This window comes from Staurois parvus, unplaced genomic scaffold (genome assembly GCF_062004578.1).
Source record: "Staurois parvus isolate SC_StPar_1 unplaced genomic scaffold, SC_StPar_1.0 ptg000365l, whole genome shotgun sequence".
Classification (NCBI taxonomy): Eukaryota; Metazoa; Chordata; class Amphibia; order Anura; family Ranidae; genus Staurois; species Staurois parvus.
Window position 1 is genome coordinate 8,492,767 of NW_028318161.1, and position 134,588 is coordinate 8,627,354.

At 42.4% G+C, this 134,588-nt stretch overlaps 2 protein-coding genes across 7 annotated transcripts; one reads left to right on the forward strand and one right to left on the reverse strand.

Moving 5' to 3' along the window:
* The first annotated feature begins 2,359 nt into the window (after positions 1 to 2,359).
* Positions 2,360 to 14,923, forward strand: BRD3OS (BRD3 opposite strand). Of its 2 annotated transcripts, none has more exons than XM_089685286.1 (2): positions 2,360 to 2,462; positions 4,800 to 14,923. In XM_089685286.1, exon 2 carries the CDS (start codon positions 5,050 to 5,052, stop codon positions 5,299 to 5,301), a length of 252 nt encoding a protein of 83 aa, XP_089541412.1. In that variant the 5' UTR covers positions 2,360 to 2,462; positions 4,800 to 5,049; the 3' UTR covers positions 5,302 to 14,923. The 2 variants fall into 2 exon arrangements, with proteins under 2 accessions (XP_089541412.1, XP_089541413.1); XM_089685287.1 differs by lacking the exon at positions 2,360 to 2,462 and adding an exon at positions 2,494 to 2,644.
* A 1,874-nt stretch (positions 14,924 to 16,797) lies between these two features.
* On the reverse strand, positions 16,798 to 106,097 carry BRD3 (bromodomain containing 3). Of its 5 annotated transcripts, none has more exons than XM_089685282.1 (13): positions 105,962 to 106,097; positions 78,417 to 78,728; positions 77,855 to 77,992; positions 73,805 to 73,955; positions 69,499 to 69,651; positions 68,820 to 69,037; positions 59,968 to 60,339; positions 52,452 to 52,580; positions 46,914 to 47,105; positions 39,083 to 39,360; positions 36,971 to 37,269; positions 24,870 to 24,992; positions 16,798 to 21,900 (listed from the first exon to the last, which is right to left on the reverse strand). In XM_089685282.1, exons 2-13 carry the CDS (start codon positions 78,615 to 78,617, stop codon positions 21,782 to 21,784), a joined length of 2,373 nt encoding a protein of 790 aa, XP_089541408.1. In that variant the 5' UTR covers positions 78,618 to 78,728; positions 105,962 to 106,097; the 3' UTR covers positions 16,798 to 21,781. The 5 variants fall into 5 exon arrangements, with proteins under 5 accessions (XP_089541408.1, XP_089541406.1, XP_089541407.1 ...); XM_089685280.1 differs by having other exon boundaries at positions 24,870 to 24,995; XM_089685281.1 differs by having other exon boundaries at positions 24,870 to 24,995; positions 105,968 to 106,069.
* Positions 106,098 to 134,588: the final 28,491 nt, after the last annotated feature.

The following is a 134,588-nucleotide window of genomic DNA, read 5'->3' on the forward strand; positions in this document are numbered from 1 at the left end:
TAGAATATCGTGCAAAAGTTCATTTATTTCAGTAATGCAACTTAAAAGGTGAAACTAATATATGAGATAGACTCATTACATACAAAGCAAGATAGTTCAAGCCGTGATTTGTCATAATTGTGATGATTATGGCTTACAGCTCATGAAAACCCCAAATCCACAATCTCAGAAAATTAGAATATTACATGCAATCAATAAAACAAGGATTGTACATAGAACAATATCGAACCTCTGAAAAGTAAATCATGCATATATACTCAGTACTTGCTTTGGGCCCCTTTTGCAGCAATTACTGCCTCAGTGCGGCGTGGCATGGAAGCTATCAGCCTGTGGCACTGCTGAGGTGTTATGGAAGACCAGGATGCTTCAATAGCGGCTTTCAGCTCTTCTGCATTGTTCGGTCTCATGTCTCTCATCTTTCTCTTGGCAATGCCCCATAGATTCTCTATGGGGTTCACGTCAAGCGAGTTTGCTGGCCACTCAAGCACAGTAATCCCACGGTCATTGAACCAGGTTTGGTGCTTTTGGCAGTGTGGGCAGGTGCCAAGTCCTGCTGGAAAATGAAGTCAGCATCCCCATAAAGCTCGTCTGCGGAAGGAAGCATGAAGTGCTCCAAAATCTCCTGGTAGACGGCTGCGTTGACCCTGGAATAATGAAGCACAGTGGACCAACACCAGCAGATGACATGGCTCCCCTAATCAACACAGACTGTGGAAACTTCACACTGGACTTCAAGCATCTTGCAGTGTGTGCCTCTCCATTCTTCCTCCATATTCTGGGTCCTTGGTTTCCAAATGAGATGTAAAAGTTGCTCTCATCAGAAAAGAGGACTTTGGACCACTGAGCAACAGACCAGGTCTGTTTTTCTTTAGCCCAGGTAAGACGCTTCTGACGTTTGTTGTTCAGGAGCGGCTTGACAAGAGGAATATGACATTTGAAGCCCATGTCCAGGATCCGTTTGTGTGGGGTGGCTCTTGATGCACTGACTCCAGCCTCAGTCCACTCCTTGTGAAAGTCCCCAACACTTTTGAATGGCCTTTTCCTGACAATCCTCTCCAGGCTGCGGTCATCCCTGCTGCTTTTGCACCTTTTTCTTCCACAGCACACTGCTGTGGATGGCTGTGCAGTGTGCCCGAGAAGACAGGAAGGAAGACTGTTCGTAAACAAAACAGTCTTCCTCCCCATCGGAGATGCTCGGTAATCACCGGGCACCAGTGGGTAATTACTGGCCGGGACCCGGTGATTGACACCCGTGAATGGCAGTGTGGCTCTCGCGCGCGCCCCATACCTGGAAATGCAAAATCGCGTATATATACACATGATTTTGCGCAACCCTGCAGCCCTGTACCAGTGTATCTGTTATAGAGCGGCGGGGAAGCAGTTAAACTAGCCATATACTGATCACAATTTGACCAGTTTAGCAGGGACTGTATGAATTTCAATGTGTGTGACCGTTCCTGATTGACAGAGTTCAATCAAACAATTGACTTCTGCCAATGGGACAAGCTGGAAATCTTCTGTTGATAAGCGGCTGATTCCGCTGTCAGAATACAGTATGCAGGCGAGGAGATGCCTCCTTCAGCCTTTTTTGTGTGGATGTAGGAATCTGTTCAGCCGCTTGGCTAGGCTAAATGAAAAAAACTAGCAGTGTATGGCCAGCTTTATAGGAAATTTATGCTTACAGCATTCTTATTCATGTGATAACACCAGTATTGTAATAACAATAGTTATATTTGACAATCCAATATAAACTCACTTGAAAAATCACCTTTCATGTTGAGAGTTCTGCCTGTCTGCTGGCCATCTATTCCTGGATTCCCTGCATGCTCTGCAGCTTCTCCTGTGTTCTGTACTTTCAATTTCTAAGGACTATGTGTCCCATGGTACCTTGCTGCCTGCAAGCAGCGATTCCTGTGCTAACTCCACATCCTGAAACTCCTCCTCTCAGCACCTCTGTAGTTCTGAAGGCAGGCTCTGTGAAATGGGTGACACAGCAGTGCCTACTCACAGGGTATAGTCACGTGTCACAGAAATCAAGGAAGTAAAAAACCAAGTGGTTAAGCCACAGCTTTACTGCCCTCTCCCAATACTTTTCATAGGTTTTCAGTTGCTAACTCTGTTCTGCTTTTCTAAGGACGTTGTAAGCATTTGAAGCACTGACGTCCAGGCACTTCATGTACACTGTGCCAGCCATGGACCCTGGAGATAGAGCCCTTCTACGATTGTTCGTCAGTCATTAGACTCCTCTCTACTGCCAGACAGCTTCTCAGTGTCATTGGTGCCTCAGCCTATGGATACATACACAGTACATGAGCCGCCCAGCGCCGGAACACTTGTGTTCTGTCATTGTTTCCGGGGACAGATTAGTGAGAGCACCGGCCCGGGGTTCAGCGTTACCATGGCAGCAGCTGGTGATTGGCAGCTAAGCTACTGCAGAGGACAGCAGGGAGGCGACTGAAGGGGTAACCAGGGGGCTGAAGGGACTAAAGGGGGCACCGGGTTGAAGGAGGAGGCCTCAGATCAATCCATGTATTCCGAGAGGGGCCAGGAGGGGACCTGCCTGTGTTTTCCCACCATCATCGCTATTACTGGGGCTCACAACCGGGAGTGGTACTGCTGCTAGTTGTAGTCCCCCTATAGCTGGGTAATATTCTGTACAGTGCATTGCTGTAATATGTAGTCCTATAGCTGGGAGCCATTCTACTTTACTGTATAATGTATTGCTGGGATATGTAGTCCATCTACAGCTGGGGGGCCATTCTGCATTGCTATATAACATTTCCTGGGATTTGTAGTCCCCCTGTAGCTGGGTAATATTCTGTACAGTGCATTGCTGGGATATGTAGTCCCTCTATAGGTGGGAGTTATTCTTCATTACTTTATGTGTTGCTGGGATTTGTAGTCTCCTTATACCTGAATAGTATTCTGCTAAAAAAAAAAATATTCTTACTTTGAATTTTTAGGTCCCTTTTAAATAAGTTCACCTCTGTAAAAAAATATAATAGATGTTGTGCATCTTTTGGATGTAAAAAATGTGCATTTATTATATTTTTTCCTAAGAACCTGCAAAGCATTGCACTAGCAATCAGCAGATTGTGGGTGCAATCTCAGGTTCCTGCAGACTGTCAGTGTATCTGTCTGCTTCTACCTTTTATGGTAGGGTCAGACAATGACTGGAGGAATCAATGAACTACCTAGAGCACTCAACAGCCCCCTGGTAGTTCATTGAGAGCTACAAGCCATCAGCTACAAAGGCTGTCGGTACTGGTAGTTCTCCCAGTCACAGAACTCCGTGAATGAGCCAGGTGGGTGGAGCCATGCATGGCCGCTTTTTTTTTTTTAAATTGTGACAGTGGGTGCTGGGAGAGGATCCCCAGCCCACTGTTACAATGGGGGATTGGTAGGGGGTGCAGGGGCTGCTGCAACAGTTACAAAAGGTGAACTTATCCGTTAACCCCTTGCCTATTGGCACTTATACCCCCTTCCTTACCAGGCCAATTTTCAGCTTTCAGCGCTGTTGCACTTTGAATGACAATGGTGCGGTCATGCAACATTATACCCATTTGAAATTTTTATCATTTTTTTCTCACAAGTAGAGCTTTCTTTTGGTGGTATTTAATAGCTGCTGGATGTTTTAATTTTTGCACTATAAGCAAAAAAAGAGCAAAAATTTTGAAAAAAAACAAAACATTTCTTTGTTTCTATTATAAAATTTTGCAAACAGGTAATTTTTCTCCACTGATGTGCATTGATGAGGCAGCACTGGTGGCCACTGATAGGCAGCACGGATTGGCACCACTAATGAGGTGGCACGGATAGGCAGCACTGATAGGTGGCACTGATGAGCTGGCACTTATGATGGGTACGGATAGTCGGCACTGACTGGCGCAACTGCTGGGCTGCATAGGTGAGTGGCACTGCTGGGCACAGGTGAGCGGAACTGGTGGGTGGCACTGCTGGGCACCGATCATCAGTGCCCTGATGATCGTTGCCGATCGCTGCTCTGACAGCTACCGGTTCTCTGCAGCACTTTCCTCACGCTCTGACAGCGTGAGGAAAGTGCAGCCGAGAACCGAAAAGTGCATTTTCCGGTGATCAGCGTGTGATTGGACACAGCTGATCATGTGGTAAAAGGCTGCTGTGATTGGCCTTTTACCACATCACATGATCAGCTGTGTCCGTAGGACACAGCGATCACACAGATCGCCAGGGGCGCACAGGAGAGTGCGTTTTAGGAGCACGTCATATGACTTCCACCCAGAACTGGCCGGCCGCAGTGCAGTCGTCAATCTGCTAGCTGCAGTCAACAACTAGTTAAAGCTGAAGTTTAGGTATGGCAATTTTTACTGTTTTTTTCCCCCTGGCAGCTGGAAATGTTTGTAGTAGGCACTGCTACAGTGATTATTAGCTTCCGGATCCTGTGCTGAGCGGCTGCCTTTTGAACACAGGTCACTCGCTTGGCATGGGCACCAGAGAAGACTTTGCATTTTCTCAATGAATGCAAAGCATTTTCTGATTTGATGAGGTGGAGATCCTGACATCACTGCCCTGCTTCTCAGCATGGGACCTGGAAGTTAGTGGAGATCACTGTAGCCGCTATATCTACTACAGTCGCTTCCAGCAGGATCCCACAGGTCCACACCTAAACTCCAGCTTTATATCTTTTTCTAGTTGGGGGGCTTGATTTGTGCATCATATTCTGGATGGTGGAGCTATACAGTATAGTTTTTTTTGTTTTCATCTTACAGTTTATGTGTATGCAGTAATGTTTGTAAGCGTTGTATTATGTTTCATTGCAGATAGCCTGAGATCTCTGACAAGACTGGACACAGAGATATATTACTTCATAAAGAAATGCTGCAGTCAGGTCTGGTGATGGGCTCCTCCATTTCCCACCTCTTCAGGTTTAGGGTGATGATAACAATGACCCCTGACTTCCTTGTATATGCTTTGTCCTGGCAACCCTCTATTTAAAGGGCACGAAGAGGATTCATGAAGAACCTGCCTCTAGGACTGATCTGACACTACAGAACACATTACAGCAGAGTGATGAGCAGTGGACGGGTACCATTGGCTGAAAAAGCCATGTCAGAAGGTTACGCCAGACTGCGGTACAGAGACACTTCCCTCCTCATCTGGCAGCAACAACAGCAGAAGCTGGAGACGGCGCCACCTGGGACTTATCTGAGCCGGAGTCAGAGTATGTGGTACTCACAGTATGGGAACCAGTCCATCTTAGTCCGTGACAAGCACAGCATCTCTAGAGACACTGGACAGTCCAAGTTCTGCACCGTAATGTGAGGTGGCATTACCTGTAAACAGTATTTACTTGCTGCACTTTATTTAGTCACACAATAGGCGTACATACAGAACCAGCATATGTTGCATTAGGAAAGGCAGCTGTGCATTTAAAGGGGACCATTTCTTATAAAAATTCATCAGCTAAACACTCATATAACCAGAAGTAACAGAATTTCTTGCATGACCTATGTTGTTGATGGAATTTGTAAGCACTTGTTCTATCACATGCGTATTTGGGAAAGGGAGGTGAAAGCACTTACATTTATGCCAATTTTGGGACTGTCGAGCTAAAGTACATTCAGATCAGTGTTGAATTTTAACAGCTTTATTGTGAGAAGGCTGCCCATATATAGCCTGATTCTACCCCCATCTGAGGGCACCTACTTTGTTGGGGTACAAATCAGCACCTTTAGAAGGGAATAACAGCAACAGTGCTCATTGTTACTGAATGGGCATTTCTAACTTACCGTAAAGTTCTAGCTTCAATCTTGCATACGTTTTCCACATCAATGACTTTCTAGGTTGTTAAACCAGGATCAGGATGACAGCCCTGTAGCCTATTCCTTTAAAAATCCATCCTTCCTGTTTAAAGGAAACCTATGCTGAGAAAGAATGAAAATGTTTGTTCCCTAGCAGTCATGAAAATCCACTACAAGTACATTTGTGTCATCATAGGAGATTGTTAGAGGTTGCTGCCATAACATTTAACAAGACTGCTAGAAAAGGAAAATTGGTAACTGTTATTTCCTGTGCAGATTATTAGTTAATGGATCCATGCCAATAATGGGGAAAACAATGCTACTCGTGGACAGCTAGAGAAATACAGGGCTGTAATTACTGATATCTCTTTTCAAAAAAGGCTATTAGCCAGGCTGCCTCTATTTTTAAAGTGTAATTCTAGTCAAAATCTAACTAAAGCTAAACCTACTCCCAACCCCATTCTAAGATTAGTCTATCTACCCTGTAATAAAAAAGATGTCTATACTTACCTGTTCTGAAGCCACGCTGGTCCCAGCCCATGATCAGGTCCTATTGCCAGCTGTAGGGAAGGGGAGAGGCAACAACAGTAGCTACAGAGCCTGGGCAATGACATCACCCATAGGTTTACTATGAGACATCCGTTGTTGGCTGTCCATCTTCTACATTGAAGCAGACGCTGGGACCTAATCATGTGACCAGATGGGAGTAGCTAGAATAGGTATGTATAGGCATCTTTCCTGGATCAGTGGCTACAACTACAGTTGTGCTCAAAAGATTGCATACCCTGGCAGAAATTGTGAAATTTTGGCATTCATATTGAAAATAGGACTGATCATGCCAAAAAATGCTCTTTTATTGAAGGATAATGATCATATGAAGCCATTTATATCAAATAGTTGTTTGGCAATTAGTGTCAGCGTATAATCAATGAGTTTGTTAGCTCTTACTTGCAAACACTGACTAGGCTAGATACTGAGCCATGGGGATCAGAAAAAAAGCTGTCAAAAGTTCTGCGTAACAAGGTAATGGAACTTTATAAAGATGGAAAAGGTTATAAAAATATGTCCAAAGCCTTGAATATGCCAATCAGTACTGATAAATCACCTATTAAGAAGTGGAAAGTTCGGAGATCTCTTGATACCATGCCAAGGTCAGGTAGACCAAGAAAGATTGCAGCCACAACTGCCAGAAGAATTGCTGCACAGGACTTTTGACAGTTCTTTTCTGATCCCCATGGCTCAGTACCTAGCGTAGTCAGTGCTTCTATGTAAGAGCTAACAAACTCATTGGCTATTTATACACTGATACTAATTGCAATTTAAAAAGCCACAGATGTAGGACATTAACCTCCAATTGGCATTTTAACCCGTGTGTGTCACCTTGTGTGTCTGTACCAAGACCAAACATTCCACGGTATGTAAACTTTTGATCATGGCCATTTCGGTGATTTGTTATTGTTATGATTTACAAAGGAGCCAAACAACTATTTGATAATAAATGGCTTCATATAATCATAATTCTTCAATAAAAGCATTTTTGGGCATGATCAGTCATATTTTCAATATCCATGCCAACATTTCACAATTTCTGACAGGGTATGCAAACTTTTGATCACAATTGTATATTGAACTTACTGAACCAGAATGACAGCCAGTCAAGCTAGCAATTTCAGAAGGAGAATTCAGCAATGGCAACCTCTATATCCCCACAGTACAGGGTTCCTTTCTGCACAATGTTGTGTCGCTCTTAAATCAAAGAATTGCTGCAACTATTCCAGCATATATTGATGACAGACATGTCCTGCGTCTCGGCAGTGTACATTTCAGCACTATCCCTTTGTTACACAGTATTTGTTACATGAATTTACACTTTCACTTTTTATAATACAAGAAAATTGTTATGCCAAGATAGTAGAAAACCAAAATCTTCTCTTTTAAATATCAGAAACTACTCCAAGACACACAAAATGTATATTTGTTGAAGAAAAAAAAAAAAAAAAAAATTCAGACACTGAAATTGTCCATTTAATAGCAATGGTATGTAATTACTGTGCATGTCTGTAACCCCCCCCCCCCCCAAGTATCCAAGACTAAAATAACATTTTTCACACTGGCTATGGATACTATAAATATTCACAGGAAAAGCTGGCTTTACACCTGTGCCTTCCTGTAATGTATGGCAATCTGTGTGTTCCCGTTCAATAAAATGGCATCCCAGTACACATGTGCAGTAGATGCTGATAGACACACACTACAGCTCATCACAGCTTAAATGCTGTGCTGCATTAAAGAAGGCGAAGGTCCATATTTAGTTCTATTGCAGTGAACGAGCGGTCTTAAAGTAGAAAGCCAGCCTAAACCATACTAGTTTTAAAAATGCACCCTCCCCCTCCTAACACCTATGCTGACTAACTTGTGTAAAAAAAGATGTATATACTTACCTATTTTCAGACAGCACCAGGCTAGTCATGTGATCCGGCTCCCCTCTATCAGTCAGCGGCTTTTTCAGGGAAGAGGAAAGTGTACCAACAACGGCTGGGACATGGGGGTCCATTTCATCATTTCCAGTCGTTGTCCAGCGATCTCTTCTTTTCCCTGCAGCAACCGCTAGTGATACAGCGGATCACAAGATCAGATTGCAGTGGTAAGTACTATGTATACTGTAATTTATTTTTTAATTCTTTAAGATTTTATGGATACAAAAAGAATGCAAAACAATGGCAGTATATATGCTCATATACCTCATAGCATGACAGTAAAATAATCAAGAAAAAAAAAATTCCTATAAGGTTTTAGAGCCATGGCGGCATAACCAAGATAAAAAACAAGCAGAACTCCCATGGTTCCGGAAAATTGGAGGGGGCTGTTTGTCATAGAAGTGAAGGGCATGTCTGTTACATTCCAGGTATCTGCATTAATGATTGGGCACAAAGTTGCAGCAAAACAAAAAACAAAAAGGGGTGCTGGGAAAATAGGGAACTATCAAAAAACCGCTTGGGAAATCTCGAGATTCAAGTAATAGAGGTGCATAGAAAGCCCCTTAAAGGGTTATGGCTAAAATTTCAAAAGGGCCCAGGGTCCAGCATCAAGGGTACACCACAGTTAGGAAGTATGTGCAGGCAAGGATCAGCTATTGTCTGCTGTAACTAGAGGAGAAGGTGTAATCATGTCCAATAGAACCATGTTTTGCTGAATCATTTCTTCTTACCGTTGATATATTATTATACAGGATTTATATAGTGCCAACTGTTTGCACAGCGCTTTACAAAATATACACACAATTTAGTCAGCATAGGTGTTAGGAGGGGAAGGGGACATTTTGTAATGCTAGTTGGCTTGAGGCTGAAATTCTACTTAAACAAAATGCACATTTTGCACACGTTTAAAAAATAATTTTAATCATTAAAATTGCATAAACCCCCAAAACATATTTTCTGAAAGCAGACAACATAGAGTACAAGTGTCAAACACAAGGCCCGCAGGCCGAATCCAGCTCTCCAGACCATTTCATGTTGCCCTCACACCTCTCCTGCAGCTTCAGGATCCCCCTTGTCACCTTTTCCACATTGTCTCAACAGTCGGCAGCAAAGAGGACAGAACTCCTCTTCTATAACCTGAGCCTCTCTATGCAGCCGCAGCCCTCCTCTCTTCTCTGCCTCCCCTTGTCTCAGCATTCAACACAGACTCCTACAGCTGACTGCAGCCCTCCTGTTGTCCTCCTCCAGACCCTGCACTCTCTGCTTCCCAGCTCTGTCCCCAGCTTCTTCCCTGCAGCAGCATAAATTAGGGTAGGGTGCACTGTGATGTAAGGAAAGGTGGGGGGCTCTGGATATCTAGTCTTACAGATACAATTGACTTTTTGTGGACAACCATAATGCTGATGCGGCCCACGATGAAATAGAGTTTGACACCCGTGCCCTAAAGAATAAAATAGTGGTAGTTCCAATTTTTTATGTCACACAATATTACCAAAATACACTAAAATTAATTATAGGACACACAAGCGCAATAAATTACTCTATTTTGTAAAACATAAATAGATGCCCAACATGTCACATTAAATGTGCATGCGCCTAAGAAATGGTGACAAACTTTAGTACCCTATTTTTTCTAAAGGTGACACTTTAAAAGCCCCTATAGGTCATCAGTTCAGCATTATGGAGGAGATCCGGTACTAAAAATATTGCTCTCACTCCAGCGTGTGTGGTAATATGTAACATGCATTGCAATCAACATTTTTATGAGTAGGCGCCCGAATACGTGCATATATGTGTGGATAGGGGGCCTCACACGTTTTTATCTTTGGGAATTTTATACACTTGGGTATAACTTAACTCTTCACAATTAAAAAAAAAAGTTTCATCAAATAGGGGACAAAAAGTCCACTATGTGATGCTTTTATGGTGGCAGATTCTCTTTAATGTGACATCCAGAGGTTCCAGGGAAACTGACAGGAGAACCCGGAAGTGACGTTTTAAACATTGTTTCCAGGTCAGCAACAAGAAGGGGAAGGCACACAAGGCCCACGTGTGTCTGCTCAGGTTCCTCCCGTCTATCTGGCGTCACCTGCTATGCCAGTCCCAGGCCCGCAGATGGGCAAGCGGAGCCAGAGACACAGGGTGGGGGAGCCAGTTAATGGGGGATATAAAAGCAATGTGGCGCAGCCGGAGGTGCTGGACTGTTTTCATCTGACAGCCAGAAGTCGGCTTGTCAGATTTACACACAATCCCAGTGGCTGCAGCCACCAGGAGTCTGTAAAAAAAAACCCTCTGCTATCAGGTCTGTACAAAAGACAGACCTGGCAGCAAAAGGATTAAGGCGGAACTTTACCCATAACACGCTAAAAAAAAAAAAAAAAAAAATCAAACATACAGTGCACATTCCACATTAAAAATTATGCTGCTAAAATCAGTGTGTGCTGTAAATTGCCTCCAGCATTGTTCTTGTTTCTTCTTGATGGAGGCTGCCATTTTGCTGCAGCTCAGAACACCTGAGCAGCTGTAAATCTTTAGACTGTCGGTAGATCAGCCTCTACACATCTACTGTATTACTGAATTTTAAACAGTATAGGCACTTATTTATAATGTTTTATATAGCTATACCTTCAAAATGGGCCAACCTGAAGTGATCTAGCAGGAATACTTTTTCTGACTATAGCTTCACTAGAGCGGTTATCCAATCACCTTTATTAAAAATTGAAAGTCAGCAGCTACAAGACTGTAGCTGCGGACTTTTAATAAACAGCCATTCACCTGTCTAAAGGTCTAGCATTATCCTCACCTGACTGGTTTCTGGGCATCTTAACTGTGGGGGAGCCAGCTGTGACTACTTGCAGTTTCACAGCCGGCTGCCCGCTGTGCATGCTTGAGCCACGCTACACCTTGTGAATGGTTCCGCAGTCTTCTGGGACCTGTGACGTGTCCCAGAGGACTGTGGGCGGGGGAGGGTGGGGAGGAAACCGTCCGCTCACATCACCTGGTTTTGACGGGAACCCGCTCCCCCATCGAAAATAAAATAAAACATTATATACAGTTGTGTTCAAAATAATAGCAGCGTGTTGAAAAAAAGTGAATAAAGCTCAAAATCCTTCTAATAGCTTTTATTTCCATACACACAAATGCATTGGGAACGCAAACATTTTTTTCAGGTTTTGATTTGGAATAGAATGTTTCAAATTTGTGTTGTTTCTCTAAAAAAAAAAATTAAGAAAAGTGAATATTAGACTGTTCAAAAAAATAGCATTGTTTGTATTCTTCTTTACAAACTCAAACATTCACTATATAAACTGAAAAACGTTTGAAGATTTTGCTTTCCTTTGAATCACTTAATGAATATTTAGTTGTATAAGCACTGTTTCTGAGAACTGCTGTACATCTGTGTTGCATGGAGTCAACCAACTTTGGGCACCTGCGAACAGATATTCCAGCCCAGGATGATTGGACTACATTCCACAATTCTTCTCTATTTCTTGGTTTTGCCTCAGAAACTTCATTTTTTATGTCACCCCACAAGTTTTCTATTAGATTAAGATCCGGGGATTGGGCTGGCCACTCCATAAAATCAATCTTGTTGGTCTGGAACCAAGATGTTGCACGTTTACTGGTGTGTTTGGGGTCGTTGTCTTGTTGGAACACCCATTTCTAGGGCATTTCCTCTTCAGCATAAGGCAGCATGACCTCTTCAAGTATTCAAACTGATCCATGATCCCTGGTATGTGATAAATAGGCCCAACACCGTAGTATGAGAAACATCCCCATATCATGATGCTTGCGCAACCATGCTTCTCTGTCTTCACAGTGTACTGTGGCTTGAATTCAGTGTTTGGGGGTCGTCTGACAAACTGTCTCCGGCCACTAGACCCAAAAAGAACAATCTTACTTTCATCAGTCCACAAAATGTTGCGCCATTTCTCTTTAGGCCAGTCAATGTGCTCTTTGGCAAATTGTAACCTCTTCAGCACGTCTTTTTTTCAACAGTGGGACTTTGCGGGGGCTTCTTGCAGATAGCTTGGCTTCACATAGGCGTCTTCTAATTGTAACAGTACTCACAGGTAACTTTAGACCTTCTTTCATCTTCCTGGAGCTGATTGTTGGCTGAGTCCTTGCCATTTTGGCTATTCTTCTATCCATTCGAATGGTAGTTTTTCGCTTTCTTCCATGTCTTTCAGGTTTTGGTTGCCATTTTAAAGCATTTGCGATCATTTTAGCTGAGCAGCCTATCATTTTCTGCACTTCTTTATATGTTTTCCCCTCTCCAATCAACTTTATAATCAAATTACGCTGTTCTTCTGAACAATATCTGGAACGACCCATTTTCCTCAGAATGTCAGAGAGAAATGCACTGTAACCAGCATGTACAACATTTGCTGCCTTCCTTCCTTAAATAAGGGCAATAATTGCCACCTGTTTTTCAAAGAATGAATGACCTCACTAATAGAACTCCACACTGCTATTATTTTGAACATGCCCCTTTCAGTTAGTGATTCAATTACACAGAATTAGCAGCATTCATGTCATGACTGTTGGGTCTGTTGGATTTCTATTACGCTACTACACCTGCTAGTAAATTATTTGCCATGTAGAAATATTTCTACCAAAAACAGTGATTGATCAGGTTAGTGATGTCTGGCTATTATTTTGAACACAACTGTATAATATATATATGTATATTTTTTTTTTTTATTAGGTGCCAAACATGAGAGAGAAGGGGGAGGAGTAGAAACAGTGGAATTTCCCTTTTTAGGTGAAGTTCCACTTTAACATGAAATAATAAACAACAGAATCCATAAATACGAATAGGCTTTTTAAAGTTCATTTAAAAAAAATACAATTTTGATTTATGTAGAAATCTAAAAAAAATGATTTAGCAATATCGTTACAAAGTACCTGTCGTAATACAGAACTCCATTGTGAAAAGGCTTGGAATGAAGCAGTCAACCCCTGATCTAAAATGTATCTCTAGCCAAAACTTTGTTTGGATAGTAAGGAAGAATTAGAACCAGTCAGGTTTTTACTGCAGTCTGTCTCCGCTGTGGACATTTATTCTAGTTGTACTGATGACCATTGTTATAATGGAAACAGATGGGAAATCTAACTTTAATTGTGACCCCAAAAAGGAGGTAAGGGGATAACTTTGGAGGGCCACGCCTGTTCTGGAGATTGATGATGTTAAAAAGGATTTTCTGTCATTTCCATGGCATCACACCGATTGATTCCACCCCTCCCATAACGTGAGTAGTAGGGATGTCACAGCTGTGTGTCACCATCAAGATTATCTGCAAGGCAAAAAAGAAAAAAAGGTCATCACCAAAAACATTCCTGTTTCACTAGCATATTCTCCATCCCACTATGCCTGTGGTAGTTATTTTCCATGTTTTATGCCATGGAGAAGTCAAGGAAACAAAAAATGATTACCATTACTATCATTTTTCCTTACCTGAAATAAGATTATCTGGTTACAGAATGTCCCTGCTAATGTGGGACCCAAATTTATAAATAAACCACCCTGGAGGGTTGGCATCAACTGTGTCTGATGCCATGGGGATTTGTCAGGAACCGAAAAAAGTATAACTATAGTATAAGTATAGTTTTTTTTTTTGGACAGTGGATCTGGATTAGAACATCTGTTTACCATGATCATTGAAATTGAAAGTAAAACAAAATCCCAAAGTTTAAAAGTAATAGAGGGGAAATATTCCAATGGAGACAATAGTTCTGGTGACCAGGGCCAGGGCCCCCTCCCCCCCTTTAAAACATTCAGTTTACTTTGAGTTCACATCTTTAATGGGTGTTTAGGCATGCACTAACGTATGTACATTAGATTACAAGGTTGTGAATATGGTCTTCGTGAATACAATTAGTATTATATAAAGGTTTGGGCACATAAGGGTCATTGTCAACTGGCTTTTGTTTACTTCAGAAATCAGAAATGCTTCTTACTCCAAAACAAGTCTTTTGGAATGCAAAAACACCTAAAGCAGGTCGACTGCACCTACAGCACGTTCCAAAATATAGGAACTACTCTATATTGGTCCTGTTGGGCTCATTTACACTGTGTTGGGTTAATGCAAACGGTGAAAAACACAAAAGTGTGTTGATTGTATTTTGAATGGCACCTCAGTGCACTGCAAGACACAATAAAGCACTAACATGCACTGTGGTGGACTGTCAAAAAATTTTTTTTTTTTAATTTTTTTTTTTAAGCATTTTGGTGAGTTGGCAGCCCTTTCAAGTAGACTCACTATTAGAAGCAACATTTAATATCTGGAGGCACGCAGGGTCAGCTTCATCAGGTTTGCCTAATGAAGATGACCTTACAGTGCTCAAAAAAATTCAGTGTTCCTTTGCAATAAGGTCATATTGAGTAACGATTTGGTGAGCTCAAATGTTTAGTGTGCAGTTTAGACTTCCATTTCCCTAGATCGTATAACCGAGCACACCAATGTATTAAATGGCAGGGAGTAGGAAACCATTGCCACATAAAGTTCACCAAACCACCAAATGTGTTGTTACATCTCACCTCCCCGCTGGATTCACTCGGCAGAATATGAAATGTGACTATATAAGGGAAACTATATAAAGGGAAGCTGTATTGTATGTATGATTTTGCCATTCGATAAATAAACATGCTGATTTGAGTCTTCATTGCTGTAAGTACTTTTAGTAAGAATCTGTGTTTGTCCCCCTCCTCTAAGCAGTTCTACAGGCCACTGCCTTCCTATCATGCTTTCTTCCTGTATAGTCAGCCCAATTTGTGTCCCTCAGGGTGTACGGCTACCTCACACATAAAAACCTTTTGCCCAAACTTTGTTTTGGATGGAGCAGGAAAGAGTCGGACCCCCGTCAGTTATTTATTGCCTTATTCCAGGTGGAAATTTTCGCCTACTTCCTGTTAGAACTACACCTTCTTTTCCCAGGGACATCAGTGCCCCTCTTTTTTTTTTATTATGCACCACAGGGACAGGAAGAGAAAGAAAAGCTCCACAAATGGGTCACTGACTGCAATAAAAGCGTGATGGTATTTTGACTTTGCCCTACCATACTAAAAACTAAAATAATTTGGCTGGAGTTGGGCTTTAGGAACAAGACTCAGATTTCTAAAACATAATTTCTCTGTGCCTATATTTCTTAAACACACCTGAACGTTGAGCGCTGCCTGATCAGCTCCACAATAGGAGCCCTCTACTTAACATCAAAGAGAATCTGTCAGAATAGAACTGTGGTAGATGCCACTGCTGACTCATTTTGAAAGGCACAGATTCTGAACGGTCATCCTCACCCTCTCACTACCTAGGCAGCATATAACCCAGAACGAGTATGCAGCTAGTGAGATGTCCTCAACACCTGCTGGATTCATACATACCTCAGGTCAGTAACACACCAAGTAGAGAAAAGAAAGAAAGATTAACTTTCCTGAATCTTTAAAAGAAATGCTACCAGTAGCTTACACCAATACTACCTGAAATCAGGAATTAGTGGTTGGGGACAAGCTAGACGTTTTTAGGATAAGAGGCTTACGGTTTTTATTTTAATCATGTACTATGTGTTGAGTTTTATAAAAGGTTCACATCAAAGAAGAACATCACCCTTATCATACAAGTTACAACAAAGGCACCTATAGAAAGGTTTAACAACGGCAATCTACAAACACTTCTAGATAATTGCAAGCCTTTTACTCTATGCAGACCATATTTTTCCTCTCCATTCTTTTCAAGGTTTAATTTTTCACTAAATGGCAGATATATCAATCTCCCTCTACTTCCTGGCACTCACAGCTTGGAACTCTGGGATTGCCTCTTGGGCCATGTGATAGAAAAATTCCCAGGATGCAGCTGTGAGGTCTGGGTTACATCAGTGCCTCCACTCAACCAAGAAGTGGAAAAACAGTAATTGTAAGGCCGGCCATACATGGGTCGAAATTCGACCGATTGTTCGTCCTAAAATTGGACCTAAGAATAAATCGGCAGATTTTTCGCTCCGTTAGTTGGTCAATGGCATCGACCGATTTTCGTGGTTCCTCCCGTTTGGTGATTGGGCATGTTGGAAAATTCGTGAAAAAGACTGATTTTCAACTCAATGATGGTCAATTATATGATTGTTTTTCCGAAAAGAATATGTGCATGAGCCGTGACCTGGAAGGAACAGAAGTTTTGCCTGTTATATGGGGTGAACTTTATGACTTGGTCGACCGATTTCGAAATCGATGGCACCAAATTGTTTCGATTTTTGGACGAAAAATCATTCGGAATTAGAACCATGTATGGCCTGCAAAAGTAAAACCAAAACATGTTTAACTAATGAATGTAGAGGAATTTTATAACAGCTACAGCTGATGGGAATTTTTAGTGAAAGGAGAGAAAGGTCCAATATAGAGATCATCAGGATTGTTGTATGTCACATTTACTCTCATTTCAAGAGTTAGTGCAGGTATCTTTGAATAAGATCTTACAGTCTATGTGCCCATTGAGCCCAAATCACTCAGGATCACTGCAAGCCAAGTAAATGAAGCCACAAGACTATGAAGACTTTTTGTACTTTATTATGAAAAAAAATAAAAACAAAAAAACGCCCCTCAGGGCCCATGATTACCAGAACATCAAAGAGTACGTCCTAAATTTTATATCTTTTTCCTGTTGTCATGAGGCCAGCATTGCAATAAACAAGCTAAAACTACTTACATTGACTTGTTCTCAATAACTGACATGTACAGTAATATTACTAGATATAAACAGCACTAAAAGATTTTGAAACATTACAGTAAAACGTGCATGCATATCAGAAAAAAAAAAATGATAAAAAATAAAGTTATGCATGTCGAAGCAAAGCTAGGAAGTTAGACAAACTGCAGGAGAGATACACACACTTGTATCAACTGATTTTAACCCCTTGGCTGCCAGCAACACACGGCACCCAAAGGGTTACAAGAGCTGCCAAAAGGCCCATGAACCAATGGGAAGCATTGTGGTGTTTAAAAACAAACACAAATGAAGAAAAATATATATATTTATAAATTTCCCAAAACGCAAAGATTAAAAAAAAAAAGAAAAATATATATAGTATTATGTGCACCTTACAACAAACAGCATACAATTGCTGCAAATAACAGCTTTTAGTTATTTTTTTTTTCTCCAGTTTCACAACATAACCCCTGTTCCTTAATGGTTACACTAAAATAAAACCCACACATTTTGCAGTCTTGCACATGTATAATTAAATAGGTGTAACCTACTTTTTTTAATTCTCCATTCAACAAAATGCAAATTAAAAAAATATATATATTTTGTTAAGATGATGTTGCTTTTTATAGGATAAAAATACAATTCTAGATGGATTCAAGGATGTTAAATGTAATCTGAAATACAGAAAATTGCACAGGGAGATCACTTCTGTAAGACAGCAGCATCGATAAACAGATTTTAAAGTACAATTTAAGCCCAATTTTTTTTCACTAGTTTCTGATAGAAGGGTTTAATCATCTTGTAAAAAGAGGATATTGCTCTCTGTGCCCGTATTGGAAAGAAATCTCATTATTTTCTTTTCTGGTGACCACAGAGGGAGCGAGTTGGGTAAACAAAGTTGTCTAAAGTTTGGCTTTAAAGAAGAAATTATGTAGAATACAACACTCCACTTTGAATTTATTATGAACATTATCTGGTGTTGGGTTTTAATAGGCAAAATTACATTTGGGATACCCATGTGAAACACTCACTGAGGTAATTCCTTTTTGTCCATTCAGAGCAAAATGTCACTTGGTACCTACAATGAAATTCTTTAACAGTTACTATAAAACAAGACAACCCCAACATATAATAGGTTGAAATCCAACCCTATCCAATGTTTCAATTTTAGTTTTGAACAGATGGGGAAGGGGTTAAATTTATTTAGGCCTTTTGCATTTCCGCTGGAGAGGTTTTGTCTAAGTTGCACACTGTCACAGTGTCAGTAAGTAATGGACAGATAATGCATCAACATTTATTTATTTATTTTTAAGTAGTATGGGAAAGGCATAAACTCTTCCCATTTCTGTAGATGTCCCAGCGACACCCTTGTTCCTTATTTTCTGTTCTGGTGACACTGAAACCTCCACAAATGGGGTCACAAACCCCAATATAAACATAAGGGGTTCTACCCTTTCCCCTCTTTATCCAAAACTAAAATACGGTTTCCATGGATGAGGAGTCTGTAAATGATGTACAAAAAAATAAAATAGTGTGCAACCTGATAATGAAAAGATGTTCGACTATGTGAAACATATACTATTTACTGCACAGTTTATGAAAGACCTGTATTCAAATTACTGTAATACACACAACTTTATAAAATGTACAGTGATCCGGAATATTACATTTTTTACAACCCATAGAGTGTCCAAATTAGGCTAACCTCTGTTACATAAAAACTCTTTAAAAACACACAGGCCATGGCTATATAGTGACTTTAGAGAAATAAATTTTTTAACATATCATGTAGGAGCCACAATGTGTTTGAACTTGAAACATTTCAAGATATCATGACAAATTAATTTATCCTGATTCATGATCATAACAAGGAACCTAAAATTCCAGAACTGAAGCTGTCAATGTGTGCAACACTTCATGACTGCTAGAAACAGAGAAAGGTTACTTTGCTCCAACCAAATGCTATTCCTCATGTTAAATGTTTACAAAATAAAAATTAAACCCTAAAAAGGTTTTCTTTTTTGTGGGTTACATATATAAATTATTAAAATGGAATCTACCACCAACTATAGGACCTGAAAACACATTTAAAAAAAAAAACAAAAACACTCTGCAGGAAATTGAGAAGGGCAGGGGGCTTGAGGTATTATTTCTTTCATAAACTCAACATTGGTTAGGCATGGGAATGAATGAGAATGCTTTGCTGTGTCCCATGCAGGGATTACAGTGATCCAAAACATAAAGGCTTCTGACGTAACAAGGTCAGAGCATTTTGTATGTTCTGCCAAACAATGATGTGAGATTTTCCAAAGAGTCTAGCTATAATGTTTAAAACCTCATGGTTTTTACTGATGCAATATCACCACTAGTTAGCTACAATGGGGGAAAAAAACCTAACCGGAAAATCCTCCTTTTTTCTTCCCTGATACTCTCTCACAGGCATAATCAGACTGTCCTAAGGGCACTTGATGGCAGAGCCCCTGTATTAACCTGTAGGTTCCACTCAGTTTAGCATACAAGCAACATCTATGTAGACAGAAGAGAAACAGCATCTGGTGCTGGCTTACTAGAGAGAGAACAATGGGTGATGGATTTCTATCTTGTCCAATACTGATCCATAGGCACAGGTGGCCTGACAATTTGGGGACTACTCACAGATGCAAGATCATCTTCTAATCTCGTCTATAGCTACATTGACTGAGTCACTTGCTTTGTACACTATCAATTCTATTATCCTAAACACGCTAGCAAAGATCAACCAGCCTGTTGCAACTTTAAGAAGCCGATTGAAATTAGATAAATGTTTTGAAAATGTTTCCTGAAGATGAAGCAGTTTTGCCTTTAAAACCCTAAACAATGTGTTTAGTGCCTATTTTTTGGTGGGTGGGGTGGGGTAAATGCACACACTTTTAAAATCATTGAAAACATGTAATAAAAATACCCTTTCCCAAAAATCTTCACCCAGTACAATAAGTTAGAATATTCTGATCCTCAGGACAGAGCATAGCGCTTACAATGTACAAAACAAATATAAAATAAAATGCAACCCTGTCTGAAAAATTAGTTTGCACTTGCCAATCTAGGACTACATATTTGGAAGTATTAAAGGTTCTAATTGAAACACATTCATTAGCACGCTGGCATATTAAGACTAGATAAATCAAAATAACCTTATAGTGAAATACAGAAGAAAAAGTACACATTTCACAATAAAAAACAAACTAGCTTACCTGCCTCCTGCCACAAACCCTTTAAAATGTTTTAAAAAGGGGTTCTATGCTAAAATTCTTGTAGCTGCCATTTAGAAAGAAACTCAATAGCTGCTAATCTCCACATACTGTGGATTAACATAGTTGAGATACAAATGCTATACACTCTCAATTACAGGGAGGATTTCAAAGTTGTTGTCCCAGTTTATTGTTTAGGGAAATCGTGCATACATGTATAAGAAATATATAGTATAGGTAATGGGGAAAAGGAAGGGTGCAGGTGTGTTTTGAGAGGGAGGGGGTGGACAGAGATTTGGGAGGAGGGGTAGGGAGAGAAGACAAAGAAATTAAGGCCTGAATCTCTCTGCAAGCTTAAGAACAAAACCAAATTTGTTTTTTTTCTGATTGCACCAGTGCCAAGGATAGCTAAGTGCAATATAACATATGCTAGAGGAAAAAAATGCTACACAGAAAAATGTACAAAATCTCAAAAAATGGCACCTGTTGCCATAAACCGTAATACAGATGATATAGACTGGAACAAGCTATAGCGAGTGTTGCATACAAGCAGAAAAAAAAAAAAAAAGGGATTGTCAAACTTCCAGAATAACTTCTCCATAAGAAGCTTGTTGAGCACAAACTGCACTCTAGTCACTAAAAAGGTCAAACGTGTAAGCCTTGCTTGCTATATTACAATTGTACTGCTACAGGTTTTGTCCCATATTCCACTGTGCAGTTTAAAAAATGCTTTTGTGAAAGTCAAATGGTTAATAAATAACATATGCAATATGTACATTAAAGCAAAGAGAAAGGCTAGTGGAATGTGTAGCTGAGGGGTCATTGTACTGAGGACCATGAAAATGTTGAATATTTTACAAAATGTGAATTTACTTGAAATACTTTTTTCTCGAGGTAAAAACAGAAGAATTTAAAAAATCAGGTAAAAATCAAAATTAAAAAAAAAAAAAAGTTAATCCCCACCAGATACATAGGTTACTTCCCGTAATATCAGCTACAAGTGCCTTATGCACATTTTGCATTTTAAAAAAAAATATATATATAGGCGCAATGCTGAAGCTGTAAACATATGTTTAGTATATCTAAAAACTACAGCAATGTTACACACACACCTATTTAATTACAAGGCAGACAGTCTCTGACCGAGAAAGTACCATGTGAGATGTTACGTTGTAGTTAGTTTCCAAAGTCGAGGGGCATATTAAATTCGGTGGTAGTCAGTCCAGTTCATGTTAAGTTTTGTCATTCTGAGAAACACAATTTAGACCAAACAGGGAGAAGAGGCATTAAAACCAGTTTAAAATCTCTTTAATTATATAAAGTAAAATTTCATAAAATCCAATAAAGCAACAGGGCCCTCTGCTCGCTGGTTATTGCTGATGCCTGTTTGCCAAACTGGAGAATCTTCTATTTTTTTTTCCTTTTTTTAAAAAATAAAATTAGTTTGTAGTTTTTTCCTTCTTGTTTTTTTTTTTTTTTTTTTTAAATCTTTTTTTTCCTTTTTTAAAACAGCACACATAAGCCTTGAGCCTCAGACAAAGACACTGGGGGAGAAGGACAAGATTGTGTGATCAGTTTTGATTTCAATGGTGAAAGTTTTACTCGGAGTCACTGCTGTCAGAGCTGGACCCGCTGGAGCTGCTGCTTCCGGATTCTGAGGAGCTGCTACTGCTGCTGAGCCGGGATGGACCTCCGGCTGCTCCTGAACCAGACTTCTCTGCAATAAACGAAAAAAAAAAATGTACAGCAGTGTTTGATCAGATAATAATTACTAATATAATAGCAAAAAGAAATGCAGTGATATTATTTAAATCCCACAGGCCCTGACTTTGGTCATACATGTTCCCTTTATATGCATCTGTCATATGTATAGGGAAGGGTTATTGAGCAATGCATCTTGCACTCATATTGTAGGAATACAGGAAGCAAGTCAGGCAGGAAATGTGCCTTAGGTGCACCAATAAGCCAGAAGGTGTCATGCTACATAAAATGAGCCTGGTTCAGGTCTCCAATGTACACCTGCTATGGCTGAAAAAATAAAAAGTTTGTATATAATTTCGGTATAACAATGTCAAACTTTTATCTTGATTATAGAAGTTCAAGATAAAATCTTTAGATAGGAGACATAAAATAGATAAGATTAGGATAAAATCCTGAAGGATAATTTAAACAAAAAGTTAAATTTAAAACTTTTTTTCTGTAATGCAGGTTCACTAAACAAACCATCACTGACCTCTATAGTTGCAGGCACCATGGAGAAATTCATCCTCTAGGTTCAGAGCAGACGGACTGATGTCTTTCAAGTCACATGCTCAGCAACTCAGCTCCCCCTGCTCCCCCTCCCAGTTCACCTGTTATGTGTTTACATTAGATATTACAAGGCTGCTGAATTATTGCTGGGAGAGAAGAGCAGGATTAGTCAAGCTGCTGGGAGAATAACTTAAAAGACCTTTAGTATTTCTGCTCTGAACTAAAGCAAATACCTGTCTAACTGAATATTTATGAAGCCAACAATCATTTTGAGGTCTACAGGGGATTCAGGTCAAAACTGCTGGCTGGGTAACTGTAGACTTCAACAAAATAGCATTTCAGGAATAAATGTGCTGCTATCAATATACAGAGACTATTGGATTTTTTTTTCTTGGGGGGGGGGGGAGGGGTTAGGTACTATACCAGTACAACAAGAAAGTTTTGCAGGTTGGGATGTGAGGCAGTGATGCATCAGAAAAAGGATGAAGCTGTCTAGAGTTTTCAAACTGCAATGAAAAATACACCAAGTGTACCACCAGCCCCAGTCACAGCAGTATTTGGAGAGGCATAGCTCCTATTCATGCAATGGTCCAAATTATTAGATTAAAAAACTATGAAACAGCAAGCTACACAAGCCTGAAGTGGTCTGAATGCAGCATTGATGGGGATTTACTACTTCCTACAACAAACGGACTGCACCGGGCAACAGCATCACATGGTGTTGCCTTGTACCCCTGGTATCCACTAAGCACCCCTTTCATTCCAGGGACCAATGATCTTCATCAATGCTGAATTCTAATTTTTGAGGGGGGAAAAAAAACAAACAAAAAACAATCAACTAAATAAAGAAATGAAGAATGATGCACTAAACACTTCTGGCCATAAAAAAATTAAAATGTAAAAAAAAAAAAATTAAACAATTTAAAAAAAAAGGCACATTTTTGCTGTGCAGCAGCGGGATCTGCATCTAACAGTCTAAACCAGACCTGGATAAACTGCAGGAGCCAAATCATCAATGTAAAGCCAACGGAACTGTAGGCATTCCTGGGAAGGTAAGCCCTTTGTGCCTTAAAATTTCCAGTTTAGCTTTGCACCTCAAAGAAAAAAAAAAAGATCACAAGCAGATACACTTCATTTAGATATGATTGTAAAGCATATGTAAATCCAAGGGCAAAAATATAATAGTTTGCAGCTTACCAGTCTTTAGATGAGGTGGCTGCATGTTTTTTTTTTTTTGTTTTTTTTTTTGTTTTTTTTAAACTTGGTGACCCTGCCAGTAACACTTCCTGTCCCAAGGTGAAATATTCACTCTCCTGTATCTTTGGAGAAACAGCGCTGTCCACCTCAGGCAGTGCTACAGAACACCTTCCTCATCTCCATAATAAGGGGAGAAAGGCATTTTGTAGTTCACAGTGATACCTGAGAAGAGTTAACTGCAACATGGGCAGAGTGCTTACGAAGTTATCGCAGATCAAGATTTCTGGCAGGATCACCTTTTTTTTTGCGCTAATAAAAATTTTTTTTTTCAAAAACCCGCTTGGTATGGTATATTAACAGACCAAAAGAAAGGACATAAAGATTCCAATTGTTAGGTTTTATATATACAGGATGTCCCTAAGTATTGGACACATAGCAAATATCACAGTTTTTTTTCTCAATATGCATTTTGCCTATGTGTCCAGACTTTAGGGACACCCTGTACTTTAAAGTAAACCTTTCATGACAAAAAGATGTAGACCATCATTGCTGCATTCCAAAAATGTCAGTTTCTAGCTTTTATGGTAACCTTTCATTTGCAAAACACTAACACTGAACAAGCCTCAAAATCAGGCAAGTAAGATTTTTTTTTTATATGGCAGAGATATCTATGCATTTCTCTCAATACAGATTTCTGTTATTGGAGAAAAAAAAAAAAAAAACACAACTTCCTTGCATGTAAAACTTATGTACAAAGTCTGCTGTAAGTTGCACTGTGCTTGGTTATCAGTCATCTTAGGTGTCTCCTTTTTGCCCAGTAAAAATAACGGAAACCTGTGTTTACACACCAACCGACAAAATTTAACAGGGTGGGTGCAGCTATTTGGACAGCAGCATGAATATTCATGGTTAGCGCAAACAAAAAGTGATTGCGGAGAAAAAGAATGCACAGCGCATGTTTTACAGGTACAAGTATAAACGTGCACTTGCCTTTAAACCTGCCTGCTGGCTCCTAAACACTACAGATTAGTCCAGGTCAGGATTACACAGTGAAGCAGCCTGATCACAGCGGTGAGAAAATGAATGAAAACAGGAGGAGGAATAGTTAGATGACAAGCATTCCCGCTGCCTAATACTCTAGCAGGATGAATAGGTCAAACACCTTAATGCTTGGGGTGACGGGCACTGAGCTTTCATTTCTGTGGCTTTGTTGGCCAGAGGGGCGATCTAGCACTGTACCTTTTTTCGTGGGTTTCTTGTTATTTAATTGGCCGCTCACATCCTGGAGTCTCTTCTCCAACTGCTTTTTCTTTTCCTGAGCCAACTCTTCCTTGGACTTTACCGCTTGCTTCTTCCCCGAGGCTGCTGGGAAAGCGAAGCAATCAGCCAGACGCCAACACAAGAGAGGTTTTGTGCACAACCTCTAGAGCAGCGTTTGCCAACTCTGCTCCTCAAGCCACATAGCAAGAAATAGTACATGTTTTAAGGATATCCAGTTTATTGACAGGTGGATTTAACAGAAACTTTAGCAAAGGCACCTGCGATAAGCAAAGAATATCCTGAAAACCTGACCTGTTGGGGGGGCTTGAGGATCAGAGTTGGAAAACACTGCTCTAAAGGGCTCTAGAGGGAACTTCTTGTGACTCCCAACAGGCCAAAGTTTAAGCATCATTGCTTGAGCATGGAAAGGTTGATCATGATGGCCAAACCAAAGCCTGACCCACAACCTCTGCTCATGCAATAAGAAGCTTAAAATGAGGGAACGTTTCAGCATTCAAGTTTCTACTGAGAACCAGCTATTCAGCCTTGGGAAATAAACTGCAAGACATTATTTGTTGGAATGATGATTTAAAGCCACAGGCACAGAGAAAGATATAGACTATACAAAGAACAGGCAAAAATAAAATATAATTATACAGGTGTTAGGCGACCAGTGTCCCGCCAGCATCAGTAAGGCCTTACAAAAAAGTCATCTTGACTTTTCTACTGGAAATAAATTTTCTTCTTATTACTATATATTTGGGAACACCTCAGAAGGGTTAATAATGCACTGCAGGAAAGTAATGAAAGGTAGGGCAAACAAAAGCATGGATATGGAATGCAGTGGGATGAATAAACTGCCATAAAATGCCACTTCAGTCCCGGCAAGGGAAAAAGCCAGCAAACCTCCACCGCTTTGCAGAAAGTATTGTTAACTTTCACCACTGCAAACAGCACCTGTAGCAAAACCTTACCAGACAGCAAGTCACTCAGCATACAGAAGCTAATTAAAACATTGCCAAATATGTTATACAAGTTTCCATATGTTTAACAGAACTTCAGAAAGTTTAGCATATATTTTAATATAATATGAACAATTCTGCATATAATCTGTTAGAGCAGTATGGGCTAAGCAGCACTGAAAATTGTAATTGCAATGCAGAAGCAGACTGATGCCTTGTTGCCAAATGCCTCATGTAAATGCTAAAATCAATACTTTGAAAAATGGGCTGACTGTAAACTGGGTGGTTAGTCTCAGGCTAAAAGCCAAGTCAAAACTACCCAGCACTAGAGCGGTTTAAAAAATAAAAACTGCACCTGAAATTACTATGGTGTAATCAATGCAGCCATAGCAACAAATCAGAATTATTTCGCTGATCAAACTAGCTAACTGAACTCTTAAAGTGGATTTAAACCCTAAAAACAAAAAAGGTTAATATACTGCAGCTTACCAATTCTTAAATGTGATGGTTGGACTCATATCGTCTTTTTAGGCTGTCTCCTTTTCATCTGGTGATCCAGACAGTAACACTTCCTCTCTTAGGGTGGCTACTCTATGAAGAAGCAATGGAGTCACCTTTGGACAGTAGCACTGTCTGCAGAGGGTAGTGTTAAGCTGGCCACACACTTGTTGATATTCAATCGAAAATGTTTCATCAGCACATTCAATGACGTGACAAATGCAGTTTGTACTCCAAAAACTGCTTTCAACATTCAATTTTGGAGCAAATGGACTTTCCCAAAGGAAGATCACATTAATTATTAAAAATCTGTTCATTTGAGAAAATGTTTACATTTTAATGCTTCAAAATTTTCTGGTCAAAGTGCTCAAAAACAAACGCCCATTTGACTCACAGATTAGAAAATCAAATGTTCTTAAAATTAAAAATTCTTCTAGCGTATGGACACCTTTAGTTGGACTAGATGATTTAGATGGACCCGACTAACAAATTAAAGCCCAACTCCAGCTAACACTTTTTAGCACTACAGGAAGAATAGTTTCTCCTTTTTTGGGATAAAGGTTTTACATAAATTAACTAACCATTGTAAGCACCCCTATTAAATCATTTGTTTCTAACCTCTAACTTCCATATGGTCTGTTAAAGGAAGCAGACAAATAACCGCAGGATCAACAGATAAACTAAATTACAGTGAGACTCCTAAAAACAAAAAGACTGCTGTGTTAAGACTGCCTCATATGTAATTTTGTATTTTGCATATCAAAGTTGTCAGTGCTGTCTCAATCCCTGTAAAGAATATGAAATTGATTTTTAGAAAGTGACCAATCACCACCTAGCACTGTCTTGTATTAAATTGTATATAAAAGCCAAGATTTTTGTTTGTGTTGGATAGAATAGCAAAGGTTATGTTAGTTGTCTGCTTTCATTCGGGGAGATTTCCTTTTACTTTCTGTCCTGGAGATACAAAAGAAAAAAGGAGGAAATCAGCCCAAAATGAGAGAAATTCCCTCGTTGGAAGACTTCTGTTCATCTCTTGCTCTCATGAAAAATGGTGAAATTTAGGATTTCCTCTGATATTCTGTTTCAGTGACAATGGTTTCCAGGACAAGTAGAGAAGTGAATCTCCCCAGTGCAGAAACAATAAAATAAAAACGTAACAGAGGATCATGCTTCTCAAGAAGAAAAAAAAAAAAAAAAAAAAAGGTTTTGGCTTTCTACAATTTAATGTTCCTCACAGTGCCTGATAAGGGGTCACTTCAACCCACAATATTTTAGTCATAGGTTAGGCTGAATTAACCCCTGGCTTCTTATGCGATTCAGATGCTCCAATCGGAGAATCCACCTGCCATAATTTTTAGGCTCCTGTCCACCTGTGAGTTTGGAATGTAGGAATGTTCTAGTAGGACCTACGTGTGCTGCAGTTTCCCTTAGTACATTCCCAATAATTAAAAAAAAAAAATCCACCAGGAAAATATTAGATTGCTTCTACAAATGCAATGATATCCCTGAGCTGCTACAAATATTAAGCACAAAAGCTGGGACGCAGCAATCACAGCTGCTCCACCCAGCAATAAAAATCAAAATTGCCCATACTGTGTTTAGATACTTGGGGTGACTACTGGATGCCTCTCATCTCCAGTAGGAAAAAAAAAAAAACTTTCAAATTCTGTACAAAATATGGAAACCACCACATTAACTGGTCATAGATGCCATTAAATTCTTTATGTAAGCCTAGACATAAAATTTCCTTAAACAATTGTGACAAAGTGCGATTATGACATGTTAGCAAAGCATTAAAGGATAACTCCAACCAGATGGCTAAATCCACAACTGAAACAAATCTTAACTTGCCAAAAGTTGTATAAAGAATGCTCATACTTATTTCTTCCCTCATCCCTGCTGTGCTGCATGTCTGCATACCATAAGGAAGGTCACAACATATAACATGTAATTTTGTAGTCTCCACCCCACTGCTGGTCCTCATCTTTGTGCTAATGATATCCTACGCGCTCTAAGTGCACCCAAGGATCAGACTCCTTAGATCCATCATCTTATAGAGCAAACCCTTCCGTTTTAAGCCCATTTTCAACTTTTACCTGGTGCACAGCTTGATATAAAGAAGTATTTCAGGTCATTACACCAGCTGAACAAAGAAATGGGATTTTTGTTTTCTTGCATAGCATTTTGATACTGGCAAACAAAAACAGTGCCAGCCAGTAAGACCTGTCCTATACTCAGCATGCCTCAGTTTTGTAAAACGCAGTACAAGAAACATGACAAAAGACACAGATGGGTGGAACCTGTTTCTCTCAAACTCCAAGTAGTAGATTTTATGGCATGTATATACAATTCTGACTTGCCTGTAATATCCTTTTATTGGTGTTCATTATGGACACAGTAGGATATTCAGAGACATAGGGTTATGCAGCCAAGTTCAGGAGACTAGACACTGCCAACCAATCAGAGTTGTTGTAAAAGAACAGCATAACCCCTTCCAGCTCCTAAGGAGATAATCACAGGAGCAGAGGGTGGAACCTGTGTCCCCTAAAACTCCAACAAAAGAACTTTACAGGTCAAATTCCAATTTTGATTGTACATTAGTAGACACAGGAGGATATTCAGAGACACAGGAAGGGCCCAAAGCAGTGCAACTTAGCTGTGGGCAACACAGCTAATACCTGCTAACAGGCCCACGTTGACCAAGGTCAACTGAAGTTCAGCATCTGAAGAGCTCAAAGGAAACCTGGGGAACCTTGCAGCCAAAACTGGAATCAGAAGAGGCCAGAATGTCCATCTGGTAAAACCTGAACAGTCTGAACAGAAGACCAGAAGGTAGTCTTGCAAATTTGAGAAAAATTCAGGAATGAACAATGACAACTGAAGATAAACTTGAGCAGCCACTACTACATATAGACATTGTAGAAAAACCTCATTAGGATATTTAAAAGTAGAACAGAGAAAAGAAGCACAATGTCCTGCTTAGGTTGATAGAAATATTTGAACATGGGAGCAGAAAGTTACAAGCTTTTCCCATGGGAGGAATACTCTGGACTGGGCTGTATCCAGAAAAAAGAACAAGTACTCCAAATGATATTTTGGTTCCAGCACTGACTTCTGGAGGTGCAGAATCCATCTGAACCTCTGCATGGTTTGGATTGCCTGATTGACACTGGCAAACAATACCAGAGCTGACTAGAGGAGGTTGTCTAAGCATACCACAAGGGGGAGTCTCAGAGCATAGAAAGAATCACAGTGTCCAGCACCTTAACAAAGGCCCAAAGCACAGTGGACAGTCTGGTAGTGTTGAGTTTCCACAGTGAAACACAGTAAGTGTTGGTGCACTGGAAAAATGGGGACATGTAGATAAATGATCCTTATGTCCAATATAAAATGGAGACATCTACTAAATATAGGGAGGCAATGACAGATCTCGCCAACACCATGCAGAGTTTTCAAAGAAATTGAGGCCCTTTATATCCATAATTTTGGAATATTGAACAGGTTCGAGTAGAAACCCTGAAAGCTTTCCCCTTTCAGGGCCACTCTAATAATGCTCTGACCTGCAAGCTGCTCCAGGGCATTGCAGAAGTCCACGCACTTTTGCAGAGAATACAGGAAAGTTAGGAGATATAAAGCAATGTGGGGAAAGAGGCTGGAACTCTGCACTGTAACACTGTGGATCCAGGAGTCAAAATATTCTGGGCCCAGAAGGCCAGTAACTGCCCCTCACTGCTTGGAGGACTTACCCTGGGGTTTATAAACCTTGTGAGTTCAAGCCTTGTAGTGAAGTGGGTTTCTGGCTTAGTCCTAGACCTAGAAGCCCAAGACAAACAAAAGGAACTCTTCTTAGACTCTGAAGTAGCTGGCTTACTTTGCAGGGAAAAAGAAGGGACGCACATCAGATCAGGCACATGAGGTCCAGCAATCTACCCATGCAGTACAGTGGGGATGTTGGCATGAGCTCCAGTTGTTGAACAGGGGGATCCATAAGAATACAATTTAGACCAGCAGCAATGTCTGCAAACCAAACACTCGACGTCTGAATGATGGATGAAGCCACAACAGGCTGCAAGGCAGGGCATACAAAGAAAAAGTAGATCTTAGAAAAGGGCTCTAGGCATTTGTCCATTGGGTCCATAAACACTGGGACATCCAACAGGGATGGTTAGTGTCTTGTTTAGACATGAAATGGTCAAATCTTCCACCAGAAATTGAGGCCCTTTCTAAGGTCTACTTCTTCTTGGTGGGCCCTGCCTTACAGCCTGTTGTGGCTTCATCCATCTTTCAGACATTGAGTGCCTTGTTTGCAGACATCGCTGGTGATCAAAATATTATTCTTATGCATCCACTGTTCTCCAAGAACTGGAGCTCATACACAATGCAGCGAACAGGGAACTTTTACAGGAACCCATGCTCATAGCACTAAGTGCAATAAAAAAAAACATTACACCCACAAGTGCTTTTTTTTTTATCACTACTATTCCTTTATATTGGCTTTTGAAATTTACAAATGCAGCAATTTAGAATTTGGATGAAAGGTCTAGCACTGTGAAAACACCTTTTGAAAGATAAGTAGTGCATTTTATATACTACAGATATCAGATCAAAATGAGGGACAAATGAAGAAAGAAGGACAAAAGGAACTTTTTTCCACATCAGGGACAGTCCCTTGAAATTAGTGACAGTTGGGAGCTATGCTCTTGCGAACCATGTCCAATAAAACTGAAATGGTGTCTTTGGGTTTTGGAGTTATGTTCAAAGACATACCCCCTTGCACCTTGATGTCCGTGAAAGAAAGGCTGCCTTTCTCATTTTTTATGGCTCAGGAAGAAACATCCTCCAGGAAAAACAAGGACAGACCCTGGTGGAGATGGTGTATGCAAATATTTGTGGCCCTAGTGTTGTAAGTCAATAATCTAAGCCGAGACCTTTTCCATGAACTATATTATGGCAGAGAAAAAAAATCTTATCTAGACAGATCAGAAGAATGAGAAATATAACCCAACGGAGGTGCCTTTGAGGTGAGGACGGATTTCGGCAGGGAAAAAGAGGTCTGGGCTGTCAGTATCTGTCCATTTTAGGGAGGAACTACTTGCCCTCCCAATATTATTAGAGGGTCAAAAGTTAGCGTGGACCACTGATACCTTTGCACTTTTGATCCTCTATTCTTGCAAGCTAGTGAGGCAATCCCTACAGGAAGGGTAATGCCCATGACCAGGACACTGAGGTAGCTGCAAGAAAAATATGTCTCAAGCCTTGCAGGGAGCTGTCTACATGTGGAGAGCCCTGGGAAAGAGAGGAAAGGGTGGCCATTCACTACTGGAAAAAAATGAAGCCCATGCTCCAGAAGCAACAAACTGCATAAGCAACCGGAAGATGGCTGCGACAGACTTTTAAAGTGTTGCTGAAGGTGTAGCTGGTTCCCAGGATACACTACTAGTACTCACAAATGGTGGTCTGAATATGCCTAGCAGTCCCAGCAGGATGACAGGCCTTCAGACAATTCTCTTACCCGAAAGTCATGGAGTAGGTGACCCCAGACAAACTTAGCCCCTCTAGTGGGTGCACCAAGCAGGAGTCTTCAGGAACAAGCTTCAACAAGACAGGTGCAGCACAGCCCTGGACCTGTACAGTAGCTAAAAACACAAAGTGCACTAGATGCCTGGAGCTAGTCCACACAGAGTCCAGTGCCCTAAGGTCACATTACAGGCCCCTAGTGTTTCTTCCCTGTGGGGTCTGGGTACGGCTTCTCGGACAATGCCGAGTTCTAACTAATCCAGTAAGCTGTAGTAGTGAGCACTTATAAGCTCTGAAAACAATAAGGAAATCTAGGTAGAACAAATAGTATTGATAACACCAAAAAAAGATGAGAAAGTTACACTAGGAGCGTGGGCAGTTATGCTGTTATTTAACAATTCTGATTTGCTGCTAGTGTCTCCTAAAAATGGCTACATAACCCTACGTTTCTGAACATCTTCCTGTAACCCACAATTAACGATTTAGAAAATACAATTTTCTTTCTTGTTCACTGAAGGACAAAAGGTTTAGAGACGGTTTGGAAGTTCAAAAGCCAACTGAGGGTTGGACAACAGCAAAAGACTAAAAAGACCACAAAAACAACATAGCTGGGACTGTCTGCAGCTCAAAGGGCTCCCTGAAGGACCTTACTCCTGAAGTTGGCATCAGAAGAGGCCTAAACATTCACCTGGTAAAATGTCAGGATAGTGTAAACAGAAGACAAGGTGGTGGTCCTGCAACTCTGATAGAGTTGTTCAATGCTGAAAAGCCCAAGAGGTGTTTATAGATATAATAGGGTGCACTTTAACAGGAAAGGGTGAAACGCAATCTTTGAGAACATAAGCTTGAATGAAAATCTGCCTGAGCCACCTAGAAATGGTGAAACGTGTAGCAGGTTCTCTTTTACAGGGATCGTCAAGAATGACAAAGATATTCTGTATTTTATTGGAAGCAGCGGCTGCAGGGTAGACACACACAGCAATAATTGCATCCAGATAGTGGCGATAAATAAAAGCTCCATCTAATGAAGCCATAAATAGGGACAGAAGTACAATGTCCTGGTTGAGAGAAAGGCAGAAATGACCTTAGGATAAAAGGAATACCACCTTATCCTTGTGCAATGCCAGACAGGTTCTTTATAAAATAAGGCTGCCAGCTCAGACAGACCTCACACACGTGATGACAACATGGAACCCAACTTTGTGAGAGTAAAAGGGATATCCCCAACAGGTTCCAAAAGTGAACAGAACAAGCAGCACAAAGAGGATTTATGGAAGTTCCAGTAAGTTCAATGAGCATGAAGAAAGGACACTCCAGCACACACACTTCTAAATCTCCCACCTGAGGTCATGTTTCTCTCATTACACAGCTTAATCGTAGGGACAGTGGCAATCAGAGGTGGGAAGCCAAGTCCATTTCATGCCATTAACTAACCAATAATTATCTTTAAAAATGTAATCAAGCATGAACAGGGTTCAGCAATGTGTTCTGGAGTGCCCTTTCTTCATGCTCAATAACTTACTAGATCTGCCATACATCACTAGTGTGCAGACAAAACCTTTCAACTTGTGTGGAGCAGAGGCAGGCTCCCAGGCTCTGCAACCTGATTGTGTTGTGGGATGTATTGGAGAAATGGCATACTGACAGGTTCAAATTGTTGCATTTGCGGAGGCAAACAAAAGCCAAACTTAGATCTCACAGTCACGAGGGAGTGCACAGGGGAAGCCCTGTACAAAAGTCTTAAATTTTAAATTAAGAAATGGGAAGCTGGCAATCTTTGGAACAAGATCATAACATGGAAGTAAACTTCCTAACCCACAACAACCTTTTGGGCGTCAATTCAGAGAAAGTCCTGTCTCTCAGAACTTGGGCTTTAACAGCTTTTCCTTTATTTCCTATGAAACAGGGCAATGAACTGACCCAAGTGAGGAGAGTCAGACATTCAGAAGAACCTACAAAACATCTGGAAGCATCTGATCAGGTCAGGAGTACCACAACCGTCTGGTACAATTCAGTGCCACAAGAATCATCAAGGGGTAGTTTGTTGATGTACCTGGACCAGGAAATCCATATATGGCATCCTTTACCTGTGACAGGTCCTGCAACACCTCGAGGTGAAGGAATCATTCCCTGGGGTCCAGGCGCTGCCGGCTGACAGTCTGTCTGCCAATTGTCCATATTTGGGATGTAAATGTCTGACAAAGCTAGAATATGTAGTTCTACCCAGGACAGAATTCTTTCTACCTCCTATGCTGGAGAAAGACTTCCGGTTCCTCCGTGATGGCTAAGGTGCACCACGGTATGACTGAATGCCATTTGGATGGCCCTCCAGTCAGCATGTCAAGCATTGCAGCGACAGCCAAATTGCCCAAAGTGCCAGAATGTGCAAAGGGACACAAAACTGCTCTAGCATTAAGTCCACTGTGCCGATAAACTCTTCCGCGTCCCAAAAAGACTGGCATCTGTTGTAAGGATTTTCTAAGAAACCAGGAGAAAGGAGTTTCCCAACTCCAGTGCAGAATTCCTGAGCCCCCAAGCCACAGACAACCTGGTCCTCAATGCCAGGTGAATATGTCTGTCCAAGGATTAGACTGACTTGTACCATGAAGACAGACTGTTATGATGAATGTACCTGGAATGCAAAATGCAAATGGTATTGCCTCGAAGGCGGCTACCATCACCCCAGAACTGTCATGTGTTAAAGTTTGGGAGTAAAGACTTGGGGGACTTGAAGTCCAAGGTTTGTGGGGAAGCTGGGTGCCTGGTTTGGGAATATCTGTGGGGGCTGAAGACAAGGAGCATCTCTTTTTAGCCTCTGAGGGAGATATAAACCTTCCCAGCCTGAACTATAGGGTTCTTTTGCAGTGACAGATGAGTACCCTTACTATGGTGACATCCTTGATAAAAAAGTCAAAAAGCAGCTTCAAAGACGACATTCTTCAGGTTTTTCTTGCATGGCAGCTAGTATCTTTTGCCTGCAGGCTTCAAAAACAATTTGAGAGCTTGGAAGGAGACTGGATTACCTCTCATGGCCTTAGTCTAGTCAACTAGACTTAGGCATCCCAGCATTCCAACCAAGGCAGGTTGCAAGGCAATGCATGCCAGAGAGAATAAGGTATTGGAAAGAATCTCTAACCGCTTATCTTAAACACAGGTGCATCGTCCATTGGGATCATCAGTGCTTTGTTAAGATGGGATACTGCCACAGTGAGGGGCAGATAGCTTCTTAAAGTGTATCTATACCCAATTTTTTTTATTTTAGCTTTGGATAGAGTAGGGAAAAGTTAGAACCTCTGTTAGGTTTTGTTGCCATGTGGCTCTAGCAGGGAGATTTTCCCTCACTTTCTGAGGAAACTGATAATGCAAAGCTGACAGATGTCCTAGCACTCCCCTACTTAGAGAGCTTTCCCAATAAATCCTGTCTCGGGGACAACTTTTTTAAAAGAAGTAAAGGAATCTCTCCAACAGCAGTACAGACAGAAGAATGTAATCCCTCCCCAATATAAACAAATTAATAAAAAAAATAATTAAAAAATAATATAGATCCCTCACATGGATACAAGGCTATCAAATATTTGGGAGCTTGTCAGGAGTCTCTCAGTCCACATAAAGGAAGGGTGGAGCACTTAGACATTAAAGCTGCAGGCAGATTAAATAATGATGCTCCAGGAGAAAGCACAGGAGTTCACGTATAACATTTGTGGTCAGTTAGCAATCAAAGCTGAAATCTGGCTCAAAAATCCTACAAGAGTGCAATGGAAAAAAAAGCAAGGGAGGCCATGCCTGAAGGAGCCAAGAAAGGCTCAGAATATGGCAGGGACTAAAGTAGAGGGCAAATTTTCAGGTCATCAATGTCAGGCCCTTCAGAGGGGACACTTCAAGCAGCGCCAGAAATGTTAAAGGATTGTGAGCCTGAGGGAATGGGTACAGCAAAGCTGCTCCTAGTGTTTCTGGGATCCAATATGTTGCACTGAAAACAGGGACAACATAGCTCATGGTACAAAGCTAGACCTTGAGAACTTACAAATCAGCTGCTGGTAGCAGGACAGATTAAGATGGCCAAAAGGTGAGCAGGTCCCTGTAAGACCAACTGAGGATAGTGCACGTTATATAATGGCGAACAGCAGTGGGAAGTTGCTTCCTCAATCCTGATGAGTGGAAAAAAAAATAAAAAGTTGAGTGCATGTGACACTCCATCTAGCAGATGAAATCAGTGTTCAGTCCCTCAGCGCAAACCCTTTCCATGAGACAAAAAACTGTAAATAAATATTGTGCCAAATAGTTTTTAATAAGGTAGCTCCAAGTGCTTGGCCTGAAAAACCTACACACAAAAATTAGATTTGAGAGTCTGTGCCACAGTTCTGGCCCCAATACACACTCAGTTAGCAGCTAATATTGTATACACAGTTCTGGAAAGAACCACAATGCAGAGCCCAGAGTCTGAAGGCCACATTCCAGGCAAGCCCTGTGTTCCAGGTATGGACTCCAAAGCTACTGTTGAGACCAGCTCTAGCAACTTATAGAGGAATCCTGACAACGGAAAGTCAACTTGATTTATAAAAAAACAAAAAACAAACCACAAACAGTAACTAGTAGGTAGCAAAAAAGGAAGACTTCTCAGCAGAGAAAATCCATTCATCCTCCAAGGATAAAGCTGGCTCTGTTTTTCTGTTTGTTTGCCAGTGTCCAAATCCTCCTGAAGTTGGCAGAATAACCCAACAGTCTTTGAATTGCTGTGTCCCTCAATCACCAAAACTGATTTAATGATTTTTTTTTTTAAAGAAATACTTATTAAGCTAAATGGGTATTTCTTTATTTCTGTCTAGAGTCAACTTTTAATTCAAATAAAAGTAAATATAAAAAAGGTAAAGATCCTGTATTTTTTTTTTTTTTTTTTTAAATCTATTGTGGATTACAGAGCAACAATGAACTATGCTATAAGGCGATAGTCCAGGTTCCAGATGTTCTTTCAAGTACCAGACACAAGACACGTTACTAGCGTGTTAAAATTTTTAGGCCTGGCACTAAAACATATTGTAAGGTTCTTTACATGCAAGATTAATCACTTCCCATGTCTGTGCTTTGTATACAGAAATTACTCACAGAAAGGTTTGCGCTGTTTTTTTTGTAAACAAGATTTGACATATCTCTCGAGCTCTCTCAGTGTGGTGGGTTTCAGAGTCTCAAAATCGATTTCTATCTCATCAGGATTGGAGTCTCTTAGGGATGGTTCCCGGGACTGTATAATATGGACGACTCGGCCTAACTTTTCACCCGGGAGCCGGTTGATGTCTAAACTGAGTTGTCTCTTTTCATCGTAGGTCATGGGTAGACCCTCTTCCTCCTCATCCGAGTCGTAGTTGGCGGTCGGAGGCTGCTTTCCTCCTTTCTTCGGTTGCTTGCTGGGGAGAGATATTTGGAAGCACAAATTAAAAAAACACCACATTAAAAAGTGTCCTGTGTCTAAAGACGGAAAGTCTCATGAATAACTGAACAAATGCTATAAGTGGGGAAAAAAAAAAATTAAACCCTCTTTTTTAAATTTTCTACTGAATTGGTCATTAAAGCTCTGCTGGTAGTAAATGTCATAGCCTAAACTACTAGTAAAGCTTTTCTATGGAGGTAAAATTTTCCCTCTTCCAGGCACCTGTCTCCATATAATCTGAACATGCATGATCACTGAAAGTTTTTCTGACAAATCAGCTGACCCTCTAGAAGCTAATTTTAAGTCAGAACAGTCCATGTTTCTCATCCCTTTGTAGAAAGTACTGTAAAACAGATTTAGCCCCTGTTAACGCTAGTTTTCTTGTGCAGCTGCTGCTGCGCTGCAATGCACAACAACGGAAACCACATTATTCTCTATGGTGTCTGTTCACATCAATGCAGCACATTTTTCTTTTTCAAAGGTGAAGGTGCTACTTTGGCACAATTGTAGTGCATTGTTCCTGCATTGGCCTTTATGATGTCAGGGGCATTTGACTGCTGGAGCATAGGGAAGAAGAGGCTGTGTGGACCAGTCTTGCAGCACAGAGGAGCCTGCAAGAGTAGAGGACAAGGCAGGTAAAACCGTTTTTCCTGGTCCCCTAGCTGTACTCAACAAGCATTTAACAGTCCCACTGCAAGGGAGGCTGTTCAGTTTCCCTGGAGCTCAGTTTTAATGACATCAGGGCACCCTTTGCACCAAGGGGAAAAGAAGTTAAAAACAGCCACGTACTATACAGCGAGCACTCTGAAAAAGTGTAATTATCTACCACAGGAGCTGTCCTAGCCTAATCAATAGATTGCTTCAAAGGGCTGGATACACACGATAGAACTGGCTATTAGCATTTATGGGAACACAAAAATATAATAAAAAATGTTGATTCAGGGATCGAATTTTGTTTGTGGATCAGGAAGAATTTTTTCCCTCAGATAAAATAAATATTTTACAAGGGGTTTTTGCCTTCCTCTGGGTTAGATGTAGGTTTGGTGTTCTGAGGATGCAAGGTTTTTAATGCATCTATTATGTATCCTCCTCTATCGCACCTATTGCTCTCATCTTTAGACCAGGTGTCATCCTATAATGATCATACTATTTTCATATTAGTAAAAGGGATTGTAGTGATGATCAGCCCAGCTGCTGCCAAAAGGGTTGTTTGCAGTTTTTATTTCTTAAAAACAAGTTGGGAAGTTGGGTTCCCGTGCAAGGCTTAACCATTAGACATATGCAATCTATAGAAATAATTTGTGTTTCACAGCTTCCCTCAAAGTATTTGATTTCTTTTTACACTATGAGAAATAAAGGACATGTTGGAAGGGGGTGTTTTCTACCCAAGATTGAGTGTAAGCTACCCCAAAAATGAAGATTCTTTATACATTTTGGCTTATTCTTATTCATATACTTTAGTTCTTAAGTACTGTATTCTCTTCTGTTTTTATTTCTGTTATTGCTGGTACCTGGTGATCCTGTTAGTTCTCCTGTGGTCCTTTGTGAAACTGACCGCACAAAGCTGGAAGCTGATCCATGCTGGTGTGGTCAGTTTGTATCCATGGGATCACTGTTAAGGGATGCAGGACACCATGCACACATGGGTACATACAAGAGCTCTTAATAAACTTGGCAAAGCTAGGATTTATAATACCCAAAATACTGCTGCAAAAAGGTAATTCTTGGGCTGATACAAGTTGGCAAGGTGAACGTAGCAAAGCATTTTGGGTATGTGCTTTTGTTCTGACCTATTGGGAGCAGGGGCCACTGTAGTAGATGCAGTGGTGGTCGTCGTGCTGTTCGCTTTCTTTGTGGGCGCTTTCTTAGGTGGAACGGGCTTGGCTGGCTGGGCTGGTTTAATCTTCTTCTCCTCTTCAGTCTTCACCTTGTGCTTCTCTTTCTCTTTTTCCTTTTCTTTGTCTTTATCCTTTTTCTTCTTCTCTTTTTCTTTTTTCTCTTTCTTTTTCTTTGGTTTGTTGACCGGTGCCTGTGACAATGCAGCCAGCTGCTCATGTACAGCCTTCAGCTGGAAAGAGAGGATAATTACTGCATAGTATGATTTAAACCAAGGGTGGTCAATCTGTAGCCCTCCAGCTGTCTTGCAACAAAGTCCAATCATGCTTCTGCCCTTGGAAGTCACGCTTTTAACTGTCAGCCTTGCAATGCCTCATGGGACATGTAGTTCTGCAACAGCTGGAGGGCCACAGGTTGAGCACCCATGATTTAAATGCTCATTATCTGTATTATTGTAAAAAAACCTGTTATTAGGATTCCCCCCAGCCCCCATAATGCTCACCTGAGCCCAATCTCGATCCAGCGCAGTGCACAAGAACGACGCCTCCCTCTCTTCTCACTGGACAAAGAAGCAGCAGCAGGAACCATTGGCTTTTGCTGCTGTCAATCAAATCCTGTGATGAGGGAGCAGGCTATGGACACAGAGTGGCTCGGGATCAAGCCCACGAGTGTCCCCATAGGAAGTAGCTTAGGAGATGGGGAGCAGGTGGGGGACCCCAGCAGGAGGAGGATCGGGGAAGCTCTGAGTAAAACACTTGCACAGAGCAGGTATGACATGTTTATTTTTAAAACAATTAATCTTTAGAATCCCTTTAAAACTAAAGCCTGAGGGAGATTAAGAAAATTTGCAGGGAAAGAAAAATCTAAAAAAAAAAAAAAGCATTTTACAATTGCACATGTAAAACAAATCAGAATTTTAACACCCAATGGCTGTGTTTAACAATAACTATAATTTTCCATCAACTGAAATGGTGTATTAGCCGTGACAGGAAGGATATCTAATCTTTTCACTGTCTGAACAATTTTTACCCATGCACTACAATACACATTTGCATCTGGAGATTGTGTAAAACCCCCAAAACATTAAAGCATAGGGCAAAAATTAAATTGAAAACAATTTACATGAACATTTCCCCACGTTTTATCACTTTAAACATTCTGCAAGTACAAAAAGCTAAGTGTTGACGGGCAAGAAACATAGTGTGCTCCTACATTTCTCTGATATAACACAATTCCTAAGCACGTCAGCCCTGCCTACTTTATTTCTGATGGATTAGAAAGTACATACACATTTACTCCTCTCCCCTCCTCACATCTATAACTCCTCCTTGTGCATAGGCAGAGAGCACAGAAGTTACCAGCTTCCAAAATTTCTAGCACAAATCAACAGGTATTATGTTGCAATTATCGAACAGATTTAACAATCTACTTTCAATGGTATATTTAGCAGACCAAAAAGGGAGCAAAACAGACTTTTATTGTTGGGGCTGGAGGGTCCAGAGGAATGAGAATAGGGGAGTAGACAGGTGGGGAGAGCGAGAGGATTAGTGGGGAATGGCAAATAAGGCTATAGCTTCCATGAAAAGTCAATCTAGTAGAAATATATTTTCCAATAAGTCTTGTGTTTGTGTTGTAGTTAAGAGTAAAACACATTTTCTGCACTGCGCCTTTTAGGGCTAGGCCTTTTGGTTAAGTCCAGGGCAATTTTTTTTGCTAAGGGGCCCCAGAGCCTAGCCAGTGCATAATTGCATAGCCACTTATTTATTTATTTTTCTACCCACTGTTTTGTCACCTTTCACTTTTGTATGTGTTTTTTTTCCTCACTAGGATGGAGAGTGTGGGTCCTCGGGCCTGCCCTGAAGTCTAGGTGAAGGATGCGTGGCCATTAGGTTCCTTCCTCCCCTGTTCCTGAAGGAGGGGGGGGGAGAAGAGCTCCCTAACCAAGTATTTAGTGGTCGGCTTTGGCTAGCCACAAGGAAAGGGGTCCGCCAGGCCTTTTGGCTAGGCAGACCATGTGGAAAACTTTGTCCCAGTCAGGAGCCTTGTGCCCCAGGGTATCATGGTAGAGGTCCTACCCCTTCGGTGGGTTGAACTGAAGCACACCCCTAAGTGTACTTTTTATGCTTGTGTTTTGCAATTGCACGTTTTTTGTTCACTTACGGGTTTTTGTTTTTCGCACCTCCGCGGACTTAAAGAAAAAAAAAAGTAGTTTAAAAACAGCAGGAGTTTGGAAACAGCCAACTATCTTTGGTTGGTACTTGTGTTTGAATTTAAGTAAATCTATTTTTAAATGTCTGGTTTAGTTTAGTGCAGTACTTGTTTGGCATTTGTTTTTCGTGGTGCTTTTTGGAAGCTGGGATGCTGTCCCATTTGTATGCAGATTTCCAACCTATGTGATGACATTGCTTGTCTAAATTCACTGGTTAGTGCCCAGCAGTCTGAGATCTAAGTCAATTTGTTCTGTTGAGCTGCCCTACAAAAAGCCACCTCTTCCTCAAAGACTGCACAGGAGAAGGGCAGTGTGGACAACTGTTGGGTAAGGAAGGGAGAGGCCTGTGGACCATAAACATGTAGCTTTTGGTGCGACACTGCATAACTCCTATAGTGTTCTTTCTGAGCTAGAAGCAGATACAATGGTTGCAAACATAGCTGACATAGGAAGAAAAAAACTGCTGTGCCAAAAGTAACGGTTTTATCTGAGGTTCCATTCCAAATTGCCAAAAAGGAGAAGACATCTTCTTGTTGGTGATTAAATTGTAAGAGGTGTTTCTTTAGGAAATCATGTGGAAGTGCCTAAGGAAGTTAGAGGTTTATCTGATGCTACTGTTAGGAGAGATAGAAGGCGTATTTTAAAAATTGTCAAAAATGCAAGTGAAGAGTGCAATGTTGATGTTGTCATGCACCTTGGCACACATGATTTGTCCCAGAATGAAGTGTGTTCTATACAGAAGGATTTTCAGTATTTGGGACAGAATCTTCAACAATTAGAATGTACGGTTACATTTTCGGAAGTCTTACCTGTGCATATTGGACAATAGAAAAGTACTTCATATAGTAGAGTTCAATGTTTGGCTAAAGGATTGGTGCAAACCTGAAGGTTTTAGTTATGTTAGCAATGATGCTATCAGGTGGTTTGATATTGAGCTGCACAAAAGATGGTCTGCATCCCTCACACAAGGGCGCTGAGCGTCTTCGTATGGAATTTAGGAGGTTTTTTTTTTTTTTTTATATGCATTTAAACTGATAAATGGGGGTAGATATGTAATTGTTGAGGAGCATTTCTGTTCCCAGCAGGTTGAAACAAATGTGAGTGTTGCCAAGGACTGGGCTGATGGGGTGGTCACTTCAGATAAGGTTTCTGGTGATAACAATAAAGTAGTAGATAGCAGTGCTTGTCATGTCCTGTGCACTAATGCTGGTAGTTTAGGCAACAGGCTTTGTGAGCCGACAGCTCTTATGTCTAGGGACAACATAGACCTTGTTGCAATTAAAGAGACGTGGTTCAAGGATTCAAATGACTGGGAAATAACTATACCAAGGTATACACCATACAGGAAAAACCGTAGGGAAGAGAAGAGGCGGAGTTGCCATAGATGCCAAAAATAGCATAAGGCTATCATTAATTTGAAAAACAAATGAAATACTGGAAACCCTATGGGTTTGCCTTTCAACCAGAGTGGGATTATGATAACTTGTTGATTGATGAGATAACTCAAATTATGGTGACTTTAACATGCCTAACATTAACTGGAATTCTCAAACTGATATTACAAGTAGAAGCAGGGATGTAATGGTAATATACAAAGAAATGCAGCACAATATTATAAAATATATATTAATATGCATAAATCTTGCTCTGTGACAATAATTAAATACCATATAAGTGCATATTCTGTGCTAAAAACGTATTGCTTTATATACAACACAATAACAAACACTTCCTCATATTACCATGCGTTATCTGAATTCTATCCACTGTGTTTATCTAATAATAATGTCCCCAACATAAATCTTGGTGAACCGTCCCTTTAAGGCTCAGTGCTCCAAGTGCTAATGTGCAATTTCTTCTCTGTATATATTCATCCAGTGATATCGTGTGACCCCCAGTGTTGGATCCATCTCCGACACACTTATGCACTCACCTCGTGGTTTGACCCGAACCGTCAGGTCAAACCGCGCCTTTCCCTTGAACCCGGGCGGGTATACTGGTGTATCAATCTCCAACTCTTCTTGCACCTCCAAAACGCACCACTTGGACATTGACCCAAACTGCCAGGTCAAAAGCACGCCTTTTCCTTTAACCCAGGCGGGTTTGCTGGTATATATATCCAACTCCTCCTGCTCCTCCAAACTCCAAAACGCACCACAGAAAATTGAAAAAATGCTCCAGATTATGAAGCATATCAAATCATTGCAAACTTTATTAAAACTCTTAAAATCTCCCACATTTGTGTCCTTCTGGGACACTACAGGATCAATATCTTTTTGTATAGTAATTTTGTGAATGAAACTGCATTGGATCCTCTATCCAAGATGGCAGTACGTACACTTCTGGTTATGGCATGAAGTCATCGGCGTGCCCTACGTGTTATGTCATGTGACTTCATCAGGAGCTTGAGCACAGAATATGCACTTATATGGTATTTAATTATTGTCACAGAGCAAGATTTATTTATTTATTTATAATATTGCGCTGCATTTTTTTCTATATTAGTAATTGTATGTGGGAAAAAACTGTATATGTTAGCTGCAATATTTTACTTTATTTTATTATACGTATTTGGATAGGCATATTGAGCTGTAAGTTTTCCCATTATAGGGATGTAATGGAAGCACTGAACGGGCACTGTGTAAAACAGTAAAAAGTCCATCCCAAGGTGATCATATTCCAGACCTAGTAATGACAAATGGGGATCGTCTGTCTAATGTTGAGGTGGGAGAAAATGTTGGTTCTAGTGATCACCAATGTCTTTGGTTTGATAATAAAATAAGAACTGAAAAATCATACAAAAACAAAAAGTTTTATATTTCAAAAAGACTAATTTTGCTGAAATAGGTGAATTTCTAAATAATTAGCTGAAAGGTTGGAGTAAAACAGGAGTAAGTAATCAGTGGGCACTGTTAAAGTCTACCATCCTGGAGGCAACTAGATTACATGTCAGGCAAGTTAGTAAGAATAAACAGAAGAAAAAAACCCCAATATGGTTGACTAAAGAGATAAGCAGGAAAGTAAACGGAAAAAAAAAATCAGCATATAGGAGATTCAAGGAAACCGGAGGTGTAGCTGACAGAGAAGAGTATAAGAATAGACAAAAAGGAGGCCAAAACACATCAGTGTTGCCAAATCACAGAAAGAGGAAGAAATTGCTAAATCTTCTAAGAAAGGAGATAATACATTTAAGTACATTAATGATAGAAATAATATGATGGGATCACTAAAATGAAAATTGGGTACAGCACTTAAGTTAAGGGAGACCTGGATGCAGCAAACCACTTAAACAACAACTTTTGTTCAGTCTTTTCAGAAATAAATTATACGAACAATAATAAGTTGGGAAAACATATTGGTTCTAGTAAGGACAGTCCATTTTTTAGGATTTCCAGGGACAGAGATAGCAGAAGAACTGGCTCGGTTAAAGATTTAATAAAGCAATGGGCCCTGATGGTATTCATCCCAGAGTTCTACAAGAGGTATGGTTGATGGACAAATAAATGATCTTTTTTATCAATCTCTTCTAATAGGAGAAGTTCCCCATGACTGGTGAACAGCTAATATTGTACCTATCCACAAGAAGGGCAGCAAGGTAGAAGCTGGCAATTACAGGCCAGTGAGTCTAACACCGGTTGTAGTCAAGTTAACAGAATCACTCCTGAAAAAAAGGATCATTGATCACTTAAAAACATACAACTTGCTGGATCCAAAGCAGCATGGCTTTACTGAAGACAGATCATGTAAAACTAATCGGATTAGATTTTTTGACTATATTACCAATGTTTTGGACCAGGGTGGTGCTGTGGACATAGTGTATCTTGATTTCAGCAAGGCATTTGATACAGTTCCACATAATGATCGACTACAAAAGTTGTACAAGCTAGGAGTTAGCCCTTGGGTGGTTCAGGGAATATGCAGCTAGCTAAACGATAGATACCAGAGTGTGGTTGTAAATGGGGTTCAATTGGAAAAGAGACCAGTCACTAGAGGTGTACTACAAGTCTGTTCTAGGTCCTGTTCTATTTAATCTATATGCAAGTGATATAACTAAAGGTTTGTTGGGTAAGGTATGTCTTTGCTGATGACACAAAGGTGCGCAATAGAGTTGATATACCTGGAGGTGTAAGTAACATGGAACATGATTTGGCATTGCTGGAAGCTTGGTCAAAAACGTGGAAATTGCAGTTCAATGTTTCTAAATGTAAAATAATTCAGCTAGGGTAAAAGAATCCCAAGAGAGTACAATATTGGGGGTACATTGTTGGCCAGCACTTCAGAAGAAAAAGGACTTGAGGGTACTTATTTCAGATGATGATTGCAAAATGAGCAAACACTGTGGCCAGGCAGTGGGAAAAGCAAATAGAATTCTAGGAAGCATGACTAGAGGGGTCACCAGCAGGAGGAAGGAGGTCCCGATTCCCCTATATAGATCTTTAGTAAGACCTCATTTAGAATACTGTGTCCAGTTCTGGAGACCTCACTTACAAAAAGATATTGATAAGACAGAACAAGTCCTGAGATGGGTAACAAAAATGGTGACAGGTCTGTGTGATGAAACATCTCAAAAGTGACTACAGAAACTTAACATGTACAGTCCGGAAGTAAGAAGGGAAAGGGGAGACATGATTGATACCTTGAAAGGGGGTGAATGAGGTTCAGGAGGGCAGTATTTTTAACATGAAACCAAAATCAAGAACACAGGGACATGACTTTTAAACTAACTGGAGGAAAGTCCAAAACTAATCTCAGAAAGTACTCTTTTACTGAAAGAGTAATTGATGCTTGGAATAAACTTCCAGCAGAGGTAGTGAGCCAGTCAACAGTGAATAGCTTCAAACATGTTTGGAACAAGCGTATATCTCTACTCCGACAAGAAATCAAGAAAAAAATTAAAAAATGGGCAGACTCCAGACTATGGAACACTCGGCCTTTCTTTTTCTGACGTCACTTTTCTATGTTTCTATCAAGAGAACCTAGGGAAGAGGTCATGTTGCATAAAAGCCTGGGCACAGATCTTGATGATGGGGCTTAAAGTAGGGTGGGCATTCATAGATGGTGGAATATGGGATGTGGACCATGGTGAACACCCTAATGGAAAGGTGGAGGTCTGATTGTTCAATGGAAGTCTATTGCTTGTGGGGACCATGCCTGCACCAGTCTAATAATCTGACCAGATGGCAGACTATGCAGTGTTTACAAAAGTCAGGGAAATCTAAAGTGCCATGTGTTTTCAGTAAACATTGGTATTGTTTGAATTTAGGGAATTTCAAGTCCATACAAAGTCAACAAATAAAGTGTTAACTTGTGTAAAGCACAATGTAGGGATGTGTACAGATACAGATAAACTTTAATCGTATGAACTATTTACTGAAAATAAATTATTTAAGTCAGAACCCTATATTCTTGTCAGTTTACATAAAACCGTTTAGAAAACTTCAGCATTTCTTGCTACATTTACAAAATTGGAACAGGCTCAGAAATGATTAAATGCACTGCTGAAAAGCAAAAAATGAAAAGAAAGCGGTTCACCCACAAACCTGCAGAAGAGTTTTCAAAGAGTATTTTGTCCTCACCTGCTCCTGGAGTTCGGCCAGCCGCGTGGCTCGCTCTTCCTCAGAGTCAGAGCTGTCAGTCTCAGAGGAACTCTCCTCACTGGTGTGACTGCTCTCTACACTTTTACTGACCACTGGAGCAGGGGCCGGGGGTGGGGCTGGGGGCTCCACAGGCTCATCCGGCATCTTTGCAAATCTCATCTCAAAAACATCCTGTGGTAAAGAGAAGATCAGAAAGAATAAACACCAGAAATTGCAGCAATTAAGCCCAAAAAGTCTGCATAATGAAGAGTGGCATGAAGAGGGAAAGTACCACAGTACACAGTTATGGAAAAAAAAAAGCAGGGATGACTGTTCACATTTCCCTGCAAGTTGCCTTAACTGGCAATTAAAGATGAATTCCAGGCATGGCATATTTTTCTGAATGAATGCAAAGTGTTCTCCGATTGGCAGGGGAGTGATGTCATATTCTCCCAAAGATTTCTCTGAATGGTGCCCGTGTCAAGCAGCCGACCTCCTGTATTCACAATGCATCAGGCCAGCCGCACGGGACACGGAAGCAAGTGGAGATCACTTTAAGTGGAACATTAGTCTGAAAATAAAGTCCTGCTAGATCACTTCAGGCTGGCCCCTTTTGCAGGTATAGTGATGTAAAACATTAAAGATAAGTGCATACACGGTTTAAAATCCAGTAATACACCGGATCACCATGCTATGCACATGCTCAGTTGCTCACTATTTTAGGTATTTTAGGCACTGTGCCAAATTTGTAGAGGCCAATCTGCAGACAGTCTACATATTTATTGCTCGGGGCTCTGGGCTTAAGCAAAATGGCCGCCTCCAGCAGGAAGGAACAGGAACATGCAGGAGGCAATTTACAGCACACACTAAATTTTGGTAGCATAATTATTAATGTGGAATGTACTTTATGTTCCTTGCTAAAGAACATTATTTTTCTTTATCAAGTGGTTATGGGTAAAGTTCAATTTTAAGTAGTGGTGACTACCTCAGTTATTTTCCACTATCAGGGGCATCAGCCAGATATGGTATATATGTAATTAACCTGGTCCAAGCTAGACCAATGTAACTAAGTAAAAATATACCATGCCTAGAATTCTTTAACACTCCCCTCCTGGAGAGAGGTTCAAAATGACATGTGACCCAACATGACAGGGACTCCCCTAATGGCTAAAGGGCCAGCAAATAGTAGAGCCAATTTCAGCCATTTAAAAAAAAAATGGGTTGTGTCAGAATTGGCACCAAGCTTTCTGTCAGTAAACCCCTGCCATCAGTATATCCTCAAAAATTCACCTACTCCATGGGTATTCAGTTTTGTAGCTAGCAATAAGGAGAGACAGATGAGAGGGACCAGTTTTCAGTACTGTACTCAAAGATATGGAATTCACAGGCAAGTCAAAATTATCTTAAATCATACAGGACTTACCATAGACCATGGAACGTTCCCAAGCAATACATTGAGGAGTGGACAACTTAACAAAGAGACCAATAGAAAAGAAGGGTCAACAGACCCAAAACTCAGGCAACAACTTGAAGAACCTTGCAGCCAAAGCCTGCATCAGAAGAAGCCTGGACAACCATGCAGCAAAATGTTGAGAGAGTAGGAACCAGCTGAAGACCAGGTGGCAACCTTGCAAACATCCAAAACTGATGCTTAATACTGAAAACCCCAAGAAACGCCAACAGCTCTGGTGGAATTGGCATGGATAGGGATGGAAAAGCCTTTTCTTTGAGGTTGGATGCAAGCTCTGGAAATGAGCTGCTGAACCACCTGGTGGAAGAGGAATCAGTTTGTCCCTTCCTGGGACCTTCAGGGAAGACAAAGAGGAACTACGTTTTTCTGAAGAAAGACATTGCAGCTAGGTAGAATCTCCTCAATAGAGGCTACCATGAAGTCCAGAACCCTTATACAGAAGCAAAAGCAAGTCATGAGATGTCTGCTTGACCTGAGAGTCAGTGAAGCAAATTCTTCATGGAGAGGGAAAATTTCTGCCTGAGCTGTGTCCAAAATCAGCCCCAAATACTCCAAAGACTTCTTGAAGTTGAGCACCCATCAAAAGGTTTGAAGGAAATGGACTGTCCTTTGAATGCTGAAAAACAGGACTGTGGCTGAGGAAACTTTCAGCAGGTGGTCTTCCAAGTATCCACTGATCCGAGAGAAGCAATGACAGATCTTGCAGACTTCCTTAGGGCATTTGGGGACATGCAAATATAAGTTTAGGAATTGTTAGGTCCAGAATGGGCCAAACTGCTTTGGAAATGACTAGGTTTGGTTAAATCCCTTTGAATCTTTCCTCTGCAGGAACTGGGATTACCACTCCTTTGTGACAGTAATTGATTTACAGCAGCCCTAGAGTTTGCCGGTCTTTGACATAATGCTGGCAGATTGGAAGGTTAGGAATGAAGCAATGGGCATGGATTGAAATATTTCACAGCCCCTGGAAATGACAGATTGGACCCAGAGGTTCTGGATGTCTCTGTTCAATACTGGAGCAAATGTCAACAAGAGTACCAGCACTCTGGAGAGTGTGGGCACCGGTCATTGTAAAGATGGCTTCGGAAATTACTTGGAGGGCTTGGGGTCCATGGCTTGTGACAAATGGATGGACCTCCTTTTGCTTAAGAGGATGGTTGTGTGGCATGAATGAACGAGGTAGTAATAGGCTTAGGTTGCTTTTTGTGGGGTAGGTTCAGTTGACTAATCTCTTAACCACAAAATTCTGCACATACGCACAGCAGTGTCATCTTGGAGACCTGGTAAAGTACATTTTCTATGACAACACAAATTAGCAGTGCCGAGGGCATGAACTGCAATTGTTCAAGCAGAACACAGTCCTCAAACACAGGATTGTGTTCTCTATTCAGCCCTGAATGCAACAGTTTGTCAACAGGACAATGCTGGTTGTAGGGCAGCCCAAGCAAGAGCAAAAGTTGCATTCAATATGGAATTTAAGAATCTATTGATAGAATTTTAAAAGGAGCAAACATCCTTAACAGGAACAGCAAGATGCTTGTTGAGAACAGAAATAGCAGGACCATTTTTTCATGAATTCCTTTTCCATAGGATATAAATCAGCAAAGTGTTTTGGAAGAAGAAATACATTTTACACACTTGACCTGGACAATCTTCATGCAAACCACAGTTAATTTGTATGCACAAGGAAAAAGTCAAGACTTTGCCAGCCATTTTGTGCTCATAGCAGCTTGTTTAGGCCAAGGAGATTCCGGTGCTGCTAGGCAAAGACTAGCAGTATACACCCAAATCGATAAGCAAGCTCACAGTTGAAATCACATGGCATGATGCCTTTACGTGTGTCTCATAGCATGCAGGAGGTAAACCTTTCTCTCTCAACATCTTCTTCAAAAGAGATTAGGAGGTTCAGGGTCACACTGAATAGATTTAGGTGGCGGAGGGGCAGAAGAGTGCTTTTGGGCCCTGGAGACTAAAGATTGTAGAGGGCAGAACGGTTTCCAAATAAATTAGACAAAATTGCAGTGAAATCTGCCATAGTCAGATAGGCTGTCTGTTGTTGGCCTGAGAAGGAGCTAGAATTGAAGGAAGTGAGCTGTGTCAATATATGACTTTGCTCCGATGCAGGTGAACAGCTATCACATTATAGGTTTTTCTGGTTTTCCTCAGATAAACCCCATCTTACCTTATCAAAGCTGCAGGTTTTCAGAGGTGACCAAAACGTAACCAGTCATGGTGGACAGTACCCTCTAACAGGTCTTCAGGGTCTGGATGCTATAGATATGAACCATGGCTCTGGTCCTACATAGCACCTTGCAGCTAACGACACTGGAGGAACTAAGCGGCAAGGTGAGCGCCAAAAGCAGGGTGAAGTGCCTGAAGCACAGGCCGCCACTCTCCAAGTACATTTCCCAAATATACATTATGCATAACTGATCCAGAAACTCCTAGTAAGCCCTAAGGCAATATGCAGTTGAAACTTGATAGAAATGTCAATCAAAAGTAGTGAAGAAAAAAAATAAACAGTTTAGAAAATTCTCCAAAGAGAGGAGGCTCATTAACTAAGCACACTAACAACAAAACGGAGTCCCAAGAAATTGATGGTGCACTGTGGGAGTTCCCAGCAAAACTTTTGCCGCTGTTCAATTATCTGAAGGTAGCAGCATATAACCCGTGGTCTATGGCAACAAGTGTTGTGGCCTGTACAATTAGGATAGCATTTTTACTGATTCTCTTTCTTTCAGTGGTATTTGATCGCCTGTGCAGTTTTAATTTTTTGCACTACAAGCAAAAAAAGACCGACAATTTTCAGAAAAAAAAAACACACAATATTTTGGACCTTTTGCTATTAAACATGTCCAGTAAAAAATTTTTAAAATATCGTATTTCATCAAATTTAGGCCATAATTTAATCTGCTACATGACTTTGCTAAACAAAATCCCAATACGTGTAAATTAATTGGTTTAAGTGAAAGTTATAGCGTTTACAAATGGCAGTATAGATATCGGGATTTTTTTTTTATATACCAGTAATGGTGGCGATCAATGACTTTTAGCGTGACTGTGGCGGACATTATGATACTGGGGGGGAACTAATTTGGTGTCACTGACATCCCCAGTGACACCAATATAGTGATCAGTGCTTTAAAAAAAAAAAAAAAAAAAAAAAAAAAAAAGCACTGACACTGTACTAATGGCACTGGGCAGGAAGGGGTTAAGGTGAGGGGCGATCAAAGGGTTAACTATGTGCAGGGAGGGTTTTACTGGGGGGGGGGGGGTTTACTGTAAGCACACTGATCAGAATGACTCTATCCCTAGCAGTGTGCCCAAGCTGACAGGGAGGAAGACTGTTAAAAAGAAAAAAAAAAAAAAACCCACAGTCTTCCTCCCAGACGGTGATTGCCGGTAATCACCGGACGCCAGCGGATAATTACCGACTAGGACCCGGTGATTGACATCCGCGACCACGAATGGCGGTGCAGGTAGGGCTCGCGCATACCCCCTACCCAGAAATGCACAATCACGTGTATATATACACACACACACACACGAGATTTCGCGCACAGGTGCCACCCTGTAGCAGTATTTCTGCTACAGGGCAGTCCTTAAGTGGTTAAAGAGGATAAAAATAAAACAAACAGTTTACCTGGCTCCATGCATCTTGTTCAGCCTGCCACTATAGTGTCCAAAAATCTCATTCAACAAGATGCCTATATGCAATTTAATTTTCATATTTATTCACATGCAGCTTAGAGCTTCATTCTCTGCATGGAGAAAGGTCCAACCAAGCTAATTAAGGTAAGCATGTCAGTAACCGCGATGGGTAAAATGGGTCAAATATGGATATATTTATATACAACAGGAATACTTGACACCACGATTTAAAAAAAAAAACAAAAAAAGAGAAATGAGTAATTTTTCCTTTTTTCCCATCAGAGCAGCAATTCTTGTGCTTGCAGATGTTTCAGTCATATTCGCTACTCTTACTATCTGTAAAAGGCGGAGATATGCAGTATAACATGCAGCAGTGTTGAAGTGCAGCATTCTAACTGTGTTTGCATGCTAATCACCTGCAATTTCCTGGCCATGGCGACTACTTCATGATCAGGTGGGTTATACTTGTAACAGTTTGAAAACATTAACCGTATATCAGCAGCAAAAGCCTGAGCGTCTTGATATTCCCGGGCATCCATTTTTTTCTGCAATGAGAGACAAAGTAAACACTGTGAGGTAACACCAGCTGGTAAGATAATATATCACTTATAAGTCTTGTTAATATTTTGAGCACTTTGTAAAAAGAAAACAAATATACTTCACACAGAATCCAGACCTCATGCTGCATGATCACTTGGCAGCGGTCCAACGTCCTATACTGAGTATGAGATGGAACCCTGCAATCAGCAATGTTTATACCCCCAGTTGACTGGACAGCTTTTGCTCAGACACAGCAGAGGAGAGATTGCTGTTAGCGCATACCCAGGAGGTGGGGATTCTCTGCAGCACAGTGGATTGGTGATGGGGCTCCATTTCAAAGAAGATAATTTTAAGGTGTGTATTTGCAGAGACTTCAACTACTCAGAGTCAGAGGCTTGGAAATGACTGGGGAAGGCAAACTGCAGTTTGAGGAAAACAGTCTCCATATTTTCCTATGAACAGGCTTTCAATAAGGGGATTATCAGAAAAGGATTCACAAAATTAAATCATATTGAAACCTAAAAGCAAATGTTGAATATTTTGCAGCTTACCAAAGTTAGTGAGCAAAGTTAATATCACCAAGCATTTAGAGAGTTGAGACAAACCATTTAACACTGACGGGAGGCACAGCTTTTATTCATTTATGTAAAACCTTTACCACAAAAACGGAAAATCTGTTGATGCAACTCACACTTCCATCTGGAGTCCACAAACAATAATGGTTGCTCATTCTGCACATCCTCAATTCAGAAAACCAATTGCAATATTTTCACAGAAGGCAAGGTGATTGGAGGAGGAAAGAGCGACCAGCTATCATCTGTGTGCTCCAGCCAGAAGTTGTCTCAGCAGTGGAGGTTTGGTGCTTACTGTAAGGGCTGGTTGAAAGAAGAGTTTTTCCAAACATAGCAAATGCCACACTTCATAAGTAGTAATGTATTTTTGTAGTGGATATTTTTTGCTGGAGTTGTTACTGTACTGGTACATCAGTATTATTCCCTTCCTGTCAAGCTTTCCTACACTGAACTCTTTTACACACACAATTTTGCAGGATACAGAATTAAATGTATTTTTTTCCTTTTAATAAAGAACAGATTAAGGAGTTTACGCCAAATTAAGACCCCCCCCAATTAAAGGAATTCTTTCAACCTTCTGCTGTTCAAGCCATTTCGCGTGGGGTTTTTCTGCACGTTTAATAAAAGAATTTTTACATATCTGTAAATTCCATATCTTGGAGTACAGGCGCTTGCTCTAGGCGCTTCTTTTATACCTTTAACTCACTTCATGAGTCCTCCGTTTTGGAGCAAGCAATGCAGCGTAAACCAAAGAATGACCTGTGTCCTTTACTGTTACTGTACTCCGAGATATGCAATTTATACTCCATTTATATCACATAGGAAATAATTTTGACTTAAGCTGCACACAAGTAGTATATAGGCCTAACATGATTATCTAATTCTACAGTACAGGACATAGGCAGAGGACACATCGTCAAGCAATGAACAGAAAGAAGTGCAACAATGAGGCAAACAGAACTGTTCCAACAGGCCCAAATAACAAGGGTCAGAAGACCCAACTTCAAAATATCGCTGAGAACCTTGTTGCCTAAAGCTGAAAACAGTAATTCCGTTAAAGCTTAAATTGGTATTGGCCCACAACAAAAAATGTAATCTATGTTGCAGTTTACCAATCCTTGTGGATGCTGTGTTTGTTCTGTTCTTTTGTAGACTTTCCCCCCCCCCCCCTCCGTTTTCACCTTGTGATCAAAAAAAGCTGATCATTTTAAGCACCCCTGTGAGTAGTAAATGGTTTGTCTCAACAATCTAACTGCTACATTTGAAGGAGAGCTTGATCTGTTGAAAAACAGACTTACTGGCTGGATCACAAGATCAAAATAAAAGGAAATAAAACCTGAAGAAAAAAAAAACAAAAAAATGAATACAGCCATCCCATCTAGGAACTGGTAAGCTGCAATGTAATAAATGTTTGCTTTTAGGTTTATTACTGCTTTAACCCAAAGTTTCAGTGAACGTTAAACAGTTTATTATGACCAAGCTAGTTCAAACAAAAATTTCCTTCATTAAACACATGCAGCAGTTGTGTGTACTGCATCAGCTACATACAGTATACAACTCTGTTTCAGCAGCAGGATGGGAACTTCCCATCCCAGAACAGTCAAGTTGGGCTGAGGGCAGTTTAGTCATTCACAGGAGGCTTTGTATTTTGTTAATGAATACAAGGCTTCCTCTGACTGGCTGAGGTGGAGAGGCATGCAGATGACATCACAATCTCCACCTAAGCCAGACTCAATTTTGTTCTGGGAGCAGGATGGGAAGCACAACACCACATACAGCTTATATAGCACACACAGCCACTGCATGTTTCAGTTAAGAAAATATATTGTTTGGACCTTCTTGGTCCAAAAAACTATTTAAAACTTGCTAGAACATAGAACTAGGATTTAAAGCCTGAGATTGAGAAGCAGGATGGAAGAGGGCCTTGAGATAGCAGATCTGGCGTGTTGGGAAGAGGCCAAGGGACGTGTTAGAAATCGGAATATGTCTATGGTCCAGGTTCTTCTGGAACAGTCTGGTGGAATTAGAATCACCATCTGCTCTTGCTTTATTTTCTTGAGCAGACGAGGTAAGATTTGAACTGGAGGGAAGATGCAAATTAGCATAAAGACCAGGGGATATCAAGGCATCTGAGGCTAGAGCTTGAAGGTCCTTGGTTGTGGCAGAAGAGGTAGTTTGTTGTTGAACCTTAAGGTTAGCATGTCCACATCCAGAATCCCCTATTTATTACATATTCAAAGATAAAAATAAAGGCCCATTTCCCTTTGATTGAGGAGATGGAATCAGGTATAATACACTTTCCAGTTGTCCACTCCAGGCATGTGGACTGCAATCCATGAGATGATCTGGTTTGCTTTCTTTAGGGCAGCCAGATTCCTCATGTCCCCTTGATGGCTGATGTAGGCCACTGCTATGGCATTGTCTAACTGCACATTGATTGGGTCCAGTGCTGTAGGGTGAACCTGACTGCTTAACTTTAAGATGTTGATAGGGAGCTTGGCTTTGCCCACTGACCATGTTCCTTTGACTGTTAGGGATTGGAACACCGCTCTCCAGCTTGGCAGAAGTGTGGCTTTTGGGATAACTTTCTAGTGAAAGGGAAAGAGGGACTTCCGGATGTTAGGGCTGGGTTGGTGATCCACCAAGGCAGTGAATTCCTTGCTTGGCAGGACAGGAGCATGGGCAAAATCCAGAGAAGGAGCCTAATTTTTCCAGGTTGACAAGATGTTTACTTGGAAAGTTCTTGAATGGAATTGGGCAAATGGTACTGCCTCAAAAGAGGTTACCATTAGGTATAGAAATCCCATTGAGATTTCCAACGTAGGATGTCTCTTAGATCTCGATTTTCAAGTATGTGCTCGAGTAAGAACTTTCTTTTCTGGAAGAAATATTTGCTTGGGATGTGTCCAGGACCAGACCTTAGTATTTTAAGTGAAGGGAAGGCTGGAGAGATTTACTGAAATTGATCACCTAGCTAAAGGCCTGGTGCATCTGAATTATCTCGTGGACAATTATCTGATGGCTGCAAGGGAGAGCAGTCAAAAGAAGGTGGTCTAGATAGCCTGTGGCTTGGATGCCCTAGTCTCCACCCCACCTTGTCTTAGCAGTCGGCAGAAGACAAGACGACCGAACTCCTACACCAAATCCTGCACTTTTCTGTGCAGCCATGAAGAGGCTCATCTCTGCTCCCCCCCTGCCCACCCCATCTCGGCAGCTGACAGAAGTTCTCCTACAGAGCCTGCACTTCTCTGTGCAGCTGCAGCACCCCCTTGTCTCTGCCGCCCCTGATATCAGTATTCAGGACGCTCTGGCAGCTGACTCCATCCCTTTCTTGGTCCTCCGCCACACCCTGCACATTCTGCTTCTCAGCTCTGCCCCCAGCTTCATTCCAGCAGCAGCACAAGATAAGGGGGTACACTGTGATGTGAGGGTTCATGTCATCTGATCTAAGGGGGGGCAGGTTGCTCTGTATATCTAGTACAGATACAACAGGCCCTTTGAGGGCCGCTATAATGCTGATGTGGTCCACAATAAAACTGAGCTTGACACCTGTTCTAGGGCATCCACACAATAAAGCAGAGCAGATGTTGCACAGCCTGAAATACTGAGTCGTATTGGATATTCTTTGTCCTAACTCCAATTAGCAGCAGTTTGAAATATTGAAATTGCAGCAAGAGCTGGTTGCAGGGCTGAACCTACCAAAGTAAAGAGAAACTAACCGTATCTCAAACTTTCTATCTGCAGAATCTTTGAAAAAAAATGAACATCTTCAAATGGTACAGTAAGATGCTTATTGGGGACATGGAAAACAGGATCAACCACAGGAATAGCCACTTATTTGCAAACTCTGAAACACTGTTCGAGATCAGCAAAGGTTTTGGGGGGAATGAAAATCCATTCCAGAGTAATCCAGTTACCATACACTGCACATTCTATCTGTTCATGAACGGGGAATGTTTTGCAGGTCTGACAAGGAGCATTGCGAGACACAGGAGAGTCTGGTTTGCACAGCAAGACTTTTGCAGACAGAAGCAATGAGAGCTTTTTAATGTTAGCAAGTATGTGGCTTGAAACTGTTTCCAATTTCGTGACATTCTGAGGAAGAAACTCTTCTGCAGCTTCCATCAATACTACTTCAATATCCTCTTAATCCTTTTCTCTTCAACTTTGGTTAAGAAATAGAAGCAGGAGAAGGGGAGTGGCATTTTTGGACCCTACACAAAGATAGCTATATTCAGACCTTAATCTGTCCAAAGAAATGCGACATAGATGCAGAGAATTCTGCCATAGTCAAACAGGCCACTTCTTGAGTGCCTGAAATAGAGCTAAAATTGCATGCTGAGATCAATGTAAGAGTCAGTTTTTTGCGCCAATGCGAGGGATGCATCATCAGACGGAGTTTGAGTGTTGTGAGAGCCTTCCACAGAGCAAGCAATTGCCTTCAATTTTGTATTGACTCCCTTTCGCCTGGTTTCCACCACAGCTTCACCTCAGTTAAGTGCGTCAGTAAGGAGTATGTGGCAACCAGGTGTAAACTATCCTGTAACAAACCCTCATGACGAAAGGGCAGAGGAAGCACTTGAGTAGCCTATAAGGGTTCTAGGCAAAAGTGGTAAAGTGTATAACCAGCAGTGCGGTACAACATCTGGTCATCCTCCTGAGACTAAGCTCTGGGTGGTGAAGTTTTAGAACCAACTTTACACATTAAAAAGGTAAAATCCAAACATAGCCCCATTAGCATCGTGGCCAGGTAAGGCACGGTTACCCTAAATCTCTGACCATTACTGTGAAAGACTGTATATAGCAGTGGTTGTCGACTTATGAGCTAAAGGTAGCCTCAAATGCGACCCGACATCACCAAAGGGCCACACATAAAATATTCAATATATGTAATGCTTGAGAGGATCATCAAAAATGCAGACCTAATAGAGGAAATGAGTGTCAGAGTGTGGACATGCTACATATCTGGATGGGGATATGCTACAGAAAATACAAAACTGGGAACATTTTACATGAGGCTAGTAGAAATCAATGCCATTACCCTAATCCATGTTCCCACTACAGATTGTTGAGGGCAACAGGTTGGGCACCAGCTGTATACAGGGCTAAGGCTTTGCTCACTGTGGTGGGCATACCCCTGAAGGGATCTTCAGGGACTAGGGTGCATAACAATGGACCATGGTACTGGACTTGATGTGCGGCTGATGTGTTGCACCAAGTGCCAAAGTGAGCATCCATGCAGGACCCAGTGTCTGAAGCAACATTAGAGGTTATCTCCACAGTGTGTGGGTAAGGCTCCCAAGGTTTTACGGAGGTTGTGCCAATCCAAATACACTGTTTCAACATTAGTGTTAGAAACAGTGTGGCGTGTTAGAATAAGATAAAAAGAAAAATAAGTTAAGTGAAGGGTGATCTTCCCTGTAAAGGAAAAAAGGTCTATCACCTTTTTCTATCAACACTAGCACAATACTGAAGACTCACAGAGTGAGGTAAGGATATAGGGTAAGCACCCAGGGGGTGTGTCCTCTAACAGCTTTGCAAATGTTCACGTCTATAACCCATGGTGTATTAATATTCTGCCTGTGTCGTTCTGTAGTATAATTATAATTTTAGGCCTAACGATTACTTGTGTGTAACTATTTCTGGCACTTTTTCACTATAACTATTTATATGACAGGCAACCAAAAGTCGCTTACGTGATATAATGTATTTGACAGGTTCTCCTTAATCAGGGGTCTATGAGAAGGAGGTGGGAGATTTTTCAGTTTAAGTCATGTTTTGACAACAAAAACTAGCAACAAGCCAACAGAGATGGGGAAAATTTACAAGAAGATAGGGTTTGCACAACATCAACAAAGTATATCTCCTGGATTATGGGAGACTCTAGGAAGGATATCTAGTCAACCTGAACTATAGCAATGATGGTTCAGTCTCAGGAATTCTGTACAACAGTCCAGGTCACAATTACCACTGCTTGGTAGGGCTTGTGTCACGATATTTACCTGGTACACACAAGAAGTGACCAGCGACCATGTGCACACAGAACACTTCATTGTATTAAACACTGCTCCACAATAAAATGAGATCTAAACGATGTCCTACTGAATAGGTCTGAGCATAGCCACTCTGTTCTGGAACTGTGGCCTGCAATCACACAACATGAGGAATAGGAAAATAAAAAGAAGGACTTATGAACACCACAACCCTAATGCTAACTTCCAGAGGTCCTTTTTTGTCAGCTTTTGACTGAACAGATGACAACATGAAATTGAACAATCCACAGAAATTTGCCACTCTGTTTCATTGATTTTCACTGGGGTAGAAGATTGAAAACAGCTTTCATATCACTATGGTGGTTTTCACCAAATTCAATTGTAGTTTTAATAGTTTATTAGTTGCAACCCATGAAACCAATTAAAACCATGAATGGCAGATTGACTCCCAAGCTATAGTTTTTTTTTCCCTTTGAATGACAGCTTTTGGAAAGACTTCAAAATGCCATGTGTGGTGCTAACATTATACTGGCCATAGACATAAGCAATGTTTAGGCAATTCATTAAAAAACCAAGAACCTAGTCAAGCAATACTATAGTAAGCAACTGGATGTTCCTTCACGCGCATTCACATTCAGGGTTTTTTCAACTGCCAAGTGGGTGACTGTAAAAATTAGTGTTTGATAGGAAAAACTCTAAATTGCGCTCAGATTTCCACTCGTATGGCTTGCTTTTAAGGTACAATTTCATTCTCCCATTAACACCACAATGAGCAAGGAACCTGACTGTTTTGGTTAAAAGCAAGAGTGGGTATATGATTCATATACCTTAACAGTACTGAGATCCATGGGATGTTTGATGATATCATGATAGTCATGCAGCTCCAAGGCCTCAGCATCAACAGGTTTGTAGAAAGGCCAAGCATATGCGGCGTGTTTCTTGGAGAGCATCTCCTTCAGGATACTGTCACAGTATTTGAGGTGCTCTGTCAATTTGCCTTTCTTTCCAGCATGCTGCGGGATTTCTCCATCCTCCAAATCCTTCTTTGGTGGCTTAATTGGGCGCCCAGTGCTCTCCCGTCTGTTGGACACTTTTGCTTGCTTGGGATCAGACATGGGGACGGGCGATTCACTGCGACTGGCGGTTATGGCAGAGGTGGTGGGAGTGGTAGTGTCTGCTTTTCTCTTCACTCCTTTTTTCTGGAAGAAAGAGAAATTAGTTGAGTTTGACTCTGATCTCAGGCATGTTTTATCCCCTATACACTGAACACTGTTGAAGGTAAACCATTTTCTCACTTGAAACCACCTTGACAAACAGCAGCTCTTTCAAACACTGTGGATCATATGGCTCTGTGTTACCAATAGTCCTAATTGTATATATTGTCTAATACACCCTTCCACTTTTTTTTTTTCCTTTATATGCTTATTATTTTCATTTTAACAAGAAAGAGAATAGAGCATTACAATAAAACCTAAACAACCATTAAAATAGTCTGTGCCCTGTGTAATGTATGCAATACATGATTTGTTGTTATAAACAATATTAAATCACCATTCCACACTCTCATAGCGATATCTATGTGTGGATAGTCCTATGCTATCAAGAGTGAATAAAATCGAGGAAATAAGATGGCGACGTGGTGAAGTAAGTGAACAGAGATCTTCGAAGGGGGTATAAGATCTTTGGACTGCCTCCCATCTGGATGCGCGAGTCAAAAAAACGGAATATTTCTAATGTGTAAGTTACACTTAGAACATGGTGACTGCAACATTCCTGATACATAACATTATTTACCACAATACCCAACTGTTCCATGGAAGACTGCACACTACAACACAAAATCCCCTCACACTGCAATGAAGAGTTAATGTTCTTGATGCCAGATGGAAGTTCGCCCTTAATATAAAATACTACTTAAATATTACTCAAACTAGAAAGCAAACATCCCAAATAATAATAGCAGCCAACAATGTACAGCTACCTCTGTAATGTACAAGAAAATAGCAAAAATGTATTCAGCAATACAAATAAAAATCACTGTCCCCTTTTCTCAACCAAGACTTAGTCCTAATGCACACTAGACGTTTTTACAGCTGCTGTATTTGGCTTCTGGCATTTTTTTCAACAGCATGTAAACGCCATGCACGCAGACTGTAATCGGCGTTTTTTGGCTGGAAAAGAAAAAAAAAAAAAAAAAAAAACAGAACTAATGGGTTTCTAGAGGAGTTTTTAGCTGTAAAACCACTCCAACGCTGAAAAATGTGGCAAATCGTTATTTCTGGACTTTTTTTGAGCAAAAGAAAAAACATTTTGGCAAAAGAACGCTAAAAACCACTAAGAAACACAGACATGAAAAAATGCAACAAAACGCTAATGCGAAAACACTGAAAAACTCACGTTTTTAATGTAACTTTACACAGCTAACGTCATCAGGGTTATTAAAACGCCCTGTGTGCAGGAGCCTCAAAGTCTGCTTTTGGCAAAAAAAATACATACACACGCAAAAAAATTTGGACTTTCTACATACTTACCTGTAAAATCCATTTTTTGGGAGTACATGATATGACACAGAGAAGACTAGTCATGAATGACTATGTGGATTGTATGCCAACTATAGGTGAATTGACACTGGCAGATCAATCAAACAGGAAGTCCTCCCCTATATAACTCCTCCTACACAGGAAGTACTTCAGTTTTTGTAGCAAGCAATGAAATTCCACAATTAGGGGAGGGACCTCTGTGTCCCATGATGTGCTCCAAGAAATGGATTTTACAGGTAAGTATGTAGAAAGAAAAAACTATTTTCTTTATCGTACATCACAGGATACAGAGCAGACTATTCATGACTATGTGGAATGCCCTAATTCAGCCCTCAAAATTTTCACTAGCTTGCTCACATTTGGCGAGTGGAACTAAAGTGGGGACAAGTGTGTCCCAGAGAGCAGGGGCGGGCGGGATGAGATCATCAGTGGAGTTCCCAGCCCTGCCCCCTCCTGGGTACATCAGAGGAATTGCCGTATTCCCCAACCAGCAGGAAGCAATCAGAGCATGGCTGTGGAATGCAGCGCTGTCTCTTTGATGTACCCGCCATCAACCACTCTATCCCTCACTTTCATCTCAGTTGCTCATTGTTGTATCTAAAACAAATGGATACACTGACCCACCAATCCTGGGCCAGCTTGTGCTCAATAACCAGGGGTTTCCACTGCTCCTTCACTCCTCCCATGACTTTGGTCAAGTCGCCCTCTCACGTAGCAACACTGCCTCTTCTCCTTTATATCTGAAGCATGCAGGTTGGGGTAAAGACAAAAAAACCCACTATAGTGTAAAACCTCTGGCCATCCCCTGTAGGACATGCGCAGTCTCTGGACACCTCCTGTAGGACATGCACAGTCTCTGGACACCTCCTGTAGGACATGCACAGTCTCTGGACACCTCCTGTAGGACATGCACAGTCTCTGGACACCTCCTGTAGGACATGCACAGTCTCTGGACACCTCCTGTAGGACATGCACAGTCTCTGGACACCTCCTGTAGGACATGCACAGTCTCTGGACACCTCCTGTAGGACATGCACAGTCTCTGGACACCTCCTGTAGGACATGCACAGTCTCTGGACACCTCCTGTAGGACATGCACAGTCTCTGGACACCTCCTGTAGGACATGCACAGTCTCTGATCAGATGGGACTACAGGACAACATGGAATGTCGAGATGGGACTGGAGAAGGAGGAGGATATGGGATGGAGGAGAGGTTTACATTGCTTTGTGTTAATATTGTTAACGTTGTTGTTAATATTTATTTTTGTAACTTTATTCTGCATAAAACATTTAACAATGTTATTTCATGAGAATTTTCGAGGATGTGTTTAGGAGCGGTATTAGGGGTGGGGCAGGGTAGAGGTTGGGTGGGACAACTGGTGTAGAATAACTTTTCAGGCCTGGCTAGTAGCTCAGGACTTGAAATTTTGAGCCCTGCCCTAAAGCAATACAAAAAACTGAAGTTGGTGACACAATAACAGCCACCACCATCAATCCCAAAGGTCCTACTCAGCCGTAGGAGACAAGCTGCGGCCAAAGGCACAATCTTCCACGGCTCCGACATCCACCTGGTAAAACCTTGTGAATGTATGAACCAAACACCACGTAGCAGCCTTGCAAACCTGAGCCATTGATGTCTGATGGAAGATAGCCCAAGATGCCCCCAATCTCTTGGTAAAGTGAACTCTCACCCAAAAAGGTGAGACCTTATAATTCAAATTTGAAGGACTAACTGGCAGATGCAAATGAGAAATAGTTGATCTGGATACCGCCTGTCCTTAATGAGCCCTTCTGGCAGCAAAACCAAGATTCCTGACTTGTACCACCAAACTCAAGTAACAACTGACCACCCAAACTACATTCAGAGTATACAACAATCTTTCCCCTGCAGACTGTGGACTAAGAAAAGGCAAGACACTGTCCTGATTTAAGTGAAAACTAGAAACCACTCTAGGCAAGAAGATGGATGAGGATGTAACATCACCTTATGGTGTAAGACCAGGATCGGCTCCTTACATAAAAGAGCCACCAGCTCTGACACTCTTCCTACTGAAGTGATAGTAATCAAAGAAGCCAACTTCCGAGTCAAAAGATTATGCTTCTCTAATTAGTTCAAAAGGTGGCTTCTGCAAGGTCAGTGGAGACCAAGTTCAAGTCCCAAGGAAACAAAGGTGGCCTGAGAGATGGGACCGTCTACGTTACACCCTGCACAAAGTACGAATCAAGGAGTGAGAAACAGTCTCTGGGGAAAAAATGGATAGAGCCAAAACCCGACCCTTAAAAATGGTACTTAATGCAGAGTTCCACTGAAAAGTGGAAGCTTCGCTTGTTTGCCTCCTTCCCCCCTCCACTGTCATATTTGGCACTTTGTTTTTTGCATGCGCAGTGGGAACCCGCCTGTGAAGCTGCAAGCAGTCACAGCCTGGTGCCCACAGTGGAGATGCCGGCACTGGGGAGAGAAGGGACGGTGCAGGTGAGCACGTAGATGGACCCTGGGACAGGCGAATGTGAGTTTATTAAAAGTTAGCAGCTACAGTTCTTTTAGCTGTTGACTTTTAATAAACTCAAGAATGAGTGGAACTCTGCCTTAAAGTCAGTCAATTTCATTTCATCTCCCAATTTGAAAAGGACAAAAACCTTTCACAAGGACAAAAACACATTTCCGCAGGTGTCAACTCCTGGCTTCACGCCAGGCAAATAAGATTTCCAGGTCCTGTAATGGAAGCTCCTTGAAGCCTGGCTTCCTGGCGCTCAACAGTGCAGAGAAAACAGGACCCAAGAACCCCCCCCCCGATCTTTTCAGACCTGGGCTTCAATAGCCAAGCCTTCAATCCAAGCGATCGTAAAGCAGGATACATTATTGGACTCAAGACTATAGGTCTGGGTGGACGAAGTATCCAAGAAGCATCTCCTGCACTATATACTATGTCGGTGTACCAAGTCCTCCTGGGCTAGGCCAGGCTACTACAGTTAATAGTTGAATCGGGGGAAGGCATTAATTAGGGGGAGCTGGTCCATAAGGTGTTACCAGTGCATCTACCTCTATTGCCAGTGGGAGTCTCATCCTGGACACAACCTAACTTGTTGTAGAACCAGGAAGTCAGTAGATCCACATCCAGAGTTCCAACTCTGGCAGATTGTTGAGAAAACGTCTCGGGATGCAGGGACCACTCTCCTGGTATCAGCTGCTGATCTCTGGGGGATAAAAAAAAAAAAAAAAACCTGCCAGTTTTCTATACCTGGAATATGTATTGCCGACAGATGGCACATTCTGTCCTGCCCCAGACAGAATGTGATTCACATTTACTGAACCGCACGACTGGTGGTTGATATACACCACTGCTGTGGCATTGTCGGACTGAACCCTGACCACAAACATCTGCAACTGGTTCATCCAATAATCCAGAGCAAGATTTTGAGAGGCAGTATTCTCTCCTGTGGTGACCAAGTCCCCTGAACTGTAGCCATCTTCAAACTAGCCCCCCCAACTGGAGAGACTGGCTTCGGTGGTTACCATCTTCCATATCACTGGAAGGAAAATTACCCCTTCTCTAGATTCTGAAAAGCCAAACACAAATTCGGACTGTGCAATATCCCGGGGACAAAGCCTATCAGCAATCCAATGCTTGGACCTTCATGATCCAGACAGACCGCATGTTCATCTACAAAAGACCTGGAGTGGAACAGCACGTAGGAAACCACTTCAACGTAAATACCATTTCCTCATGCAGAGACATATTGACCGATACCTTTTGCATCTGATATTTTGCTTTAAACTTGGAACCGACTGCTTCTGAGCAAAGGATCATTGCGGTATCCTGAGATTGACAGCCCCTTGTGTCCTCAACAAGCCCAGTACCAGGGCTAGGAGCTTTGTAAAAGGCAGTGCCCCAAAACAAAAAATTGTGTTTGTTTGCTGCAAATTGCAGAAACCCTTGATGAGCCTGAAAAAATTGGCACACAAAAATATGCTTCATTGTGGACCACGGACACCCGAAATTTATCTCTTGCAGATAGGCCACAACTGATCAGACCAATCCCATCTGAAACAGAAGGAAGTCTAGACTTACATCTAGTGCCTTGAGATCTATAACAGAGCTCGCATCCTCGCTTGTAAACCTAAAGAGTGTCTAGAATCACCTCAGACTACCCTTGCATTCAGCCCGAGTTACCCTGGAGAGGAAAAGCTTACAGCACCTGGTATTCCCAGGTAGTCTTCCCTCCAAGTACTAACCAGGACTGACCCTACTTAGCTTCCAAGTTCAGACTAGATGAGGCACATTCAGGGTGATGCGGCCGCGGTCCATTGCAATTCCAAGCACCAGGAAAAGCTGCAATACTTAAACTCAGTTAGGTTAGGTCAGTGGCCCAGATACACCTGATACAACTGGGCTATTTTGAAATGTGAACACTGCCATATTATTCCACCGAGTCTACTGGACCTGAGGGCGGTACACCTGCCTCTCAGCTACCTCCCCCTTCTGGGACCTTTTAAGTCAATAACGTAGCAACTATATTGCCACCTAACTATGCAGTAATACAGGAATGCAGGTCCAAAGCCATTTTCATTTCGTTTCGTTTGGTGTATCAGAAACAGTTGTAGAAGGCCCCAGGGATTATATAGGCTAATGCAATGTATAATCATCTGCTGTCTGGTCATGCAGCTCCCACAAAGGTAATACTCACGCATCGTCATTCAGCCACAGACTGCTCTGCGTCCCTGCCATCTCTCAGGAGCCTCACTAATCCATCAGCCCACCCATGACTTCAAACATAAGCCAAAATGGCCATCCCTCTACATCCTGCCTCTACTGCACAAGAGCAGATTATCGAGAGCTGCCCCGTGTCCCCTAGAGGATGGATGAAAAACTGCAGCTCAATACTCCTTCAGAGATACAGAGCATGGCCTGGCCAGACCAAACAGCACACCCAGTGGCCACCGAGTGAATGAACAGTCAGATTTTCAAAGAAACACTGCAAATACAAATTTAACATTCCCACCGCAGGACTCTGAATCATAATAGGAGTCCAACCTTCACCCATCACGGCGGGCTCGGTCATAAAAGACCTTCAAGGACTCGGTCCCCCTTACATCTAGGATCCACCCCCTTGGACTTGTATAGCACCCTGCTGGAAAGCAACTTGGTCAGAACAAACACTGCCTAGGGTACCAGTAAATAGGGTCCAGCACCGTAAGGCTGCAATACCAGCGAACCTGGAGGATTCTTCTCTCCTATCCAAAGAGGCTTGGGTACCATCCATTGTGGCTAAAGGCTTTTCAAATGCATTCGACTTAAGTACTTAATTCTTAGCAGAACTGTTCCAGACCTCAAAGTATGCTCCCAGAGCACATCAGACACCATCCACCTTACAAACAATGGCAAAAAAAAAAAAAAAAAGGAAGTACTTCCTGTGTAGGAGTGGTTATACATAGATGAGGACTTCCTGTTTGACTGATCTGCCAGTGTCCATTCACCTATAGGTGGCAGAAAACCCGCATAGTCATGAATAACCTGCTCTGTCCCGTAATGTATGATACAGAAAACAAAATGTGCAATTTTTTTTTCTTTTTGCATACAAGCCTGCAAAGCATTGCAACTGAAATCAGATGATCATGGGTGCAATGCACAGGCTCCTGCAGACTTTTCCTCCAGCTCTATGTTCCTACCAAAGTACGGACCTTTGGATACATAGCTGTAGAAAGTGGACTACAAGTGCGGTAATCATCGCACTTGTGTTCCACCGATAACCAGGCCCTCTTCCACAGTCATATCTGAATGAATTAGGTGGCTGTGCTGTGGAGACACACACAGCTGCACAATTTAAAAAGTGACAAACTGCCACAGCAAGGTACCAAGGGATATGTAGTCCTTAGAAATGGAAAGTATACCTAAGGAAAGAGCAGAGGACAAGCTGCACAATATGCAGGAAATCCTTGAAGTTGAAAAATGGCCAGAAGACAGGCAGCAGTCACAACATGAAAGAGGATTTTTCAAGGAAGCTTATATTGACTTGTCAAAAATAACTATTGTGTGTATTATTACAACGCTGATGTCATAAATTGAAAACGAATGCTGTGACTACATAACTCTTTAAAGTAGATCTCTGGGCAAAATCTTTAATTTTTTGTTTTTAATACTGGTTGTACTCTACCTTTCTCAGAGTGGTTAGAGGTTAGACTCGCTGCCAAATATTTATTGCAGTCTGTGTCCTGATATTCACCCCTTTATTTGTTCTGCTGACTACTGTCACCAAGGAAGAAAAGTGAGGAAAAAATTTAAATTTTAGACTTTGGAAACAAGTGTAAAGATAAAATGTTCCAATGGGGACACTTTTTTTTTCCAGGACACTGCTCTAAGAGGCGAATTCCCTCATGCTGGGAGATTTCCTATAACCTCCAGTTGCATCTTCGTGTACCCTCTCATCAACACCTACTATTCAAAACTACATATAAAACAAAGTTGACTAAAAACATACACTTTATCGTAATCCGATAGGTTAAGCCTGACTATAAACAGCATTCTTGATTTCAAGGCAGCACCCCCAACTACTGGCAGCTGTGTCACCTCTTTATAATTGTAGTGCGTGCTGATTTCAGATTGTCATCAAGGATCCTGCTATCCAACGACCCACAACATCTGTCCTGTTGATAACAGCATGCATATATACAATGTCAAGGGAGGTGCACATATTTTTGGAATTCAGTCTTAACCTGTGGCATAAGTACCTCTGACCTAAAACCAGTACTGGAGGCTGCTGAATACAGTGCAGCCCTGGTAAAACTGTTGTCTTGTTTGTTGACAGGCTGGCTCTCCTCAACAATGAGAATTCAGAAAGCAAACAAAAAAAAAACAAAAAAAAAAAAAAACGCAACGTTCATAAGCAAAACAATTGTGTGTGAACTCAGACTTAAGGAAACAACCCAATCTATAGTCCAATAAAACTAATGGGAATAGCTATAGTGGCTCCAGATCAAGCAGAGAAAACCACAGCTGAAAGATGCGGAAAAAATCAGAAAGGAACAAACTTCAAATCATGAAGAGGATCTGTGTCTAAGGATACAGGATTCTGGGGCATAAGAAGCCAGTACTGGACAAAAGCAGCAATCACAATTTAGTCATTTCTATTTTTATATTACCTTAACAACAGGGGCTGCTGGTGGGACTACTGATGCTACTGGAACAGGAGCGGCTGCAGAAGGCTGTGGTGCTGTAGTGGCAGCTGGAGGGTTGACATTAGCCGTTATAGTTGGCACAGGAGTGGCAGCGATCACTGGAGTCTGAGAAACTACAGGGGCAATATTTGTTAGCTGAACTGTTGGGCTCACGGTGGAGACTGAGGAGGCTTGCGCAGCAGCTATAAATAAAATATTTAAAATGTCATTCTTTTGTACAAACATTTTGTAAACAGTAATGACACTTCTACCAAGTAAATAATTACAGTTTGTGCCAACTACTCTCAGCTTCTTCACAAGTTTGTGGAATAATGTATGCAGAGGAATCAATAACATTAATGAAATGTAGATTTAGATTTACACAAAATAAACAAACCATTAGAGAAAGATATTTAAAACATGATAAACAGTGTAAGAAGTTACTTTACAAATACATCTGGCATCCTGTATATATCAATTATCATTTGGGAATAATCATGCAGGTTCTGCGATTGTTGTTATAAAGTCTTCCATACAATGTTGTTATTTCTTTGTTCTATATTTTAGGGGTTTTTTTTCCACAGAAATTATGCCATTAAACAAGTGTCTTCCTCCATATTATTGCACAAAACTGATTGCATTCAGAATTAACTGGTTAGGTGACCTTTGTAACGTTCCCGTCGCCTTTCCACTGGTGGATCTGCTCGTCTTCCGGAACTGCGCTCCACCACAGTAGGTTTGGGAGAGCTGCGCTCCACTACGACTGGTTTGGGAGATGGAGGTTTTTTCTCAACAGGTTTTTCTGGTTCTGTGATTACTGAAGGAAAAAAAAAAAAAAAGTGATCATGTTAAAAAGGGACACAGGCTGTCACTGAATGGCACATAAAAAAAAAAACCCCACAAACCACAATACAAATGTATTTTTTTAGTTTTTGAGAGAGTGGAGAAGGATTTGAGGCCCTGTCAGATTTTTATTCCATCTTTTTTCACCAGTTCAGCATTATCACCGTGAAAGGGGAAAAAAAAAAAAAAAAAAAAAAAATCACAAACTTTGGGTTGACACCAGAAGAGGAATATAGGGGAAATTTTCCAATGTCAATATCAGTTCTAGTGAAAACAAGTTATTCCCTAATTTTGGAAGCATGTACCTTCACTTCCTGTCCCATAGCCAAAACAGGAAGTGAAGAGAAATCTCCCAAATGGGAGACAGAGGTTATAACCCTCCCTTAGTTTTAAAAGGAAAAAAAAATTAAAGGTTTTGCCTTTGCTTCTATTTAATAAGGTTCTCTGAGACAGACACTTCTACAAGTTACTTAGAATAGGGCTATTAGGTGATTAATGCCTAGATAACACTGGTGACTAGGAGATCAGACGTAGGAGTGATGTGACCATAAACTGCCACGACCAATCATTTCTTCATTCACTCAAGACAACACACAAATTACCTGTTATAGCTTAGTGTGAAAGGAGTTCAGGACATTTAGATGTGCAAGATGTATATCTAGTTGACTTTAAAAGCACAATTTGCAATGCCTGCCTTACATAACTATACATGAAAAGGGCAAGAAAATAAAATTGATCACATTTGAACTTAAAGGGTATATTTGGTCAAAATGTAAAATCTCATTCATTTCTGCATTGTATTTCATTTCTATTTAACCTATTCCTATCATTTTGGACATCTTGAAGTTAGAAAACAAAGTGTTACTAAACCCAGGACCCTGCAATCACTATATACAGTTTCCCACAGTATATAGAAATTATTTTATTAAATATAAACTGTTAAATACCTTTTCTCATCAGCAGTATATAGCAGTCTTGCAACTTCTATCAGTGTCCAACAGAGCACTGGTTAAAGCTTGTAGGAGGAGTTTTCATTCTCCCGATTGTCCTATGTGGCTGCAAAACCCCTGACCATCTGTCTGGACAGTGCTGATTGGCCCTCTGGTGATCACATGCACTCCTCTCCCAAGGGAAAAAAAAAAACACAAAAAAAACTCTCTAGCAATACACACCAAACTGAGTATGTGCAGCTTGCCCCCAAGGCTCTGTTCTATCAGCAGATGGACTGGGGGCAGTAGAAGAGGGGGAGGATCAGAGAAGACAGGATCAAACAGCCTTTTTACACAGTGCAGAGGATTAACCCCTTAGGTTCCACAGTGAGTATAACAAGCATGCTTTACTGCATATACAGACTGATTTTACTGTTGTGGGTTTAGTAACACTTTAAAACTTACTTCATGCAGATCCCCACACATTTACTTTCTTGAACTGACATGTATTTACTATGGCCTTTGAGTAGGTGCTGCTGTGTCAACCTGCATTCTGAACTATAAGCTGCTGAGAGGTGGAGTTTCAGGAGACAGAATCAATGCTTGCAAGCAGAAGCAGCAAGGTACCATGCAATATGTACTACTTAGAAATCAAATGTAAACCAAAGGAATAAGCAGTGGAAAAGCAGCAAAGCATGCAGAGAGTCCAGGAATTTGTGTAAAGAGATGCAGCAATCACAACAAGAAAGAAGATTGTTCAGGTAAGCCAGACTGCCAAAAAAAACGATCACGTGTACTGACACTGCAATGCTGATGTTATAAAATGAAAGCGTATGCTGTAACTATAGATCCCTTTTAAAAACGTTAAACCCCTAACAGTCCAGGACAAAAAAAGAAAAAGGTGTCAGAATTCCACATTGGGTAGTTATTTTTAGAATGCCATCATAGAATTAGGGATATAAGGTGGTTGGCACTCAACCAAGTATAGTTGGACATGCACATTGCATACTTTTGGGTCACAGCTTATAAATGGACAGTACGGTTTAATTTTGAAAATAGGACTATTATGATTTTTATTGTGACATGGTGGCACTGATGTATGGTTTTCAGTAAGGGGATTATGTTTACTGAATATATATTAGTTTTGCAACACTGGTGAGTGCTGCACTTAATTTTTTGTTTGGAACAGCCATACTTGTTTTGTTCTCAGCAAAAGTGAAGTTACTCTTTAGGTGGCCTATATTGTATCAAGTCTCTACCATGTGACAAAAATGCCAAAGCATCAGCCATTTGATCTGAACCAAAGGGGACAGGGCAGACATGTCGACAGAATCGACTAATCTAAGGTTCTGCCTAAACAACAATCCTCCCCTTTAGCTGAAAGCACCAGACTAGTGCCTTGGCATTAGGTGACCACCACTAGAGGGAACTTGCTTGTGGGAGTGCAGATAATTACAATATACAGTATGTGTGTGAATATAGGTTAATTTATACACAAGTTAGCAAAAAAAAAAAAAAAAAAAAAAATTTCCCTGATCTCATTTGTAAATAAATGTCACATATTACATAATAGTGTCCATTTAACAAAACATTGATTAATCCAGAGAATACCAAACTCAAAAGTAGTGATGAACATTATAGAACATAAAGAAGAGAATGCATTACCCACTGTAACCAGTCATGTACTTCTTTGGCTAAACCTGCACCAGAAAAATAATAGATGCCATTGGACTTTTAGTTAAAGCGGTAGTAAACTCCGCTGTGAAATTTTTATTTATGAGACCTCCAGGTGGGTTATGCCATAATGTGCTAGTATGCATGGCATATTAGTACATTATGGTAGACTTGCCTGTCAAACGGTGCTTTCCAGCGCCGCGGTGGGATCGATCTGGAGAGCCTCCGGTCTACCTCCCGGGTCCTGTGCCTTCGGCCTTGAGATAGGCCAGACCGCGATGATGTCACTCCCATAAATGTGCAAAGGAGTCACATCGTCATGGCACGGATCGGGGGCCGTAAATGTTTGCTGAGCTTTAGTTCCAATTTAAAGTTGTAAGACTTTTTTTTCATGCTAGTAATTTTGGGTGCTGGATGATGCGGAAACGACAATACAGATCCTGCAAATTCTGGACAAGAGATTGCCAGCGTCAAACAGAAACCATCAGAACACATAGAAGCAGATGCTGTAAAGCCTTGACTTCCCATTTGTTTTAACAATGTACTAGCGCTGCTAGTGGCTGTCTAGTAAACAATTCATTATGGTGGTTTAAATTTCGTTTAAAATCATCATAATAAATTGTGAGAACACAGAGAACACCTGTTGCATAGACATGAAACATTCTATCAAATTTAAAACGTTGGCCAACAGTTCAGTCACATTACATCCTTAAGGCCTTGTTCACACTATACATGCAGAAAAACTGATGGAAAATGACCTGCAGATTTCACTTGCAGGGACATCAGTTAACATCAGTTTTTAAGTGTGCTTCAATGGAGTTTTATAAACGTTGCAGATACCTGCACAGAAAAGTATCTGCACGTGATACTAGTGTTGTGGTGTGAACAGGACACATAGAACAGTTCATTTCGTTGAGCCCTTGCAGAACACGAGCAAAAAAAAAAAATGGACATCTCTTCACACTGGTGTGAATGAGGCCTAAAGGCTAAGTTCACCTTTTCCAGAAAATATCCTATGCAGTCAAGGGACCCTAGTAGATATTAAAATTAGATATTAATCTCTGCAGCTTTTGTAAAATTATAATTTTATTGTGTTATCTGTAGGCTATTTAGGTCCCCTCAGTAGCCTGGCTAATAAACTTCTAGTTAGAAACCCCCAAGTCCTGACTTGTTGCTAGACATGAAAAGCGATGGATGCATACTTCTAGTAGTGCAGACTTGAAAACCAACGGTTTTCATGTCCTAACAAGTCAGAACATCAGCGTTTATTACCCAGGCTTCTGAGGGGAACCTACAGATAAAACCATAAAAATTAAAAATGTTGCAAAGCTGCACAGATGTTTACTACCTACTGAGGCCCCTTGACAGCATAAAATATTTTCTGGAAAAAAGGTGAAATTAGCTTTTCAATAAGACACATGCCTTTTTCCTAGATGGATCTCAGCAGGTGCAGGAAGCTAGGTAATAGGCAAGATCACCAATTGATGGCAAGGTCCTATGGTTTTGCTTCTATGGGGAAATTACCTGGCGTTTGTGCTGTTGGTGGTGTTGGCTTCTTCCCTTTGCCTTTTGGAGCTGGGGGCAATAATTCCACCTCCTCCTGGGGCATCTGTGCCACTTTTTGCAGGAATATCTTCTCCAAGGCTTGGGCCATTAACACGATGTCGTCTGTGGACTGAGAAAGATCAGACGGTTATATCCAATTATCAATCTGTAACAGAGATCCTCATTAAGCGATGCTGGTGTAACCCATAGTAACCATATCTCTTCTTTATAGGTGCTAGCTGTATAACAGCTACAATGTGAATGACTGCTATTGCCAACACAATTTTCCTTCATAAAACGGTCACATGGAGGTTTTTGAGCTCAGTATATGCTGTAACCTTGAACTTAAATTTGTAAATTATTTGGTGTTTAATGTAAATAGTGAAGCTAAAAACAGAAAAAGTTTAGTGAATTTCTAGAAGCTTTTCTATATCACACAGAATTGACTCCGGTTTGAAAGGTGCTTAAAAAAGTGGACAGATTTTTTTTGCTGCGTTGGGTAGACTGTGGATGGGTTAGAACCTGGCTGGTCTTTATTGCAGTGTGCCCCTTTTAGGGGGGGGGGGTTCCAACTCATTTCCACTGTGGTCACGGGCCTAAAATCAGAGTAAATCTAACCAATAATAAGGAGGTTCTAACCCCTCTCCACTCAATTCAAAAACTTAAGGCTCAACTCCAGGATGCAAAGAAAAATTCTGACTAGAATAACCCCTTCCCTCCCAGGCCTGCAAAATCCAAAGAATTGGGAGCATGGTGAAGTAATGTGAGTGGCTATAGACAGTATATATGACAGCACTAACAGAAATGTCCACACTGAATGCACACTGTATGATAACAACATGACCTGTAGTCAGGACTACACTGAGTGTGTCCATGATTGCCTGGACACCAAACAAAGAGGTTAGTGAGGAAAGGGTAAGTTCTGCGGTGAAATCCACTATTCTGTTACCTGCAGGGTTTACGGAATGAAAACTTTTCGAAGGAGCTGAAATTGGAACTGGGATTTGGAAAAAAAAAAAAAAAGTATTCAACCCTCTATATTTATTACTGTAATGCAGTGAGGCTCTATGACAGTAAACAACAAGCTCTAATATATTTGTTTTTTCAGCTGACAAATGTGGGATTAATGCTAGTCACAATATTGAGATTCTATAGTTTAAAAATTAAAAAAAAAAAAAAAAAAAAAACTATGAACAAATGCGGACACAGTACAGGAGATGACCAGAGACTGTGGACATACAACGGCGGCGGGTATACTGGGCCGGCCGCTCCATAAGACGCACAGACAATTCCCCCCAAGTGTGTCTTGTGGAGCGAAATCGTGCCCCATCGCTGGTGGCAGTGGGGGGGGGGGGGGGAATCGTGCCCTATCGTTGGTGGCAGTGGGGGGGCAGGAATCGTGCCCCATCGCTGGTGGCAGTGGGGGGGAGGAATCGTGCCCCATCGCTGGTGTCAGTGGGGGGGAGGAATCGTGCCCCATCGTTGGTGTCAGTGGGGGGGAGGAATCGTGCCCCATCGTTGGTGTCAGTGGGGGGGAGGAATCGTGCCCCATCGTTGGTGTCAGTGGGGGGGAGGAATCGTGCCCCATCGTTGGTGTCAGTGGGGGGGAGGAATCGTGCCCCATCGTTGGTGTCAGTGGGGGGGAGGAATCGTGCCCCATCGTTGGTGTCAGTGGGGGGGAGGAATCGTGCCCCATCGTTGGTGTCAGTGGGGGGGAGGAATCGTGCCCCATCGTTGGTGTCAGTGGGGGGGAGGAATCGTGCCCCATCGTTGGTGTCAGTGGGGGGGAGGAATCGTGCCCCATCGTTGGTGTCAGTGGGGGGGAGGAATCGTGCCCCATCGTTGGTGTCAGTGGGGGGGAGGAATCGTGCCCCATCGTTGGTGTCAGTGGGGGGGAGGAATCGTGCCCCATCGTTGGTGTCAGTGGGGGGGGAGGAATCGTGCCCCATCGTTGGTGTCAGTGGGGGGGAGGAATCGTGCCCCATCGTTGGTGTCAGTGGGGGGGAGGAATCGTGCCCCATCGTTGGTGTCAGTGGGGGGGAGGAATCGTGCCCCATCGTTGGTGTCAGTGGGGGGGAGGAATCGTGCCCCATCGTTGGTGTCAGTGGGGGGGAGGAATCGTGCCCCATCGTTGGTGTCAGTGGGGGGGAGGAATCGTGCCCCATCGTTGGTGTCAGTGGGGGGGAGGAATCGTGCCCCATCGTTGGTGTCAGTGGGGGGGAGGAATCGTGCCCCAACGTTGGTGTCAGTGGGGGGGAGGAATCGTGCCCCATCATTAGTATCAGTGACACCAATGATGGGGCACTATTCCTCCCCACTGATACCAATGACACTTAACTTGCTGACCCCTGTTCCAGCATGGTGCTGCTACAGCCAGCATACCTGGTTGCAGCAGCACCATCAGCATGGCACACTTACCTGTCAGCTGTCCTTCACTCCGGCCTCTCCCTCACTCAATGTTCGCGGGGCCGCTTGGCTCCGCCTCTTCGCAGGTGATTGGCCGCCTGTGTGCCTTTCCTGAGCTACAGTTCTGGTGCCCAATCACCGGTGAGGAGGCGGAGCAGAGCGGCAGGAGTGAGGGAGTGGCCGGAGTTAAGGAGCAGCGCTTCCTGGACTGGATCGTCGTGGGACTGGAGCCAGGTAAAGTATAGCAGCCCCCTGCCCACCCCTGCAGTTCGTGTCCTTTCTTCGCGGAAAACACGACCCTGCCGGCAGGCCGGATAAATGGCCACGGCGGGCCGCATGTGGCCCGCGGGCCGTAGTTTGGGGACCCCTGGTGTAAGACCTAACATACCCAGCTGGCAACACATCGGAGAACTAGACTGCTGCTCCTACACACAAGTGGGGCTTAAAGTATTACTAAACCCACAACAGTAAAATCAGCCTGTATATGAAGTAAAGCATGCTTGTTATACTCACTGTGGAACCTAAGGGGTTAATCCTCTGCATTGTGTAAAAACAAGATGTTTGATACTGACGTCTCTGATCTTTCCCTTCTTCCAGTGTCCCCCTCATCTCCTGATAAGACATATTGTGTGAAGACACTGCACATGCTAAGTTTGGTGTGTATTGCTAGAGGTTTTTTTTCCTTGGAAAAGTGCAAGTGATCAGCACAGGGCCAATCAGCACTGCCCAGACACAGGTCAGGGGTTCTGCTTCCTCCTAGGGCAGGGGAAGGCAACCTGCAGCTCTCCAGCTGTTGTAGGACTACAAGTTCCATCATGCCTCTGCAAGCCATAGCTGTAACGGTCAGTTTTGTAATGTTGCAATGCTTCATGGGAAATGTAGTTCCACAACAGCTAGAGAGCCGCAGGTTGCCTACCCCTGTCCTAGAGAAAACTCCTCCTACAAGCTTTAACTAGTGCTTAGCTGGACACTGATAGAAGTCACAAGACTGCTCTATCTGCTGATGAGAAAAGGCATTTAGCGGTTTATATTTACTAAAATAATTGCATTTCCATGTTCTGTGTACTGTGGGAGACCAGATATAGTGAATGCAGGGTCCTGGGTTTAGTAACACTAATGCAGGCCATAGACGGTTCTTTTATCGGCCGATTTTTCATCCAAAAAACAAAACATCGTTCGTTCTGTAAACTGATGTTGCCATGATTTTCGAAAATCTGTCATTTTCATGAATTTTCCAGCATGACCGATAAACGAAATGAGGAACCGCGAAAATCGGCCGATGCCATTACCCCACTACAGTGCGAAAATCAGCCAATTATTCTTTTGGATGAAAAATTGGCCGATAAACAAACCGTCTATGGCCTGCATAAGTCACCAAGTGGCCCAGCACACCCACCACCCCGTGTGAGAGCAGCATTCAGACTCCCCAAAGTACTTGCTGCAATGTTTTTAAAAACAGCATTTTTATTTTACTGCATATGCAACTTGACTGCATTACAGTAACATTCTAAAGGTTTAAGCTTTAAAGCCCAATTGCCCACAGCCCCTTGTGAATATATTACCATCTGGTCCTGTGCAATTATTTCTATAGACTACCATGAGCAGGTGGACATGGACACTCACCTTGTTGTAGATGTAACAGTTTGTAAACATGGTATTAAAATCCTGCATGCATTCATTAGCACTCCAATAATAGTTATTTTCAAGTCTCTTTTTTATTGTCCCCATATCCATTGGATTCTTGATTATTTTGTGATAGTCCTGTAAGTAAATATAATGGGTGGTTCAGAATTTGCTTTGTGGTGGTTGGGTGCTTTTTACAATGTGTAAGAAAAAACAAGCTTAGAGTGTAGCAAATGTACGCTCTGTTGCCTTGCAAACATGCAAATATTTCCAGCACTTTTTGACAGGCCCACAGAGCTTAGCATTCTCATGCACAGCAAAGTGCTTCTGAGAAGCATCAAACATGCACTACGATGATGCTGAAGGTAGCGGCTTTAAGCATGTAATCTTTCAATGCTCCGGTATGATGTGCTGCCAGATTACACTGGAATAAATCTAATTGTAGCACCTGCAAATTAATGCCGAGGTGGCTCAAAAAGCAACCAATATCACCACCCCCCACAATAAAGAGTATTTTGGAACAGTAACATCCCTGCAACACAAAAGCCAGGAGGTGACTTACAGGTAGGTTGAGCTTGATACAGTCTACTGGCTGGTAGAATGGCCAGGCAAACTGGTGCTTCCAAAGTGTCTTCACCACCACATTCTGCATGTACTGGAGCTGATTGGTCTTACGACCTGGCTTGTTGGAGTTTGTGACTTCTGGAGGGGGCGGATTTACCGGCCCCTGAGGAGCCTGGGCGGTGGCTGTGGCCGCAGACATGATTGCCTGTCACTGGGTTATTTCCCTTCACAGCAACTCTGCAGAGCACTCTCTTCCTTTATGGCCCCCGGAAGGGAATGACATCCCATTTCAAGGGTCCCACCATAGAACCTAGATGTAAAAATAAAAAATATGATCAGAAAACCTGAGTAAACAGTTTGGGAACTCATTGATTAGGCTAAACTAGCTCTGCTTCTGCCTTGGTCTCCCTTTGTTTATCTAAACTAATTTAAACTAACTTTTAAATAGCTCCTAAATCTCTTCCAAATGTATTACAAAACAGAGGAAGGGGAGGGGAATAGAGATTGTGAAAAAAAAAAAAAAGTCATGTTCCTGCACAGTGACATCACTGGAGGGTACTGACAACAGCCCAAGATAACTTTCAACATAAAACAGCTATACAGTAACACAAATCCTGATGGTTTTTTACAGACTAGGGAGTTCTTCAAAACTTAAATCAACTGTGAAACGCAAGAAACAATGTTCAGCACTAGGATTAGATGGCTCAGGCACCAGGTTTTTATTATTAAACCATAAATACAACATTGTATTAAAGAGAAAACTTGATGAAAGAAAAAAGGATGCAAACAGAATCAGTATTTGATCATTATAAATGTATTGAGTAAAAGTCATTATACAACATACTATCAGTCTTCTACGATCATTAACCGTTTTCCCGCCGCTCTGTAGTAGAAATACTGCTACAGGGAGGCAGTCAGGAGTGCGCAAAATCACACACACACACTTCTGCATTTCTGGGTTGGGGGCGCACGCGAGCCCTACACGCTCAGCCATTCACAGCCTGGGCTGTCGATCACCGGGTCCCAGCCTGTGATTGGCGAGTATTACCGATGGGGGAAAGAGCTGTAAACAATACATATCTCTCCCATCAGCTCATGCACTCTGCTTTGCATGGATCTGCATAGCAGAGCCATACAGAGCAGTGTGCTTACAGTGGAAAGCACACACACAAAGCCTCATAGTAAAACACACACAGCAAACAGTTAACCCTTTGATCGCCCCACGTGTTAACCCTTTCCTGCCCATTGCCATTAGTACAGTTTCAGTGCTTTTTATTAGCACTGATCACTGTGTATTGGTGTCACTGGGGATTTCAGTGACAAGTTCCCCCCCAGTGTCATAATGCCCACCGCAGTCCAGCTATAAGTCGCTGATCAACGCCATTACTAGTTTAAAAAAAGAATACACCACCATTTGTAGACGCTATAACTTTCACGTAAGCCAATTAATTGACATGTATTGGGATTTTTTTTTTTTTTTTTTTTTTAGCAAAGATGTAGCAGAACACATTTTGTCTTAAATTTGATTTGTTTAATTTTTTTACTGGATATGTTCAATCGCAAAAAGTCAAAAATAGTTTTTTTTTCTCAAAATTAAAAAAAAATCGGGGTTTTTTTTGTTTACAGCTAAAAAAAAAAAAAAAAATTATGGCATATCCCGCTCCCATAAGTGGATTTTGGTGGATTTATTTATATGTGCATATTCAATGCGCATCTGGCGAGTGCGCAATTTTACTATATCTTCCAAGCACAAACATCTGAGTATCGCTGCGGCTGGGATCCTATATTACCATTATCATTTTATGAACATTTATGAACGTTTGATCTCTGAGTCATTAATATTTACTGGTTCATTTTAGAAAAAAATCAAACATTTAGAAGTCTGGCAATCTCATTGTTCTTTAAATGTAATGGGTAGATAAGCAGAATATCTGATAAATCTCAAAATCTATGCCGAGTCAAACTTTTCCCTACATGGATCATATGCTGCAAAGGCAGACAATTTTCTATATCCCAGAAAATCTCAACAATGGTTGATATGAACTTTCAGACTCAGTGGTGTTAAATCCAAAACCAAACATTTTTTATATTGTAACTTACCAATTCTTAGATGCAATGACCGCATTCGTTTTCTTATTTAGACTTTCATCTGGGGATCTGGCCAGTAATTCTGTTGTTCAACAGAACAAGCTCTCTTGCAGATGTATCAGTTACAGGGATGATACAAACCATTTAACATTGGCAGGGGTGCTTATAATATTCAGCTTTTATTTTGTATGTAAAATCTTTATCCAAAAAGGAAACAAAATGTAACTGCTTATAAAGTGTGAGCTGGAGTTTGGCTTCAACTTGTTAGTGTATCTAAATCTGCTAGTCCATCCAGCATCTCCCCTCCCCCCAGACTGACAATACTGCTGTACAAATATGACCCCTGTGCAAGTGTGGGGGCACTCTAATACAAGAGGTATGTTACTGGCCTGAACACTAGAGGAAAATAGAGGGGTGAAAAAAGCCTAAATAGAGAAAACAAATGCAGCCACCACATTTACGGATTGGTAAGCTGCAATAATATACTTTTGGCTTAGGGTTTAATACCGCTTTAAGGAGGTGGACACAAGTTTTGACAGATTCCTTCTGAATCAGCTGAGATTGGAGCTGTTGGTACCACTGTAAACACAAGTTTTTTTTTCAAAGAAGCTGGGTGTAAAATTGTCAGCTGAACAATGACTGCATCAAATCAGATGCAGCAACTGTTTGGGTATTCTTGCAGACATGGGTGTTGCCAACAACGCTATGTAGCGTGAATGTAGGAATCTGTTACTCCGTAATCAGATCATTTGCAAACAATCACTTTAGATTGGTCTGCAAGAAGAAAAAAAATAAACCAGAAGCAGTCCCCCAATTAAAAACTTCCATCACATTTTATCATGGCCAGATGAATATCATAACAGAATGCCAAGTTCTCTGTGGGTTTCTGACTCCATGCAACTTCCATCTACAGATTCTAAAGTTTAAGCAGAAAGCGACAAAGCTACTTTTTATTCTATGGAGTAACGATTTTCTTGATCATACAATACAGGACACAGGTAGAGATGACAGTTAAAGGCAGGTACCTTCAGGGAATTGGAAATTTGATGTAGGTCCCCTCTCTGTGCTTCCAGAAGGACCTCGAGGAGGGCTCCCTGCATCTCGTTCCACTATTACTAAGTGGATTTGTCACAGAGTGGTTTGGGCCTACTCAGCAAAGGACACAGTTGCTCCCTTTAGGATGAAGGCTCATTTCACTAGATCCGTTGGTACAGTTTGATCTATTCAGCATCAAACTTCTGTGTTGCAAATTTGTTAGGCTGTCAATAGGTCTTTGGTTCATATATTTACTGTTTCACTGGGTGAGCATTCAGGCCTCAGCTCATGCTGTTACCCTCCCCTCATTGGTACTGTTTGGGGACATTCCAGTGGTTTCTAAGTCTGCTTGTGTCCTGTACCATAAGATCAGAAGAAAAAAAAAAAAAAAAAAAGAAGTTTACAGACAAGTCAAAAAACCCATTACCTGACTGTTTATCCAGAAAAGCTGGTTTCCTGCTCAAATGTAGCCTAAATATAGAGCAATACCATCCAACTATCCATCCAGATCTCCCAGGTTATAGGATATACACAGTTTTTATCCAATTCGCCTCCCATAACCACTGGTTTATATCCCATATACAGCCAAAAGAAAGTACCCACTATTCAACCAGAAATCCAGAACCACTGGTTTATAGTACAGATACAGAGCCATTTATCCAGCTGTACACCCAAAGCTGGTGGTATATAGCATAGATACAGCCTAAATATACACTCACTGGTCACTTTATTAGGTACACCTTGCTAGTGCCAAGAAAATAACCGCATACCATTATACTACCAGCAGCAGCCTAAACCATTGATAAAAGGCAGCATGGATCCATGCTTTCATGCCGTTTACACCAAATTCTGATCCTACCATCTGAAAGTCACAGCAACCAGTCTGCCCATTCTCCTCTGACAAGGCATTTTTACTGGATATTTTCTCTTTTTTGGACCATTCTCTGTAAGCCTTAGAGATAGTTGCGTGTGAAAATCCCAGAACAGCAGTTTGTTAAATACTAAGACCAGCCCGTCTGGCACCAACAACCATGCCACATTCAAAGTCACTTTTCTTCCCCATTCTGATGCTCAGTTTGAACTTCAGCAAGTTTTCTGCACCTCATCTAGATGCCTAAATGCACTGAGTTACTGCTATGTGACTGGCTGATTAGCAATTTGTGTTACCAAGCAATTGAACGGGTGTACCTAATAAAGTGTCCAGTGAGTGTATAGACACATGGAAAACTAAACTCACTCCAGCAACCTTTATTTTATCCCTCCCCTTCCTTTAACATCCTCGGCGGTCTGATTATTTCCGATTTTTTGTGCTGAAAGCGGTACCATTTTTTGCACGGAAATATGTAGTTTATTGTAGGCTGTAATTTTTAGGAATAACTCACTGAAATCTGTACGAACAAGAATCTAGTAAACATCCCGGGTAGGATAAAATTTGAAACACGAAATCATAAATTATAATTTAATAAATAATCATACAAAATAATATAATAATAATAAATTTAATTCAATAATATAATTAAACCAAAAACACTGAAATTTGAAATAAATTCGCACATCGCTGAGCAAAGTCGCAATATTGTTTTCAGTGTCTGATGACGAATTTCCCCACGAATCATTATCACTCAATTCTACAAGTGGTTCTGATTTACTATCGCTGTTCTCTAGCTGGTCTAAAACCGCTTTTGACGTAAAGGGACGCTTTTTGGATGCCATGGACTTTTCTAAGTTTCCAGGCAGAAAGAACAGTCAAAATGCAGCCAGGGCACAGGACAAAGCAGTAGGGACAAAATGTATGTGAAATGCATTGAAACAGCAATGTTTTACTATGTAATAATCATTTTAAAAAAAAGAAATAAAAAAATTTCAAATTTGCCGCCGGTTCAGGCGCCCGTACATCCCGACGTCACAGGGACCGGAACACGGAAGCCGGATGCCGGCATCGGCCGGAGGAGATGGCCGGGGACGCTGCAGGGGACACATCGTGGGAGCGAAGGACAAGGTAAGTGCTGCAAGGACTCCCCGAGCAACGCCGCATGGTAAGCCCGAGTGTAGCTCGGGGTTACCACGCTAAAAAAAAAAAAACCAAACTTTTTTAAAACTAAAATTTTATTTTTTTTTTACCTTTTTTGGCTGCGAAAACTCCAGACCCCTGATGTCACCTGAGATAGCTATGTCACAGCTATCCCAGAATGCAGTATGTTACTAAGCCACAACTGTGCAGTGTGTGCACAACAAATGTATGCATGTGTGCACAAACCCCGCTGGGCAGCATAGTGGCAATCTGCCAGAAGCTGTCAGTGTTTGTGTAGAGACGCAGAAATCCTGTTGGGCATGTACATATGCGTTGCTGGTCTCTGCCAGGTCGTAGACACCTAGAAGACACCAGTGGCATATATGTGCAAATGCCAGGGTTTATAAGATGGCAACATGAGAAAGAAGCCTTTAAGTAACTGTAAACTCTTACCTTGTAAAACAACCCATTCAGTATAAAATTAAAATGAAAGACAACACAATTGTGTATAGATATATATATATATATAAAAAAATACACATTCTAAATACCTCCCCCCCCCCCCCCTTTTTTTTTTTTTTTTTTTAGGAGATCAAATTCCCTCTGTTCTCAGCTGCATAAGAGCTAGGGGAGAAGAAACAGCAACACACTGATCTTCCCACTGAATGGCTGTTTGGGGGAGGGGGGAGGTGTCAGGACAAGTCTGATCATTGAAAGAGAGCACAACGAATTCCCAGCATTGCTAGTGAAACGGACCACGCTGTGGTATCCTGCCTAGTATGGTCAGTTTTTAATAGGAAAGCAGAGGGACTGGCAGGAACACCAGGAATTTCACACAGAGGAAGCAATACAAAGAAGAGGATACTTTTTTTTTTATACAAGTACATGGTACAGCAGGCACATATCAGGAATAAATGTTGGGTTTATATATTATTTCCACTTTAAATAGTACACCCAGAATCGCTAGATTGGGGCCCATATACAGCCTAAATAAAAAGCAATTCATCCAGAACCACCCATATATAGCACAGATAAAGCCCAAACAAGGAGCTATGCATCCTACTTGCATGCAACTATGATGTTACACCATAAACATGGATGCAACTCTAAAAAGGTAGAGTTGGCCTTTAATGCTGGCCTTCAGTACCTTGGTGAAAGGGTTTTTGGCCCCGTCCCTACAACTGTCTGGTTTCTAATAAAACAATATATTCCCTAGAACTGTAACCACTGGGGAATGTTAATCATACTTTCAGTAACCTGTTACGTTATGCAGCTAGAGACATTTAAAATTAACAATGAAAACTGGCTCCATGGAATAATTTGGAGTATTCTCCTGACACTGGCTGGTGACATCTGCTTGTTTTTAACAGTTTCAGGATATAAAAAAATATAACTGTAAAAAAATGCACGTAAAAATAAATGTCTGTTTACATCACACAGAAATATTTCTTTCAGATAACAGCAAAAGGTAACAGACGGATGTGCCTCATGTAACCAGGCAGTGAAATGCCAGGACTTTGGGGCCCTGTGTCTGCAACTGCACAACCCAGGTAGGCCAGAGATTACAACAATAGAACACCTCACCAAGTATCATCTTCATACTGCGCATACACTATACAATCCGATTTATGAGCAGAACAAAAGATGCTCATTTTTTGAAAAGTGAAATGAAAGTGTATTGCCAAATTAAACATCTTTTATATTTTAACTTGCTACAAGGAAAATGGAAGGTGCAATCCGATTGGCTGCTTAGCACAAAACTGAAATGATTACTTTTGGTATAGAATTCAGTTAAAGCTGAAAGTCTAACTACTGTATAGGCAAAACTTTCTTTTTCACCATGGATAGAGTAACGGAGGGTTAGAACCCGTTTTTTTATTAATATTATTCTATGTCCCATTAGGAAGATTTCCCTTCACTTCCTGTCCCATTGCCAAAAAAGGAAGCAAGAGGAAATCCCTGCAAATTAAAGGAATTTGTTTGGCACTCCCCAGGTCACCAGAACCAGCGTCCCTATTTGAAGATTTCCCCTCTATTACTTTTCTTGGGACAACACAAAATGTAAGATTTTTGTTTTTCTTTCACATTCAATGATAATGGTAAACAGGACAAAGAGAGTGAATCTCCCTAAAGGTGACACAGAGAGCAATAAAAACCTAATAGGCATTCTATTCCCTCTGCACCCTATCCAAAACTAAAAGTTTTTCCTTTACTTATACTTTAAAGCAAAACTAAAGGAATTTTTTTATTTTTAGTTTTGAATAGAGAGGGATTAGAACACCTTGCAGGTTCACCCTCTTTATTAGTTCTGTTTTTTTTTTTTTTTTTTTCCAATTTCATTGATAAAAGTAAAACTCCAATTTTTGGGTTGTCCCCAGAACAGAAACAGTGGGGATATTTTCCAAAGGGGACACAAGTTCTGGTGACAACCAGGGATTCCCTCACTTTAGAGGGATTTTCTCTCACTTCATGTTTCGGCTAATGGACAGGAAGGGGAAATCTCCCCAATAGGACACCGCAAAAATAAACCTTACAGGGGTTATAACCCTCCTTTACTCTACCTGAAATGCTAAAGTCATGTTTTGCCTTAGTTCTACTTTAAAGAAAATGTAAACCCAACATTTCATATTCTTGATATGTGCCTGCTGTACCATGTACTTGTATCCTGTTCTCTTTATAATGCTTCCTTTGTGTGAAATTCCTGGTGCTCCTGCCAGTTCCTCTGCTTATTAAAAACTGACTACACTAGGCATGAGAGCACAGCATGGTCACTTTTTTGGCTGTGCTGAGAGCTAATCCAGCCCCCCTGCACAACCATTCACTGGGAAGATCAGTGCATTGCAACTTCTCTCCCACCCCCCAGGTTTCTGAGCTCCTTGTGCAGCTGAGAACAGAGGATGTGATTAAAAAGGGGGGGAAAAAAAAAAGAAAAAAGAAGGAGGCACCTATGTTTCTCTATACACAAAAATGTTGCCTTTCACTTTTATTTTAAACTAAAAGGGTTGTTTTACAAGGAGTGTGTTCAAATATACTTTATATACATAAAATATACATTTTTGCACAATTACATTGGTCCCATTTGGCATGAGAACTATTTACAGAACATTTTGCATTTACTCAATTAAACGCAAAGCTTTCTCTGATTGGACAAGGTGGGGATCGTGATGTCATTGCCACGCCTCTCAGCAACATACACTAAAAGAAGCAGCAGTATGGCTGCTGAAGTTAAGATTACAAGTAGTAATCCCACTTACAATATGTATTCTTTTAGAAGGAGAGATAATATGAGCTTGCATCATTTAAATGATAGTCCTGGGTTTTTGAACCAGCTTTGTCAGATATTAAAAGAGAGGAAAATAAGAAACAAAGTTTAATGGCACAGCTAACATTTCAAAGGATTCTTTTTTTCCTGCAGTCACATCCCGGTCAAGCAGGTACATCTGGTTTCAGATGGAAAGACAGGAAAGCAAAATTAACATCCCTGAGTTGAATACCACAATGTTCCATCAAGTATAGCACAGGAGGCTTATCTGATGAATACACTGGAGCAGGCTAGCAGGTAAAGACAACAATTTCTCCATTCTAAAGGATATACTGCTCCAATCTGTGATAACCACTTTGTATATGCGGACATCACTTTCTGCCACTTTGGTCAATACATTGCCTCAGCCTCAACAAACACAGGACTTGTGACCTGAATTCTTGTTATTGCTCAGTGACTTGTTTAGTGATGATGTAAGGATGAAATTAACACGCATAAACCTGAACCACAGGTCAGCAATGACAATGACTATGTCTCTTCACTTGACAGGTTTTCTACAAATGAAATCAATGGCTCTACATCCTATAGATTGCTGCAATGCATGCCACATAGGATAACATGCGGGGAAATTTAGAGACAGAAATAAAAAATTTAAAAAACACCTGATGCCCCTAGAAGTATCTTCACAAACGCCCAGTGTGCATGAGAGCTTAAAATATTCAACTGTTGTCGGTCTAGGTTTCCACTGCCGAAATTGCCTATTACTGTACTTCTCTCCATGTGACAGCAAAACATCAGAAAAAAATGCAAAATGAAGGGTCAAGCTCCCCAACTTGGAACACAAACTGTAACAGAAGTCTCACAGCTACAACAACCTGCATCAAAAGTGTTTGCTGACTTTGGGCTTTAAAAATATTGCAAAGAGAATCACTGGTACAACTTACATTTTTTGGAAACAAACATCAAAACATTTTTTGAGAAGTGAATTGGTAAAAAAATTGGTTTACCCTCCTTTACAAGTTTCACTCCTCCTGCTCATTCTCCAAAAAGTAAAAATGAAAGATCCAGCACAGAGAGGAACAGAGAGGCACACACCTTCAAAAGGTCACTGCAGGTAGGTAGATCTGGGAACTTATTATTGGATCCCTCTAGAAATTTGAAGAACTATTCCACCTAAAGGAACACCTAAATTTTGGACCTGCCCCTTAAAAGTAGGGAAGCATGGGAATAAGGTAATATGAGTCCGTGTGCTGTGAATAGACAAGTATAAGCATCTTCCTTCTACAGCAGCGGTTCTCAACCTGGGGGTCGAACGACCATTTCCCAGGGGTCGCCTAAGACCATCGGAAAACACATATTTCCGATGGTCTTAGGAACCGAGACACCGCTCCTCTGACTCAGGCGATGTGTGGGCGGGATGATACGCTGCCCTGTCACCTGGCCACACCTCCGGGATCACTCAACAGCTCCGCCTCCTCGCCACTGATTGGCCACCGGAACTGTAGCTCAGGAGAGGCACACAGGCGGCCAATCACCGGCGAGGAGGTGGAGCTTGGAGAGGAGGAGCCGAGCGGCAGCGCGCGTAGATCAAAGAAGATCGAGGGAGCTGCCGGAGTAAGTGAAGAGGAGAGCGGCCAGAGAAGGAAGACAGCTGACAGGTAAGTGAGAGAGCGAGCCCAGGCTGGAGCAGGGGTCAGCAAGGTAAGTATCATTGGTGTCAGTGGGAGGAATAGTGCCCCATCATTTGTGTCACTAATACCAACGATGGGGCACTATTTCTCCCACTGACACCAACGATGGGGCACTATTTCTCCCACTGACACCAACGATGGGGCACTATTTCTCCCACTGACACCAACGATGGGGCACTATTTCTCCCACTGACACCAACGATGGGGCACTATTTCTCCCACTGACACCAACGATGGGACACTATTCCTCCCCCCACTGACACCAACGATGGGGCACTATTCCTCCCCCCACTGACACCAACGATGGGGCACTATTCCCCCCCTGACCCCAATGATGGGGCACTATTTCCCCCTCCACCACACTGACATCAATGATGAAGCACTGTTCCTCCCACTGACACCAACGATGGGGCACTGTTCCTCCCACTGACACCAACGATGGGGCACTGTTCCTCCCACTGACACCAACGATGGGGCACTGTTCCTCCCACTGACACCAACGATGGGGCACTGTTCCTCCCACTGACACCAACGATGGGGCACTGTTCCTCCCACTGACACCAACGATGGGGCACTGTTCCTCCCACTGACACAAACGATGGGGCACTGTTCCTCCCACTGACACAAACGATGGGGCACTGTTCCTCCCACTGACACCAACGATGGGGCACTGTTCCTCCCACTGACACCAACGATGGGGCACTGTTCCTCCCACTGACACCAACGATGGGGCACTGTTCCTCCCACTGACACCAACGATGGGGCACTGTTCCCCCCACTGACACCAACGATGGGGCACTGTTCCTCCCACTGACACCAACGATGGGGCACTGTTCCTCCCACTGACACCAACGATGGGGCACTGTTCCTCCCACTGACACCAACGATGGGGCACTGTTCCCCCCAATGACACCAACGATGGGGCACTGTTCCCCCCAATGACACCAACGATGGGGCACTGTTCCCCCCAATGACACCAACGATGGGGCACTGTTCCCCCCAATGACACCAACGATGGGGCACTGTTCCCCCCAATGACACCAACGATGGGGCACTGTTCCCCCCAATGACACCAACGATGGGGCACTGTTCCCCCCAATGACACCAACGATGGGGCACTGTTCCCCCCAATGACACCAACGATGGGGCACTGTTCCCCCCAATGACACCAACGATGGGGCACTGTTCCCCCCACTGACACCAACGATGGGGCACTATTCCCCCCACTGACACCAACGATGGGGCACTATTCCCCCCACTGACACCAACGATGGGGCACTATTCCCCCCACTGACACCAACGATGGGGCACTATTCCCCCCACTGACACCAACGATGGGGCACTATTCCCCCCACTGACACCAACGATGGGGCAATATTCCCCCCACTGACACCAACGATGGGGCATGCAGGTCTCCTACAGACCTGTCAATATATCTGCTTGCCCGTAAGGGATGTACGGGCAAGCAGATATACTGACAGACAAAATCCACAGCTCTGTGGTAGTTCATTGAGAACTACAAGCCAACAGCCGCAAAGGCTGTTGGGACTTGTAGTTCATTCATTCACAAAACACTGCCTTGCCACATTATTTTAAATTGTGACAGTTGCGGGGAGGAGAAGATCCCCCGCTAACTGTCACAATGGGGGCCGATCTTTTAGTAACATGTTACACCCTGAATATGGGTGCAACATGTAACGTGCTACAAAAGGTTAACTTATCCTTTAAGTTTAGTTAGAGCCTGGAATTTCACTTTAAACAATGGTATACCTGGTTATACCATTTTATTATTTCTCTTCATGGATAACCACTTAAAAGACTAAACATTTATGGTACTCAAGTGGGGGACTGATTTACCAAAACTGGAGAGTGCAAAATCTGATGCAGCTCAATTCTCCAGTTTAAGTAAATCGACCAATATGTCTGTTCTCTGTTAATTGAGATTCTATTTGTCTTTATATTGTGATAACTGTTGCTGTGTCCAGTGTCTGAGGGTTCCTGGGGGGGTGGGGGGGGGGGGGAGAAAAAAGAAAAAAGAAAAATAAAAAAGAAAAAAAAAAGGGAGGTAGAGAACCACAATGCAGAAGAGGGTCAAGCAACCAACAGCCCCATCTGTTTGCAGAGATGTACTTCTGTTATACACATCACTTGAATGAAAAGTAATAAGAAAATTGCAGCATACAGTATTTTGTCAATACATTCTTCCAGTTGAATTATTGAACCACAAGACTATTGTACAAATGATAATTCATTACTGGCAGCCTGCAACAATTCAGATAACTGACCGTGAGCAGTGGTGCACTTGGCTAAAATATGACGATCTGACAAAAAAAAAAAAAAAAAAATCAGCCATAAACCTTTGTTTTGTACAATGGTGCCATTGCTTAACAATGTATGGCAAGCCTTGTTTCATACTATGAATCGCACACAAACGCACAGCGTGCTCCTGTTTGATTCACGTGATTTAGTGCAGTGCAATTTGAGCCCTTCATTTTGAATGAGCCCACATCGCACCAAAAGTAGTGCATGTACTAATTTTGGAAATGCATTACAACCGGATACTTTTGTACCATGCGATTCAGTGCAGGCAAAATGCACCATGTTTGTGATCTGCAATTGAGGTGTCGTTAACACTGACACTCACTGCAGGACAAAACTGCGGGGTGCTTTGAACATGGTGTAGGAATCGCGTGAGGATCGTGGGTTTCAGTTCTGAAATAAATGTATTAACCTATAGCAACACTGATGACTGATGCCCTATAGTTGATGGTATGCTTATCTTCTGACTGGGCTACTATCAGAGTCTTGGAAATTGCAACCACCTTGTACCATGGTTGCAGTTCTCTGCTCACTCTCTGACATGACTGCAACCCCACCTCAATGAAGCACTAGGAAAAGTAGTTTCTAAGTGCATAGTTATAGACCCACCGGTAACTACCTATACCATAAACACATGTAAGAAGCCTGTTCTGACTGCGTATATATAAATCTCACATTAAGCTAAAGAAGAGGATTTCTGACTTGACAGCAGTAGAGCAATTCATTACTCATTATGCGATGCATCACACTTTTAAGCTCAACTCTGCACACAATCTTTTAGCAGGTTTACAGCTGTTAATACTTTTTTACCTCCGCTATCAATTAGATTCATGCTGGCTTTCAGAGTTGTTTTAAACAATCCTTTTAGTTGTCAGGAATAGTACAGCTCCTGCGGTAGTTCCAGGCCACTCTGGACAGGAGTGCGACATATCTCACGTCTCCAGTAAAATGCATCTGTGATCGATCATATGTTTTGTGAATGGCCTAGGGGAGAGGGGCAGAGGCATGACACCAATTCTGGAGTCTGAGACCTGCAGGGCTCAAGTCTAGCGCACCCTGGAATATTTTTTAACACAAAAATATTAATGTGTATTAAATATTAAGTATTTAGTATTAAAGTAGGATGTTTCTTATTAAGTGCATCTCCAGCCTAAACTTTTTTCCTCTGATTTTGGAAAAAGTTGTAAAAGAATTGAACATCTGTCTTGTGTGTCCTTGTTTATAAGTTTTCTGCTCACTTCCTATCTGACTGACACAACAGTAAGCAAAATATTTTCAAAGTGAGTAGAAATCCCACCTTTAACGGCTACCAGGGGGGAGTACCCCATCTGTTCTTGTCTCAGTAACAAACTCTAAAATGTTAGATTTCCCTCAGAAAAAAACAAAAACAAAAGATGAAGTCCAAACTAAAACAAAATGTAATCATCCTCTACAGGCAGACTCCACTGATCCTCCAACACAGGGAGACGGCTACTGATGGTCAATGGCAGCTCCACAAGTTTCACACAAAGATTAACAAAAAGAAAGGGAAGCCGCTCACCATTTAAAAGCCTGTATAAACCAGCTGGTACAGTCTGATTGAGAGTTTAATACATGCAAACTAGAACAAGTTTTTAATAAAAAGGTATAATTCAAAGCCTGAGTTTATAATAAAAAAAAAAAAAACAGCACAAGGGACATTACTTACTTTCAGGAGAATGCGTCTCTTCTTGTGCTCCTGAATCCTCCTCTTAGCTGCCATAATCTTCCACTGCAGCACAGCTTACTAGAACTAAGGGGCTGTGACAGGGACTCATCAAGAGTGCCCATCCTTTCTGGTACTACAGCTTCTATGACTGAATCAAGGGGGCGAACCTGTTTAATTCATGAAAACTGTAACAGCTTCTATAAATGGAGCAGTTTGGCAGAAAGAGCAGGCGTAGCCAGGCACTCTTGATGAGAACCTGCGACATCCCCTTATGCAGGCCATAGATGGGTCGTTTACCGGCCGAACGAATAATCAACCTATATTCACACAGTTAGTGGGACAATGTTGTCGGCTGATTTTCGCATTTCTTCTTGTTTCTTTTTAACGGTCATGCCGGAAAATCTACGAAAAACGGCCGTTTTTCGTAAGCATTGGTGGCAGCAATGACCAATGTTTCGTTTATCGGCCAACAATTCGGCTGATAAACATCCCGTCTATGGCCAGCATTACTTCTATTAAAACTTACTGCACTGGAAGATTTCAGCAGTGGGGATGGAGACATAGAATTCCAAAGGGATACATCTCACTGAAGACAAGTAAAGTCTCTTTGGCTGATTTTTTATTTTAGTAAAACTTTAAAGTACATGTAAACCCTCAGCTTGTAAAGCAACCTGCAAATGAATGACTAAACACTTGTGTATACATACAAATAAATAACCCACAATATACATTTTTTTTTATAAGTGATCATATTCCCTCTAAGCTCCTCAGAGCTGAGACCAGAGAGCTGGGGGAAGAGAAAATATAGTAAACTGAACTTCCCACTGAATGGCTGGTCGGGGGGTGTCAGGCCAAGTCTGATCATTGGAGGACAGCACATAGAGTTCCCTGTATAGCTAGAGAACTGACCATGCTGTGCTCTCATGCCTAGTTTGTACAGTTTTTAATAGGAAAGCAGAGGAACTGGCAGGAACATCAGGGATTTCACACAAAGGAAGCAATACAAAACGAAAAAAGGATACTTTTGCATACAAGTACATGGTACAGCAAGCACATATCAGGAATATGAAATGTTGGGTTTACGAACTCTTTAAATGCAGCTATTAAGTGAGGTGCAGAACAAAGCAAAGTGTGAAAAAAGAGGGGACACCAAAACTGCAATGGAAAACTTTTCTTAATCATCACTAGTACTGCCTTTATATAGGATGTGCTGGGTGAGCTGGAGGTAAGCTTGTAACCATGCCATGATGCTATATCATTCGATCAAATACAAGTATCATTTCATATGCAACATTCTTTCAGAGAAAATGTCAATGAATGATATAATGGAACTCTATTAGGAGCAATAAAGCAAAAACTATTTTCCCAATTTATTGTTGAAAATGGAAAGATAATTTTAAAGAGAATAAAAAAGTAAAAGAAAATAAACCCAATATCTAAAATCACAATGGCGGGATTCACACCTATGTGTTTTCCCCCAATGCAAATTCCATTGAAATCACAACACGTTGCATATTACAATACGCTCGCATTGGATGTCAACATACATCTCAACACACATCAGTGAGCGTTTATGGGAATCGTAGCGCTTTTATCTGCATCATTATATGTCAACATACAGTCAGGTCCATAAATATTGGGACATCGACACAATTCTAACATTTTTGGCTCCATACACCACCACAATGGATTTGAAATGAAACAAACAAGATGTGCTTTAACTGCAGACTGTCAGCTTTAATTTGAGGGTATTTACATCCAAATCAGGTGAACGGTGTAGGAATTACAACAGTATGTATATGTGCCTCCCACTTGTTAAGGGAACAAAAAAGTAATGGGACAGAATAATAATCATAAATCAAACTTTCACTTTTTAATACTTGGTTGCAAATCCTTTGCAGTCAATTACAGCCTGAAGTGTGGAACGCATAGACATCACCAGACGCTGGGTTTCATCCCTGGTGATGCTCTGCCAGGCCTCTACTGCAACTGTCTTCAGTTCCTGCTTGTTCTTGGGGCATTTTCCCTTCAGTTTTGTCTTCAGCAAGTGAAATGCATGCTCAATCGGATTCAGGTCAGGTGACTGACTTGGCCATTGCATAACATTCCACTTCTTTCCCTTAAAAAAACTCTTTGGTTGCGTTTGCAGTATGCTTTGGGTCATTGTCCATCTGCACTGTGAAGCGGCGTCCAATGAGTTCTGAAGCATTTGGCTGAATATGAGCAGATAATATTGCCCGAAACACTTCAGAATTCATCCTGCTGCTTTTGTCAGCAGTCACATCATCAATAAATACAAGAGAACCAGTTCCATTGGCAGCCATACATGCCCACGCCATGACACTACCACCACCATGCTTCACTGATGAGGTGGTATGCTTAGGATCATGAGCAGTTTCTTTCCTTCTCCATACTCTTCTCTTCCCATCACTCTGGTACAAGTTGATCTTGGTCTCATCTGTCCATAGGATGTTGTTCCAGAACTGTGAAGGCTTTTTTAGAGGTCGTTTGGCAAACTCTAATCTGGCCTTCCTGTTTTTGAGGCTCACCAATGGTTTACATCTTGTGGTGAACTCTCTGTATTCACTCTGGTGAAGTCTCGATTGTTGACTTTGACACACATACACCTACCTCCTGGAGAGTGTTCTTGATCTGGCCAACTGTTGTGAAGGGTGTTTTCTTCACCAGGGAAAGAATTCTTCGGTCATCCACCACAGTTGTTTTCCGTGGTCTTCCGGGTCTTTTAGTGTTTCTGAGCTCACCGGTGCGTTCCTTCTTTTTAAGGATGTTCCAAACAGTTGTTTTGGCCACGCCTAATGTTTTTGCCATCTCTCTGATGGGTTTGTTTTGTTTTTTCAGCCTAATGATGGCTTGCTTCACTGATAGTGACAGCTCTTTGGATCTCATCTTGAGAGTTGACAGCAACAGATTCCAAATGCAAATAGCACACTTGAAATTAAATCTGGACCTTTTATCTGCTCATTGTAATTGGGATAATGAAGGAATAACACACACCTGGCCATGGAACAGCTGAGAAGCCAATTGTCCCATTACTTTTGGTCCCTTAACAAGTGGGAGGCACATATGCAAACTGTTGTAATTCCTACACCGTTCACCTGATTTGGATGTAAATACCCTCAAATTAAAGCTGACAGTCTGCAGTTAAAGCACATCTTGTTCCTTTCATTTCAAATCCATTGTGGTGGTGTATAGAGCCAAAAATGTTAGAATTGTGTCGATGTCCCAATATTTATGGACCTGACTGTACTTCTTAATGCATGCATAGAGATGCACGTTTATGGATTTCAATGGAAAATTCACCACGCAAAACGTGTCCAAGTCTGGCCATTTTATTACCTAAAAGAGCTCCCAGAAGATATACATGTTAAAAACAGAGAACATTTAGAAAAAAAAAGGATGACAGTTGAAAATTTTTATGTTTTACATTATTTGTGCAATCAATAATGAAACCTATATTTTTTTGTAAATATTTTAAAGACAATTTACATGCAAACACATTTTTAATAAAATATCAAAGATGACATTGTGTTCAGTAAATTGATAAAAAAAAAAAAAAAAAAATGTGTCAGGCCTCAAAATTGCGTCCATCCAAGAAACAGCAACAAAACTGATACTCAAAATTTTACACAGATAAAGCTTTAAAAACCTCTGTAGCTCATAAAATTGAAGTTAAGTGTAAATGACAGCCCTAGAATTACTACTGTCACTTTAGCATGGATGGCAATACCCAATTGCACAAGTGGAGTTATGAAAATGCATCCTAGGTATGTGTTTTACATATGTACGTGCAAGGTAGACAGGGTACCTTTAACATTTTTGTTCTATTTTTATTAGGTTTTATTATTTATTTTTTTTACATTTCACTGTATTGCAATATAAGGGCAATTAAAATCCCTATATGGGAAAACAGGTGACAGGTTCTCCTTATGGAGACAACAGGGGCATATTATTTTATTTATTTATTACAGTTACTTATATAGCACTTTTGACAGTGCTTTACAGTATATTGTATATTCACATCAGTTCCTAACCCTCCAGGAGCCTACAATCTAAGGTCCCTAACTTACATTCATACATACACATACTAAGGCTAGTTTAGACAGGAGCCAATTAACCTACCAGTATGTCTTTGGAGTGTGGGAGGAAACCGAAGCACCTAGGACACCCAGGCAGTCACAGGGAGAACATGCAAAATCCAGGCAGGCAGTGCTGTGGTTGGGGTTTGAACCAACGACCCTAGTGCTGCCAGGCAGAACTGCTACCCACTTTGCCACTGTGCTGCCAATTAGTCCTACCTGGAGTCTCTGCTGCACTTTGGGTACTTTCTGTACTTGATCTTTTAAGGCAATCTGTTGTGTAACTGGGTACAATCAGCATTCATCTGAACCCAGAAGTGCTCACAGCACAGTGCCTCTAGGTTCACTGCACGAGGGAAAGGGTGGACGTTGGGTATCTTCTCTGTGCTCCCAGGAAGTGGTATATTGTTAACATGTTACACCCTGAAAATGGGTGTAAGGCCCCTTTCACATGAAGAGTCCGATCAGGTCCGCCTGTTAGTTTTTTAGAGCGTCATGATTGGACTCCTCATTCACCCCTATGGACTGGCAGGTATAAACGGACTAGTGTCCGTTTACAGCTGCCGACCTCCAATCTGATCAAGTCCGCTTAAAAACAAAGAAAACGAAGGGTATGCATCCCCTTCTTTCTAGGCGGATCAGAGGGCAGCTGGGTATAAACAGACAGTGGAATCTGTTCATACCGGACTGCGCGTAGAGCACAGCCTTAGCCTATGTCCGCTCTGCATAAGTGGAGCAGACAGGGACTCTGCTCAGCAGGACATCAGTGAACAGATCCCCTGCTGATCTAATCGGATTCTGCCCCATGTGAAAGGAACTTTACATGTAACATGTTACGAAAGATGAACTTTTCTTTTAACCACTTCCTGCCTGGCCCATAGTAAACTGATGTCCGGACAGGACTTTCTTAGTTCAGAGTGGACGTCATATGATGTCCTCTGGAAACAAGCCTTGCACACGGTCATGCTGCGGGCGTGATCTGTCACTGGCTGTGTGCACTGGACAAAGCTGATGAATGATCAGGGTACCGGCCCCACTGCCAGTACCATGTGATCGCTGTGAACAATCACATCAGATCACATGACAATTGTAAACAATGAATGGCTTCAATTCATGCCATTCATTGTTACAATTGTGTTGTTAGCTGTGATTGTACCATGTGATCACTGACCAGACAGGGCCAACTACAGCCCATCTGTACCATGTGATTAGCTGTGGCCAATCAAAGCTAATAACAAAAAAACTAAACTGACTTCATTCAGTTAAATGCTTGCGTATAGCAGTGAAATTTACTGCTATAAGCAATCATAATATGTAAAAAAATCCTGAATACTTCCCCAGAGTAGTACAATGTCACAGTGTATTAAAAAAAAATTAAAAAAGAAAAAGTAATGTAATAAAATTGGAAAAAAATTTGTATTACCACCAGTCAGCTTCACTGATCGCCACCACACCAGTTATAGGATCACTGGTGAATAGAACAAAAAAAAAATGGTTTTCTTTGTTAAATTTCTTGATTTTCAAAAGAGAAAAAGAAAACAACATTACAACTTCAAAATACTTGGCATGACTCCTACTAAATACCCTGGATTCTTCACTTTCCAAAAAGGGGTAATTTGAGGGATATCTACACTGACCTGACATTTTTGGGCCTCAAGAAATGAGATTGGTAAATCAGGATTGGCTATTTTCACTAAAGAAATGTAGCAAAGTACATTTTCGCCTACAATTATGAAGAACTATTATTTATATAAATATAACAAACAAAGAGAACACTTTGTCTTTTTTTGCTTATTTAGCAAAAAATAATAAAAGCCAGTGGTGATTAAAACCCACTAAAGGAAAGCTATATTTGTGTGAAAACGGCAACAAAAATTTTGTTTGGGTATAGTGTTGCATGAACGCACAATTGTCATTCAAAGTGCAACAGCACTGAAAGCTAAAAATTGGCCTGGGCAGGTAAGGGGTAAAAGTGCCCAATATTAAAGAGGTTAAGAATTCTACTGGTGTAGAGGGGTAAAATTGCTACTCCCAGATCACACTTTCGAGCATCTGTCCAAAAGCATACACATTCGGTCATGCGATGTCTCCTGAAGCAGAATTTTTAGCCCCTTTACATCTCTTCAGCTACTGAAGCAAGACTGGTAAGCGAGCTTTTAGGTTAAAAAATATGGATGGGTCCACTTTACCCTTTCTGCACATTCATTCTGCATTACAGTTTTTTGAGCAGAAGTGTACTACATTAAAGTGGATTTCACTAGATCCTCAGGCTGCATTCACACGAGCGTTTTGTACCTTTTAGCTCCAAGCGCCAAAAATAAATTGTTTTCTATGGTGCCTGTTCACATGATCAGGTGTGAACAGGCACCACAGAGAACAACTGATTTTAAGTTTGAGCTTTTCTGAAGCTACAAAACGCTCAAGTGTGAATGCAGCCTTATTCACAATCTAGATATTAAAAACACCCAGAACCACATTAACTGGGAAAAGTGATGCAAAAATAAATAATTTACTATCTTAAAGCACACTTTTTATGAATATGTTAAAATGGCAAAAGTGTAAGAACTTCATGGTCAAACCCACCTCTACCCTCCTTAATACAACTGCTTGTCAACAGTTCAAGATCTAAGTGTTCACAGTGTTCCGTGAATGAATGAACTCCAAGTCCCGACAGCCTTAGCGGCTGTCGGCTTGTAGCTCTCAATGAATTACCACGGTGCTGCGGAGCACCATAGTAGTTCATTGAATCTTCCCTGTCAGTATATCTGCTTGCCTGTACATTCTGTATGGGCATGCAGATGAACTGACAAATCTGCAGCAGGAGACCTGCATGGCACCAGCGGTCTGCTGTTCGCTGGTGCAATGCTTTACAGGCTCTTGCAGCCAAAAATAATAAATGCATATCTTTTTTACCTGCAAAAAAAGTGCATTTATTATCTTTGTGCAAAAGGTGAATGTATCCTTTAATTTAACCACTTGACAACCACACTATAACCAAATGACAGCTATAGCGTGGTTGCCCAGTTCTGGGAGGGCATCATATGACGCCCTCCCAGAATGCGCCCTCCCGCGTGCCCCCAGCGGCGATCTCTGTGATCACACCCGGCGATCTCCGTGATCACTGTGTCATACGGACACAGCTGATCACATGCTGTGGTAAAAGGCCAATCACATTAGCCTTTTACCACATGATCAGCTGTGTCCAATGACACAGCAGATCACCGGGTAAATACAGTTGCCGGTTATTGGCTGCACTTTCCTCACGCTGTGACATCGTCAATTGTCAGAATAGATCATCACTGATCATCAGGGCCCTGATGATCAGTGTCACCCAGCAGTGCCGCACAGTGGTGCCGCCTATCCATACCACCTCATCAGTGCCCATTAGTGCTACCCATCAGTGCCGCCTCATCAACGCACGTCAGTGAAAGGAGAAAAATTACCTCTTTACAAAATATTATAATAGAAACAAAAGAAAAACTTTTTTTTGCTCTTTTTTTGTTTATAATGAAAAAAATAAAACCCTCAGTGGCGATTAAATACCACCAAAAGAAAGCTCTATGTGTAAAAAAAAAAAAAAAAAAAAAAAAAAAAAAAAAAAGAAGAAGAAAAGGAATTTCATATGGGTACAATATTGCATGACCGTGCAATTGTCATTCAAAGTGCGACAGCGCTGAAAGCAGAAAATTGGCCTGGGCAGGAAGGGGGTATAAGTGCCCTGTAGGCAAGTGGTTAAAGATAAATTCCACATTAATGGTTCATGTGGGGTAGAAAGGATACTCCTAATTGCCCAGATGTGGTTGTAACCTAAGAACTCTTATTCATCTTTTATGGAATTGTCCAAAATTATTTATTGGATAGAAAGAATACAAACTATTTCAGTAATATCACAATTATCCACTAATATTGACCATAAAATAGGCATTCCAGTACTACTAGATACAGAACTGTACCCTGCAACAACAAATTACCAGACTACTTTTTGTAGCTAGAAAGTTGATCGCACAAAACTGGTTGTCACCCCACCAACCCACCTTTACTTTGTGGAAAAAACAAAATTAACTCCATTGTATGATGGATAACATACAAATAAAAGGGGTTTCCTAATTACAAGAAAAAAAAAAAAAAAAAAAAAAGTTTAGGAGAATTAGTACGCCGAACCCTCATTGGGGGTGGCAATACATTAAAGATTATGTAAACCCAACATTTAATATTCTTGATATGTGCCTGCTGCACCATGTACTTATATGAAAAGTACCCTGTTCTCTTTGTATTGCTTGATTTGTGTGAAATCCCTGATGTACCTGCCAGTCCCTCTGCTTTCTTGTTAAAAATGACCATACTAAGCAAGAGACCACACCGTGGTCAGTTCTCTAGCTGTGCTGGGAACACCGCCTCCAATAATCAGACTTGTCCTGACATGCCCCCTCCTCCTGCGCATCCATTCACAGGGAGGTTCAGTGTGCTGCTGTTACTCCCTACCTCTCCCCTCCCCAGCTCTCTATGCAGATGAGAGCATAGAGTACAGTATGTGATCACTTAAAAAAAAAAATATATATATATATATATATATATATAACATTTTTGACTTTTTTTTAATCTGTACACAAATGTTTTGCCTTTAATTTCTTTTTTAAACTGAATGGGTTGTTTTGTAAATAACTAAGTTATTTATTGCATGTATTACAATAAGGACTCATGCACACTTGAGCACAAAAATGCTGCTTTTACAGGCATTTGAGCTTTTTTTTCTGCCTGTAAACGCCCCATGTTAGCCTATGTGTCCAAGCACTCTATAGTCATTTACAGGAGTTTAAAAGGTAAAATCCCCCACCAAACTCACATTCAGTAAACAAGCTTTTGAGCATTATAAAATGTATTCTGGCCAATAGAATGCATTAATTCCAGATGCGTTAACGCACATGCAAAAAAACCCACAGCTTTTTACCGCAATTTTCTACTGCTAAACTTTAAGAACAGAAATATGTTATAAATTACTGCCTGCTGTGTGTATGGTTCAGATTAAAGGTTTTTTTAAATAGCATTAAAATTCTTTATTTTATAGAAATTTACATAAAAAAAAAAATTCTACAAGAAAATTTATATTTATCATATATCTATTATATATCCCTCTGAATTCAAGATTAAAAACTCAAATAAATGTAGGTGTGTTTCAACAAAAAAAAAAAAAAAAAAAAACACAAAAAAAAAAAACATAGGTCTAATTAACGACAAAAACAAATGCAAGATCTTATTCCCCAAAAGAGGGATAATTCTTAACATTTATATACATTCCCCAGAGGAGTGACAGAAGTAGTTAATCAAGCTCTATATTCCCTTCTGAACTATTATGTAACGGACTGGCAAACAAGGAACAACTCTTGTTCCACAATGTAAATGACATTACAGCGGGTCCAGGTAAAATAATGCAGTGTATGTTCCAGCAAAGTGAAATGTTGGTCATTATAGCACTTCTGTCTTATACAGTATTAAACTAGACCACAGAGCAACATATATATATTTCATGCATGCACTTTACAACTATGGCAGAATTGCAAACTATTTAGCAGTGTACAATCAGCCCTGCAGAGAGGCTGCAAATAATTACACAAAGTGGCCACACCAGCAACAATTCTGTATTACATTGTATCAATAACCTACAGAGAAGTAGATGAAACACATTATGGACGAGGGAAATCCTATCATCAGAAAAAAACAAAAAAAAAAACAAAAAAAAAAAAAAACTAGCGATTCAGTTAATTTTAACTAATATTTGGAAGAATACCAGTTTTAATAATTTTTTTAAAGGAGGTTCTTTCCCCAATTTCCCTCCAACCAGGAGAACAATCCTTACCTATTGCTTTTAGGTCTCTTTAGGCTTAGTGAAGGTGATGGTGACGAGCACGGTTTCCAACACACCTTTCATGTCTGGTGACCATGGTGGAAAAAGCCTGTCTCCCTACCTGACATCAGTCACATCTGGTAAAAGCAGAAAATGCCAACCCTTTACAAACTGGCTTGTTCCAGAATTTAATGGAGATGTAGAACTACAGATGTGTATTTAGGAGAGAACTGCTTTTGAGATTTGCATTACACCAGCTTTGCCAGGAATAATATATCAGGAGGTATGCTATTATATTCCTGATAAAGAGAGATGAGTTCCATATACCACTTGGGGGAAACTTACCAAAACTGGAGCAAACAGAACCTGGAGCAGCTGTGTATTGTAACCAGCTTCTAACTTCACCTTCGATTTAGAAGTGAAAGTTAGAAGCCGATTGGCTGCCACGCACAACTGCTCCAGTCTTGGTACACACATGAAAACAACGAGTAGACTTTACTAAGTCCATTCAATTTGAGTGCCTACTATGCCACTTAGAAGTCAACCAAGACGCACACCAGAGACAAGCCATCATACAGCTAATCATCAGCATAGAACTGACAACCAGTCCAATTTTGTTACAAGCCAGGGCACCCATCAACCACTACAGAAATAGGTGACCTTATGTATGTCAAGACACCTGCTGCCACTTTACAACCCTTACAAAACAGCTAAAATACAAGTTCCCAAAAAGGTGGTGTTGATAATGCTTAGGATACAGCCACATACATAGGCATTGAATACAAATCAAGTAACTTTTGAAGTAACTACTTCAAAAATTAGATGAGAAGCAAACTATATCATTGAGTTTCAGCAAAAAATTTAAAAATGAAAGTTATGGCATCTACGCAGCCAAAATGAAACAGTTGAACACAATAATATCCACCACAAATTTCAGGCGGATAATAGCTCAAATAAAAGATCAGCATTTGAAGCCCATTAGTGAAAGAGTGCCTATTTGATAAACTGGGACTTATTTATCAAGGAGTCTAAAAAACACTTTCTGCATGTTATACTACTTTCATTTTGAAGGAGTCTGGTTATAGAATATAGAAGTGGCTTATTCAAGACAGCTTGTTAAATGAGGCAAACTGTTTCTTCTATACAGCCTCCTGGAAGGCACTGCATAATACATTGATGCTGGAACATTAAAAAGACAACAGCCCAGCCTCTTTTGAAATCTGATGCAAAGTATAATAATACAAAGTTCAGGCTTTTAAAACAAAAACATGGCATGTCACAAGGCACGCTAGATCCAAAATCAGAAAACTTTTGAGGAACAATGCCATTACTTCATCTTCAAACCTGCCACAAGGACATTACAGAGAAACTTACAAGAATTCCTCTCTCTACAGTATCATGTTGCAGCCACTGGAAAACGCCAGGATGTAGTGGCTGGGATCCCAAAGCATTTTCCTCAAGTCCATCAACTGGAGAGACTAGCTATTCATTGAGACACCTTGAAAACAAACCAACGTATTTACTCCCCTCTCCAGGAATTTATGCTCATTTTAAAAACTACAGCATCACAAAAAGCCCCTTGCTGTGCTATGCAATGAACATGTAAAAGTGGCAAAATTTTCTAAAAACATTCACACAAGGCCAATACAACACAAAAGACAATGTGCTATTTTGTGTGAAAACAGAAAACTTACTAAAATCCAGATGATTCCCTTTAGCAGCAACAAACCAGAATGAAACGAGCCCCCATTCATATTAGACATGAGCATAAACAACCTTGGTGTGTACAGGAACAGAATCCCATGTTTTTGTCCCCACAGACTCAAACAGGAGAGCCTGAAAATGCAAATAATTTTTCAGACACTCATATTAAATTCTACAAGACCAAAAATGTACAATTATACCCCAAAAGTGGCATGTGCACTTTTTCAAGTGTTGCAAAACTGGTGACAAAGTGCTCAGGTGTGAAGGGCCCCATTGAGAATGAGATTCCTCAACTTGAGCACAGCCATGATTCAGGAATAGAGTAGCAAAACATACGAATATGAGTGGGGCCTGAACAGGTCAGAATGCTAAAGCTACCCTATTGATGGACATTGAACAACGTGATGCAGAAATTCCCAACCAACAATTTTCTGAGGCAACTGATGAAAGGGGCTGACCATCAACAAACAGATGCAAATGTGTAGGCAATTACCATCAAGTGCACGCCATCCTGCGCCAATCCCCTTCAGAAGCGGCAGACAAAGTGCAACTTTCAGAAAAGTTTAGCCTCTGTCAGAAAAAGGAGTTTCTAAACATAGGGGTCACCCAGGAAGGTCACATCCCAACAGAGGAGACCGCAACACATGTGCAATACACACCCCAGAGTGGCACATATGGGACTGCTTACATACCCAATAATCACTTTCTGCCACCTCTAAATGAGAACAGGAAAAAAAAAAGAAGAAAACTTCAAGAGGAGATTTATATATACAAAAATTCACGGATACACAAAAACTGAAGCACCTCCGCCTTAAAGAGGCGACCTAAAAGAATTCTGCTAACAAACCTCTGATACTCCCACTTGTGTCTGAAACAAAGGTAAAAGATGAAAGGACTGTTCTGCTTGGCAGAGGGATTAGCAGATCCCTACTATAAAGTCACACAGCTGGCAACAGGTTATAATAATGTGTGGAATACTTTGCCGGTGACCCAGGGATGGCGTCCTGGAGGAGTACTCATACTGGGAAATAATCTGGAAAACCTAATGAGTGAAAAAAAATAAAAAAGTAAAACACCAGAGTGGCTGTTTGTAAACACTGGGCACAGAGATCAACACACTGACCTGTCACAGCAAGTCCATTAGGAAACACAGCTGGAAGTGGGGGGCTCCTCCACTCCCAACCCTATTAAATAAATTTGATGATCTACAATCCTCCACCAACCATCCATCACTACACAGGGCAGGGAGGATCAGGGGCCTCTGGTATTGGTAATTATTAGTAAACACACAGGTACAATAATAATAACAGCACATATACACAGCTCCCCACAAGTTGTACATAGAGCAGTGGCTGCAGATGGGCTCCACAATCCAATGTAGGGCCCCGGCACTGTCAGCACCCAGAGTCCCTCATCTCATAAGGCACTCTCTCCCTGTAGTTGTCACCTGCAGACAGTAGCCCCCCACCCTGTCATTATAATACCCCCCTCCACCCTCTGTAATAATTCTAATACCTCCACCCCCCTCCGCCCCCTGTAACAATACTAACACCCCTTACCCCTTGCAGCAGTTCTTACCTGCAGACAAGCACCCGGGTTCCCCTCCCCCTCTCCTCCAGGCGGCCAGTGTCCCAGGTCCTCCCCCCTCCTCCCGAGATACAATGTATCAGTCCTGGCCGCGGCCGCTTTGTTACATTGTATCTCTGGCTGCACAAAGGCCGGAGCGGCCGCTACCATGGCGGGGAGGGGGGGTAGAGGAGCCCCCCCACTTTATCCTCCTCCGCACCCCAGGGGCCCTTACACTCACACACACAATGAGGGCTGTTCTGTGACGAGCGAGGACGATGGATTACTTTCCCCGGGGCTCTGCCGCCCGCCCGCCGTGCCGTCCCTCCAGCGCCTCACCAGCAGAATAGAGCAGCACCGACTGAGCACCGCGCATGCGCCCTGCGCGCATTGGTCGCCGGGACTTGTAGTCTGTTGCTATTGGAGGAGAAGGAGCACAGTGACCGGCGCAGACTACATATCCCGACAGCACTAGTGGTCGCCCTCCCTCCTTCCCTCCTGTATAATGGAGCGGCCAGGAGAAGGACACAGGGTTGTAAAGTAGCCTATTTAGCGGGGTATAACATCCCTGTCACCCAGCAGCTGAATTCTACTGCTCTGTTGGGGCCCCTGCTGCACCGTGTGGCCCCTGAGAGTACAGGGGAGGGGCAGATCAGCCCAGGAGAGGGGAGGAACAAGGACCCCCCCTCCTCCCCCTTCCCTCCTACATGATGACACTTCCCTCCATTCTACACTGAGAAGAGAGCATTGTCACCCCTGCCCAGGGGATCTCATCTACAACATATACATTTCCACATACATTCACTAAATACAGCACCAATACATTCAATAATAATACTCTGATCTACAAATAATAAGTGATTAAAAAAAAATGTACAATGTACACTAATCAGCCATAACATTATGACCACCCACCATAACCCATCAAGACATGGACTCCACTAGACCTCTGATGGTATGCTGTAGTATCTGACACATACCTGTCAGTAGCAGATCCTTCAAGTTCTGTAAGTTTTGGGGTGAGGCCTCCATAGATCGGACTTGTTTATCCAGCACTTCCCACATATTAGATTGTAAGCTCCGAGGAGCAGGGCCCTCCTAACCCTCTTGTATTGAACTGTATTGTCTCCCTTTATGTTGTAAAGTACTGAGCAAACGGTTGGGGCTATATAAATCCTGTATAATAATAATAATTATAAGCTCGATGGACTGAGAAATGGAGAATATGAAGGCCAAGTCAACACTTGTTGTGTTCCTCAAACAATTCATGAATTCAGAAGACCAGGCCACCTGCTTCCATTGCTCTGTGGACCAGTTCTGATGTTCACAGGCCCATTGTAGGTGCTTTTGGCTGTGGACATGGGTCAGCATGGGCACCCTGACTGGTCTGCTGCTACACATCCCCATACACAACAAACTGCGATTCACTGAATGTTCTAACACCTTTATGTCAAAACCAGCATTAACTTATCAGCCATTTGAGCTACAGTAGCTCTTCTATTGGATCAAACTACACAGGCCAGCCTTCACTCCCCATGTGCATCAATAAGCCTCACAACCTGTCACAAGGTACCATGGGATATACATGTAAGGCAGCCAGACAGGTGACACTCTCTTCATGTTCACCTTCTCATTCGGCTTCACATCTGGGTCACATAGGAGACTTACCCCTGGGGTGGGTTCTCCTGTGCTGCACTAGGCACTTTGAATAGGGTCACTCTCCTGCACGTGGCATACCTTTACTTGTTCCATTTCCATCACTGCCCAGGGCAATGCTAAGGCCACTTGTACTTCAGTAAACTCACTTGTTCTCGTGTCAACATACACCTTCACTATAGACTTTTGACACTAAGCCTATGCCCACTTCATCTGTCCACCACCACCTCACTCCCAGTAATGGAACACAGCCCCGCCAAACACCTAGCACTGACATCATGCGTGCTCTTCGTTACCTCATTCCTACCCATACCTAATGCACAGGATGGGGACCTCTGTGCTGATGATCTGCTCCCAAAGGCTTTGGGGGACAGACCGCTCAAGGAGAAAAGTGCTGGCAACTATTCCCTCGCTGCAAGAGGCTGTTCGACCTGACACAGGTGCACGCTTAACAGGCTGCTTTATACTGTTGGCTTCCGTTACACCTGGTAACCACTTACTATACCAGGTTGACTTTTTGGTGCTGTGTTCATACCCCAATGTGCTTTAACTGACCTATGCTGTGGACTATGTGTGTGCCAGTTACTTGCATACACTCCTTTAGTAACTTCAGACCATGCAAGGACAAAGTTTCAAAAGCTTTACCGAAAAACTGTCAGCATAAAAGTTTCAAAAACAAAGTGCACAGTCTTTCCCTAACGTCTCTAATTCCTAACTCCAGGCTTGTGGCTGCCCCAGCATACTTGCAAAGAATGAGAATCCATTCATGGCAGAGTCCATAGTAGCAAATCTCCAGAACTGGTGGCTTCAGGGTGGACTGCAGGTCCTAGCAAACCCCCTACATGTTGGATGTGACAGCAGGCAAGCTTGCTCTCTGTGTTGGAACTGCTCCATTTCTTTTCACTGGAAACAGCTGGAAAATACATGCTTTGGTTTGTCTTCTTTCGTATGCAGCAGACTATGTATCTGGGCAGAGCTCTCCCCTTTTAATAACAGCGCAGGAAGCAAGGCAGAGCTCAGCAAAATGTGCAGGAAACAGGTTAACGGTTTCCCTCCCAAATGGAGCAGCAGCTTTCTCACTAATCAGCATTTCAACCGGCTTACACACAGTCCTTAGGAATTGCAAGGGACCAGCAGAGGAGATGCTACAAAGCATGCAGGCCAGCAGACAGGCAGCACTCACAACATGAAAAGAGATTTTTCAAGTAAGCTTATATTTAAATTGTCAAAAATATATGCCCCATCACCCACGTTAGGACCCCTTACCATATCATAAAAAAAAAAAAAAAAAAAAAAAAAAAGGAAGGACTCCAACCAAAAAGGTTACAATTGGCTCATTTCTTCTAATGGCAGTGGTTCGTAGCAATGCCATGACTTTCTTGGCTCTCTTCCTCTTTGGGCGGGCAGTAGTGACATAATGGCAGGGTGTGGCTTGTGGGGATGCTCATGGTCTTAAGGTGGGTGCCTGATTTAGTTGGTTGTTGCCTGCATATAACCCTTTTGGGGGTTTCTGCACAACATGAAAAGGAGATTTTTCAAGTAAGCTTATATTTTATTGTCAGAAATAAGTGCCCCATGACCCCCATTAGGACCCCTTTACCTCATCATAAAAAAGGACTCTGAGCAAAAAGAATATAGTTGGCTCTGTGCTTCTGTTGGCAGTGGTTCACAGAGATGCCTTGCGTTCTGAGACCTTTCCTAATATGGCAGTGGGGTCTTTTACGCGTTTTCTTGTCTCTCTCCCTCTTCAGGCAGGCAAAGGTTTCAATATTTCAATAAAGGTGGGGCTCGAATTTATCAATTTCCTTGTTAGGAAGAAGAGGCAGAAGCTTCTAAAACTTGATGAGGAGATTGGATCTTTAAAGACTAAGTTAGACCCCTATAAAGATACTGAGGATTATAAAAAAAATAAGAAGATCTGAGAATCTCAAAAAACATCTTGAGAAGAAGGAGCAAAAGATCAAGAAACGTAAAAAAAATCTTAGGGATGTGGACGATTAGAAGTCCAATAAGGTATTTAAATGGCAGACTAATGATGTGTTTAATACCAATTTGGGTCCCCAAACTGAAACTAAACCGAAAGGGGAGGTAGTAGCCTCTCATAATGGCGGTATTGGCACAGCTACTCCAAATTCTGCTCCTTGGCGGTTTGACCAACAGAGAACAGGGAATTGGACTTAGCATAATTCCCCTATCATGATGGGTAGGAATGGTGCTCAGGGGAGAGACGCGGCCGTGGTTGGGCCAATAGGGGCCCATCTTTCTGAACATCTAACAGATTTGAGGTATTGGGTCAACTTAATGATGACCAATATGGAGGGGGGGGGGGGGGGGTCGGATAGATATATCATCCAACACCCCCTCCAACCTTCTAATCAGCAGAGTGGGCAGTGGCAAGCTACAAGGAATGACTTCCCCTCACAAGGCCCTTATGCAGCCCATCAAATTAGGGGCAACCCTGGATCTTCATCTTCCAATAAATTTTTTCCCAGGGGTGAGTCAGGTGTAAAAAGATTAAGTAAGCGAAAAGAGGCATCGGGGGGGGGGCGTGTGATCAAAAAAGAAGGCGGGTGTAACTGTCTCTGGACTCTTTAATCTGGGTAAAGCCAGTCTATCAAATGAAGAAAAATATGTATGGAACCACGGTTTAAAAATTGCACCTCCCCGACCATTGAATAAGTTTGAAAATGTGTCAAGGTCCTACCTTTTGACAGAGGTTATGCTGCTCCATGTGCTGGCATCCATCTTGGGTTTCTGCAAAGCATGGTGGGAGCCTTTTATGCTTTCAGGCCTCTGCGGTCCATCCCCCAGAGGGGCGTGGTTGGGCACATTAAAGCCTGTTGTCTGCACTTGCTCTTTGCATTCGTGTCCTGTTTGATAGTGTTGTTGCAAGCTCTTATTCTACTCTCGTGGCTCTCCTGGAAACTGACTCGGCTTTGTCTAGACTATTCTCAGCCTTATCCCTTTATCTGACCTCCCTTTGCTGAACCCGGCTTGTGACCTGTGTATTCTTGTCTACCGTTCTGTACTGTGTCCCGCTGTTATCGACCCGGCCTGTCCGACTACACTATCGTTCTTATCTGGTTCCTACCAGCTATACGCCATTGGCAGCGGCCATTACCGCAGCTGGGGCTTCTCGGGGGCCACGACCTGGTCCCTGGCTGCGTCAAGTCCATCCCCACCATCAGGGGCCCTGGTGAAGGGCAGCCTGGGGCTTAGACTCCACGCCCTGAGGGACTCTGGTCTGTGGGTGGTGGTTGTCAGTCGGTGCGTGACCCTGCCATTAGGCCTGCCTGTCCATTCCACAGCTCCTGCCCTGACAAAACGTTTATGATCATTCACAAATATATTAGAAAACTGAACATTAAAAACGGTACTTAATTTCCAACCCATCTAAGATGGGTGGCTGTGGTACAAGTACCTATAGATGTTAATACCTTTCCAATGCTTCTCTGTTTAACTCTCCGGGTAACACCGCTGCTTCTATTTTGGTTTTTAGGGATCTGGTATTTAAGGATCTCGATAGTCTTAAAAACTTAAGAAACCACCCGGTGATTCCAAATTTAAGCAGGGTATGGATTCTTTGAAATCGCGTACCGATATAGTGGTTAGTCCGGCTGATAGGGGGGGGGGGGGAGGGAAATTGTTATTTTGTATCGTGAGGCCTACTACCAAGAATTGCAAAGTTTATTAGATGACAGGGATACTTATTCCCCACTTTATGGGAATTCTACTGTTAGATTTAAGAGGGAATTACAGAACATTGTCGATATCGGTTTTGGAATGAACCGCCTGGCAGTACCTCTAGCAACCCACCGGTTAGGATTCCCCAGAGCGCGGAGTCTAAGTCCCTGTCTGCTTGTTCACCAGGGCCCCTGATGGTGGGGATGGACTTGGAACCGAGACAAGGTCGTGGCCCCTGAGTACCCCTACCTGTGGTAGAGGGATCCACCAGCGCTATCTGCAGGGTGAGAGCCTGATGTGAAGAGGCGGATGTGCCAGAGCAAGGTGGATGGATGCATAAGCAGAGTGTGGTCAGACAAGCAGAGTCGGCAGCCGTGGGAGTAGTGCGGTACAAAGCAGCAGGCAGAGAATGGTCGGGTCACATGCCAGGTCAACAACAGGTCAGATCCAATAGGGGGCATCCAGGAGGGAGGTCAGGCAAGCCAGGGGTCAGAGCAGTAGAGTACAGCACAGTCAGGGACAATCTGGGTCAGCAACAATCAAGAATCACGAGTAGGCAGGATCAGGAACACAGAGAGACCAGACGGCAATTCATGTCAGTGCAGGGCGGATTTAAATACCGCACCCTGCTCTGTCATTGGTGCCAGGCACGCACCCGCGGCTCCAAGTGCGAATGCACAGGTTTAGTCTCTGCCGCGGCTGGCCAGGACCTAGTGCCCGTACACCAGCGTGAACGGGCACACTGCGCCTACGCCAAGCCGTGTGTTGCGGCGGCTCCTGACAGGTTTTGCCCAAAAGATTACTAAAAAAAAAAAAAAGAAGAATTTTCTAATTCCAGTGGCCTTTTGTGTTCCGGTGATTTATTATCTATCCAAAATTCATAAAAGTTTGTCCAATCCTCCGGGTAGGCCGATAATTAGCGATATTGACTCGGGCACCTCGAGGGTTGGCAAATATATTGACTCTTTCCTACAGCCTGTGGAGTGTACTACTCCCTCTTTACTGAAAAACAACACTCAAGATATTAATAACCTGAGTACCGTTGAATGGAAGGAGACCTACATGTTGGCTACGGCCGATGTAGCCTCACCTTATACTATTATTTCATAGGAGCATGGGAGGGAGGCTGTGGATTGCTTTCTCCAAAAGGGACCTTACTTTAAAATCACAACGTGAGTTCATCCTCTCTATTAGATTTTGCCATGGGGCACAATTACTTGTTGTAGAAAAAAGGAACCTTTTAAACAAAAACGGGGGGTGGCTATGGGCGCAAAGTTTGCGCCCAGTATGGCCAATTTGTTTATGGCCAAATGGGAGGACGACATCATGACCGCAGGCCGGAGTTGGTTCTCTGGAGGCGGTACATAGATGACAAACAGAGATCCTCCTGCGCAAAAAGGGAAAGACACCCTACTGAAAGCTGCCAGCACTGAGCCTGCTACCCAAACAGTGTAGAAATTAATAAAATTATATGTAGTGCAGCGCTCAAATCTAAATCAAATACTACAATAATTGTGCTCACATGCAATAGTGTCACAAAATAAATCTAACACAAATCATTAGGTGAGATATCTTCATTCAAAAGTGCCACTCAGTGTTATTCATCCCTTCGTGCCCACATACTATAACAATTATAAATAAATATAAATCATAAGAAAAAATAATGAAACATAATTTTCACAGTGCTCCAAGTATAATGTGTGACCACACTTAATCAAACAAGTCCAAAGAAATTAAAATGTCCATATAAACCGGTAAAATTCATTAAGTGTGTAAAAAGATGTGCAAACAAATGTGATCTTGTTCCACAACCGTGCCACTCTTCACCTCCTAAGGCTAAATTGCCTCCTCACCTCCTTAAACTGACCCCAAAAGGGCCAAACAGCTTTCAGGATCACTCAGGATCCTTATCCCCTGGTAACAGGCACTTCTCCTGACGTTGCAGATCACTTTAGGGTACATCCATTACCCCAAATCGGAAGCCTCCGCTCCCAGTGCGGTTTGGGGTGATGACAATCCGGGGTATCAGCGCCACCTCCGACTGACTGGACACTAGAGGAACCTCTAGTGTCCAGTCAGTCGGAGGTGGCGCTGATACCCCGGATTGTCATCACCCCAAACCGCACTGGGAGCGGAGGCTTCCGATTTGGGGTAATGGATGTACCCTAAAGTGATCTGCAACGTCAGGAGAAGTGCCTGTTACCAGGGGATAAGGATCCTGAGTGATCCTGAAAGCTGTTTGGCCCTTTGGGGTCAGTTTAAGGAGGTGAGGAGGCAATTTAGCCTTAGGAGGTGAAGAGTGGCACGGATGTGGAACAAGATCACATTTGTTTGCACATCTTTTTACACATTGCATGAATTTTACCGGTTTATATGGACATTTTAATTTCTTTGGACTTGTTTGATTAATATATTAAGTGTGGTCACACATACTTGGAGCACTGTGAAAATTATGTTTCATTATTTTTTCTTATGATAGTTTATATTTATAATTGTTATAGTATGTGGGCATGAAGGGATGAATAACACTGAGTGGCACTTTTGAATGAAGATATCTCACCTAATGATTTGTGTTAGATTTATTTTGTGACACTATTGCATGTGAGCACAATTATTGTAGTATTTGATTTCGATTTGAGCGCTGCACTACATATAATTTTATTAATTGGTACATAGATAACGTCCTCCTCCTGTGGGATGGGAGTTCTGAATCCCTTGATCAGTATATGGGTCACTTGAATTCTAACAATAGAGGTATCTGTGACGATCGCGGCGTCAGACCCCAGCCCTTCCCACCAAACTCATGACCGAAGGACTAGCATAACAATGCCACGCCTAGCTGCACCCTGCACAAAGATTTTCCAGCTAATGGACCACAACCTGTGTTGGCAGCCTGGGAGCGATTGTTACTGGGTCAGGTTAATTACGCAATTAACCCTTCACACTGCCACCACCTCCTTTTTGTACAGAGAAAGGAGGAAACTCAGCAATAACACTATGATGTTTGAATAATCGTTGGTATACCACTGTCACCGCAGGCAGAGATATAACGAAGTTTAAAACACACACATAGTAGCGCTCTTCAGAGGCAGGGGTCCTTAGTTTTCATTAAAGAGCTTTAGAAAAACAGTTCAACACTTTCAGAAAGTAAGATTTATTACTAAAAGGTCAAAAGGGTGCAATAAAAATATTTACAGAAAGATGTAGCATATACACACACACACACATATATATATATATATATATATATATATATATATATATATATATACACACACACACACACACACACACACACACACATATACATACATATATACACACACACACACACACACACACAGCAAAGAGATAACAGAAAGAAGTTTAGAGGGAGAAAAGTACTTGCTGTCATCCTTGATTTAAGCTGATCAGGTTTCAGAGCCAAAAGGAGGCCTTATCTCCCAGAGTTAGTTCCGATGTTAAAAAGGGAGATTCAACTTTTCTCAACTCAGCTTAACTTAAAGCATCACAGCCTTTATCTAGGAACTCAGCAGGGTGTCTACCTGAAGCAGAGAACCGATCGCCTCATTTGGGCGGGTGTGACAGGCAGAGACCCAAGCTATGACCAAAAATCCCTCATAGCTTATATTATGGTTCATAACTTACCCTGGATACATATAAAACATTCTATCCACGAGTAGATTAATACGCAGAATCTTCGGCTGAACGTCTACATATGAAATATGAGATACTTGCTGGGATGGTTAAGGAGATATTTTCTGCTCTCCTGTTGATCTCAGCTAGGGGATGTAATATAATCAAATGAGTTGAATTAAAGTGAGCCATCCGAATATTTGCTCCATGTTTAAGTCTTTAATAATCTAAGATATGTACAGTCAGGTCCATAAATATTGGGACATCGACACAATTCTAACAGTTTTGGCTCTATACACCACCACAATGGATTTGAAATGAAACGAACAAGATGTGCTTTAACTGCAGACTGTCAGCTTTAATTTGAGGGTATTTACATCCAAATCAGGTGAACGGTGTAGGAATTACAACAGTTTGCATATGTGCCTCCCATTTGTTAAGGGAACAAAAGTAATGGGACAGAATAATCATAAATCAAACTTTCACTTTTTAATACTTGGTTGCAAATCCTTTGCAGTCAATTACAGCCTGAAGTCTGGAACACATAGACATCACCAGACGCTGGGTTTCATCCCTGGTGATGCTCTGCCAGGCCTCTACTGCAACTGTCTTCAGTTCCTGCTTGTTCTTGGGGCATTTTCCCTTCAGTTTTGCCTTCAGCAAGTGAAATGCATGCTCAATCGGATTCAGGTCAGGTGATTGACTTGGCCATTGCATAACATTCCACTTCTTTCCCTTAAAAAACTCTTTGGTTGCTTTTGCAGTATGCTTTGGGTCATTGTCCATCTGCACTGTGAAGCGGCGTCCAATGAGTTCTGAAGCATTTGGCTGAATATGAGCAGATAATATTGCCCAAAACACTTCAGAATCCATCCTGCTGCTTTTGTCAGCAGTCACATCATCAATAAATACAAGAGAACCAGTTCCATTGCCAGCCATACATGCCCACGCCATGACACTACCTCCACCATGCTTCACCGATGAGGTGGTATGCTTAGGATCATGAGCAGTTCCTTTCCTTCTCCATACTTTTCTCTTCCCATCACTCTGGTACAAGTTGATCTTGGTCTCATCTGTCCATAGGATGTTGTTCCAGAACTGTGAAGGCTTTTTTACATGTCGTTTGGCAAACTCTAATCTGGCCTTCCTGTTTTTGAGGCTCACCAATGGTTTACATCTTGTGGTGAACCCTCTGTATTCACTCTGGTGAAGTCTTCTCTTGATTGTTGACTTTGACACACATACACCTACCTCCTGGATCTTTCCCTGGTGAAGAAAAACACCCTTCACAACAGTTGGCCAGAATTCTTCGGTCATCCACCACAGTTGTTTTCCGTGGTCTTCCGGGTCTTTTGGTGTTGCTGAGCTCACCTGTGTGTTCCTTCTTTTTAAGGATGTTCCAAACAGTTGTTTTGGCCACGCCTAATGTTTTTGCTATCTCTCTGATGGGTTTGTTTTGTTTTTTCAGCCTAATGATGGCTTGCTTCACTGATAGTGACAGCTCTTTGGATCTCATCTTGAGTTGACAGCAACAGATTCCAAATGCAAATAGCACACTTGAAATGAACTCTGGACCTTTTATCTGCTCATTGTAATTGGGATAATGAGGGAATAACACACACCTGGCCATGGAACAGCTGAGAAGCAAATTGTCCCATTACTTTTGGTCCCTTAACAAGTGGGAGGCACATATGCAAACTGTTGTAATTCCTACACCGTTCACCTGATTTGGATGTAAATACCCTCAAATTAAAGCTGACAGTCTGCAGTTAAAGCACATCTTGTTACAGGTACATACACATATAGAGCACAACGTAGTCAGGCAGGCCGGGTGAATAACTATCGGGCAGGTAGGTACAGGAGGAGCTGGCAGAGAGAATGGTCAGGGTCACAAGCCAGGGATCAAAACAGAAGTCAGCAGAGGTCAGGATCAGGCAGGGTCGGCAACAAGTCAGGCAGAAACAGGAATGCAGGTTACAAGGTACAGGGGCCCATGGAAAAAAACACACACCAAGGCACAGACTGCAGGTCTGGCCATCCCTTAAATACACCTGAAATCAGCCCCAGGTGATGGCTAATTGCCGAAGTGAACCTCTGGTTGTTGAGAGCACCCGCTGGCCAGCCCTGGTACTGCAGCCCACAAGGCAAGTGAGTCCCACCACTATTGGCAAGTCCATTCCTGACAGCACCCCCCCCCCTCAAGGAGCGGCCTCAGGACGCTCCAAAACAGTCCTAGCTGGGCAAAATGTTCCACCGCCCGGGTCCGGTGACTGGCGAGATATCAAAGACTGGCACATCGGGCTGGACACCGGACGGAGGCACATCAGGCTGGACGCCGGATCACCAGGCGGAGCGGCGGGCCCCCAGGCAGAGCAGCAGGCACCGGGCCACCAGGCGGAGCGGCGGGCACCGGGCCATCTGGCTCGACAGCGGGCATCGTGTCACCAGGTACAACAGCGGGCACCGGGTCGTCAGACATTGGATCGTCTTGCTCGACCGCGGGCACCAGGTCATCTAGCTCAACAGTGGGCATCGGGTCACCAGGCACGACAGCGGGCATCGGGTCACCAGGCATCAGGTCATCTGGCTCGACAGCGGGCACTGAGTCATCTGGCAAGGCAGTGGGCACCGAGTCACCAGGCGTGACAGCTGGCTCTGAGTCAACTGGCACGACAGCGGGCACTGGGTCATCAGGCATTGGATCGTCTGGCTCGACAGCGGGCATCGGGTCATCAGGCACGACATCGGGCATCTGGTCACCAGGCATGACAGTGGGCACTGGGTCATCGGGCATTGGATCGTCTGGCAAGACTGCGGGCTCTGAGTCAACTGGCAAGACAGCGGGCATCGAGTCATCTGGCATAATAGGATCATCAGGCTGGGTAGAGACATCAGGCTGGGTAGAGACATCAGGCTGGGTAGAGACATCAGGCTGGGTATAGACATCAGGCTGAATTGTGGGCGCCGAGGCACCAGGCTGCACAACGGAAGGCAGGTTCTCAGATGGGAGGCTGACCGGTTTGGATACTGGCAGGATGGTATTGGTTGGAAAGAATTTTCGCCTTTTCCTGGTTTTAGTTACCGGAGCACTGTAAGTAAGCGCAGGTTTTTAAACGGATGGAGCAGCTGGAGACAGAGAAGAGCTGGAGGATGGAACAGAGGAGGGAGCAGTTGCTACAGAGGACTTCTTTACAGGGTTGAAGAAAGGATAGGTGCAGCGAGTGGGAGCAGAGGACTGGTATGTGGTAGTTAGAGTATACTGGGCCATCACTGGGGGTGCTGTCGGGGATGCAGGAAGAGTGCCCTGAGCAGAGGAATGATGTTGCAAGCCAACTGAGGCTGGGTGTAACAAATCTGTCCATGTCTGCAGTACTGGTTTAACAAAACTCAGCTTACACCTAGCCTGTCTGATCAAAGACTGCACTGCGTTTGTGCAATCCATAAGCACATGTGATGGACATGCTGCATAGTGCTCATGGAAACAATCTGGATCATCCTCCAACAACCATACCAGTGATTCCACTTGATCCACACTAAATGAGGGAAAAAAGTCATCCCTGCTTTCAGGAGTACAGGACCGAGCCAACTCAGCACAAACCTGGATCAATGGCTGTACCTCAGAAAACTCTGTGCCCTGATCAACTAGACAATGAGCGATCCTTATACACTCTAGCAGTTGATCCCGGGTATACTCCTTCAGAGTCTGATAAGCATAGTCTTTGTCATCAAACACTAGCAGAGATAAATACACCACCTCATCAAGAGCCATCCTTCCTAGCAACAATAAGCCAAGATGGCCTCCCTGTGCAGCCACTTCTGGTCAGGTTTGTGGCCTTGGTGTAGTGTCAGGGATGCGGGTGTGACCAGAGATGTGTGTACTGACACAGGGAAACACAGGCTCCAGATATGGTATAAACAAGACAATTTATTAAGACTAACAATACAAACATAAACACAGTGCACCAAACTCCAAGCTAACACAAAAACACACACCAAGGCACAGACTGCAGGTCTGGCCATCTCTTAAATACACCTGCAGTCAGCCCCAGGTGATGGCTAATTGCCGAAGTGAACCTCTGGTTGTTGAGAGCACCCGCTGGCCAGCCCTGGTACTGCAGCCCACAAGGCAGGCGAGTCCCACCACTACTGGCAAGTCCATTCCTGACAGGATGTTATTCCAGAACTGTGAAGACTTTTTTAGATGTCGTTTGGCAAACTCTAATCTGGCCTTCCTGTTTTTGAGGCTCACCAATGGTTTACATCTTGTGGTGAACCCCCTGTATTCACTCTGGTGAAGTCTTCTCTTGATTGGTGACTTTGACACACATACACCTACCTCCTGGAGAGTGTTCTTGATCTGGCCAACTGTTGTGAAGGGTGTTTTCTTCACCAGGGAAAGAATTCTTTGGTCATCCACCACAGTTGTTTTCCGTGGTCTTCTGGGTCTTTTAGTGTTGCTGAGCTCACCGGTGCGTTCCTTCTTTTTAAGAATGTTCCAAGCAGTTGTTTTGGCCACGCCTAATGTTTTTTCTATCTCTCTGATGGGTTTTTGTTTTGTTTTTCAGCCTAATGATGGCTTGCTTCACTGATAGTGACAGCTCTTTAAATCTCATCTTGAGAGTTGACAGCAACAGATTCCAAATGCAAATAGCACACTTGAGATGAACTCTGGACCTTTTATCTGCTCATTGTAATTGGGATAATGAGGGAATAACACACACCTGGCCATGGAACAGCTGAGAAGCCAATTGTCCCATTACTTTTAGTCCCTTAACAAGTGGGAGGCACATATGCAAACTGTTGTAATTCCTACACCGTTCACCTGATTTGGATGTAAATACCCTCAAATTAAAGCTGACAGTCTGCAGTTAAAGCACATCTTGTTTGTTTCATTTCAAATCCATTGTGATGGTGTATAGAGCCAAAAATGTTAGAATTGTGTAGATGTCCCAATATTTATGGACCTGACTGTACTTCTTAATGCATGCATAGAGATGCACGTTTATGGATTTCAATGGAAAATTCATCAAGCAAAAACGTGTGATACCAGCCTCAAGCAAACCTAAACAAAAAAAAAAAGTCCAAGTCTGGCCATTTTATTACCTAAAAGAGCTCCCAGGAGATATGTTAAAAACAGAACATTTAGAAAAAGAGATGATAGTTGAAAATGTTTAATATTTATGGACCTGACTGTAATCATAGGGGAAAATGTATGTTTAAATGTGAGTCCATTTTATGGCTTATCTGGAATGTCTTTGAACTCAGTGAAGGACTTGGTTTATGGTTTTATGATATCCCAGATTGCGAAGCTAACAGGCATCTAGGCACCAGCTTGGCTGGGGTTTTATAGCCATGGAGCTCTCCCACTGGGGCCTATTGCCTTTTGAACTCTGCATCAAACAGACCACATGTCACTCAACAGAAAGGAAGGGGGGGGGAGAAAATCAGGAAAACTGATTTGGGAGTAGAAAATGATAGAAGATGGAGGCCTTTGACAAAATGGAGGTTCGCATCCATCTGTGCGTGCATGATTGCTACAGTATCAACCTCCAACATGAATCCAATAATAATGAGATACACTTTTTGGATCTTAATATCAGGGTTATGAATGGTGAAAGTCACCTCAACGTTTTTGAAGGAAACAGACTATAACGGTTACATTGAAGTGGACAGCTGCCACCACGCTGCGTGGCTTAGGTCGATTCCTAAAGGTCAGTTTAATTTGAGAGAAATTGTACCCACCATGACAATTTCTTGCGAGAGGCTGACTTTTTGAAACCACGTTTCCTTGATAAGGGTTATACACCAGATATGTTGGATGAGACTCTCCTCCAAGTGGATACTAGCTCAAGGGAGGAGATGTTGAAATCCAAACAACCAGTGGAGGGTGATTCCTCTTTCATTATGCAGTGAGAAACATTCAAATCGGAATCATTGGGGGGTACTTAAAAATGGTCGTGTTCTGGGACCACTCTTACCGGAAAATCCAGCTGTTGTGTATAGAGGGGTTCCACCTTTGAGATGGAGTATAGCCCCCAATGTTCTAGACCTCCTGTAAAACGTTTTTTTCAAAACATAAAGGGCTGTTATCCATGCAGGAAATGTGGTGCGTGTGATATTAGTGCTCAGAGGTCCAGGAGATATACCAATTTTCAATCTAGTTGCACCTCCAGGACTTTTGACATTGGGCACTTTATTATTTGTTCCACTAAGAATGATGTGTATCCAATACGGTGTCCCTGCGGGTTACAATATGTGGGCAGGAGGGTGCGCATGTTGTACACCAGGTTGAACACATCAGAAACATCCGTAGGGGTTTTCCTAATCAGTCTCTCAAAGCACTGTGCATTACACCACGAAAAAAAAAAAAAAAAAAAAAATCTGGATGGCACTCTATTTTTGCCAAACGATACATTTGATACTAATTGGAGGGGTATCCACATTAGACGTGAAATCTCCAAAATTAAAACTTTTTGGATTTATTCCCTTAAGACCTATGTCCCTTTCGGCCTCAACAGAGTGGTACGTCAATGCGTTAATAGTTGAATTTGATTATATTTTATGGTTTCTAATTTATTACAAAAAAATCTTTTGCCTATTTTATTTATTCTGTATATTTTTGTTGCATTTTCCTTTCACCACAAGATGGCCCTGTCATTCCATGCAGCCAATACCGTTAAATGTTTATAGATTGATTTATTGCAGTCTTTTTATATTAATTTTAATCAATTTTCCCCTTTTTGTCTTTTTTTATTCCTGCTCCATTATTAGTCTAAGTGTTGCTTCTTGATTACATGTTGAGGAGTGGGAGGACCCTTTGCGGTCGGTTCCGCTTCTTCCTGTTTCAGGTATTCCTTCCACTGCTTGGAATGGATCCCAAATAATGGGAGTGTCCCTCCAGGTACTATTTATAGATGATGGTAAGTCCCACTGGCCACGCCCCTGACAGTCTTCCTGATGAAACGCGTTGGATGGAGCTTCGGCGTGACATCACCACGTTCTGGAGGGACGGAGGCCATTTTCTTGGTTTGAAACTTTTGTTCATTCAATGCTGGTTATCTTATAAGATTTGATGTATGTGGATCTTAATAAATTGGCCAAAGTTTATATTGATTACTGCACTATGAGTTATTTTTGTTCTTTATCCCTTTTCTGATTGCCGGATGGGAATTCTTTGGAGGGTTGCAAAGTTTTAAAGTGGATAATTCATCTGATATCTGCAAAAGGATTTCCATTGTGGATTACCTGCCATCCTGATTCTCCGTCACATCAGGTTTATTGATCGGCGTTACAGTCCGGTTTGGGGATCTTTCAGAGTGGAATCATTATCCTGCACCTAGGAAAGGATATCCACTGGAAAGTATTTGTCATACTGGATTCCTTAATATACTGTGCATACCGACCACTGTTATATGGTCAAAGTGTCCGGTAAGAGGCCATTTTTTCAGGGTGTATGGTGATGGTAACTAATAACAAAAGGACATGAGGTCTTCTAAGTTTACGGTATCGCTGATCTGCCAAGTAACCAAACAGCAAAAAAAAGGGGGCATGTGAAAAGGGATTCACAAGAAAAGCGGTTACATCATGAACAGAAAGCGATACCGAAAAATTTCCCAAAAATTATGATTTATTGCAAACAATGCATATATTAGACATTATTATTATACAGGATTTATATAGCGCCAACAGTTTGCTCAGTGCTTTACAATATAACGGTTGACAATACAGCAACAATACAAGAGGGATAGGAGGGCCCTGCTCCTTGGAGCTTACAATCTAGGAGGGAGGGGCTAGTGGTACAAAAGGTAGTAACTGTGGGGGATGGACTGGTTGGAAGAGTAGAAGATTCCATTATTTGCTGAGGGCAGGATAGGCTTCCCTGAAGAGAAAGGTTTTCAGAGATTGCCTAAAAAGTGAGCAGAGTAGGTGATAGTCTGATAAATTGGGGTAGAGAGTTCCAGAGGATGGGGGAAGCTCTGGAGAAGTCCTGGATATGAGCATGGGAGGAGGAGACAAGGGAGCTAGAGAGCAGGAGGTCTTGCGAGGAGCAGAGAGTACGGTTTGGGTGATATTTAGAGACAATATTGGTGATTTAATTTGGGGCAGAGTTATAAATGGCTTTATACGCTGTTAATGTTTTGAATTTTATCCGTTGGGCAATGGGAAGCCAGCAGAGGGATTGGCAGAGAGAGGTGGCAGATACAGAACGGTTAGTGAGGTGGATGAGATAGCCTGCGATTAGGTAGGCCAATGAGGAGGGAGTTACAATAGTCAAGGCGAAATATAACAAGGGAGTGAATAAGTTGCTTAGTGGTTTCTGAGGTTAGGAACGGGCGTATCTTGGAGATGTTGCGGAGGTGAAATCTACAAGATTTGGACAGTGAATGGATTTGGGACTGAAAGGACAGATGGGAGTCTAGGATTACACCTAGTACCCTGGCATGAGGGGAGGGACTGATGATTGTGTTATTGATCTTGATGGAGAAGTCATGGGAGGGGGCATGGGCTGGGGGGAATACTAAGAACTCAGTTTTGGAAAGATTGAGTTTGAAAAAGTGGCGTGACATCCATGCCGATATGTCACTTAGTAGGTTAGTAATGCAAAAGGAGACTGAAGAGGTGAGGTGAGGGGTAGAAAGATAGATTTGTGTGTCATCAGCATAGAGATGGTACTTAAAGCCATAGGAGTTTATCAAGTGACCAAGGGAGGAGGTGTAGATGGAGAAGAGAAGGGGTCCAAGGACAGAATCTTGAGGAACCCCTACAGAAAGAAGGAGTGAAGAGGAGGAGGCAGCATTATAGGTAATGCTGAAGAAGCGCTGCGATAGGTAGGAGGAGAACCAGGAAACAGCAGAGTCACTGAGGCCAAGAGAGTGGAGTTTTTTTGAGGAGGAGGGGATGGTCAACCGTATCAAAAGCCGCAGAGAGGTAAAGTAATAAGAGCACGGAGTAGTGGCCATTGGTTTTAGCCGTTAGTAGATCATTAGTGAGTTTTAGTAGGGCAGTTTCAGTGGAGTGGAGTGAGCGAAAGCCAGACTGTAAAGGGTCAAGAAGGTTGTTGTCAGTGAGGTAGGAGCTCAGGCGATTGTAGACTAAGCGTTCTAAGCGTTTAGAGGTAAATGGCAGCAGGGAGATGGGTCTTAAGTTGTTCAGGTTGGTGGGGTCCAGGGAGGGCTTTTTAAGTATGGGAGTGATATGTGCATGCTTTAGAGGGGAGAGGAAGGCACCAGTAGAGAGAGAGATTGAAGATGTGTGTGAGGGAGCATAGGATGGAAGAAGAGGATGACTATAGTAGTTGTGAGGGGACAGGATCCATGGGGCAGGTAGTAAGACAGGCTTCTGAGAAAACCTTAGTGACCTCTTTGGTAGTAGCAAGGTCAAAAGAGGAAAGTGTGGAGGGAGGTTTAGTATAAGGTATGCCAAGTGGGATGAACGTCTGCAGTGGCAATGCCCCTACGAATTGCGTCAATCTTGTTTTTGAAATGATTTGCAATCTCGTGAGCAGTGAGTGAGGTACTGGGTGGAGGTGGAGAAAGTAGCGAGTTAAAAGTAGAGAAGAGACGGCGAGGACTGGATGACAAAGTATTAAGAGTGACAAAGTAGGCTTGTTTGGCAGCATGAAGGGAGGAATTGTGTTAAGAAAGTAGATTTATATCGTGTGCATGCTTGTTGAGATTTGGTTTTACGTCACAATCGCTCCAGCGCACGGCTATGTCGTTTAAGATTTCTGGTGTCAGTCTGCCAAGGTTGTAATGGTCGGGCCTGATGCTTCGTGTTGTTAGAGGAGCGAGTCTAATGTGGATGAAAGCGAACTGTTATAGACAGAAGTGGCCAGGTCAGTTCAGGACAGGGGAGAGATTATGTCATAGAGTTGGTCAGTGGCAGAGTGGAAAGGAGCAGGGTTCAAGTTGTGAAGGTTTCTGCGGGTAATTGTTTGCTGCTTGGAGGGATAGGTGTTTGAAGATGAGGACACTGTGAAGGTGATAAGATTGTGATCAGAGCGAGGAAAGGGGGTGTTTGTGAAGTTGTAGGGAGTGCAAAGATGGGAGAAATAAGGTCTAATGTATTCCCATCAGAGTGATTGGAGGACTGTATACATTGTGCTAATGCAAAAGATGAGGTTAAGTTGAAGAGTTGGGATGTAGCTGGGTTGTTGACATTAATAGGGATGTTAAAATCTCCAAAAATTATAGTGGGTAGTTCAGAGGAGAAGAAGGGTAGCCAGGCGGAGAAATCATCAAGAAAGCGGGACACCGGTCCAGGAGGCTCATAGATCACTGCAATCCTCAGAGAAATGGGAGAAAACAGCCGAATGCAGTGAGTCCCAAAAGAAGAGAAGGATAGAGAGGGAGGGCTAGGGAGGACTTGAAAGGTGCTCAGTGGGGATAGAAGCAAACCAACTCCACCACCTTTCCGACCACTAGGTCTGGGTGAGTGGGTCCAGACAAGGCCTCCATAGGAAAGTGCTGCGGGAGAAGAAGAAGAATCTGCTGCTTGAAGCCAGGTTTCTGTAATTGCTAGTAGGTTAAGGGAGCGGGAGACAAAAAGGTCATGGACAGAGGTGAGCTTATTACAGACAGAGCGGGCATTCCAGAGCGCACATGAAAAAGGGAGGGTGGTTTTTGGGAGCACGGGGACTGATATTAAATTGAGGGGATTGCGGCTATTCCCGAAAGAAAGAGGATGCTTGGTGTGGGGGTGAGATACTGGAGGACCAGGGTTTGGGGAGATATCCCCAGAGCAGGGGCGGACTGACCATGTGGAAACGGCTCTGCCCGAGAGCACGGGATCAATGAGGGGCCCCATGAGATGCCCCTCGTACCTTTTTCATAGGCTTTTTTGAGTTTGGGCAAGGACACGGGCCTCATGATCCCCTATTGCCCGGGGGCCCCATGAGTTGTCAATCTGCCCCAGAGGTTAGGAGAAGAAGGGTGAGGAAAGTAAGATGGGAGCGGGATGTATTCGAGTACACATGCTTTCCTGTCCTGGTGTTTGGGTCAGCAGGTGAGTGAAGTATCAGCAGGAGGTGATGAGAGCAGTAGTCAGAAGATGGTAGCAGTGAGGGTGAGATGTACACGTTTTGGGGTGGAGCAGAGGAGTAAAGAAATGGGATTTTGGGAACGCAGGATAGTAATATGAAAATGAGGAGTAGAGGGGACATATTACAAGGTACACGGAATGGGACTCAGACTTGTAAGAGGTTTCCCAGGGTGTTTGCTTGCAGTCTGTCCAGCGTGCAGTAGAGTTTCTTGCTGTTGTATCTTCCTGCTGCTTGAGTTATCCTGCTTTAGGTAAACTGCTGTGTTCAACTGCTTCTTAGCACTCCATCAAAAACAGCACTCACGCATAAAACAGCACCCCATCTGTGACTATGCCCCCCAATCTGTGACCACCCCCCATGAGCTGATCTAAATTTATAGGGCGGTGGTCAAACGAGCACTCTTCTCCGCCCCAATTAAGAACTGATAAGGATCACATGAATAGGGGGAAGGGGGGATATTTCTCAAACACAGACCAGCCACAGGCCACAGTCAAAAAAAAAAAAAAAAAGAAGTGCGACAAGAGGTGAGAACTAATCAGCATAGACAAAAGAGAGAGATATAGATATATATATATATATATATATATACACATACATACACACACACACACACACACACACACACACATACACACACACACACACACACACTATTTGTTAACAGGAGTCCATGCGTTGTTGCAGTTTAGAGTGGAGAGAGCAGATAGCTGAAATTTACCTGTGAATAGCAGGGAAGCCATGATTAGATTGCCGAGTTCCACTGCTTCTTAGCACTCCATCAAAAACAGCACTCATGCAAAAACAGCACCACATTTGTGACTATGGCCCCCGATCTGTGACATTTAGGTAAATACCTCAGTTAGCCATCACCACAAGATGAGACAATGCAAAAAAAGTATGACCTAAAACAAAAAAAATTATTAAAAGCAAGATGTCATGACTAGTCATGAATATAATTGGTGCTAGACCTAGTGTAATGACACTAGGTCTAGTACATATGCAGCACAGACACATAGGCAACACCACCATATAGGGGATGTAATCAAAAAATTATCACCATAATAGGCTATACATCAAACATGCAATACTATGAACACTGGTACCCGTATAAAATGGGTTAAGGGTTAAGGAACTGGATTAAATATATGAAAAATCCAGCTCAGGGCAAGAATCAAAGAGAGACACATGCAATAAAAAATGAGTTTGCTTATATAGGCACCAGAACCTGATGCTATATTGTGTTGCCACACACTTGAGAAAAATGATTATACAAAAATTGGCACTTGTAGCCAGGATGAGTGGTTGTGATCTAATGGATAAACAGTCATGTCCAAAATAATACTGTGACAAACTTAGTTTTAGTGGTAATTTCTCTATATGACATCCGTCATCTGTAGTTGAAATGGCAGGGCCCTGTCAATATAATGTAGGGATTCTACACCGCCAGCATGTGGACTAGATGCCTCCCTTATTATATATCTGTTGTGTAGATTGTAGGAGTATCCATGCCATATAATGAAAGTAGGGTGCTGTGCACCTTTAAACAAGTGTAGCATGATGTCCCCATCCTGTAGTGAATAAGTGACATAAAAGATAGTCAATGTAGTTGTCACTAAGTATATCAAATACTGACGGCCATGGGGCCTTACTTCCTTTCCTGTATTTGCAGTATTCTACTCACCCCTGTTCAATGAATAAATGGCGATGCATGATCTCTCTCATATATAGATTCATAGAGTCTCAGAGGCAGCCGCCAGCATCGGGACTGTGGACAAACAGGCTCCTCTTCCATCCCAGTACACGTGCAACCTGATGGACGCCCAGCACAGGCGTATGTATCCGTGTCCCCTGCAGGACTGGGTGTATGGTGCCGATGCATCTGACCTTTAGTGACATCACTAACGTGTGACAAAGCGTTTCGCCAAAGGGCGTATCTTACTCAGCTTCGTCAGGACCAATGGTGACGGTATATGAGATCAAGATTTTTTCTTTATTTCATTATATCCGTTTGAGGATTTATATGGACTTTAATTTGGACATTATGTAATAATTATTTTTTAATTAGCACTGCATTTGTTTACATAGTAACAGAATGACAGGGTGTGGCTTGTGGGGGATTCTTCATCCCAGTGACCAGTCATCCTCCACCAGGTGCCCGATTTAGTTGCAGTCGGTGGTGCCTGATTTAGTTGGTTGGTGCTCTGTATCACCCTTTTTTGGGTTTCTGTTCTATTCCTCTGCTCCTCTTTTGTGAATGTTCATGCTTTTCAGGCTTTCCTGTCAGCTTGGGCTGAAAAGCCTGGGGCAGCCCAGAGGGCTCATAGGTATTATCCAACTTTAAAGACGTCTATACCTTCTTTCCCACTTATGCCAGAGAATAAAGGATTGAAGGAGAATGGCAGAATGTGGAGAAGAGACCCATCCTGCAAAAGAGGTTCCTGAACCTACAGTCAGGTCCATAAATATTGGGACATCGACACAATTCTAGCATTTTTGGCTCTATACACCACTACAATGGATTTGAAATGAAATGAACAAGATGTGCTTTAACTGCAGACTGTCAGCTTTAATTTGAGGGTATTTACATCCAAATCAGGTGAACGGTGTAGGAATTACAACAGTTTGCATATGTGCCTCCCACTTGTTAAGGGACCAAAAGTAATGGGACAATTGGCTTCTCAGCTGTTCCATGGCCAGGTGTGTGTTATTCCCTCATTATCCCAATTACAATGAGCAGATAAAAGCTCCAGAGTTCATTTCAAGTGTGCTATTTGCATTTGGAATCTGTTGCTGTCAACTCTCAAGATGAGATCCAAAGAGCTGTCACTATCAGTGAAGCAAGCCATCATTAGGCTGGAAAAAAAAAACAAAAAAAAAACAAACCCATCAGAGAGATAGCAAAAACATTAGGTGTGGCCAAAACAACTGTTTGGAACATTTTTAAAAAGAAGGAACGCACCGGTGAGCTCAGCCACACCAAAAGACCCGGAAGACCACGGAAAACAACTGTGGTGGATGACCGAAGAATTCTTTCCCTGGTGAAGAAACACCCTTCACAACAGTTGGCCAGATCAAGAACACTCTCCAGGAGGTAGGTGTATGTGTGTCAAAGTCAACAATCAAGAGAAGACTTCACCAGAGTGAATACAGAGGGTTCACCACAAGATGTAAACCATTGGTGAGCCTCAAAAACAGGAAGGCCAGATTAGAGTTTGCCAAATGACCTCTAAAAAAGCCTTCACAGTTCTGGAACAACATCCTATGGACAGATGAGACCAAGATCAACTTGTACCAGAGTGATGGGAAGAGAAGAGTATGGAGAAGGAAAGGAAATGCTCAGGATCCTAAGCATACCATCTCATCAGTGAAGCATGGTGGTGGTAGTGTCATGGCATGGGCATGTATGGCTGCCAATGGAACTGGTTCTCTTGTATTTATTGATGGTGTGACTGCTGACAAAAGCAGCAGGATGAATTCTGAAGTGTTTCGGGCAATATTATCTGCTCATATTCAGCCAAATGCTTCAGAATTCATTGGACGCTGCTTCACAGTGCAGATGGACAATGACCCAAAAGCATACTGCAAAAGCAACCAAAGAGTTTTTTAAGGGAAAGAAGTGGAATGTTATGCAATGGCCAAGTCAATCACCTGACCTGAATCCGATTGAGCATGCATTTCACTTGCTGAAGACAAAACTGAAGGAAAAATTCCCCAAGAAAAAGCAGGAACTGAAGGCAGTTGCAGTAGAGGCCTGGCAGAGCATCACCATGGATGAAACCCAGCGTCTGGTGAGGTCTATGCGTTCCAGACTTCAGGCTGTAATTGACTCCAAAGGATTTGCAACCAAGTATTAAAAAGTGAAAGTTTGATTTATGATTATTATTCTGTCCCATTAGTTTTGGTCCCTTAACAAGTGGGAGGCACATATGCAAACTGTTGTAATTCCTGCACCGTTCACCTGATTTGGATGTAAATACCCTCAAATTAAGCTGACAGTCTACAATTAAAGCACATCTTGTTTGTTTCATTTCAAATCCATTGTGGTGGTGTACAGAGCCAAAAATGTTAGAATTGTGTTGATGTCCCAATATTTATGGACCTGACTGTATATCCTTTTTCCCCCACGGTAGATGCTTCACTTCATAGACTGGCGTAACATATCACTTTGCCTCTGGACTACTCATTTGACTTTAAAGACCCAATGGATGCCACATTGATGTCGATACGAAAAAGATCTTTGCTTCAGCAGGCTTAGCTTACAGACCTTTGGTGTCACACATGTTGGTGGCCAAAGAGTTAAAGAAGCAAGGGCATTCAGACCGTATTGGAGTCCAAAGTAGACAGGTCAGCTATTATTAACCACTTGAGCTCCGGAGGATTTACCCCCCTTAATTGACCAGGCCTCTTTTTGCTACTTGACGCTGCACTAATTCAACTGATAATTTGCGCGGTCATGCAATACTGCACCCAAACGAAATTTACGTCCTTTTTTCACACAAATAGAGCTTTCTTTCGGTGGTATTTGATCATCTGTGCGCTTTTTATTTTTCACACTATAAACAAAAAAGAGGCCAAAAAGTTTGAGGAAAAACCATATTTTTTACTTTCAGCTATAAAAAATATATAGTAAACTCAAAGTTGGTTATAAATTTAGGCCAAAATGTATTCTGCTACATGTTTTTGGTAAAAAAATCCCAATGAGTGTATATTGATTGCTTTGTGTGGAAGTTATAGCGTCTACAAACTATGGTATAAATACTGCAACTTACGCCATTTTTCTGCTATACAGCGCTGCGCTATTTAACGGACAATTGCGCGGTCATGCAATACGGTACATAAATGAATTTACATCCTTTTTTTCCCCCACAAAAACACAAGTAAAAATCAAATTTAGTCATAAATTTCTGCCAAAATGCATTCTGCAACATGTCTTTGCTAAAAAAAAAAAAAAAAAAACCAATACATGTAAATTAATTGGTTTACGTGAAAGTTATAGCGTTTACAAATGGCGGGAAAGATACTGGGGTTTTTAGGGTTTTTTTTAATACTAATAATGGCAGCGATCAGTGAATTATGGCGGCGATCAGTGAATTATGGCAGCGACCAGCGACTTATGGCGGGACTGCGGCGGACATTCTGACATTGGGGGTACTGACTTGGGGTCACTGACATCCCAAAAACACAAATACAGTGATCAGTGCCAAAAAAAAAACACTGACACTGTACTAATGGCACTGGGGAGGAAGGGGTTAACTTTATTTTGCAGGGAAGGGTTATCTGAGTGAGGAGGAGTGTTTTACTAGGGGGCGGGGGGCGGTGCTGGACGGGACAAGGCTGATCGAGAGAGAGAAACTCTGTCTCGATCAACTCGTCCTCGAGCTGACAAGGAAGTGACAGACAGCACAGCTACTGCAGCTGTGCTCTCTGTCACTGTTTACCGCCGATCACCGGGAAACAGCCGCTAAGGACCGGCTGTGACCCAGCGACTGACATCCGCGGCTGTGATCGGCGGGACAGATAGGGCGGGCGCGCGCCCCGTTTACAAAACACACGTTTTAAAACGTGGTTTTGCCTGCCAGTGCCGCCCTGCCGCCGTATTTCTACAGTGGCAGGGCAGCAAGTGGTTAAGACACATTATGGTGCTTTGTATTATATCAAAGAGGGCCTTATGGCTGAAGCACTGGGCTGCTGACGCCTCCTCCAAACCTCCAATACCTTACAATGATAAAGCGCTATTTGGTAAGAACTTTGAGTATGCAAGTCACAGAGTGACAGGGGGAGGTTGGATCTAACTGCACAAAATATGACGTAAAGACCACAGTCCTTTTGTTCAAAACATTTTTACAGTCAGTTCAGAGATGCCTGGGCGGGCCTACAGGTCTGGGAAAGATGTTTCTTAGAACCTGGTGAAGAAACACACAGGGCACCTCTCTCAAATTCAGAAAGCAGAAGCATGTTTACAGTCTGCAAGGCTTTAGACAAGTATTTCTGAGGTCTTGTCCTCCCAGAAGCCTCCAGATAAGGGCAGACAGTCTGTTTTACATGGCATGGGTGACAGGATTTTGGATCAGACTGTCTTGGTTAAGGAAAGGATATCCAATTGCATTTATCAGGAAGCCTTCCTGATATGTCATTGTGGAAACAATACTACCTGCATTCCTAGAGAAAAGAGATGGCTAAATCTCTATGAAAAAGAATTGTTGCATGCCGAAGTTATCTGGTCCTGGACAAAGAAAAGGGAAAAGGTTTCTACTTTCCGATATTTTTAGTCTCAGAGTTCTGGAAAGTTCTGGTATTGGATCTGAAAGGTCTGAATCGTTTCATCAAGGTAAAGAGGTTTCATGTGGAACTTGTTGAATCCATTGGCGAGATGGTGAAAAAGGCTAGATTGGATTTTATCAGTAGACTCTGTGAATGCTTATATTCCAGTGGTAAGGGCCCATCAGAAGTTTCTCAGATTCTCATTGCAGCATAGCCACTACCAGTTCTGATGTCGGAGGTTCAGGCTGGTAACAGCTCCCTGGACTGCCTCCAAAATGTTGTTGGTTTTATTACCTAGACTACATACTACTGTTCGGTGATACAACTTTTATTCTGGAATCACCCCAAACAATTCTTTTTACAGACCTGGGGTGGCTGGGGAAACTAGCTAGTTCCAACATAAAAGACGAAGTGCTCTTCAACACTTCTGCTGCTGAAGTGTTTCTTGCTCCCAGCAAGGTGTAAAAGATTATATCTTGTTCCACGTAGATGTTTAGAACTACTTCAATGTCACTTGGATCATGCATGACATATCTGGGAAAAATTTCTGCCACCGTTCTGGTAGTCCTCTGGGCCTGGTGGCAAGGCAGATTGCCTACCGTGTTTCCCGGAAAATAAGACCTACCCCAAAAGTAAGCCCTAGTGGTACTTTTTGGACGTACAGCTAACTAAAGTCCTCCCCCAAAAAATAAGACCTACCTCCACCAGGGGAGAACTGACCATTCGGGCACTGCCCGAGGACCCGGGGTCACTGCAGGGCCCCATGAGAGGCTCAGTCCGTCCTGTATGTGCTGCTTCTGAAATAAGCAGGCATTGAGGGGACAGACAGTGAGGCAGGCACTGCAGACACCTCTCCTCGGAGTTTCAGCAGAGGGGCGGTCCACATCCCTGCCATGGTGCTGAAGACTGGTGTGCTGGAGGGGTGGGCAGAGTATGCAGCAGTTCAGTGTAATGGTGACAGTACTGCAGCTTCATGTAGGAGGAAGGGCAGAGAGAGAGAGAGAGAGAGAAAGGGCAGAGAGAGAGAGAGAGAGAGGGGGGAGGGCAGAGAGAGAGAGAGAGGGGGGGAAGGGCAGAGAGAGAGAGAGGGGGGGAAGGGCAGAGAGAGAGAGAGGGGGGGGAAGGGGCAGAGAGAGAGAGAGAGGGGGGGGAAGGGCAGAGAGAGAGAGAGAGAGAGGGGGAAGGGCAGAGAGAGAGAGAGGGGGGGAAGGGCAGAGAGAGAGAGAGAGGGGGGGGAAGGGCAGAGAGAGAGAGAGAGGGGGGAAGGGCAGAGAGAGAGAGAGAGGGGGGAAGGGCAGAGAGAGAGAGAGAGGGGGGGAAGGGCAGAGAGAGAGAGAGAGGGGGGGAAGGGCAGAGAGAGAGAGAGGGGGGGAAGGGCAGAGAGAGAGAGAGAGAGAGAGAGAGAGAGAGAGAGAGGGGGGGGAAGGGCAGAGAGAGAGAGAGAGGGGGGAAGGGCAGAGAGAGAGAGAGGGGGGGGAAGGGCAGAGAGAGAGAGAGAGAGAGGGGGGGGGAAGGGCAGAGAGAGAGAGAGAGAGAGGGGGGGAAGGGCAGAGAGAGAGAGAGAGAGAGAGGGGAAGGGCAGAGAGAGAGAGAGAGAGAGAGAGGAAGGGCAGAGAGAGAGAGAGAGAGAGAGAGAGAGAAGGGCAGAGAGAGAGAGAGAGGGGGAAGGGCAGAGAGAGAGAGAGAGGGGGGGAAGGGCAGAGAGAGAGAGAGAGGGGGGGAAGGGCAGAGAGAGAGAGAGAGGGGGGGGAAGGGCAGAGAGAGAGAGAGAGGGGGGGAGGGAGAGAGAGAGAGAGAGGGGGGGGAGGGCAGAGAGAGAGAGAGAGGGGGGGGAGGGCAGAGAGAGAGAGAGAGAGAGAGAGGGGGGAGGGCAGAGAGAGAGAGAGAGAGGGGGGGGGAGGGCAGAGAGAGAGAGAGAGGGGGGAGGGCAGAGAGAGAGAGAGAGAGAGAGAGAGAGGGGGGGAGGGCAGAGAGAGAGAGAGAGAGAGAGGGGGGGGGGGCAGAGAGAGAGAGAGGGGGGGAAGGGCAGAGAGAGAGAGAGAGAGGGGGGGAAGGGCAGAGAGAGAGAGAGAGAGAGAGAGAGGGGGGAAAGGGCAGAGAGAGAGAGAGAGAGGGGGGGGAAGGGCAGAGAGAGAGAGAGAGAGAGGGGGGGGGGAAAGGGCAGAGAGAGAGAGAGAGGGGGGGGGAAGGGCAGAGAGAGAGAGAGAGAGAGAGGGGGGAAGGGCAGAGAGAGAGAGAGAGAGAGAGAGAGAGAGGGGGGGGAGGGCAGAGAGAGAGAGAGGGGGGGAGGGCAGAGAGAGAGAGAGAGAGAGGGGGGGGAAGGGCAGAGAGAGAGAGAGAGAGAGAGGGGGGGGGGAAGGGCAGAGAGAGAGAGAGAGGGGGAAGGGCAGAGAGAGAGAGAGAGAGAGAGGGGGGGGAAGGGCAGAGAGAGAGAGAGAGAGAGCGAGAGAGAGAGAGAGAGAGAGAGAGCGAGAGCGAGAGAGGAAGGGCAGAGCGAGAGAGAGAGAGAGCGAGAGAGAGGAAGGGCAGAGCGAGAGAGAGAGAGAGAGAGAAGGGGGGGCAGGAGAGAGAGAGAGAGAGGGGGGAAGGG

Excerpts from the sequence above, each read along its gene's own strand:
- BRD3 (XM_089685280.1), bottom strand. The coding sequence starts at position 78,617 with ATGTCTGCGGCCACAGCCACCGCCCAGGCTCCTCAGGGGCCGGTAAAT. Across the intron at positions 69,652-73,804 it reads ACCAACAGCACAAACGCCAG|TAATCACAGAACCAGAAAAA; the intron begins GTAATTTCCCCA and ends TTTTTCCTTCAG. Across the intron at positions 69,038-69,498 it reads GCGACGGGAACGTTACAAAG|CTGCTGCGCAAGCCTCCTCA; the intron begins GTCACCTAACCA and ends TTTTATTTATAG.
- BRD3OS (XM_089685286.1), top strand. The coding sequence starts at position 5,050 with ATGAGCAGTGGACGGGTACCATTGGCTGAAAAAGCCATGTCAGAAGGT.